This window comes from Carcharodon carcharias, chromosome 8 (assembly GCF_017639515.1).
Source record: "Carcharodon carcharias isolate sCarCar2 chromosome 8, sCarCar2.pri, whole genome shotgun sequence".
Taxonomy (NCBI): domain Eukaryota; kingdom Metazoa; phylum Chordata; class Chondrichthyes; order Lamniformes; family Lamnidae; genus Carcharodon; species Carcharodon carcharias.
In genome coordinates this window covers 110,766,082-110,910,260 of record NC_054474.1, presented here as the reverse complement: position 1 = coordinate 110,910,260, position 144,179 = coordinate 110,766,082, and the positions used below count along the sequence as shown (strand labels likewise).

At 46.1% G+C, this 144,179-nt stretch overlaps 1 protein-coding gene across 2 annotated transcripts; it reads left to right on the top strand.

The window, feature by feature from the left end:
• The first annotated feature begins 27,919 nt into the window (after nt 1-27,919).
• On the top strand, nt 27,920-133,111 carry ssbp1 (single-stranded DNA binding protein 1). Of its 2 annotated transcripts, none has more exons than XM_041194579.1 (7): nt 27,920-28,316; nt 97,867-97,911; nt 106,314-106,374; nt 114,675-114,815; nt 127,374-127,461; nt 128,649-128,737; nt 132,882-133,111. In XM_041194579.1, the coding sequence occupies exons 2-7, from the start codon at nt 97,885-97,887 to the stop codon at nt 132,923-132,925; spliced, it is 450 nt and encodes a 149-aa protein (XP_041050513.1). In that variant the 5' UTR covers nt 27,920-28,316; nt 97,867-97,884; the 3' UTR covers nt 132,926-133,111. The 2 variants fall into 2 exon arrangements, with proteins under 2 accessions (XP_041050513.1, XP_041050514.1); XM_041194580.1 differs by lacking the exon at nt 27,920-28,316 and adding an exon at nt 31,524-31,622.
• Nucleotides 133,112-144,179: the final 11,068 nt, after the last annotated feature.

The following is a 144,179-nucleotide window of genomic DNA, read 5'->3' as shown; positions in this document are numbered from 1 at the left end:
GGATCTCTGAGTGTGAGTGAGGTTCTGGTGTAGTGAGAGTCTGAGTGAGGTTCTCAGGCTGTGAGTGCAGGTCTGCATGAGTGAGGGTCTCTGTGCAAGTGTCTGAATGAGTGAGGGTCTGCATGAATTAGGGTCTCAGTGAGTGAGGGTCTGAGTGTGTGAGGGTCTCTGGGTCAATGAGGGCCTGAGTGAGGATCTGAATGAGTGAGGGTCTGAGTGATTGAGGGTCTCTGTGTAATTGAGGGCCTTAGTGAGTATCTAAGTGAGTGAGGGTCTGAGTGAGTGAGGGTCTGCATAAATGAGGGTCTCAGTGAGTGAGGGTCTGAGCGTGTGAGAGTCTCTGTGTAATTGAGGGCCTTAGTGAGTATCTAAGTGAGTGAGGGTCTGAGTGAGTGAGGAGTTCTGAGTGAGTGAGTATCTCAGTGAGTGGGAGTCTGAGTTAGTGAGGGTCAGAGTTAAGGTCTCTGAGTGACAGAGTGTGTGAGTGAGTGAGGGACTCTGAGTTAGTGAGGATCTGTGGGAGTAAGGGTGTAAGTGAGTGTCTGAGTGAGTGAGGGTGTGTTTGAGTGAGGGTTTGAGTGAGGGTATCAGAGTGATTGAGGGTCTGAGTGAGTGTCTCTGAGTGAGTTAGGATCTGAGTGAGTGAGGGTTTCTGTGTGAGTGAGGGTCTGTGTGAGGGTCTCAGTGAATGACATCTGAGGGAATGATGGTCTGAGTAGGTGAGGTCTCTGAGTGAGTGAGGGTCTGGCTGAGTGAAGCATCTCAGTGAGTGACAGTCCGAGTGAATGAGAATCTGACTGAGTGAGTGTCTCAGGCAGTGCCTGAGCGAGTGAGGATCACTGTGTGTGAGTCGAAATGAGTGAGGGTTTGAGTGACAGTATCAGAGTGAGTGAGTGTCTCAGAGTGAGTAAGGGTCTCAGAGTGAGTGAGGGTCTCAAAGTGAGTGAGGGTCTCAAAGTAAGTGAGGGTCTGAGTGAGTGAGGGTCTGAGTGAGTGAGGGTCTGAGTGAGTGAGGGTCTAAGAGAGTGAGGGTCTGAGTGAAGGTCTGAGTGAGTTAGGCTTAGGTGAGTGAGGTTTGAGTCAGCGAGGAGGTCTGAGTGTGTGAGTGGCTGAATGAGTGAGGGTCTGAGTAAGAGGGTCTGAGTTAGTGAGGTTCTGAGTGAGTGAATGTCTCAATGAGTGCGTTCTGAGTAAGTGAGGGTCTTAGTGAACGTCTCTGAGTAAGGGTGGGTGTGAGTGAGTGAGGGTCTCTGGTTGTGAGTGAGGTTCTGGGGAATTGAGAGTCTGAGTGAGGGTCTCAGGCCGAATGAGTGAGGGTCTCTTGGTGTGAGACTGAGTGAGTGAGGGTCTGAGTGAGTGAGGGTCTGAGTGAGTGAGGGTCTGAGTGAGTGAGTGCCTGAGTGAGTGACGAGGTCTGAGCAAATGAGGGGCTGAGTGAGTGAGGGTCTCAGTGATTGGGGGTCTGAGTGAGTGAGGGTTTCAGTGAGTGAGGTCTCTGAGTGAGTGAGTGAATCAGTCAGGGTCTGAATGTGTGAGGGCCTCTGAGTGAGTTAGGGTGTGAGTGTCTGAATGAGTGAGGGTCTGACTGAGGATCTGAGTGAGTGAGGTCTGAGTGAGTGAGGAGGTCTGAGTGAGGATCTGAGTGAGTAAAGTCTTAGTGAGTGAGGAGTTCTGAGTGAGTGAGGGTCTCAGTGAGTTAGTGAGGGTCAGAGTGAAGGTCTCTGAGTGACAGAGTGTGTGAGCGAGTGAGGGACTCTGAGTTAGTTAGGATCTGGGGGAGTAAGGGTCTAGGTGAATCTCTGACTGAGTGAGGGTGTGATTGAGTGAGGGCATCAGACTGATTGAGGGTCTCAGTGAGTGTCTCTGAGTGAGTTAGGATCTGAGGGAGTCTGAGTGAGAGAGGGTCTGTGTGAGGGTCTCAGTGAATGACGTCTGAGTGAGGGTCTGAGTGGGTGAGTTCTCTGAGTGAGTGAGGGTCTGAGTGAGGGTGAGTGAGTTAGGGTTGCATGAGTGAGGTTTGAGTCAGTGAGGAGGTCTGAGCATGTGAGTGGCTGAGTGAGTGAGGGTCTTAGTGAGTGGCGTCTGAGTAAGTGAGGGTCTTAGTGAAAGTCTCCGAGTGAGGGTCTGGCTGAGTGAGGCATCTCAGTGAGTGAGGGTCTGTGTGAGTGAGGATCTGACTGAGTGAGCCTCTCGAAGTGAGTGAGTGTCTCAGTCACTGTCTAAGCAAGTGAGGGTCACAGTGTGAGTCTGAATGAGTGAGGGTTTGAATGAGAGTATCGGCGTGAGTGAGGATCTGAGTGAGTGTGGGTCTCAGAGTGAGTGAGGGTCTCAGAGTGAGTGAGGGTCTCAGAGTGAGTGAGGGTCTGATTGAGTGAGGGTCTGATTGAGTGAGGGTCTGAGTGAGTGAGGGTCTGAGTGAGTGAGGGTCTGAGTGAGTGAGGGTCTGAGTGAGTGAGGGTCTGAGTTAGGATTGAGTGAGTGAGGTTTGAGTCAGCGAGGAGATCTGAGTGTGTGAATGGTTGAGTGAGTGAGGGTCTGAGTAAGAAGGTCTGAGTTAGTGAGGTTCTGAGTGAGTGAGGGTCTCAGTGAGTGGGGTCTGAGTAAGTGAGGGTCTTAGTGAAAGTCTCTGAGTGAGGGACGGTGTGAGTGAGTGAAGGTCTCTGAGTGTGAGTGAGGTTCTGGCGAATTGAGTGAGTGTCTGAGTGAGCGTCTCAGGCTGAGTAAGCGTCTGAGAAATGGTCTGAGTGAGGGAGGGTGTGTGAGTGAGGGTCTCTGGTTGTGAGTGAGGTTCTGGAGAATTGAGAGTCTGAGTGAGGGTCTCAGGCTGAGTGAGTGAGGGTCTCCTAGTGTGAGTCTGAGTGAATGAGGGTCTGACTGAGGGTCTCAGTGAGTGAGGGTCTGAGTGAGTGATGGTCTGAGTGAGTGAGGGACCAAGTTAGTGAGGGTCTGAGTGAGTGAGTGCCTGAGTGAGTGATGAGGTCTGAGCAAATGAGGGGCTGAGTGAGTGAGGGTCTCTGATTGGGGTCTGAGTGATTGAGGGTCTCTGAGTGAGTGAGGGTCTGAGTGAAGGTCTCTAAGTGAGTGATGGTCTGAGTGAGTGAGGTCTCTGAGTGAGTGAGTGAGTGAGGGTCTGAGTGAAGGTCTCTAAGTGAGTGACGGTCTGAGTGAGTGAGGTCCCTGAGTGAGTGAGTGTCTGAGTCAGTCAGGGTCTGAATGTGTGAGGGCCTCTGAGTGAGTTAGGGTGAGTGAGTGTCTGAATGAGTGAGGGTCTTACTGAGGATCTGAGTGAGTGAGGTCTCAGTGAGGGAGGAAGTCTGAGTGAGGTTCTGAGTGAGTAAAGTCTTAGTGAGTGAGGAGTTCTGAGTGAGTGAGGGTCTCAGTGAGTTACTGAGGATCAGAGTGAAGGTCTCTGAGTGACAGAGTGTGTGAGCAAGTGAGGGACTCTGAATCAGTGAGGATCTGGGGGAGTAAGGGACTGAGTGAATCTCTGAGTGAGTGATGGTGTGATTGAGTGAGGGTATGAGTGAGGGTATCAGACTGATTGAGGGTCTCAGTGAGTGAGTGAGTTAGGATCTGAGTGAGTGAGGGTCTCTGGGTGAGAGAGGGTCTGTGTGAGGCTCTCAGTGAATGACGTCTGAGTGAGGGTCTGAGTGGGTGAGGTCTCTGAGTGAGTGAGGGTCTGAGTGAATTAGGGTTGAGTGAGTGAGGTTTGAGTCAGTGAGGAGGTTTGAGCGTGTGATTGGCTGAGTGAGTGAGGGTCTGAGTAAGAGGGTCTGAGTGAGTGAGGTGCTGAGTGAGTGAGTGTCTCAGTGAGTGGGGTCTGAGTAAGTGAGGGTCTTAGTGAAAGTCTCTGAGTGAGGGTCTGGCTGAGTGAGGCAACTCAGTGAGTGAGGGCCTGAGTGAGTGAGGATCTGACTGAGTGAGCCTCTCGAAGTGAGTGAGTGTCTCAGTCACTGAGCAAGTGAGGGTCACTCTGTGTGAGTGTGAATGAGTCAGGGTTTGAGTGAGAGTATCGGAGTGAGTGAGGATCTGAGTGAGTGTGGGTCTCAGAGTGAGTGAGGGTCTCAGAGTGAGTGAAGGTCTGAGAGAGTGAGAGTCTGAGTGAAGGTCTGAGTGAGTTAGGGTTGAGTCAGTGAGGTTTGAGTCAGTGAGGAGGTCTGAATGTGTGAGTGGCTGAGTGAGTGAGTGAGGGCTGCGTAAGAGGGTCTGAATGATTGAGGTCCTGAGTGAGTGAGAGTCTCAGTGAGTGGGTCTGAGTAAGTGAGTGTCTTAGTGAAAGTCTCTGAGTGAGGGAGGGTGTGAGTGAGTGAGGATCTCCGAGTGTGAGTGAGATTCTGGGGAAGTGAGAGTCTGAGTGAGGGTCTCAGGCTGAGCGAGTGTCTGAGAAATGGTCTGATTGAGTGATGGTCTGAGTGAGTGAGGTTTTTGTCAGTGAGGAGGTCTGGTGAGTGAGGGGCTGACTGATTGAGGGTCTGAGTGGGGGTCTCTGGTTGTGAGTGAGGTTCTGGGGAAGTGAGAGTCTGAGTGAGGGTCTCAGGCTGAGTGCATGAGGGACTCTTGGTGTGAGTCTGAGTGAATGAGTAGCTGAGTGAGTGAGGGTCTCAGTGAGTGAGGGTCTGAGTGAGTGAGGGTCTGAGTGAGTGTCTGTGTGAGTGAGGGTCTGAGTGAGGATCTGAGTGAGTGAGGGTCTGGGCGAGTGAGGGTCTGGGCGAGTGAGGGTCTGGGCGAGTGAGGGTCTGGGCGAGTGAGGGTCTGTGTGAAGGTCTCTACATGAGGATCTGAGTGAGTGAGGTCTCTGAGTGAGTGAGTGAGGGTCTGAGTCAGTCAGGGTTTGAATGAGTGAGGGTCTCTGAGTGCGTGAGGGTGAGTGAGTGTATGAATGAGTGTGTGAGGGTCTCTGAGTGATGAGTAAGGGTATGGGGGTGTGAGGGTCTGAGTGAGGTTCTCTGAGTGAAGGTCTGAGTGAGGGACTGAGTGAGGGTCTGGCTGTGTTAGGACTCTCTGAGTGAGGGTCTGAGTGAGGGAGGATCTGACTGAGTGAGCCTCTCGGAGTGATTGTCTTAGTCAGTGTCTGAGTGAGTGAGTGTCACTCTGCGTGAGTCTGAATGAGTGAGGGTTTGAGTGAGAGTATGAGTGAGTGAGGGTTTGAGTGAGAGTATGAGTGAGTGAGGATCTGAATGAGTGAAGGTCTCAGAGTGAGTGAGGGTCAGAGTGAGTGAGGGTCTGTGAGTTAGGGTTGAGTGAATGATGTTTGAGTCAGTGAGGAGGTCTGAGTGTGTGAGTGGCTGCGTAAGGGTCTGAGTAAGAGGGTCTGAGTGAGTGAGGTTCTGAGTTAGTGAGGTTCTCAGTGAGTGAGGGTCTCAGTGAGTGGGTTCTGAGTAAGTGAGGGTCTTAGTGAACATCTCTGAGTGAGTGAAGGTCTCTGGTTGTGAGTGAGGTTCTGGGGAAGTGAGAGTCTGAGTGAGGGTCTCAGGCTGAGTGAGTGAGGGTCTCTGGGCAAGGGTCTGAGTGAGTGGGGGTCTGAGTGAGTAGGGTCTCTAGTCTGAGTGAGTGTATGAGTGAGGTCTGAGTGGGGGTCTGACTGAGTGAGCTTCTCGGAGTGAGTGTCTCAGTCAATGTCTGAGCGAGAGAGGATCACTCTGTGTGAGTCTGAATGAGTGTGGGTTTAAGTGAGTATCAGAGTGAGGATCAGAATGACTGAAGGTCTCAGAGTGAGGGTCTGAGTGAGTGAGGGTCTGAGTGAAGGTCTGAGGGAGTTAGGGTCTGAGTGAGTGAGGCTTGAGTCAGTGAGGGGGTCTGAGTGAGGGGGCCTGAGTGAGTGAGTGTCTCAGTGAGTGGGGGTCTCAATGAGTGGGGTCTGAGTAAGTGAGGGTCTTAGTGAAAGTCTCTGAGTGAGGGTTTGGCTGAGTGAGGCATCTCAGTGAGTGAGGGTCTGAGTGAGTGAGTATCTGAGTGAGCCTCTCGAAGTGAGTGTCTCAGTCACTGTCTGAGCAAGTGAGGGTCACTCTGTGTGAGTCTGAATGAGTGAGGGTTTGAGTGAGAGTATTGGATTGAGTGAGGGTCTGAGTGAGTGAGGGTTGAGTGAGTGAGGGTTGAGTGAGGGAGGGTTGAGTGAGTGAGGGTGTGAGTGAGTGAGGGTTGAGTGAGTGAGGGTTGAGTGAGTGAGGAGGTCTGAGTGTGTGAGTGGCTGAGTGAGTGAGGGTCTGAGTAAGAGAGTCTGAGTGAGTGTGGTTCTGAGTGAGTGAGAATATCAGTGAGTGGGGTCTGAGTAAGTGAGTGTCTTAGTGAAAGTCTCTGAGTGAGGCAGGGTGTGAGTGACTGAGGGTCTCTGAGTGTGAGTGATTTTCTGGGAAAGTGAGAGTCTGAGTGAGGGTCTCTGGCTGAGTGAGCATCTGAGAAATGGTCTGATTGAGTGAGGGTCTTAGTGAGTGAGGTTTTTGTCAGTGAGGAGGTCTGGTGAGTGAGGGGCTGACTGATTGAGGGTCTGAGTGAGTGAGGGTCCCTGGTTGTGAGTGAGGTTCTGGGGAAGTGAAAGTCTGAGTGAGGATCTCAGGCTGAGTGCGTAAGGGTCTCTTTTTGTGAGTCTAAGTGAATGAGTAGCTGAGTGAGTGATGGTCTGAGTGAGTGAGGGTCTGAGTGAGTGAGGGTCTGAGTAAGGATCTGAGTGAGTGACTGTGTGAGTGAGGGTCTGAGTGAGGATCTGAGTGAGTGAGGGTCTGAGTGAAGGTCTCTACATGAGGGTCTGAGTGAGTGAGGTCTCTGAATGAGTGAGTGTCTGAGTGAGGGTCTGAGTCAGTCAGGGTTTGAATGAGTGAGGGTCTCTGAGTGCGTGAGGGTGAGTGAGTGTATGAATGAATGAGGGTCTGACAGAGGATCAGAGTGAGTGAGGTCTGAGTGAGTGAGGAGGTCTGAGTGAGAGTCTGACTGAGTGAGGTCTTAGTGAGTGAGGAGTTCTGAGTGAGTGAGGGTCTCAGTGAGTGGGGTTCTTAGTTAGTGAGGTCAGAGTGAAGGTCTCTGAGTGACGGAGGGTGTGAGCGAGTGAGGGACAGAGTGAGTGAGGGTTTTGGGAAGTGAGGGCCTGAGTGAGTGTCTCTGAGTGAGTGAGGGCGTGATTAAGTGATGGTATGAGTGAGGGTATCAGGGTGATTGGGGGTCTGAGTGAGGGTCGCTGAGTGAGTTAGGATCTGAGTGAGTGAGGGTCTCAGGGTGAGAGAGGGTCTGTGTGAGGGTCTCATTGAGTGACGTCTAAAGGAGTGAGGTCTGAGTGATTGAGGAGGTCTGTGTGAGAGGGTCTGAGTGTGTGAGGGTCTCTGAGTGATGAGTAAGGGTATGGGGGTGTGAGGGTCTGAGTGAGGCTCTCTGAGTGAGTGAGGGTCTGAGTGAGGGACTGAGTGAGGGTCTGGCTGAGTGAGGACTCTCAGTGAGTGAGGATCTGACCGAGTGAGCCTCTCGGAGTGAGTGTCTAAGTCAGTGTCTGAGCGAGTGAGTGTCACTCTGTGTGAGTATGAGTGAGTGAGGGTCTGAGTGAATGAAGGTCTGAGTGAGTGAGGGTCTGAGTGAGTGAGGGTCTGAGTGAGTGAGGGTCTGAGTGAGTGAGGGTCTGAGTGAAGGTCTGAGTGCATTAGGGTGGAGTGAATGATGTTTGAGTCAGTGAGGAAGTCTGAGTGTGTGAGTGGCTGAGTGAGTAAGGGTCTGAGTAGGAGGGTCTGAGTGAGTGAGGTTCTCAGTGAGTGAGGGTCTCAGTGAGTGGGTTCTGAGTAAGTGAGGGTCTTAGTGAATATCTCTGAGTGAGGGTGGGTGTGAGTGAGTGAAGGTCTCTGGTTGTGAGTGAGGTTCTGGGGAAGTGAGAGTCTGAGTGAGGGTCTCAGGCTGAGTGAGTGAGGGTCTCTGGGCGAGGGTCTGAGTGAGTGGGGGTCTGAGTGAGTAGGGTCTCTAGTCTGAGTGAGTGTATGAGTGAGGTCTGAGTGGGGGTCTGACTGAGTGAGCCTCTCGGAGTGAGTGTCTCAGTCAATGTCTGAGCGAGTGAGGATCACTCTGTGTGAGTCTGAATGAGTGTGGGTTTAAGTGAGTATCAGAGTGAGGATCAGAATGACTGAAGGTCTCAGAGTGAGGGTCTGAGTGAGTGAGGGTCTGAGTGAAGGTCTGAGGGAGTTAGGGTCTGAGTGAGTGAGGCTTGAGTCAGTGAGGGGGTCTGAGTGAGGGGGCCTGAGTGAGTGAGTGTCTCAGTGAGTGGGGGTCTCAATGAGTGGGGTCTGAGTAAGTGAGGGTCTTAGTGAAAGTCTCTGAGTGAGGGTTTGGCTGAGTGAGGCATCTCAGTGAGTGAGGGTCTGAGTGTGAGTATCTGAGTGAGCCTCTCGAAGTGAGTGTCTCAGTCACTGTCTGAGCAAGTGAGGGTCACTCTGTGTGAGTCTGAATGAGTGAGGGTTTGAGTGAGAGTATTGGATTGAGTGAGGGTCTGAGTGAGTGAGGGTCTGAGTGAGGGTTGAGTGAGTGAGGGTTGAGTGAGTGAGGAGGTCTGAGTGTGTGAGTGGCTGAGTGAGTGAGGGTCTGAGTAAGAGAGTCTGAGTGAGTGTGGTTCTGAGTGAGTGAGAATATCAGTGAGTGGGGTCTGAGTAAGTGAGTGTCTTAGTGAAAGTCTCTGAGTGAGGCAGGGTGTGAGTGACTGAGGGTCTCTGAGTGTGAGTGATTTTCTGGGAAAGTGAGAGTCTGAGTGAGGGTCTCTGGCTGAGTGAGCATCTGAGAAATGGTCTGATTGAGTGAGGGTCTTAGTGAGTGAGGTTTTTGTCAGTGAGGAGGTCTGGTGAGTGAGGGGCTGACTGATTGAGGGTCTGAGTGAGTGAGGGTCCCTGGTTGTGAGTGAGGTTCTGGGGAAGTGAAAGTCTGAGTGAGGATCTCAGGCTGAGTGCGTAAGGGTCTCTTTTTGTGAGTCTAAGTGAATGAGTAGCTGAGTGAGTGAGGGTCTGAGTGAGTGAGGGTCTGAGTAAGGATCTGAGTGAGTGACTGTGTGAGTGAGGGTCTGAGTGAGGATCTGAGTGAGTGAGGGTCTGAGTGAAGGTCTCTACATGAGGGTCTGAGTGAGTGAGGTCTCTGAATGAGTGAGTGTCTGAGTGAGGGTCTGAGTCAGTCAGGGTTTGAATGACTGAGGGTCTCTGAGTGCGTGAGGGTGAGTGAGTGTATGAATGAATGAGCGTCTGACTGAGGACCAGAGTGAGTGAGGTCTGAGTGAGTGAGGAGGTCTGAGTGAGAGTCTGACTGAGTGAGGTCTTAGTGAGTGAGGAGTTCTGAGTGAGTGAGGGTCTCAGTGAGTGGGGTTCTTAGTTAGTGAGGTCAGAGTGAAGGTCGCTGAGTGACGGAGGGTGTGAGCGAGTGAGGGACTGAGTGAGTGAGGGTTTTGGGGAGTGAGGGCCTGAGTGAGTGTCTCTGAGTGAGTGAGGGTGTGATTAAGTGATGGTATGAGTGAAGGTATCAGGGTGATTGGGGGTCTGAGTGGGGGTCGCTGAGTGAGTTAGGATCTGAGTGAGTGAGGGTCTCAGGGTGAGAGAGGTTCTGTGTGAGGGTCTCATTGAGTGACGTCTAAAGGAGTGAGGTCTGAGTGATTGAGGAGGTCTGTGTGAGAGGGTCTGAGTGTGTGAGGGTCTCTGAGTGATGAGTAAGGGTATGAGGGTGTGAGGGTCTGAGTGAGGCTCTCTGAGTGAGTGAGGGTCTGAGTGAGGGACTGAGAGTCTGGCTGAGTGAGGACTCTCAGTGAGTGAGGATCTGACCGAGTGAGCCTCTCGGAGTGAGTGTCTAAGTCAGTGTCTGAGCGAGTGAGTGTCACTCTGTGTGAGTATGAGTGAGTGAGGGTCTGAGTGAATGAAGGTCTGAGTGAGTGAGGGTCTGAGTGAGTGAGGGTCTGAGTGAGTGAGGGTCTGAGTGAGTGAGGGTCTGAGTGAAGGTCTGAGTGAAGGTCTGAGTGCGTTAGGGTGGAGTGAATGATGTTTGAGTCAGTGAGGAAGTCTGAGTATGTGAGTGGCTGAGTGAGTAAGGGTCTGAGTAGGAGGGTCTGAGTGAGTGAGGTTCTCAGTGAGTGAGGGTCTCAGTGAGTGGGTTCTGAGTAAGTGAGGGTCTTAGTGAATATCTCTGAGTGAGGGTGGGTGTGAGTGAGTGAAGGTCTCTGGTTGTGAGTGAGGTTCTGGGGAAGTGAGAGTCTGAGTGAGGGTCTCAGGCTGAGTGAGTGAGGGTCTCTGGGCGAGGGTCTGAGTGAGTGGGGGTCTGAGTGAGTAGGGTCTCTAGTCTGAGTGAGTGTATGAGTGAGGTCTGAGTGGGGGTCTGACTGAGTGAGCCTCTCGGAGTGAGTGTCTCAGTCAATGTCTGAGCGAGTGAGGATCACTCTGTGTGAGTCTGAATGAGTGTGGGTTTAAGTGAGTATCAGAGTGAGGATCAGAATGACTGAAGGTCTCAGAGTGAGGGTCTGAGTGAGTGAGGGTCTGAGTGAGTGAGGCTTGAGTCAGTGAGGGGGTCTGAGTGAGGGGGTCTGAGTGAGTGAGTGTCTCAGTGAGTGGGGGTCTCAATGAGTGGGGCTGAGTAAGTGAGGGTCTTAGTGAAAGTCTCTGAGTGAGGGTTTGGCTGAGTGAGGCATCTCAGTGAGTGAGGGTCTGAGTGAGTGAGGATCTGAGTGAGCCTCTCGAAGTGAGTGTCTCAGTCACTGTCTGAGCAAGTGAGGGTCACTCTTTGTGAGTCTGAATGAGTGAGGGTTTGAGTGAGAGTATTGGATTGAGTGAGGGTCTGAGTGAGTGAGGGTCTGAGTGAGTGAGGGTCTGAGTGAGTGAGGGTCTGAGTGAGTGAGGGTCTGAGTGAGTGAGGGTTGAGTGAGTGAGGAGGTCTGAGTGTGTGAGTGGCTGAGTGAGTGAGGGTTTGAGTAAGAGGGTCTGAGTGAGTGAGGTTCTGAGTGAGTGAGAATCTCAGCGAGTGGGGTCTGAGTAAGTGAGTGTCTTAGTGAAAGTCTCTGAGTGAGGCAGGGTGTGAGTGACTGAGGGTCTCTGAGTGTGAGTGATTTTCTGGGAAAGTGAGAGTCTGAGTGAGGGCCTCTGGCTGAGTGAACATCTGAGAAATGGTCTGATTGAGTGAGGGTCTTAGTGAGTGAGGTTTTTGTCAGTGAGGAGGTCTGGTGAGTGAGGGGCTGACTGATTGAGGGTCTGAGTGAGTGAGGGTCCCTGGTTGTGAGTGAGGTTCTGGGGAAGTGAGAGTCTGAGTGAGGGACTGAGGCTGAGTGCGTGAGGGTCTCTTGGTGTGAGTCTAAGTGAATGAGTAGCTGAGTGAGTGAGGGTCTGAGTGAGTGAGGGTCTGAGTGAGTGAGGGTCTGAGTTAGGATCTGAGTGAGTGTCTGTGTGAGTGAGGGTCTGAGTGAGGATCTGAGTGAGTGAGGGTCTGAGTGAAGGTCTCTACATGAGGGTCTGAGTGAGTGAGGTCTCTGAATGAGTGAGTGTCTGAGTGAGGGTCTGAGTCAGTCAGGGTTTGAATGAGTGAGGGTCTCTGAGCGCGTGAGGGTGAGTGAGTGTATGAATGAATGAGGGTCTGACTGAGGATCAGAGTGAGTGAGGTCTGAGTGAGTGAGGAGGTCTGAGTGAGGGTCTGACTGAGTGAGGTCTTAGTGAGTGAGGAGTTCTGAGTGAGTGAGGGTCTCAGTGTGGGGTTCTTAGTTAGTGAGGGTCAGAGTGAAGGTCTCTGAGTGACGGATGGTGTGAGCGAGTGAGGGACTGAGTGAGTGAGGGTTTTGGGAGTGAGGGCCTGAGTGAGTGTCTCTGAGTGAGTGAGGGTGTGATTAAGTGATGGTATGAGTGAGGGTATCAGGGTGATTGGGGGTCTGAGTGAGTTAGGATCTGAGTGAGTGAGGGTCTCAGGGTGAGAGAGGGTCTGTGTGAGGGTCTCATTGAGTGACGTCTAAAGGAGTGAGGTCTGAGTGATTGAGGAGGTCTGTGTGAGAGGGTCTGAGTGTGTGAGGGTCTCTGAGTGATGAGTAAGGGTATGGGGGTGTGAGGGTCTGAGTGAGGCTCTCTGAGTGAGTGAGGGTCTGAGTGAGGGACTGAGTGAGGGTCTGGCTGAGTGAGGACTCTCAGTGAGTGAGGATCTGACTGAGTGAGCCTCCCGGAGTGAGTGTCTCAGTCAGTGTCTGAGCGAGTGAGTGTCACTCTGTGTGAGTATGAGTGAGTGAGGGTCTGAGTGAATGAGGGTCTGAGTGAGTGAGGGTCTGAGTGAGTGAGGGTCTGAGTGAGTGAGGGTCGGAGTGAGTGAGGGTCGGAGTGAGTGTGGGTCTGAGTGAAGGTCTGAGTGAGTTAGGTGGAGTGAATGATGTTTGAGTCAGTGAGGAGGTCTGAGTGTGTGAGTGGCTGAGTGAGTAAGGGTCTGAGTAGGAGGGTCTGAGTGAGTGAGGTTCTCAGTGAGTGAGGTTCTCAGTGAGTGAGGGTCTCAGTGAGTGGGTTCTGAGTAAGTGAGGGTCTTAGTGAATATCTCTGAGTGAGGGTGGGTGTGTGTGAGTGAAGGTCTCTGGTTGTGAGTGAGGTTCTGGGGAAGTGAGAGTCTGAGTGAGGGTCTCAGGCTGAGTGAGTGAGGGTCTCTGGGCGAGGGTCTGAGTGAGTGAGGGTCTGAGTGAGTAGGGTCTCTAGTCTGAGTGAGTGTATGAGTGAGGTCTGAGTGAGGGTCTGACTGAGTGAGCCTCTCGGAGTGAGTGTCTCAGTCAATGTCTGAGCGAGTGAGGATCACTCTGTGTGAGTCTGAATAACTGTGGGTTTAAGTAAGTATCAGAGTGAGGATCTGAGTGAGTGAGGGTCTGAGTGAAGGTCTGAGGGAGTTAGGGTCTGAGTGAGTGAGGCTTGAGTCAGTGAGGAGGTCTGAGTGAGGGCGTCTGAGTGAGGGCGTCTGAGTGAGTGTCTCTGAGTGAGTGTCTCTGAGTGAGTGAGGGTCTGAGTGAAGGTCTGAGTTAGGGTTGAGTCAGTGAGGTTTGAGTCAGTGAGGAGGTCTGAATGTGTGAGTGGCTGAGTGAGTGAGGGTCTGAGTCAGAGGGTCTGAGTGAGTGAGGTTCTGAGTGAGTGAGAGTCTCAATGATTGGGGTCTGAGTAAGTGAGTGCCTTAGTGAAAGTCTCTGAGTGAGGGAGGGTGTGAGTGAGGTTCTGGGGAAGTGAGAGTCTGAGTGAGGGTCTCAGGATGAGTGAGCGTCTGAGAAATGGTCTGATTGAGTGAGGGTCTGAGTGAGTGAGGTCTCTGAGTGAGTGAGTGAATCAGTCAGGGTCTGAATGTGTGAGGGCTTCTGAGTGAGTTAGGGTGAGTGAGTGTCTGAATGAGTGAGGGCCTGACTGAAGATCTGATTGAGTGAGGTCTGAGTGAGTGAGGAGGTCTGAGTGAGTGAAGTCTTAGTGAGTGAGGAGTTCTGAGTGAGTGAGTATCTCAGTGAGTGGGAGTCTGAGTTAGTGAGGGTCAGAGTGAAGGTCTCTGAGTGATGGGGTGTGTGAGCGAGTGAGGGACTCTGAGTTAGTGAGGATCTGTGGGAGTAAGGGTGTAAGTGAGTGTCTGAGTGAGTGAGGGTGTGTTTGAGTGAGGGTTTGAGTGAGGGTATCAAAGTGATTGAGGGTCTGAGTGAGTGTCTCTAAGTGAGTTAGGATCTGAGTGAGTGAGGGTCTCTGGGTGAGAGAGGGTCTGTGTGAGGGTCTCAGTGAATGACATCTGAGGGAATGATGGTCTGAGTAGGTGAGGTCTCTGAGTGAGTGAGGGTCTGGCTGAGTGAGGCATCTCAGTGAGTGAGGGTCTGAGTGAGTGAGGATCTGAGTGAGTGAGTGTTTCAGTCAGTGTCTGAGCGAGTGAGGGTCACTCTGTGTGAGTCTGAATGAGTGAGGGTTTGAGTGAGAGTATCAGATTGAGTGAGGATCTGAGTGAGTGCTGATCTCTGAGGGAGTGAGGGTCTCAGAGTGTGTGAGGGTCTCAGAGTGTGTGAGGGTCTCAAAGTCAGTGAGGGTCTGAGTGAGTCAGGGTCTGAGTGAAGGTCTGAGTGAGTTAGGCTTGAGTGAGTGAGGTTTGAGTCAGCGAGGAGGTCTGAGTGTGTGAGTGGCTGAATGAGTGAGGGTCTGAGTAAGAGGGTCTGAGTTAGTGAGGGTCTGTGTGAGTGAGGGTCTCAGTGAGTGGGATCTGAGTAAGTGAGGGTCTTAGTGAAAGTCTCTGAGTGTGGGAGGGTGTGAGTGAGTGAGGGTCTCTGAGTGTGAGTGAGGTTCTGGGGAAGTGAGTCTGAGTGAGCATCTCAGGCTGAGTAAGCGTCTGAGAAATGGTCTGAGTGAGTGAGGTTGTGAGTGATGGTCTCAGCGAGTGCGTTCTGAGTAAGTGAGGGTCATAGTGAGGGTGGGTGTGAGTGAGTGAGGGTCTCTTTGACTGTGGTTCTGGGGTATTGAGAGTCTGAGTGAGGGTCACAGGCCAAGTGAGTGAGGATCTCTTGGTGTGAGTCTGAGTGAATGAGGGTATCCCTGAGTGAGGGTCTGAGTGAGAGGGTATGAGTGAGTGAGGGTCTGAGTGAGTGAGTGCCTGAGTGAGTGATGAGGTTTGAGCAAATGAGGGGCTGAGTGAGTGAGGATCTCAGTGATTGGGGGTCTGAGTGAGTGAGGGTCTGAGTGAAGGTCTCTAAGTGAGTGAGGGTCTGAGTGAGCGTGGTCTCTGAGTGAGTGAGTGAATCAGTCAGGGTCTGAATGTGTGAGGGCCTCTGAGCGAGTTAGGGTGAGTGGATGTCTGAATGACTGAGGGTCTGACTGAGGATCTGAGTGAGTGAGGTCTGAGTGAGGGTCTGCGTGAGTAAAGTCTTAGTGAGTGAGGAGTTCTGAGTGAGTGAGGGTCTCAGTGAGTTACTGAGGATCAGAGTGAAGGTCTCTGAGTGACAGACTATGTGACGAGTGGCGGACTCTGAGTTAGTGAGGATCTGGGGGAGTAATGGTCTGAGTGAATCTCTGAGTGAGTGAGGGTGTGATTGAGTGAGGGCTTGCGTGAGGGTATCAGACTGATTGAGGGTCTCAGTGAGTGTTTCTGAGTGAGTTAGGATCTGAGTGAGTGAGGGTCTCTGGGTGAGAGAGGGTCTGTGTGAGGGTCTCAGTGAATGACGTCTGAGTGAGGGTCTGAGTGGGTGAGGTCTCTGAGTGAGTGAGGGTCTGAGTGAGGGTCTGAGTGAGGGTCTGAGTGAGGATCTGGCTGAGTGAGGCATCTCAATGAGTGAGGGTCTGAGTTAGTGAGGATCTGACCGAGTGAGCCTCGCGGATTGAGTGTCTCAGTCAGTGTCTGAACGAGTGAGGGTCACTCTGTGTGAGTCGGAATGAGTGAGGGTTTGAGTGAGTATCAGAGTGAGGATCAGAATGACTGAAGGTCTCAGAGTGAGGGTCTGAGTGAGTGAGGGTCTGAGTGAAGGTCTGAGTGCGTTAGGGTGGAGTGAATGATGTTTGAGTCAGTGAGGAGGTCTGAGTGTGCGAGTGGCTGAGTGAGTAAGGGTCTGAGTAGGAGGGTCTGAGTGAGTGAGGTTCTCAGTGAGTGAGGGTCTCAGTGAGTGGGTTCTGAGTAAGTGAGGGTCTTAGTGAATATCACTGAGTGAGGGTGGGTGTGAGTGAGTGAAGGTCTCTGGTTGTGAGTGAGGTTCTGGGGAAGTGAGAGTCTGAGTGAGGGTCTCAGGCTGAGTGAGTGAGGGTCTCTGGGCGAGGGTCTGAGTGAGTGGGGGTCTGAGTGAGTAGGGTCTCTAGTCTGAGTGAGTGTATGAGTGAGGTCTGAGTGGGGGTCTGACTGAGTGAGCCTCTCGGAGTGAGTGTCTCAGTCAATGTCTGAGCGAGTGAGGATCACTCTGTGTGAGTCTGAATGAGTGTGGGTTTAAGTGAGTATCAGAGTGAGGATCAGAATGACTGAAGGTCTCAGAGTGAGGGTCTGAGTGAGTGAGGGTCTGAGTGAAGGTCTGAGTGCGTTAGGGTGGAGTGAATGATGTTTGAGTCAGTGAGGAGGTCTGAGTGTGCGAGTGGCTGAGTGAGTAAGGGTCTGAGTAGGAGGGTCTGAGTGAGTGAGGTTCTCAGTGAGTGAGGGTCTCAGTGAGTGGGTTCTGAGTAAGTGAGGGTCTTAGTGAATATCTCTGAGTGAGGGTGGGTGTGAGTGAGTGAAGGTCTCTGGTTGTGAGTGAGGTTCCGGGGAAGTGAGAGTCTGAGTGAGGGTCTCAGGCTGAGTGAGTGAGGGTCTCTGGGCGAGGGTCTGAGTGAGTGGGGGTCTGAGTGAGTAGGGTCTCTAGTCTGAGTGAGTGTATGAGTGAGGTCTGAGTGGGGGTCTGACTGAGTGAGCCTCTCGGAGTGAGTGTCTCAGTCAATGTCTGAGCGAGTGAGGATCACTCTGTGTGAGTCTGAATGAGTGTGGGTTTAAGTGAGTATCAGAGTGAGGATCAGAATGACTGAAGGTCTCAGAGTGAGGGTCTGAGTGAGTGAGGGACTGAGTGAAGGTCTGAGTGCGTTAGGGTGGAGTGAATGATGTTTGAGTCAGTGAGGAGGTCTGAGTGTGCGAGTGGCTGAGTGAGTAAGGGTCTGAGTAGGAGGGTCTGAGTGAGTGAGGTTCTCAGTGAGTGAGGGTCTCAGTGAGTGGGTTCTGAGTAAGTGAGGGTCTTAGTGAATATCTCTGAGTGAGGGTGGGTGTGAGTGAGTGAAGGTCTCTGGTTGTGAGTGAGGTTCTGGGGAAGTGAGAGTCTGAGTGAGGGTCTCAGGCTGAGTGAGTGAGGGTCTCTGGGCGAGGGTCTGAGTGAGTGGGGGTCTGAGTGAGTAGGGTCTCTAGTCTGAGTGAGTGTATGAGTGAGGTCTGAGTGGGGGTCTGACTGAGTGAGCCTCTCGGAGTGAGTGTCTCAGTCAATGTCTGAGCGAGTGAGGATCACTCTGTGTGAGTCTGAATGAGTGTGGGTTTAAGTGAGTATCAGAGTGAGGATCAGAATGACTGAAGGTCTCAGAGTGAGGGTCTGAGTGAGTGAGGGTCTGAGTGAAGGTCTGAGGGAGTTAGGGTCTGAGTGAGTGAGGCTTGAGTCAGTGAGGGGGTCTGAGTGAGTGAGTGTCTCAGTGAGTGGGGGTCTCAATGAGTGGGGTCTGAGTAAGTGAGGGTCTTAGTGAAAGTCTCTGAGTGAGGGTTTGGCTGAGTGAGGCATCTCAGTGATTGAGGGTCTGAGTGAGTGAGGATCTGAGTGAGCCTCTCGAAGTGAGTGTCTCAGTCACTGTCTGAGCAAGTGAGGGTCACTCTGTGTGAGTCTGAATGAGTGAGGGTTTGAGTGAGAGTATTGGATTGAGTGAGGGTCTGAGTGAGAGGGTCTGAGTGAGTGAGGGTGTGAGTGAGTGAGGGTGTGAGTGAGTGAGGGTCTGAGTGAGTGAGGAGGTCTGAGTGTGTGAGGAGGTCTGAGTGTGTGAGTGGCTGAGTGAGTGAGTGTCTGAGTAAGAGGGTCTGAGTGAGTGAGGTTCTGAGTGAGTGAGAATCTCAATGAGTGGGGTCTGAGTAAGTGAGTGTCTCAGTGAAAGTCTCTAAGTGATGCAGGGTGTGAGTGACTGAGGGTCTCTGAGTGTGAGTGATTTTCTGGGGAAGTGAGAGTCTGAGTGAGGGTCTCTGGCTGAGTGAGCATCTGAGAAATGGTCTGATTGAGTGAGGGTCTTAGTGAGTGAGGTTTTTGTCAGTGAGGAGGTCTGGTGAGTGAGGGGCTGACTGATTGAGGGTCTGAGTGATTGAGGGTCCCTGGTTGTGAGTGAGGTTCTGGGGAAGTGAGCGTCTGAGTGAGGGTCTCAGGCTGAGTGAGTGAGGGTCTCTGGGCGAGGGTCTGAGTGAGTGGGGGTCTGAGTGAGTAGGGTCTCTAGTCTGAGTGAGTGTATGAGTGAGGTCTGTGTGAGTGTCTGACTGAGTGAGCCTCTCGGAGTGAGTGTCTCAGTCAATATCTGAGTGAGTGAGGATCACTCTGTGTGAGTCTGAATGAGTGTGGGTTTAAGTGAGTATCAGAGTGAGGATCAGAATGACTGAAGGTCTCAGAGTGAGGGTCTGAGTGAGTGAGGGTCTGAGTGAAGGTCTGAGGGAGTTAGGGTCTGAGTGAGTGAGGTTTTAGTCAGTGAGGGGGTCTGAGTGAGGGGGCTGAGTGAGTGAGTGTCTCAGTGAGTGGGGGTCTCAATGAGTGGGGTCTGAGTAAGTGAGGGTCTTAGTGAAAGTCTCTGAGTGAGGGTTTGGCTGAGTGAGGCATCTCAGTGAGTGAGGGTCTCAGTGAGTGACGATCTGACTGAGCCTCTCGAAGTGAGTGTCTCAGTCACTGTCTGAGCAAGTGAGGGTCACTCTGTGTGAGTCTGAATGAGTGAGGGTTTGAGTGAGAGTATTGGATTGAGTGAGGGTCTGAGTGAGTGAGGGTCTGAGTGAGTGAGGGTTGAGTGAGTGAGGGTCTGAGTGAGGGTTGAGTGAGTGAGGGTCTGAGTGAGTGAGGAGGTCTGAGTGTGAGTGGCTGAGTGAGTGAGGGTCTGAGTAAGAGGGTCTGAGTGAGTGAGGTTCTGAGTGAGTGAGAATCTCAGTGAGTGGGGTCTGAGTAAGTGAGTGTCTTAGTGAAAGTCTCTGAGTGAGGCAGGGTGTGAGTGACTGAGGGTCTCTGAGTGTGAGTGATTTTCTGGGAAAGTGAGAGTCTGAGTGAGGGTCTCTGGCTGAGTGAGCATCTGAGAAATGGTCTGATTGAGTGAGGGTCTTAGTGAGTGAGGTTTTTGTCAGTGAGGAGGTCTGGTGAGTGAGGGGCTGACTGATTGAGGGTCTGAGTGAGTGAGGGTCCCTGGTTGTGAGTGAGGTTCTGGGGAAGTGAAAGTCTGAGTGAGGATCTCAGGCTGAGTGCGTAAGGGTCTCTTGGTGTGAGTCTAAGTGAATGAGTAGCTGAGTGAGTGAGGGTCTGAGTGAGTGAGGGTCTGAGTGAGTGAGGGTCTGAGTGAGTGAGGGTCTGAGTGAGTGAGGGTCTGAGTGAGTGAGGGTCTGAGTGAATGAGGGTCTGAGTAAGGATCTGAGTGAGTGTCTGTGTGAGTGAGGGTCTGAGTGAGGATCTGAGTGAGTGAGCGTCTGAGTGAAGGTCTCTACATGAGGGTCTGAGTGAGTGAGGTCTCTGAATGAGTGAGTGTCTGAGTGAGGGTCTGAGTCAGTCAGGGTTTGAATGACTGAGGGTCTCTGAGTGCGTGAGGGTGAGTGAGTGTATGAATGAATGAGGGTCTGACTGAGGACCAGAGTGAGTGAGGTCTGAGTGAGTGAGGAGGTCTGAGTGAGAGTCTGACTGAGTGAGGTCTTAGTGAGTGAGGAGTTCTGAGTGAGTGAGGGTCTCAGTGAGTGGGGTTCTTAGTTAGTGAGGTCAGAGTGAAGGTCTCTGAGTGACGGAGGGTGTGAGCGAGTGAGGGACTGAGTGAGTGAGGGTTTTGGGGAGTGAGGGCCTGAGTGAGTGTCTCTGAGTGAGTGAGGGCCTGGTTAAGTGAAGGTATGAGTGAGGGTGTCAGAGTGATTGGGGGTCTGAGTGAGGGTCGCTGAGTGAGTTAGGATCCGAGTGAGTGAGGGTCTCAGGGTCAGAGAGGGTCTGTGTGAGGGTCTCATTTAGTGACGTCTAAAGGAGTGAGGTCTGAGTGATTGAGGAGGTCTGTGCGAGAGGGTCTGAGTGTGTGAGGGTCTCTGAGTGATGAGTAAGGGTATGGGGGTGTGAGGGTCTGAGTGAGGCTCCCTGAGTGAGTGAGGGTCTGAGTGAGGGACTGAGTGAGGGTCTGGCTGAGTGAGGACACTCAGTGAGTGAGGATCTGACTGAGTGAGCCTCTCGGAGTGAGTGTCTCAGTCAGTGTCTGAGCGAGTGAGTGTCACTCTGTGAGTATGAGTGAGTGAGGGTCTGAGTGAGTGAGGGTCTGAGTGAAGGTCTGAGTGCGTTAGGGTGGAGTGAATGATGTTTGAGTCAGTGAGGAGGTCTGAGTGTGAGTGGCTGAGTGAGTAAGGGTCTGAGTAGGAGGGTCTGAGTGAGTGAGGTTCTCAGTGAGTGAGGGTCTCAGTGAGTGGGTTCTGAGTAAGTGAGGGTCTTAGTGAATATCTCTGAGTGAGGGTGGGTGTGAGTGAGTGAAGGTCTCTGGTTGTGAGTGAGGTTCTGGGGAAGTGAGAGTCTGAGTGAGGGTCTCAGGCTGAGTGAGTGAGGGTCTCTGGGCGAGGGTCTGAGTGAGTGGGGGTCTGAGTGAGTAGGGTCTCTAGTCTGAGTGAGTGTATGAGTGAGGTCTGAGTGGGGGTCTGACTGAGTGAGCCTCTCGGAGTGAGTGTCTCAGTCAATGTCTGAGCGAGTGAGGATCACTCTGTGTGAGTCTGAATGAGTGTGGGTTTAATTGAGTATCAGAGTGAGGATCAGAATGACTGAAGGTCTCAGAGTGAGGGTCTGAGTGAGTGAGGGTCTGAGTGAAGGTCTGAGGGAGTTAGGGTCTGAGTGAGTGAGGCTTGAGTCAGTGAGGGGGTCTGAGTGAGTGAGTGTCTCAGTGAGTGGGGGTCTCAATGAGTGGGGTCTGAGTAAGTGAGGGTCTTAGTGAAAGTCTCTGAGTGAGGGTTTGGCTGAGTGAGGCATCTCAGTGAGTGAGGGTCTGAGTGAGTGAGGATCTGAGTGAGCCTCTCGAAGTGAGTGTCTCAGTCACTGTCTGAGCAAGTGAGGGTCACTCTGTGTGAGTCTGAATGAGTGAGGGTTTGAGTGAGAGTATTGGATTGAGTGAGGGTCTGAGTGAGTGAGGGTGTGAGTGAGTGAGGGTGTGAGTGAGTGAGGGTGTGAGTGAGTGAGGGTCTGAGTGAGTGAGTGTCTGAGTAAGAGGGTCTGAGTGAGTGAGGGTCTGAGTGAAGGTCTGAGTGCGTTAGGGTGGAGTGAATGATGTTTGAGTCAGTGAGGAGGTCTGAGTGTGTGAGTGGCTGAGTGAGTAAGGGTCTGAGTAGGAGGGTCTGAGTGAGTGAGGTTCTCAGTGAGTGAGGGTCTCAGTGAGTGGGTTCTGAGTAAGTGAGTGTCTTAGTGAATATCTCTGAGTGAGGGTGGGTGTGAGTGAGTGAGGGTCTCTGGTTGTGAGTGAGGTTCTGGGGAAGTGAGAGTCTGAGTGAGGGTCACTCTGTGTGAGTCTGAATGAGTGAGGGTTTGAGTGAGAGTATCAGAGTGAGGATCAGAATGAGTGAAGGTCTCAGAATGAGGGTCTGAGTGAGTGAGGGTCTGAGTGAAGGTCTGAGTGAGTTAGGGTCAGAGTGAGTGAGGTTTGAGTCAGTGAGGAGGTCTGAGTGAGTTGGGGTCAGAGTGAATGAGGGTCAGAGTAAATGAGGGTCAGAGTGAAACTCTCTGAGTGAGGGAGGGTGTGTGAGTGAGGGTCTGGGCATGTGAGGGTCTGAGTGAAGGTGTCCACGTGAGGGTCTGAGTGAGTGAGGTCTCTGAGTGAGTGAGTGTCTGAGTGAGGGTCTGAGTCAGTCAGGGTTTGAAGGAGTGAGGGCCTCTGAGTGAGTGAGGTCTGAGTGAGTGAGGAAGTCTGAGTGTGAGGTCTTAGTGAGTGAGGAGTTCTGAGTGAGGGTCTCAGTGAGTGGGGGTCCGAGTTAGTGAGGGTCAGAGTGAAGGTCTCTGAATGACAGAGGGTGTTAACGAGTGAGGGACTCTGAGTGAGTAAGGGTTTTGGGGAGTGAGGGCCTGAGTGAGTGTCTGAGTGAGTGAGGGTGTGCTTGAGTGAGGGTATGAGTGAGGGTATCAGAGTGATTGAGGGTCTGAGTGAGTGTCTGAGTGAGTTAGGATCTGAGTGAGTGAGGGTCTCTGGGTGAGAGAGGGTCTGTGTGAGGGTCTCAGTTAGACGTCTGAAGCAGTGAGGTCTGAGTGATTGAGGAGATCTGAGTGAGAGGGTTTGAGCGTGTGAGGGTCTCTGAGTGATGAGTAAGGGTATGGGGGTGTGAGGGTCTGAGTGAGGTTCTCTGAGTGAGTCAGGGTCTGAGTGAGGGTCTGGCTGAGTGAGGCATCTCAGTGAGTGAGGGTCTGAGTGAGTGAGGATCTGACTGAGTGATCCTCTCGGAGTGAGTGTGTCTCAGTCAGTGTCTGAGCGAGTGAGGGTCACTCTGTGAGTCTGAATGAGTGAGGGTTTGAGTGAGAGTATCAGAGTGAGTGAGGGTCAGAATGAGTGAAGGTCTCAGAGTGAGGGTCTGAGTGAGTGAGAGTCTGATTGAGTGAGGGTCTGAGTGAAGGTCTGAGTGAGTTAGGGTTGAGTGAGTGAGGTTAGAGTCAGTGAGGAGGTCTGAGTGTGTGAGTGGCTGAGTGAGTGAGGGTCTCAGTGAGTGGGGTCTGAGTAAGTGAGGGACTTAGTGAAAGTCTCTGAGTGAGGGAGGGTGTGAGTGAGTGAGGGTCTCTGAGTGTGTGAGGTTCTGAGGAAGTGAGAGTCTGAGTGAGGGTCTCAGGCTGAATGAGCGACTGAGAAATGGTCTGAGTGAGTGAGTGAGGGTCTGATTGAGTGAGGTTTTTGTCAGTGAGGGGGTCTGGTGAGTGAGGGGCTGACTGATTGAGGGTCTGGGTGTTGGGGTCTGAGTGAGTGAGGCTCTGAGTGAGTGCGGGTCTCAGTGAGTGGGTTCTGAGTAAGTGAGGGTGTTAGTGAACGTCTCTGAGTGAGGGTGGGTGTGAGTGAGTGAGGGTCTCTGGTTGTGTGTGAGGGTCTGGGGAATTGAGAGTCTGAATGAGGGTCTCAGGCTGAGTGAGTGAGGGTCTCTGGGTGAGGGTCTGAGTGAGTGAGGGTCTGAGTGAGTGGGGGTCTGAGTGAGTGAGGGTCTCTGCGTGAGTGAGTGTATGCGTGAAGTCTGAGTGAGGGTCTGACTGAGTCTCTTGGAGTGAGTGTCTCAGTCATGTCTGAGTGAGTGAGGGTCTGAGTGAGGGTCACTATGTGTGAGTCTGAATGAGTGAGGGTTTGAGTGAGAGTATCAGAGTGAGTGAGGATCAGAATGAGTGAAGGTCTCAGAGGATCTGAGTGAGTTAGGGTCTGAGTGAGTGAGGTTTGAGTCAGTGAGGAGGTCTGAGTGAGTGAGGGTCTGAGTGAGGGGGTCTGAGTAAATGAGGATGAGTGAATATCTGAGTGAGGGAGTGTTTGAGTGAGAGTCTCTGAGTGTGAGTGAGGTTCTGGGGAAGTGAGAGTCTGAGTGAGTGAGGGTCACTGTGTGTGAGGGTCTGAGTGAGGAGCTGAGTGAGTGAGGGTCTGAGTGAGTGAGGGTCTGAGTGAAGGTCTGGGTGAGTGAAGGTCCGAGTGAGTGAGGGTCTAAGTGAGTGAGGGTTTGAGTGAGTGAGGAGGTCTGAGTGAGTGAGGGGCTGTTAGTGAGGGGCTAAGTTAGTGAGGGGCTGAGCGTGTGAGGGTCTCAGTGAGCGGGGGTCTGAGTGAGTGAGGGTCAGAGTGAAAGCCTCTGAGTGAGGGAGGGTGTGAGTGAGGGAGGGTGTGAGCGAGTGAGGATCTCTGAGTGAGTGAGGGTCTGGGCAAGTGAGGCTCTGAGTGAAGGTCTCTACGTGAGGGTCTGAGTGAGGGTCTTACATGAGGATCTGAGTGAGGGTCTCTACATGAGTGAGGGTCTGAGTGAGGAGCTGAGTGAGTGAGGGTCTGAGTGAGTGAGGTTCTCTGGGTGAGTGAGGGTCTGAGTGAAGATCTGGGTGAGTGAGGATCTGAGTGAGTGAGGTCTGAGTGAGTTAGGGTTGAGTGAGTGAGGTTTGAGTCAGTGAGGAGGTCTGAGTGTGAGTGGCTGAGTGAGTGGGGGTCAGAGTGAAAGTCTCTGAGTGAGGGAGGGTGTGAGTGAGGGAGGGTGTGTGAGTGAGGGTCTCTGAGTGAGTGAGGGTCTGGGCATGTGAGGGTCTGAGTGAAGGTCTCCACGTGAGTGTCTGAGTGAGGTCTCTGAGTGAGTGAGTGTCTGAGTGAGGGTCTGAGTCAGTCAGCTTTTGAAGGAGTGAGGGCCTCTGAGTGAGTGAGGGTGAGTGAGTGTCTGAATGAGTGAGGGCCTGACTGAGGATCTGAGTGAGTGAGGTCTTAGTGAGTGAGGAGGTCTGAGTGAGTGAGGTCTTAGTGAGTGAGGAGATCTGAGTGAGTGAGGGTCTCAGTGAGTGGGGATCTGAGTTAGTGAGGGTCAGAGTGAAGGTCTCTGAGTGATGGAGGGTGTGAGCGAGTGAGGGACTCTGAGTGAGGGTTTTGGGAGTGAGGGTATGAGCGAGTGTCTCTGAGTGAGTGTGTGATTGAGTGAGGGTATGAGTGAGGGTATCAGGGTGACTGGGGGTCTGAGTGAGTGGGGGTGTCTGTGTGAGAGAGGGTCTGTGTGAGGGTCTCAGTGAGTGACGTCTGAAGCAGTGAGGTCTGAGTGATAGAGGAGGTCTGTGTGAGGGGGTCTGAGCATGTGAGGGTCTCTGAGTGATGAGTAAGGGTATGGGGGTGTGAGGGCCTGAGTGAGGTTCTCTGAGTGAGTGAGGGTCTGAGTAGGTGAGGTCTGAGTGAGTGAGGGTGAGTGAGGGTGTGAAAGACTGAGGGTCTGGCTGAGTGAGGCATCTCAGTGAGTGAGGGTCTGAGTGAGTGAGGGTCTGACTGAGTGAGCCTCTCGGAGTGAGTGAGTGTCTCAGTCAGTGTCTGAGCGAGTGAGGGTCACTGTGTGAGTCTGAATGAGTGAGGGTTTGAGTGAGAGGATCTGAGTGAGTGAGAGGATCTGAGTGAGTGAGAGCACCTGAGTGAGTGCGGGTCTCAGAGTGAGTGCGGGCCTCAGAGTGAGTGAGGGTCTGAGTGAGTGAGGGTCTGAGTGAGTGAGGGTCTGAGTGAGTGAGGGTCTGAGTGAGTTAGGGTTGAGTGAGTGAGGGTTGAGTGAGTGAGGGTTGAGTCAGTGAGGGTTGAGTCAGTGAGGAGGTCTGAGTGTGAGTGGCTGAGTGAGTGAGGGTCTGAGTAAGAGGGTCTGAGTGAGTGAGGTTCTGAGTAAGTGAGGGTCTTAGTGAAAGTCTCTGAGTGAGGGTGGATGAGAGTGACTGAGGGTCTCTGAGTGTGAATGAGGTTCTGGGGAAGTGAGAGTCTGAGTGAGGGTCTCAGGCTGAGTGAGCGTCTGAGAAATGGTCTGAGTGAGTGAGGTTGTGAGTGAGTGAGGTTTTTGTCAGTGAGGAGGTCTGGTGAGTGAGGGGCTGACTGATTGAGGGTCTGAGTGAGTGAGGATCTCTGGTTGTGAGTGATGTTCTGGGGAAGTGAGAGTCTGAATGAGGGTCTCAGGCTGATTGAGTGAGGGTCTCTTGGTGTGAGTCTGAGTGAATGAGTAGCTGAGTGAGTGAGGGTCTGTGAGTGAGGGTCTGAGTGAGTGAGGGTCTGAGTAAGGATCTGAGTGAGTCAGGGTCTGGGCGAGTGAGGGTCTGAGTGAGTGAGGTTTCTGAGTGAGGCTCTGAGTCAGTCAGGGTTTGAATGAGGGCCTCTGAGTGAGTGAGTGTCTGAATGAGTGAGGGTCTGACTGAGGATCTGAGTGAGGTCTGAGTGAGTGAGGAGGTCTGAGTGAGGGTCTGAGTGTGAGGTCTTAGTGAGTGAGGAGTTCTGAGTGAGGGTCTCAGTGAGTGGGGGTCTGAGTTAGTGAGGGTCAGAGTGAAGGTCTCTGAGTGATGGAGGGCATGAGCGAGTGAGGGACTCTGAGTGAGTAAGGGTTTTGGGGAGTGAGGGCAAGAGTGAGTGTCTCTGAGTGAGGGTGTGCTTGAGTGAGGGTATGAGTGAGTGTCTGTGTCTGAGCGAGTGAGGGTCACTCTGTGTGCATCTGAATGAGTGAGGGTTTGACTGAGAGTATGATTGAGTGAGGATCTGAATGAGTGCGGGTCTCAGAGTGAGTGAGGGTCTGTGTCAGTGAGGGTCTGAGTGAAGGTATGAGTGAGTTAGGGTTGAGTGAGGTTTGAGTTAGTGAGGAGGTCTGAGTGTGTGAGTGGCTGAGTGAGTAAGGGTCTGAGTAAGAGGGTCTGAGTGGGGGTCTCAGTGAGTGGGTTCTGAGTAAGTGTGGGTCTTAGTGAAAGTCTCTGAGTGAGGGAGGGTGTGAGTGAATGAGGGTCTGAGTGTGTGAGGTTCTGGGGAAGTGAGAGTCTGAGTGAGGGTCTCAGGCTGAGCGAGCGTCTGAGAAATGGTCTGAGTGAGTGAGGGTCTGCGTGAGGTTTTTTGTCAGTGAGGCGGCCTGGTGAGTGAAGGGCTGACTGATTGAGGGTCTGAGTGAGGGGGTCTGAATGAGTGAGGCTTTGAGTGAGTGAGGGTCTCAGTGAGTGGGTTCTGAGTAAGTGAGGGTGTTAGTGAATGTCTCTGAGTGAGGGTGGGTGTGAGTTAGGGCGTCTGGTAGCGAGTAAGGTTCTGGGGAAGTGAGATTCGGAGTGAGGGTCTCCGGCTGAGTGAGTGAGGGTCTCTTGGTGTGAGTCTGAGTGAATGAGGTTCTGAGTGAGAGGTTCTGAGTGAGTGAGGGTCTGAGTGAGTGACGAGTTCTGAGTGAGTGAGGGGCTGAGTGTGTGAGGGTCTGTGAGTGGGAGTCTGAGTGAGTGAGGGTCTCTGAGTGAGGGTCTGAGTGAAGGTCTCTAAGTGAGTGAGGGTCTCAGTGAGTGAGGTCTCTGAGTGAGTGAGTGTCTGAGTCAGTCAGGGTCTGAATGTGTGAGAGCCTGTGAGTGAGTTAGGGTGAGTGAGTGTCTGAATGAGTGAGGGTCTGACTGAGGATCTGAGTGAGGTCTGAGTGAGTGAGGAGGTCTGAGTGAGGGTCTGAGTGTGTGAGGGTCTGTGAGTGGGCGTCTGAGTGAGTGAGGGTCTCTGAGTGAGTGAGGGTCTGAGTGAAGGTCTCTAAGTGAGTGAGGGTCTCAGTGAGTGAGGTCTCTGAGTGAGTGTCTGAGTCAGTCAGGGTCTGAATGTGTGAGAGCCTGTGAGTGAGTTAGGGTGAGTGAGTGTCTGAATGAGTGAGGGTCTGACTGAGGATCTGAGTGAGGTCTGAGTGAGTGAGGTCTGAGTGAGTGAAGTCTTAGTGAGTGAGGAGTTCTGAGTGAGTGAGGGACTCTGAGTTAGTGAGGATCTGGGGGAGTAAGGGTCTGAGTGAGTGAGGGTGTGAGTGAGTGAGGGTGTGAGTGAGTGAGGGTCTGAGTGAGTGTCTCTGGGTGAGGGTCTGAGTCAGTCAGGGTCTGAGTGAGTGAGGGTCTGACTGAGGATCTGAGTGAGGAGGTCTGAGTGAGTGAATTCTTAGTGAGTGAGGAGTTCTGAGTGAGTGAGGGTCTCAGTGAGTGAGGGACTCTGAGTTAGTGAGGATCTGGGGGAGTAAGGGTCTGAGTGAGTGAGGGTGTGAGTGAGTGACGGTCTGAGTGAGTGTCTCAGGGTGAGTGAGGGTCTGAGTCAGTCAGGGTCTGAGTGAGTGAGGGTCTGAGTGAGGATCTGAATGAGGGTCTGAGTGAGTGAGGGCCTCTGAGTGAGGGTCTGAGTGAACGAGGATGTCTGAGTGAGGTCTTAGTGAGTGAGGAGTTCTGAGTGAGTGAGGGTCTCAGAGAGTGGGGGGTCTGAGTTAGTGAGGGTCAGAGTGAAGGTCTCTTAATGACGGAAGGTGTGAGCGAGTGAGCGACTCTGAGTGAGAGTCTGGGGGAGTGAGGGTCTAAGTTAGTGAGGGTATAAATGAGTGACACCTTTTTTCTGATCCGCTGGGGGTGATGAAGCTACAACAAACTGATAGACGGTCAGGACCCTCTCTCCACCCACACCCTCTTCCGGCCCACTCCCTGCCCCTCCCTTTCTGCCCATTCCCGGCCCCGCCATCCTCAGGCCCAGTCCAGGCCCCGGACTCCTCCGGCCCATTCTGGGGCCACGCCCTCCTCTGGCACACTCCGGGCCCACTTCCGGCCCTGCACTAATCCGGCCAACTGCCAACCACGCCCTCCTGCGGCCCACTCCCTTCCCGCCATCACCCGGCACAGCCCTGCTCTGGCGCCGTCCACACCAGCACACTCCAGGCCCATCCCTCCCCCGCCACACTACAGGCCCTGCCCCAAACCCGTTCACCCCCGGCCCTCCCCAGGCCCCGCACGCAAACGGCCACGCCTTCTCCCGGCCCAGCCCTTTTCCGGCCCTCCCCGGAACCGGCCCTCCCGCGGCACAGCCATCTTCCGGCTGCGCCCTCACCCGGCCCCACGCTCCGTCGGCCTTCTCTCAGTATCAAGACACAAGAGTACACGTAGAGACTTGGAGAGGTTTCATTAGATTCATGGTTATAAATTCACCGATAACCGGAAATAAATCCTAACCTCTGAACTGAAAAGAAGGAAGGCACGTTTTTCGCATCCGGTTCCGGTTCAGGGAAGAAAGGCGCTTAAAAAGCAACGGGTGAGAGACTGAGAATTAATAATAATTATAGATATAAGTATAAATAAACTGCAACTAAATCGTTATGAGATTCTGATGTACTGTAACTGAAATACACTGACAATGTGTGTGAGAGGCTGATGTACTCTAACACTGACAGTGAGTGTGAGAGACTGATGTAAACTAACATTAACACACCGACAGTGAGTGTGAGAGACTGATGTACTGTAACTAACACTGACAATGAGTGTAAGAGACTGATGTACTCTAACATTAACACACTGACAGTGAGTGTGAGAGACTGATGTACTGTAACTAACACTGACAGTGAGTGTGAGAGACTGATGTACCATAACTGTAACACACTGACAGTGAGTGTGAGAGACTGATGTACTGTAACTGCAACACAATGACAGTAAGTGTGAGAGACTGATGTACCGTAAGTGTAACACACTGACAGTGAGTGTGAGAGACTGATGTACTGTAACTGTAACACACTGACAGTGAGTGTGAGAGACTGATGTACCGTAAGTGCAACACACTGACACTGAATGTGAGAGACTGATGTACTGTAACTGTAACACACTGACAGTGAGTGTGAGAAACTGATGTACTGTACCACACTGACAGTGAGTGTGAGAGACTGATGTACTGTAACTATACCACTGACAGTGAGTGTGAGAGACTGATGTACTCTAACATTAACACACTGACAGTGAGTGTGAGAGACTGATGTACTGTAACTGTAAGACACTGACAGTGAGTGTGAGAGACTGATGTACCGTAAGTGCAACACACTGACAGTGAATGTGAGAGACTGATGTACTGTAACTGTAACACTGACAGTGAGTGTAAGAGACTGATGTACTCTAACATTAACACACTGACAGTGAGTGAGACTGATGTACTGTAACTAACACACTGACAGTGAGTGTGAGAGACTGATGTACTGTAACTGTAACACACTGACAGTGAGTGTGAGAGACTGATGTACCGTAAGTGCAACACACTGACAGTGAGTGTGAGAGACTGATGTACTGTAACTGTAAGACACTGACAGTGAGTGTGAGAGACTGATGTACCGTAAGTGCAACACACTGACAGTGAATGTGAGAGACTGATGTACTGTAACTGTAACACTGACAGTGAGTGTAAGAGACTGATGTATTCTAACATTAACACACTGACAGTGAGTGTGAGAGACTGATGTATCGTAACTGTAACACACTGACAGTGAGTGTGAGAGACTGATGTATCGTAACTGTAACACACTGACAGTGAGTGTGAGAGACTGATGTACCGTAAGTGTAACACACTGACAGTGAGTGTGAGAGACTGATGTACCGTAACTGTAACACGCAGACAGTGAATGTGAGAGACTGATGTACTGTAACTAACACACTGACAGTGAGTGTGAGAGACTGATGTACTGTAACTGTAACACACTGACAGTTTGAGAGACTGATGTACTGTAACTGTAACACAGTGATAGTAAGTGTGAGAGACTGATGTACTGTGCCACACTGACAGTGAGTGTGAGAGCCTGATGTACTGTACCACACGGATAGTGAGTGTGAGAGACTGATGTACTGTAGCTGCAACACGATGACAGTAAGTGTGAGAGACTGATGTACCGTTACTGTAACACACTGACAGTGAATGTGAGAGACTGATGTACTGTAACTAACACACTGACAGTGTGAGAGACTGATGTACCGTTACTGTAACACACTGACAGTGAATGTGAGAGACTGATGTACTCTAACATTAACACACTGACAGTGAGTGTGAGAGACTTATGTACTGTACCACACTGATAGTGAGTGTGAGAGACTGATGTACTGTAACACTGACAGTGAGTGTGAGAGACTGATGTACTGTAACACTGACAGTGAGTGTGAGAGACTGATGTACTGTAACATTAGTGAGTGTGAGAGACTGATGTACTGTAACATTAACAAACTGACAGTGAGTGTGAGAGACTGATGTACTGAAACTGTAACACTGACATTGAGTGTGAGAGACTGATGTACTCTAACATTAACACACTGACAGTGTGTGTGAGAGACTGATGTATCGTAACTGTAACACACTGACAGTGAGTGTGAGAGACTGATGTACCGTAACTGTAACACACTGACAGTGAGTGTGAGAGACTATTGTACCGTAAGTGTAACACGCTGACAGTGAGTGTGAGAGACTGATGTACCGTAACTGTAACACACTGACAGCGAATGTGAGAGACTGATGTACTGTAACTAACACACTGACAGTGAGTGTGAGAGACTGATGTACTGTAACTGTAACACACTGACAGTGTGAGAGACTGATGTACTGTAACTGTAACACAGTGATAGTGAGTGTGAGAGACTGATGTACTGTAACTATAACACTGACAGTGAGTGTGAGAGACTGATATACTTTAACTTTAACACACTGACAGTGAGTGTGAGAGACTGATGTACTGTAACTGTAACACTGACAGTGAGTGTGAGAGACTGATGTACTATAACTGTAACACTGACAGTAAGTGTGAGAGACTGATGTACTGTAACTGTAACACTGAAAGTGTGTGTGAGAGGCTGATGTACTGTAACTGCCATACTGACAGTGATGTGAGAAACTGATGTACTGTAACTGTAACACAGACAGTGAGTGTGAGAGACTGATGTACTATAACTGTAACACTGACAGTAAGTGTGAGAGACTGATGTACTGTAACTGTAACACTGAAAGTGTGTGTGAGAGGCTGATGTACTGTAACTGCCATACTGACAGTGATATGAGAAACTGATGTACTGTAACTGTAACACAGACAGTGACTGCCAGAGACTGATGTACTGTAACTAACACAGACGGTGACTGTGAGGGACTGATGTACTGTAACTGTAACACACTGACAGTGACTGTGAGAGACTGATGTATTGTACCACACTGACAGTGAGTGTGAGAGACTGATGTACTGTACCACACTGATAGTGGGTGTGAGAGACTGATGTACTGTACCACACTGACAGTGAGTGTGAGAGACTGATGTACTGTACCACACTGACAGTGAGTGTGAGAAACTGATGTATTGTAACTGTAACACACTGACTGACTTTGCGAGCCTCACCCGGCCTCTGGCTCCCTCGGCCTTCTCCCGGCCCTCTCTCAGTATCAAGACACAAGTATACACGTAGAGACTTGGAGAAGTTTCATTAGATTTATGGTTATAAATTCACAGATAACCGGAAATATATCCTAATCTCTAAACTGAAAAGAAGGAAGGCCTGTTCTTTCGCGTCCGGTTCTGGTTCAGGGAAGAAAGGCGCTAAAAAGCAGCTGGTGAGGGACCGAGAATTAATAATAATTATAGATATAAATATAAATAAATTGCAACTGAATCAGTATGAGAGTCTGATGTATTGTAACTGTAATACACTGACAATGTGTGTGAGAGGCTGATGTACTGTAACACTGCCAGTGAGTGTGAGAGAATGATGTACTGTAACATTGATAGTGTGAGACTGATGTACTGTAACTGTATCACTCACAGTGAGTGTGAGAGACTGATGTACTGTAACATTGATAATGAGTGTGAGAGGCTGATGTAACTGTAATACTGACAGTGAGTGTGACAGACTGATGTACCGTAACTGTAACACACTGACAGTGTGTGTGAGAGACTGATGTATCGTAACTGTAACACACTGACAGTGAGTGTGAGAGACTGATGTACCGTAACTGTAACACACTGACAGTGAGTGTGAGAGACTGATGTACCGTAAGTGTAACACACTGACAGTGAGTGTGAGAGACTGATGTACCGTAACTGTAACACACTGACAGCGAATGTGAGAGACTGATGTACTGTAACTAACACACTGACAGTGAGTGTGAGACTGATGTACTGTAACTGTAACACACTGACAGTGTGAGAGAATGATGTACTGTACCACACTGACAGTGAGTGTGAGAGCCTGATGTACTGTACCACACTGATAGTGAGTGTGAGAGACTGATGTACTCTAACATTAACACACTGACAGTGAGTGTGAGAGACTGATGTACTCTAACACTAACACACTGACAGTGAGTGTGAGAAACTGATGTACTGTAGCTGCAACACGATGACAGTAAGTGTGAAAGACTGATGTACCGTTACTGTAACACACTGACAGTGAATGTGAGAGACTGATGTACTGTAACTAGCACACTGACAGTGTGAGAGACTGATGTACTGTAACTGTAACACTGACAGTGAGTGTAAGAGACTGATGTACCGTAACTGTAACACACTAAGTGAGTGTGAGAGACTGATGTACTGTAACACTGACAGTGAGTGTGAAAGACTGATGTACTGTAACACTGACAGTGAGTGTGAGAGACTGATGTACTGAAACTGAAACACTGACAGTGAGTGTGAGAGTGATGTACTGTAACTGTACCACTGACAGTGAGTGTGAGAGACTGGTGTACTCTAACATTAACACACTGACAGTGAGTGTGAGAGACTGATGTACCGTAACTGTAACACACTGAAAGTCAGTGTGAGAGACTGATGTACCGTAACTGTAACACACTGACAGTGAATGTGAGAGACTGATGTACCGTTACTGTAACACACTGACAGTGAGTGTGAGAGACTGATGTACTGTAACTAACACACTGACAGTGTGAGAGACTGATGTACTGTAACTGTAACACACTGACAGTGAGTGTGAGAGACTGATGTACTCTACCACACTGACAGTGAGTGTGAGAGACTTATGTACTGAAACTGTAACACTGACAGTGAGTGTGAGAGACTGATGTACTGTAACTGTAACACTGACAGTGTGTGTGAGAGACTGATGTACTGTAACTGTAACACACTGACAGTGAGTGTGAGAGACTGATGTACTGTAACTCTAACACACTGACAGTGAATGTGAGAGACTGATGTACTGTAACTGTACACTGACAGTGTGAGAGACTGATGTACTGTAACTGTAACACTGACAGTGTGAGAGACTGATGTACTGTAACACACTGACAGTGAGTGTGAGAAACTGATGTACTGTACTACACTGACTGTGAGTGTGAGAGACTGATGTACTCTAACATTAACACACTGACAGTGAGTGTGAGAGACTGATGTATTGTACCACACTAATAGTGAGTGTGAGAGACTGATGTACTCTAACATTAACACACTGACAGTGACTGTGAGAGACTGATGTACTGTAACTGTACCACTGACAGTGAGTGTGAGAGACTGATGTACTGTACCACACTGACTGTGAGTGTGAGAGACTGATGTACTCTAACATTAACACACTGACAGTGAGGGTGAGAGACTGATGTACTGTAACTGCAATCCTGACAGTGAGTGTGTGAGACTGATGTACTGTAACTGTAACACACGGACAGTGACAGCCAGAGACTTATGTACTGTAACTAACACACTGATGGTGACTGTGAGAGACTGATGTACTGTAACTGTATCACTGCCAGTGAGTGTGAGAGACTGATGTACTGTAACATTGATAGTGTGAGAGACTGATGTACTGTAACTGTATCACTGACAGTGAGTGTGAGAGACTGATGTACTGTAACATTAATACACTGACAGTGAGTGTGAGAGACTGATGTACCGTAACTAACACACTGACAATGAGTGTGAGAGACTGATGTACTATAACTATAACACTGACAGTGAGTGTGAGAGACTGATGTACTATAACTATAACAGTGACAGTGAGTGTGAGAGACTGATGTACTGTAACTATAACACTGACAGTGAGTGTGAGAGACTGATATACCGTTACTGTAACACACTGACAGTGCGTGTGAGAGACTGATGTGCTGAAACTGTAACACTGACAGTGAGTGTGAGAGACTGATGTACTGTAACTGTACCACTGACTGTGAGTGTGAGAGACTGATGTACTCTAACATTAATACACTGACAGTGAGTGTGAGAGACTGATGTACCGTAACTAACACACTGACAATGAGTGTGAGAGACTGATGTACTATAACTATAACACTGACAGTGAGTGTGAGAGACTGATGTACTGTAACTATAACAGTGACAGTGAGTGTGAGAGACTGATATACTGTAACTGTAACACTGACAGTGCTTTTGAGAGACTGATGTACTGTAAAGGTAACACTGACAGTGAGTGCGAGAGACTGATGTACTGTAACTGTTACACACTGACAGTGTGACAGACTGATGTACTATAACTATAGCACTGACAGTGGGTGTGAGAGACTGATGCACTGTAACTGTAACTGACTGAGTTTGCGAGCCTGATGTACTGTAACTAACACACTGACAGTACGTGTGAAAGACTGATGTACTGTAACATTAACACACTGACAGTGTGTGTGTGAGATTGATGTACTGAAACTGTACCACTGACAGTGAGTGTGAGAGACTGATGTAATGTAACTGTACCACTGACAGTGAGTGTGAGAGACTGATGTACCGTAAGTGCAACACACTGACAGTGACTGTGAGAGACTGATGTACTGTAACTGTAACACTGACAGTGAGTGTGAGAGACTGATGTACTGTAACTGTAACACTGACAGTGTGTGTGAGAGACTGATGTATCGTAACTAACACACTGACAGTGAGTGTGAGAGACTGATGTACCGTAACTGTAACACACTGACAGTGAGTGTGAGAGACTGATGTACCATAAGTGTAACACACTAACAGTGAGTGTGAGAGACTGATGTACCGTAAGTGTAACACACTAACAGTGAGTGTGAAAGACTGATGTACTGTAACTTTAACACACTGACCGTGTGAGAGACTGATGTACTGTAACACACTGACAGTGAGTGTAAGAGACTGATGTACTCTACCACACTGACAGTGAGTGTGAGAGACTTATGTACTGTAACAAACTGACAGTGAGTGTGAGAGACTGATGTACTGTAACATTAACACACTGACAGTGAGTGTGAGAGACTGATCTACTGAAACTGTAACACTGACAGTGATTGTGAAAGACTGATGTACTGTAACTGTACACTGACAGTGTGAGAGACTGATTTACTGTATCTGTAACACACTGACAGTGTGAGAGACTGATGTACCGTAACTGTAACACACTGATAGTGAGTGTGAGAAACTGATGTACTGTACCACACTGACTGTGAGTGTGAGAGACTGATGTACTCTAACATTAACACACTGACAGTGAGTGTGAGAGACTGATGTATTGTAACACTGACAGTGAGTGTGAGAGACTGATGTACTGTAACATTGATAATGTGTGAGAGACTGATGTACTGTAACATTAACACACTGACAGGTGTGTGTGTGAGACTGATGTACTGTAACTGTACCACTGACAGTGAGTGAGAGACTGATGTACCGTAAGTGCAACACACTGACAGTGAGTGTGAGAGACTGATGTACTGTAACTGTAACACTGACAGTGAGTGTGAGCAACTGATGTACTGTAACTGTCACACTGAGTGAGTGTGAGAGACTGATGTACTGTAACTGTAACACTGACAGTGAGTGTGAGAGACTGATGTACTCTAACATTAACACACTGACAGTGAGGGTGAGAGACTGATGTACTGTAACTGCAATCCTGACAGTGAGTGTGAGAGACTGATGTACTGTAACTGTAACACACGGACAGTGACAGCCAGAGACTTATGTACTGTAACTAACACACTGATGGTGACTGTGAGAGACTGATGTACTGTAACTGTATCACTGCCAGTGAGTGTGAGAGACTGATGTACTGTAACATTGATAGTGTGAGAGACTGATGTACTCTAACATTAATACACTGACAGTGAGTGTGAGAGACTGATGTACCGTAACTAACACACTGCCAGTGAGTGTGAGAGACTGATGAACTGTAACTGTATCACTGACAGTGAGTGTGAGAGACTGATGTACTGTAACATTAATACACTGACAGTGAGTGTGAGAGACTGATGTACCGTAACTAACACACTGACAATGAGTGTGAGAGACTGATGTACTATAACTATAACAGTGATAGTGAGTGTGAGAGACTGATGTACTGTAACTATAACACTGACAGTGAGTGTGAGAGACTGATATACTTTAACTTTAACACACTGACAGTGAGTGTGAGAGACTGATGTACCGTTACTGTAACACACTGACAGTGCGTGTGAGAGACTGATGTGCTGAAACTGTAACACTGACCGTGAGTGTGAGAGACTGATGTACTGTAACTCTAACACACTGACAGTGAATGTGAGAGACTGATGTACTGTAACTGTAACACACTGACAGTGTGAGAGACTGATGTATTGTAACTGTAACACTAGTGAGTGTGAGAGACTGATGTACTGTAACACACTGACTGAGTGTGAGAAACTGATGTACTGTACCACACTGACTGTGAGTGTGAGAGACTGATGTACTCTAACATTAACACACTGACAGTGAGTGTGAGAGACTGATGTATTGTACCACACTGACTGTGAGTGTGAGAGACTGATGTATTGTACCACACTGATAGTGAGTGTGAGAGACTGATGTACTCTAACATTAACACACTGACAGTGACTGTGAGAGACTGATGTACTGTAACTGTACCGCTGACAGTGAGTGTGAGAGACTGATGTACTGTACCACACTGACTGTGAGTGTGAGAGACTGATGTACTCTAACATTAACACACTGACAGTGAGTGTGAGAGACTGATGTATTGTACCACACTGATAGTGAGTGTGAGAGACTGATGTATTGTAGCACTGACAGTGAGTGTGAGAGACTGATGTACTGTAACATTGATAGTGAGTGTGAGAGACTGATGTACTGTAACATTGATAGTGAGTGTGAGAGACTGATGTACTGTAACATTAACACACTGACAGTGTGTGTGTGAGACTGATGTACTGAAACTGTAACACTGACAGTGAGTGTGAGAGACTGATGTAATGTAACTGTACCACTGACAGTGAGTGTGAGAGACTGATGTACCATAAGTGCAACACACTGACAGTGACTGTGAGAGACTGATGTACTGTAACTGTAACACTGACAGTGAGTGTGAGCGACTGATGCACTGTAACTGTCACACTGAGTGAGTGTGAGAGACTGATGTACTGTAACTGTAACACTGACAGTGTGTGTGAGAGACTGATGTATCGTAACTAACAGACTGACAGTGAGTGTTAGACTGATGTACCGTAACTGTAACACACTGACAGTGAGTGTGAGAGACTGATGTACCATAAGTGTAACACACTAACAGTGAGTGTGAGAGACTGATGTACCGTAAGTGTAACACACTAACAGTGAGTGTGAGAGACTGATGTACTGTAACTTTAACACACTGACCGTGTGAGAGACTGATGTACTGTAACACACTGACAGTGAGTGTAAGAGACTGATGTACTCTACCACACAGACAGTGAATGTGAGAGACTTATGTACTGTACCACACTGACAGTGAGTGTGAGAGACTGATGTACTGTAACATTAACACACTGACAGTGAGTGTGAGAGACTGATCTACTGAAACTGTAAAACTGACAGTGAGTGTGAGAGACGGATGTACTGTAACTGTACCACTGACAGTGAGTGAGAGACTGATGTACTGTAACTGTAACACACTGACAGTGATTGTGAGAGACTGATGTACTGTAACTGTACACTGACAGTGTGAGAGACTGATTTACTGTAACTGTAACACACTGACAGTGTGAGAGACTGATGTACCGTAACTGTAACACACTGATAGTGAGTGTGAGAAACTGATGTACTGTACCACACTGACTGTGAGTGTGAGAGACTGATGTACTCTAACATTAACACACTGACAGTGAGTGTGAGGGACTGATGTATTGTAACACTGACAGTGAGTGTGAGAGACTGATGTACTGTAACATTGATAATGAGTGTGAGAGACTGATGTACTGTAACATTAACACACTGACAGGTGTGTGTGTGAGACTGATGTACTGTAACTGTACCACTGACAGTGAGAGAGAGAGACTGATGTACTGTAAGTGCAACACACTGACAGTGAGTGTGAGAGACTGATGTACTGTAACTGTAACATTGACAGTGAGTGTGAGCGACTGATGTACTGTAACTGTCACACTGACAGTGAGTGTGAGAGACTGATGTACTCTAACATTAACACACTGACAGTGAGGGTGAGAGACTGATGTACTGTAACTGCAATCCTGACAGTGAGTGTGTGAGACTGATGTACTGTAACTGTAACACACGGACAGTGACAGCCAGAGACTTATGTACTGTAACTAACACACTGATGGTGACTGTGAGAGACTGATGTACTGTAACTGTATCACTGCCAGTGAGTGTGAGAGACTGATGTACTGTAACATTGATAGTGTGAGAGACTGATGTACTGTAACTGTATCACTGACAATGTGTGTGAGAGACTGATGTACTCTAACATTAATACACTGCCAGTGAGTGTGAGAGACTGATGTACTGTAACTGTATCACTGACAGTGAGTGTGAGAGACTGATGTACTGTAACATTAATACACTGACAGTGAGTGTGAGAGACTGATGTACTGTAACTATAACACTGACAGTGAGTGTGAGAGACTGATATACTGTAACTGTAACACTGACAGTGCTTGTGAGAGACTGATGTACTGTAAAGGTAACACTGACAGTGAGTGCGAGAGACTGATGTACTGTAACTGTTACACACTGACAGTGTGACAGACTGATGTACTATAACTATAGCACTGACAGTGGGTGTGAGAGACTGATGCACTGTAACTGTAACTGACTGAGTTTGCGAGCCTGATGTACTGTAACTAACACACTGACAGTACGTGTGAAAGACTGATGTACTGTAACATTAACACACTGACAGTGTGTGTGTGAGATTGATGTACTGAAACTGTAACACTGACAGCGAGTGTGAGAGACTGATGTAATGTAACTGTACCACTGACAGTGAGTGTGAGAGACTGATGTACCGTAAGTGCAACACACTGACAGTGACTGTGAGAGACTGATGTACTGTAACTGTAACACTGACAGTGAGTGTGAGAGACTGATGTACTGTAACTGTAACACTGACAGTGTGTGTGAGAGACTGATGTATCGTAACTAACACACTGACAGTGAGTGTGAGAGACTGATGTACCGTAACTGTAACACACTGACAGTGAGTGTGAGAGACTGATGTACCATAAGTGTAACACACTAACAGTGAGTGTGAGAGACTGATGTACCGTAAGTGTAACACACTAACAGTGAGTGTGAAAGACTGATGTACTGTAACTTTAACACACTGACCGTGTGAGAGACTGATGTACTGTAACACACTGACAGTGAGTGTAAGAGACTGATGTACTCTACCACACTGACAGTGAATGTGAGAGACTTATGTACTGTAACAAACTGACAGTGAGTGTGAGAGACTGATGTACTGTAACATTAACACACTGACAGTGAGTGTGAGAGACTGATCTACTGAAACTGTAACACTGACAGTGAGTGTGAGAGACGGATGTACTGTAACTGTAACACACTGACAGTGATTGTGAGAGACTGATGTACTGTAACTGTACACTGACAGTGTGAGAGACTGATTTACTGTATCTGTAACACACTGACAGTGTGAGAGACTGATGTACCGTAACTGTAACACACTGATAGTGAGTGTGAGAAACTGATGTACTGTACCACACTGACTGTGAGTGTGAGAGACTGATGTACTCTAACATTAACACACTGACAGTGAGTGTGAGAGACTGATGTATTGTAACACTGACAGTGAGTGTGAGAGACTGATGTACTGTAACATTGATAATGTGTGAGAGACTGATGTACTGTAACATTAACACACTGACAGGTGTGTGTGTGAGACTGATGTACTGTAACTGTACCACTGACAGTGAGTGAGAGACTGATGTACCGTAAGTGCAACACACTGACAGTGAGTGTGAGAGACTGATGTACTGTAACTGTAACACTGACAGTGAGTGTGAGCAACTGATGTACTGTAACTGTCACACTGAGTGAGTGTGAGAGACTGATGTACTGTAACTGTAACACTGACAGTGAGTGTGAGAGACTGATGTACTCTAACATTAACACACTGACAGTGAGGGTGAGAGACTGATGTACCGTAACTGCAATCCTGACAGTGAGTGTGAGAGACTGATGTACTGTAACTGTAACACACGGACAGTGACAGCCAGAGACTTATGTACTGTAACTAACACACTGATGGTGACTGTGAGAGACTGATGTACTGTAACTGTATCACTGCCAGTGAGTGTGAGAGACTGATGTACTGTAACATTGATAGTGTGAGAGACTGATGTACTCTAACATTAATACACTGACAGTGAGTGTGAGAGACTGATGTACCGTAACTAACACACTGCCAGTGAGTGTGAGAGACTGATGAACTGTAACTGTATCACTGACAGTGAGTGTGAGAGACTGATGTACTGTAACATTAATACACTGACAGTGAGTGTGAGAGACTGATGTACCGTAACTAACACACTGACAATGAGTGTGAGAGACTGATGTACTATAACTATAACAGTGATAGTGAGTGTGAGAGACTGATGTACTGTAACTATAACACTGACAGTGAGTGTGAGAGACTGATATACTTTAACTTTAACACACTGACAGTGAGTGTGAGAGACTGATGTACCGTTACTGTAACACACTGACAGTGCGTGTGAGAGACTGATGTGCTGAAACTGTAACACTGACAGTGAGTGTGAGAGACTGATGTACTGTAACTCTAACACACTGACAGTGAATGTGAGAGACTGATGTACTGTAACTGTAACACACTGACAGTGTGAGAGACTGATGTATTGTAACTGTAACACTAGTGAGTGTGAGAGACTGATGTACTGTAACACACTGACTGAGTGTGAGAAACTGATGTACTGTACCACACTGACTGTGAGTGTGAGAGACTGATGTACTCTAACATTAACACACTGACAGTGAGTGTGAGAGACTGATGTATTGTACCACACTGACTGTGAGTGTGAGAGACTGATGTATTGTACCACACTGATAGTGAGTGTGAGAGACTGATGTACTCTAACATTAACACACTGACAGTGACTGTGAGAGACTGATGTACTGTAACTGTACCACTGACAGTGAGTGTGATAGACTGATGTACTGTACCACACTGACTGTGAGTGTGAGAGACTGATGTACTCTAACATTAACACACTGACAGTGAGTGTGAGAGACTGATGTATTGTACCACACTGATAGTGAGTGTGAGAGACTGATGTATTGTAGCACTGACAGTGAGTGTGAGAGACTGATGTACTGTAACATTGATAGTGAGTGTGAGAGACTGATGTACTGTAACATTGATAGTGAGTGTGAGAGACTGATGTACTGTAACATTAACACACTGACAGTGTGTGTGTGAGACTGATGTACTGAAACTGTAACACTGACAGTGAGTGTGAGAGACTGATGTAATGTAACTGTACCACTGACAGTGAGTGTGAGAGACTGATGTACCGTAAGTGCAACACACTGACAGTGACAGTGAGAGACTGATGTACTGTAACTGTAACACTGACAGTGAGTGTGAGCGACTGATGCACTGTAACTGTCACACTGAGTGAGTGTGAGAGACTGATGTACTGTAACTGTAACACTGACAGTGTGTGTGAGAGACTGATGTATCGTAACTAACAGACTGACAGTGAGTGTTAGACTGATGTACCGTAACTGTAACACACTGACAGTGAGTGTGAGAGACTGATGTACCATAAGTGTAACACACTAACAGTGAGTGTGAGAGACTGATGTACCGTAAGTGTAACACACTAACAGTGAGTGTGAGAGACTGATGTACTGTAACTTTAACACACTGACCGTGTGAGAGACTGATGTACTGTAACACACTGACAGTGAGTGTAAGAGACTGATGTACTCTACCACACAGACAGTGAATGTGAGAGACTTATGTACTGTACCACACTGACAGTGAGTGTGAGAGACTGATGTACTCTAACATTAACACACTGACAGTGAGTGTGAGAGACTGATGTATTGTACCACACTGACTGTGAGTGTGAGAGACTGATGTATTGTACCACACTGATAGTGAGTGTGAGAGACTGATGTACTCTAACATTAACACACTGACAGTGACTGTGAGAGACTGATGTACTGTAACTGTACCACTGACAGTGAGTGTGATAGACTGATGTACTGTACCACACTGACTGTGAGTGTGAGAGACTGATGTACTCTAACATTAACACACTGACAGTGAGTGTGAGAGACTGATGTATTGTACCACACTGATAGTGAGTGTGAGAGACTGATGTATTGTAGCACTGACAGTGAGTGTGAGAGACTGATGTACTGTAACATTGATAGTGAGTGTGAGAGACTGATGTACTGTAACATTGATAGTGAGTGTGAGAGACTGATGTACTGTAACATTAACACACTGACAGTGTGTGTGTGAGACTGATGTACTGAAACTGTAACACTGACAGTGAGTGTGAGAGACTGATGTAATGTAACTGTACCACTGACAGTGAGTGTGAGAGACTGATGTACCGTAAGTGCAACACACTGACAGTGACTGTGAGAGACTGATGTACTGTAACTGTAACACTGACAGTGAGTGTGAGCGACTGATGCACTGTAACTGTCACACTGAGTGAGTGTGAGAGACTGATGTACTGTAACTGTAACACTGACAGTGTGTGTGAGAGACTGATGTATCGTAACTAACAGACTGACAGTGAGTGTTAGACTGATGTACCGTAACTGTAACACACTGACAGTGAGTGTGAGAGACTGATGTACCATAAGTGTAACACACTAACAGTGAGTGTGAGAGACTGATGTACCGTAAGTGTAACACACTAACAGTGAGTGTGAGAGACTGATGTACTGTAACTTTAACACACTGACCGTGTGAGAGACTGATGTACTGTAACACACTGACAGTGAGTGTAAGAGACTGATGTACTCTACCACACAGACAGTGAATGTGAGAGACTTATGTACTGTACCACACTGACAGTGAGTGTGAGAGACTGATGTACTGTAACATTAACACACTGACAGTGAGTGTGAGAGACTGATCTACTGAAACTGTAAAACTGACAGTGAGTGTGAGAGACGGATGTACTGTAACTGTACCACTGACAGTGAGTGAGAGACTGATGTACTGTAACTGTAACACACTGACAGTGATTGTGAGAGACTGATGTACTGTAACTGTACACTGACAGTGTGAGAGACTGATTTACTGTAACTGTAACACACTGACAGTGTGAGAGACTGATGTACCGTAACTGTAACACACTGATAGTGAGTGTGAGAAACTGATGTACTGTACCACACTGACTGTGAGTGTGAGAGACTGATGTACTCTAACATTAACACACTGACAGTGAGTGTGAGGGACTGATGTATTGTAACACTGACAGTGAGTGTGAGAGACTGATGTACTGTAACATTGATAATGAGTGTGAGAGACTGATGTACTGTAACATTAACACACTGACAGGTGTGTGTGTGAGACTGATGTACTATAACTGTACCACTGACAGTGAGAGAGAGAGACTGATGTACCGTAAGTGCAACACACTGACAGTGACTGTGAGAGACTGATGTACTGTAACTGTAACACTGACAGTGAGTGTGAGCGACTGATGTACTGTAACTGTCACACTGACAGTGAGTGTGAGAGACTGATGTACTCTAACATTAACACACTGACAGTGAGGGTGAGAGACTGATGTACTGTAACTGCAATCCTGACAGTGAGTGTGTGAGACTGATGTACTGTAACTGTAACACACGGACAGTGACAGCCAGAGACTTATGTACTGTAACTAACACACTGATGGTGACTGTGAGAGACTGATGTACTGTAACTGTATCACTGCCAGTGAGTGTGAGAGACTGATGTACTGTAACATTGATAGTGTGAGAGACTGATGTACTGTAACTGTATCACTGACAATGTGTGTGAGAGACTGATGTACTCTAACATTAATACACTGCCAGTGAGTGTGAGAGACTGATGTACCGTAACTAACACACTGCCAGTGAGTGTGAGACACTGATGTACTGTAACTGTATCACTGACAGTGAGTGTGAGAGACTGATGTACTGTAACATTAATACACTGACAGTGAGTGTGAGAGACTGATGTACTATAACTATAACACTGACAGTGAGTGTGAGAGACTGATGTACTATAACTATAACAGTGACAGTGAGTGTGAGAGACTGATGTACTGTAACTATAACACTGACAGTGAGTGTGAGAGACTGATATACTTTAACTTTAACACACTGACAGTGAGTGTGAGAGACTGATGTACCGTTACTGTAACACACTGACAGAGCGTGTGAGAGACTGATGTGCTGAAACTGTAACACTGACAGTGAGTGTGAGAGACTGATGTACCATAAGTGTAACACACTAACAGTGAGTGTGAGAGACTGATGTACCGTAAGTGTAACACACTAACAGTGAGTGTGAGAGACTGATGTACTGTAACTTTAACACACTGACCGTGTGAGAGACTGATGTACTGTAACACACTGACAGTGAGTGTAAGAGACTGATGTACTCTACCACACAGACAGTGAATGTGAGAGACTTATGTACTGTACCACACTGACAGTGAGTGTGAGAGACTGATGTACTGTAACATTAACACACTGACAGTGAGTGTGAGAGACTGATCTACTGAAACTGTAAAACTGACAGTGAGTGTGAGAGACGGATGTACTGTAACTGTACCACTGACAGTGAGTGAGAGACTGATGTACTGTAACTGTAACACACTGACAGTGATTGTGAGAGACTGATGTACTGTAACTGTACACTGACAGTGTGAGAGACTGATTCACTGTAACTGTAACACACTGACAGTGTGAGAGACTGATGTACCGTAACTGTAACACACTGATAGTGAGTGTGAGAAACTGATGTACTGTACCACACTGACTGTGAGTGTGAGAGACTGATGTACTCTAACATTAACACACTGACAGTGAGTGTGAGAGACTGATGTACTGTAACATTGATAATGAGTGTGAGAGACTGATGTACTGTAACATTAACACACTGACAGGTGTGTGTGTGAGACTGATGTACTGTAACTGTACCACTGACAGTGAGAGAGAGAGACTGATGTACCGTAAGTGCAACACACTGACAGTGACTGTGAGAGACTGATGTACTGTAACTGTAACACTGACAGGGAGTGTGAGCGACTGATGTACTGTAACTGTCACACTGACAGTGAGTGTGAGAGACTGATGTACTCTAACATTAACACACTGACAGTGAGGGTGAGAGACTGATGTACTGTAACTGCAATCCTGACAGTGAGTGTGTGAGACTGATGTACTGTAACTGTAACACACGGACAGTGACAGCCAGAGACTTATGTACTGTAACTAACACACTGATGGTGACTGTGAGAGACTGATGTACTGTAACTGTATCACTGCCAGTGAGTGTGAGAGACTGATGTACTGTAACATTGATAGTGTGAGAGACTGATGTACTGTAACTGTATCACTGACAATGTGTGTGAGAGACTGATGTACTCTAACATTAATACACTGCCAGTGAGTGTGAGAGACTGATGTACCGTAACTAACACACTGCCAGTGAGTGTGAGACACTGATGTACTGTAACTGTATCACTGACAGTGAGTGTGAGAGACTGATGTACTGTAACATTAATGCACTGACAGTGAGTGTGAGAGACTGATGTACTATAACTATAACACTGACAGTGAGTGTGAGAGACTGATGTACTATAACTATAACAGTGACAGTGAGTGTGAGAGACTGATATACTTTAACTTTAACACACTGACAGTGAGTGTGAGAGACTGATGTACCGTTACTGTAACACACTGACAGAGCGTGTGAGAGACTGATGTGCTGAAACTGTAACACTGACAGTGAGTGTGAGAGACTGATGTACCATAAGTGTAACACACTAACAGTGAGTGTGAGAGACTGATGTACCGTAAGTGTAACACACTAACAGTGAGTGTGAGAGACTGATGTACTGTAACTTTAACACACTGACCGTGTGAGAGACTGATGTACTGTAACACACTGACAGTGAGTGTAAGAGACTGATGTACTCTACCACACAGACAGTGAATGTGAGAGACTTATGTACTGTACCACACTGACAGTGAGTGTGAGAGACTGATGTACTGTAACATTAACACACTGACAGTGAGTGTGAGAGACTGATCTACTGAAACTGTAAAACTGACAGTGAGTGTGAGAGACGGATGTACTGTAACTGTACCACTGACAGTGAGTGAGAGACTGATGTACTGTAACTGTAACACACTGACAGTGATTGTGAGAGACTGATGTACTGTAACTGTACACTGACAGTGTGAGAGACTGATTTACTGTAACTGTAACACACTGACAGTGTGAGAGACTGATGTACCGTAACTGTAACACACTGATAGTGAGTGTGAGAAACTGATGTACTGTACCACACTGACTGTGAGTGTGAGAGACTGATGTACTCTAACATTAACACACTGACAGTGAGGGTGAGAGACTGATGTACTGTAACTGCAATCCTGACAGTGAGTGTGTGAGACTGATGTACTGTAACTGTAACACACGGACAGTGACAGCCAGAGACTTATGTACTGTAACTAACACACTGATGGTGACTGTGAGAGACTGATGTACTGTAACTGTATCACTGCCAGTGAGTGTGAGAGACTGATGTACTGTAACATTGATAGTGTGAGAGACTGATGTACTGTAACTGTATCACTGACAATGTGTGTGAGAGACTGATGTACTCTAACATTAATACACTGCCAGTGAGTGTGAGAGACTGATGTACCGTAACTAACACACTGCCAGTGAGTGTGAGACACTGATGTACTGTAACTGTATCACTGACAGTGAGTGTGAGAGACTGATGTACTGTAACATTAATACACTGACAGTGAGTGTGAGAGACTGATGTACTATAACTATAACACTGACAGTGAGTGTGAGAGACTGATGTACTATAACTATAACAGTGACAGTGAGTGTGAGAGACTGATGTACTGTAACTATAACACTGACAGTGAGTGTGAGAGACTGATATACTTTAACTTTAACACACTGACAGTGAGTGTGAGAGACTGATGTACCGTTACTGTAACACACTGACAGAGCGTGTGAGAGACTGATGTGCTGAAACTGTAACACTGACAGTGAGTGTGAGAGACTGATGTACCATAAGTGTAACACACTAACAGTGAGTGTGAGAGACTGATGTACCGTAAGTGTAACACACTAACAGTGAGTGTGAGAGACTGATGTACTGTAACTTTAACACACTGACCGTGTGAGAGACTGATGTACTGTAACACACTGACAGTGAGTGTAAGAGACTGATGTACTCTACCACACAGACAGTGAATGTGAGAGACTTATGTACTGTACCACACTGACAGTGAGTGTGAGAGACTGATGTACTGTAACATTAACACACTGACAGTGAGTGTGAGAGACTGATCTACTGAAACTGTAAAACTGACAGTGAGTGTGAGAGACGGATGTACTGTAACTGTACCACTGACAGTGAGTGAGAGACTGATGTACTGTAACTGTAACACACTGACAGTGATTGTGAGAGACTGATGTACTGTAACTGTACACTGACAGTGTGAGAGACTGATTTACTGTAACTGTAACACACTGACAGTGTGAGAGACTGATGTACCGTAACTGTAACACAGTGATAGTGAGTGTGAGAAACTGATGTACTGTACCACACTGACTGTGAGTGTGAGAGACTGATGTACTCTAACATTAACACACTGACAGTGAGGGTGAGAGACTGATGTACTGTAACTGCAATCCTGACAGTGAGTGTGTGAGACTGATGTACTGTAACTGTAACACACGGACAGTGACAGCCAGAGACTTATGTACTGTAACTAACACACTGATGGTGACTGTGAGAGACTGATGTACTGTAACTGTATCACTGCCAGTGAGTGTGAGAGACTGATGTACTGTAACATTGATAGTGTGAGAGACTGATGTACTGTAACTGTATCACTGACAATGTGTGTGAGAGACTGATGTACTCTAACATTAATACACTGCCAGTGAGTGTGAGAGACTGATGTACCGTAACTAACACACTGCCAGTGAGTGTGAGACACTGATGTACTGTAACTGTATCACTGACAGTGAGTGTGAGAGACTGATGTACTCTAACATTAATACACTGACAGTGAGTGTGAGAGACTGATGTACTATAACTATAACACTGACAGTGAGTGTGAGAGACTGATGTACTATAACTATAACAGTGACAGTGAGTGTGAGAGACTGATGTACTGTAACTATAACACTGACAGTGAGTGTGAGAGACTGATATACTTTAACTTTAACACACTGACAGTGAGTGTGAGAGACTGATGTACCGTTACTGTAACACACTGACAGAGCGTGTGAGAGACTGATGTGCTGAAACTGTAACACTGACAGTGAGTGTGTGAGACTGATGTACTGTAACTGTACCACTGACCGTGAGTGTGAGAGACTGATGTACTATAACTATAACACTGACAGTGAGTGTGAGAGACTGATGTACTATAACTATAACAGTGACAGTGAGTGTGAGAGACTGATGTACTGTAACTATAACACTGACAGTGAGTGTGAGAGACTGATATACTGTAACTGTAACACTGACAGTGCTTGTGAGAGACTGATGTACTGTAAAGGTAACACTGACAGTGAGTGCGAGAGACTGATGTACTGTAACTGTTACACACTGACAGTGTGACAGACTGATGTACTATAACTATAGCACTGACAGTGGGTGTGAGAGACTGATGCACTGTAACTGTAACTGACTGAGTTTGCGAGCCTGATGTACTGTAACTAACACACTGACAGTACGTGTGAAAGACTGATGTACTGTAACATTAACACACTGACAGTGTGTGTGTGAGACTGATGTACTGAAACTGTAACACTGACAGTGAGTGTGAGAGACTGATGTACCGTAAGTGCAACACACTGACAGTGACTGTGAGAGACTGATGTACTGTAACTGTAACACTGACAGTGAGTTGGAGCGACTGATGCACTGTAACTGTCACACTGAGTGAGTGTGAGAGACTGATGTACTGTAACTGTAACACTGACAGTGTGTGTGAGAGACTGATTTATCGTAACTAACACACTGACAGTGAGTGTGAGAGACTGATGTACCGTAACTGTAACACACTGACAGTGAGTGTGAGAGACTGATGTACCGTAAGTGTAACACACTAACAGTGAGTGTGAGAGACTGATGTACTGTAACTTTAACACACTGACCGTGTGAGAGACTGATGTACTGTAACACACTGACAGTGAGTGTAAGAGACTGATGTACTCTACCACACTGACAGTGAATGTGAGAGACTTATGTACTGTACCACACTGACAGTGAGTGTGAGAGACTGATGTACTGTAACATTAACACACTGAGAGTGAGTGTGAGAGACTGATGTATTGTACCACACTGATAGTGAGTGTGAGAGACTGATGTATTGTACCACACTGATAGTGAGTGTGAGAGACTGATGTATTGTAACACTGACAGTGAGTGTGAGAGACTGATGTACTGTAACATTGATAGTGAGTGTGAGAGACTGATGTAATGTAACATTAACACACTGACAGTGTGTGTGTGAGACTGATGTACTGAAACTGTAACACTGACAGTGAGTGTGAGAGACTGATGTAATGTAAGTGCAACACACTGACAGTGACTGTGAGAGACTGATGTACTGTAACTGTAACACTGACAGTGAGTGTGAGAGACTGATGTACCGTAAGTGCAACACACTGACAGTGACTGTGAGAGACTGATGTACTGTAACTGTAACACTGACAGTGAGTGTGAGCGACTGATGTACTGTAACTGTCACACTGAGTGAGTGTGAGAGACTGATGTACTGTAACTGTAACACTGACAGTGAGTGTGAGAGACTGATGTAATGTAACTGTACCACTGACAGTGAGTGTGAGCGACTGATGCACTGTAACTTTAACACACTGACCGTGTGAGAGACTGATGTACTGTAACACACTGACAGTGAGTGTAAGAGACTGATGTACTCTACCACACAGACAGTGAATGTGAGAGACTGATGTACTGAAACTGTAACACTGACAGTGAGTGTGAGAGACTGATGTAATGTAACTGTACCACTGACAGTGAGTGTGAGAGACTGATGTACCGTAAGTGTAACACACTGACAGTGAGTGTGAGAGACTGATGTACCGTAAGTGTAACACACTAACAGTGAGTGTGAGACTGATGTACTGTAACTTTAACACACTGACAGTGTGAGAGACTGATGTACTGTAACACACTGAGAGTGAGTGTAAGAGACTGATGTACTCTACCACACTGACAGTGAGTGTGAGAGACTGATGTACTGAAACTGTAACACTGACAGTGAGTGTGAGAGACGGATGTACTGTAACTGTACTACTGACAGTGAGTGAGAGTCTGATGTACTGTAACTCTAACACACTGACAGTGAATGTGAGAGACTGATGTACTGTAACTGTACACTGACAGTGTGAGAGACTGATTTACTGTAACTGTAGCACACTGACAGTGTGAGAGACTGATGTACCGTAACTGTAACACACTGACAGTGAGTGTGAGAGACTGATGTACTGAAACTGTAACACTGACAGTGAGTGTGAGTGACTGATGTACTGTAACATTGATAATGATTGTGAGAGACTGATGTACTGTAACATTAACACTGACAGTGTGTGTGTGAGACTGATGTACTGTAACTGTACCACTGACAGTGAGTGAGAGACTGATGTGCCGTAAGTGCAACACACTGACAGTGACTGTGAGAGACTGATGTACTGTAACTGTAACACTGACAGTGAGTGTGAGCGACTGATGTACTGTAACTGTCACACTGAATGAGTGTGAGAGACTGATGTACTGTAACTGTAACACTGACATTGAGTGTGAGAGACGATGTACTCTAACATTAACACACTGACAGTGAGGGTGAGAGACTGATGTACTCTAACTGCAATCCTGACAGTGAGTGTGAGAGACTGATGTACCGTAACTAACACACTGCCAGTGAGTGTGAGACACTGATGTACTGTAACTGTATCACTGACAGTGAGTGTGAGAGACTGATGTACTGTAACATTAATACACTGACAGTGAGTGTGAGAGACTGATGTACCGTAACTAACACACTGACAATGAGTGTGAGAGACTGATGTACTATAACTATAACACTGACAGTGAGTGTGAGAGACTGATGTACTGTAACACTGCCAGTGAGTGTGAGACACTAATGTACTGTAACTGTATCACTGACAGTGAGTGTGAGAGACTGATGTACTGTAACATTTAGAGTGAGTGTGAGAGACTGATGTGCTGAAACTGTAACACTGACAGTGAGTGTGAGCGACTGATGCACTGTAACTGTCACACTGAGTGAGTGTGAGAGACTGATGTACTGTAACTGTAACACTGACAGTGTGTGTGAGAGACTGATGTATCGTAACTAACACACTGACAGTGAGTGTGAGAGACTGATGTACCGTAACTGTAACACACTGACAGTGAGTGTGAGAGACTGATGTACCATAAGTGTAACACACTAACAGTGAGTGTGAGAGACTGATGTACCGTAAGTGTAACACACTAACAGTGAGTGTGAAAGACTGATGTACTGTAACTTTAACACACTGACCGTGTGAGAGACTGATGTACTGTAACACACTGACAGTGAGTGTAAGAGACTGATGTACTCTACCACACTGACAGTGAATGTGAGAGACTTATGTACTGTAACAAACTGACAGTGAGTGTGAGAGACTGATGTACTGTAACATTAACACACTGACAGTGAGTGTGAGAGACTGATGTACCGTAACTAACACACTGACAGTGAGTGTGAGAGACTGATGTACTGTAACTGTAACACTGACAGTGAGTGTGAGAGACTGATATACTGTAACTGTAACACACTGACAGTAACTGAGAGACTACTGTAACTGTAACACTGACAGTGAGTGTGAGAGACTGATGTACTGTAACATTAACACACTGACAGTGTGTGTGTGAGACTGATGTACTGAAACTGTAACACTGACAGTGAGTGTGAGAGACTGATGTAATGTAACTGTACCACTGACAGTGAGTGTGAGAGACTGATGTACCGTAAGTGCAACACACTGACAGTGACTGTGAGAAACTGATGTACCGTAACTGTAACACACTGACAGTGAGTGTGAGAGACTGATGTACCATAAGTGTAACACACTAACAGTGAGTGTGAGAGACTGATGTACCGTAAGTGTAACACACTAACAGTGAGTGTGAGCGACTGATGTACTGTAACTGTCACACTGAGTGAGTGTGAGAGACTGATGTACTGTAACTGTAACACTGACAGTGAGTGTGAGAGACTGATGTACTGTAACAGTACCACTGACAGTGAGTGTGAGAGACTGATGTACTCTAACATTAATACACTGACAGTGAGTGTGAGAGACTGATGTACCGTAACTAACACACTGACAATGAGTGTGAGAGACTGATGTACTGTAACTATAACATTGACAGTGAGTGTGAGAGACTGATGTACCGTAACTAACACACTGACAGTGAGTGTGAGAGACTGATGTACTGTAACTGTAACACTGACAGTGAGTGTGAGAGACTGATATACTGTAACTGTAACACACTGACAGTAACTGAGAGGCTACTGTAACTGTAACACACTGACAGTGCGTGTGAGAGACTGATGTACTGTAACCGTAACACACTGACAGTGAGTGTGAGAGACTGATGTACTGTAACTATCACTGACAGTGAGTGTGAGAGACTGATGTACTCTAACATTAACGCACTGATGGGGAGTGTGAGAGACTGACGTACTGTAACTGTAACACTGACAGTGAGTGTGAGAGTCTGATGTACTGTAACTGTAACACTGACAGTGAGTGTGAGAGACTGATGTACTCTAACATTAACACACTGACAGTGAGTGTGAGAGACTGATGTACCGTAAGTGCAACACACTGACAGTGAATGTGAGAGACTGATGTACTGTAACTAACACATTGACAGTGTGAGAGACTGATGTACTGTAACTGTACCACTGACAGTGAGTGTGAGAGACTGATGTACTGTAACTGTAACACACACAGTGAGTGTGAGAGACTGATGTACTGTAACTAACACACTGACAGTACGTGTGAAAGACTGATGTACTCTAACATTAACACACTGACAGTGAGTGTGAGAGACTGATGTACTGTAACATTGATAGTGAGTGTGAGAGACTGATGTACTGTAACATTAACACACTGACAGTGTGTGTGTGAGACTGATGTACTGAAACTGTAACACTGACAGTGAGTGTGAGAGACTGATGTAATGTAACTGTACCACTGACAGTGAGTGTGAGAGACTGATGTACCGTAAGTGCAACACACTGACAGTGACTGTGAGAGACTGATGTACCGTAACTGTAACACACTGACAGTGAGTGTGAGAGACTGATGTACCATAAGTGTAACACACTAACAGTGAGTGTGAGAGACTGATGTACCGTAAGTGTAACACACTAACAGTGAGTGTGAGAGACTGATGTTCTGTAACTTTAACACACTGACAGTGTGAGAGACTGATGTACTGTAACAAACTGACAGTGAGTTTAAGAGACTGATGTACTCTACCACACTGACAGTGAGTGTGAGAGACTTATGTACTGTACCACACTGACAGTGAGTGTGAGAGACTGATGTACTGTAACATTAACACACTGACAGTGAGTGTGAGAAACTGATGTACTGAAACTAACACTGAGAGTGAGTGTGAGAGACGGATGTACTGTAACTGTACCACTGACAGTGAGTGAGAGACTGATGTACTGTAACTGTAACACACTGACAGTGAGTGTGAGAGACTGATGTATTGTAACTCTAACACACTGACAGTGAATGTGAGAGACTGATGTACTGTAACTGTACACTGACAGTGTGAGAGACTGATTTACTGTATCTGTAACACACTGACAGTGTGAGAGACTGATGTACCGTAACTGTAACACACTGATAGTGAGTGTGAGAAACTGATGTACTGTACCACACTGACTGTGAGTGTGAGAGACTGATGTACTCTAACATTAACACACTGACACTGAGTGTGAGAGACTGATGTATTGTAACACTGACAGTGAGTGTGAGAGACTGATGTATTGTAACACTGACAGTGAGTGTGAGAGACTGATGTATTGTAACACTGACAGTGAGTGTGAGAGACTGATGTACTGTAACATTGATAATGAGTGTGAGAGACTGATGTACTGTAACATTAACACACTGACTGTGTGTGTGAGACTGATGTACTGTAACTGTACCACTGACAGTGAGTGAGAGACTGATGTACCGTAAGTGCAACACACTGACAGTGAGTGTGAGAGACTGATGTACTGTAACTAACACACTGACAGTACGTGTGAAAGACTGATGTACTCTAACATTAACACACTGACAGTGAGTGTGAGAGACTGATGTATTGTACCACACTGATAGTGAGTGTGAGAGACTGATGTATTGTAACACTGACAGTGAGTGTGAGAGACTGATGTACTGTAACATTGATAGTGAGTGAGAGACTGATGTACTTAACATTGATAGTGAGTGTGGGAGACTGATGTACTGTAACATTAACACACTGACAGTGTGTGTGTGAGACTGATGTACTGAAACTGTAACACTGACAGTGAGTGTGAGAGACTGATGTAATGTAACTGTACCACTGACAGTGAGTGTGAGAGACTGATGTACCGTAAGTGCAACACACTGACAGTGACTGTGAGAGACTGATGTACTGTAACTGTAACACTGACAGTGAGTGTGAGCGACTGATGTACTGTAACTGTCACACTGAGTGAGTGTGAGAGACTGATGTACTGTAACACTGACAGTGTGCGTGAGAGACTGATGTATCGTAACTAACACATTGACAGTGAGTGTGAGAGACTGATGTACCGTAACTGTAACACACTGACAGTGAGTGTGAGAGACTGATGTACCATAAGTGTAACACACTAACAGTGAGTGTGAGAGACTGATGCACTGTAACTTTAACACACTGACAGTGTGAGAGACTGATGTACTGTAACAAACTGACAGTGAGTTTAAGAGACTGATGTACTCTACCACACTGACAGTGAGTGTGAGAGACTTATGTACTGTACCACACTGACAGTGAGTGTGAGAGACTGATGTACTGTAACATTAAAACACTGACAGTGAGTGTGAGAGACTGATGTACTGAAACTGTAACACTGAGAGTGAGTGTGAGAGACGGATGTACTGTAACTGTAACACACTGACAGTGAGTGTGAGAGACGGATGTACTGTAACTCTAACACACTGACAGTGAATGTGAGAGACTGATGTACTGTAATTGTACACTGACAGTGTGAGAGACTGATTTACTGTATCTGTAACACACTGACAGTGTGAGAGACTGATATACCGTAACTGAAACACACTGATAGTGAGTGTGAGAAACTGATGTACTGTACACACTGACTGTGAGTGTGAGAGACTGATGTACTCTAACATTAACACACTGACAGTGAGTGTGAGAGACTGATGTATTGTAACACTGACAGTGAGTGTGAGAGACTGATGTACTGTAACATTGATAATGAGTGTGAGAGACTGATGTACTGTAACATTAACACACTGACTGTGTGTGTGTGAGACTGATGTACTGTAAATGTACCACTGACAGTGAGTGTGAGAGACTGATGTACTCTAACATTAATACACTGACAGTGAGTGTGAGAGACTGATGTACCGTAACTAACACACTGACAATGAGTGTGAGAGACTGATGTACCGTAAGTACAACACACTGACAGTGAGTGTGAGAGACTGATGTACTGTAACTGTAACACTGACAGTGAGTGTGAGAGACTGATGTACTGTAACTGTACCACTGACAGTGAGTGTGAGAGACTGATGTACTCTAACATTAATACACTGACAGTGAGTGTGAGAGACTGATGTACCGTAACTAACACACTGACAATGAGTGTGAGAGACTGATGTACTGTAACTATAACATTGACAGTGAGTGTGAGAGACTGATGTACCGTAACTAACACACTGACAGTGAGTGTGAGAGACTGATATACTGTAACTGTAACACTGACAGTGAGTGTGAGAGACTGATATACTGTAACTGTAACACACTGACAGTAACTGAGAGACTACTGTAACTGTAACACACTGACAGTGCGTGTGAGAGACTGATGTACTGTAACCGTAACACACTGACAGTGAGTGTGAGAGACTGATGTACTGTAACTATCACTGACAGTGAGTGTGAGAGACTGATGTACTCTAACATTAACGCACTGATGGGGAGTGTGAGAGACTGACGTACTGTAACTGTAACACTGACAGTGAGTGTGAGAGTCTGATGTACTGTAACTGTAACACTGACAGTGAGTGTGAGAGACTGATGTACTCTAACATTAACACACTGACAGTGAGTGTGAGAGACTGATGTACCGTAAGTGCAACACACTGACAGTGAATGTGAGAGACTGATGTACCGTTACTGTAACACACTGACAGTGAGTGTGAGAGACTGATGTACTGTAACTAACACACTGACAGTGTGTGTGTGAGACTGATGTACTGAAACTGTAACACTGACAGTGAGTGTGAGAGACTGATGTAATGTAACTGTACCACTGACAGTGAGTGTGAGAGACTGATGTACCGTAAGTGCAACACACTGACAGTGACTGTGAGAGACTGATGTACCGTAACTGTAACACACTGACAGTGAGTGTGAGAGACTGATGTACCATAAGTGTAACACACTAACAGTGAGTGTGAGAGACTGATGTACCGTAAGTGTAACACACTAACAGTGAGTGTGAGAGACTGATGTTCTGTAACTTTAACACACTGACAGTGTGAGAGACTGATGTACTGTAACAAACTGACAGTGAGTTTAAGAGACTGATGTACTCTACCACACTGACAGTGAGTGTGAGAGACTTATGTACTGTACCACACTGACAGTGAGTGTGAGAGACTGATGTACTGTAACATTAACACACTGACAGTGAGTGTGAGAAACTGATGTACTGAAACTGTAACACTGAGAGTGAGTGTGAGAGACGGATGTACTGTAACTGTACCACTGACAGTGAGTGAGAGACTGATGTACTGTAACTGTAACACACTGACAGTGAGTGTGAGAGACTGATGTATTGTAACTCTAACACACTGACAGTGAATGTGAGAGACTGATGTACTGTAACTGTACACTGACAGTGTGAGAGACTAATTTACTGTATCTGTAACACACTGACAGTGTGAGAGACTGATGTACCGTAACTGTAACACACTGATAGTGAGTGTGAGAAACTGATGTACTGTACCACACTGACTGTGAGTGTGAGAGACTGATGTACTGTAACATTGATAATGAGTGTGAGAGACTGATGTACTGTAACATTAACACACTGACTGTGTGTGTGAGACTGATGTACTGTAACTGTACCACTGACAGTGAGTGAGAGACTGATGTACCGTAAGTACAACACACTGACAGTGAGTGTGAGAGACTGATGTACTGTAACTGTAACACTGACAGTGAGTGTGAGCGACTGATGTACTGTAACTGTCACACTGAGTGAGTGTGAGAGACTGATGTACTGTAACTGTAACACTGACAGTGAGTGTGAGAGACTGATGTACTGTAACTGTACCACTGACAGTGAGTGTGAGAGACTGATGTACTCTAACATTAATACACTGACAGTGAGTGTGAGAGACTGATGTACCGTAACTAACACACTGACAATGAGTGTGAGAGACTGATGTACTGTAACTATAACATTGACAGTGAGTGTGAGAGACTGATGTACCGTAACTAACACACTGACAGTGAGTGTGAGAGACTGATGTACTGTAACTGTAACACTGACAGTGAGTGTGAGAGACTGATATATTGTAACTGTAACACACTGACAGTAACTGAGAGACTACTGTAACTGTAACACACTGACAGTGCGTGTGAGAGACTGATGTACTGTAACCGTAACACACTGACAGTGAATGTGAGAGACTGATGTACTGTAACTATCACTGACAGTGAGTGTGAGAGACTGATGTACTCTAACATTAACGCACTGATGGGGAGTGTGAGAGACTGACGTACTGTAACTGTAACACTGACAGTGAGTGTGAGAGTCTGATGTACTGTAACTGTAACACACTGACAGTGAGTGTGAGAGACTGATGTACCGTAAGTGCAACACACTGACAGTGAATGTGAGAGACTGATGTACCGTTACTGTAACACACTGACAGTGAATGTGAGAGACTGATGTACTGTAACTAACACACTGACAGTGTGAGAGACTGATGTACTGTAACTGTACCACTGACAGTGAGTGTGAGAGACTGATGTACTGTAACTGTAACACACTGACAGTGAGTGTGAGAGACTGATGTACTGTAACTAACACACTGACAGTACGTGTGAAAGACTGATGTACTCTAACATTAACACACTGACAGTGAGTGTGAGAGACTGATGTACTGTAACATTGATAGTGAGTGTGAGAGACTGATGTACTGTAACTGTAACACTGACAGTGAGTGTGAGAGACTGATGTACTGTAACATTGATAGTGAGTGTGAGAGACTGATGTACTGTAACATTAACACACTGACAGTGTGTGTGTGAGACTGATGTACTGAAACTGTAACACTGACAGTGAGTGTGAGAGACTGATGTAATGTAACTGTACCACTGACAGTGAGTGTGAGAGTCTGATGTACCGTAAGTGCAACACACTGACAGTGACTGTGAGAGACTGATGTACCGTAACTGTAACACACTGACAGTGAGTGTGAGAGATTGATGTACCATAAGTGTAACACACTAACAGTGAGTGTGAGAGACTGATGTACCGTAAGTGTAACACACTAACAGTGAGTGTGAGAGACTGATGTTCTGTAACTTTAACACACTGACAGTGTGAGAGACTGATGTACTGTAACAAACTGACAGTGAGTTTAAGAGACTGATGTACTCTACCACACTGACAGTGAGTGTGAGAGACTTATGTACTGTACCACACTGACAGTGAGTGTGAGAGACTGATGTACTGTAACATTAACACACTGACAGTGAGTGTGAGAAACTGATGTACTGAAACTGTAACACTGAGAGTGAGTGTGAGAGACGGATGTACTGTAACTGTACCACTGACAGTGAGTGAGAGACTGATGTACTGTAACTGTAACACACTGACAGTGAGTGTGAGAGACTGATGTATTGTAACTCTAACACACTGACAGTGAATGTGAGAGACTGATGTACTGTAACTGTACACTGACAGTGTGAGAGACTGATTTACTGTATCTGTAACACACTGACAGTGTGAGAGACTGATGTACCGTAACTGTAACACACTGATAGTGAGTGTGAGAAACTGATGTACTGTACCACACTGACTGTGAGTGTGAGAGACTGATGTACTCTAACATTAACACACTGACAGTGAGTGTGAGAGACTGATGTATTGTAACACTGACAGTGAGTGTGAGAGACTGATGTATTGTAACACTGACAGTGAGTGTGAGAGACTGATGTACTGTAACATTGATAATGAGTGTGAGAGACTGATGTACTGTAACATTAACACACTGACTGTGTGTGTGAGACTGATGTACTGTAACTGTACCACTGACAGTGAGTGAGAGACTGGTGTACCGTAAGTGCAACACACTGACAGTGAGTGTGAGAGACTGATGTACTGTAACTAACACACTGACAGTACGTGTGAAAGACTGATGTACTCTAACATTAACACACTGACAGTGAGTGTGAGAGACTGATGTATTGTACCACACTGATAGTGAGTGTGAGAGACTGATGTATTGTAACACTGACAGTGAGTGTGAGAGACTGATGTACTGTAACATTGATAGTGAGTGAGAGACTGATGTACTTAACATTGATAGTGAGTGTGGGAGACTGATGTACTGTAACATTAACACACTGACAGTGTGTGTGTGAGACTGATGTACTGAAACTGTAACACTGACAGTGAGTGTGAGAGACTGATGTAATGTAACTGTACCACTGACAGTGAGTGTGAGAGACTGATGTACCGTAAGTGCAACACACTGACAGTGACTGTGAGAGACTGATGTACTGTAACTGTAACACTGACAGTGAGTGTGAGAGACTGATGTACTGTAACTGTAACACTGACAGTGTGTGTGAGAGACTGATGTATCGTAACTAACACACTGACAGTGAGTGTGAGAGACTGATGTACCGTAACTGTAACACACTGACAGTGAGTGTGAGAGACTGATGTACCGTAAGTGTAACACACTAACAGTGAGTGTGAGAGACTGATGCACTGTAACTTTAACACACTGACAGTGTGAGAGACTGATGTACTGTAACAAACTGACAGTGAGTGCAAGAGACTGATGTACTCTACCACTCTGACAGTGAGTGTGAGAGACTTATGTACTGTACCACACTGACAGTGAGTGTGAGAGACTGATGTACTGTAACATTAAAACACTGACAGTGAGTGTGAGAGACTGATGTACTGAAACTGTAACACTGAGAGTGAGTGTGAGAGACGGATGTACTGTAACTGTACCACTGACAGTGAGTGAGAGACTGATGTACTGTAACTGTAACACACTGAAAGTGAGTGTGAGAGACTGATGTACTGTAACTCTAACACACTGACAGTGAATGTGAGAGACTGATGTACTGTAATTGTACACTAACAGTGTGAGAGACTGATTTACTGTATCTGTAACACACTGACAGTGTGAGAGACTGATATACCGTAACTGAAACACACTGATAGTGAGTGTGAGAAACTGATGTACTGTACACACTGACTGTGAGTGTGAGAGACTGATGTACTCTAACATTAACACACTGACAGTGAGTGTGAGAGACTGATGTATTGTAACACTGACAGTGAGTGTGAGAGACTGATGTACTGTAACATTGATAATGAGTGTGAGAGACTGATGTACTGTAACATTAACACACTGACTGTGTGTGTGAGACTGATGTACTGTAACTGTACCACTGACAGTGAGTGAGAGACTGGTGTACCGTAAGTGCAACACACTGACAGTGAGTGTGAGAGACTGATGTACTGTAACTAACACACTGACAGTACGTGTGAAAGACTGATGTACTCTAACATTAACACACTGACAGTGAGTGTGAGAGACTGATGTATTGTACCACACTGATAGTGAGTGTGAGAGACTGATGTATTGTAACACTGACAGTGAGTGTGAGAGACTGATGTACTGTAACATTGATAGTGAGTGAGAGACTGATGTACTTAACATTGATAGTGAGTGTGGGAGACTGATGTACTGTAACATTAACACACTGACAGTGTGTGTGTGAGACTGATGTACTGAAACTGTAACACTGACAGTGAGTGTGAGAGACTGATGTAATGTAACTGTACCACTGACAGTGAGTGTGAGAGACTGATGTACCGTAAGTGCAACACACTGACAGTGACTGTGAGAGACTGATGTACTGTAACTGTAACACTGACAGTGAGTGTGAGAGACTGATGTACTGTAACTGTAACACTGACAGTGTGTGTGAGAGACTGATGTATCGTAACTAACACACTGACAGTGAGTGTGAGAGACTGATGTACCGTAACTGTAACACACTGACAGTGAGTGTGAGAGACTGATGTACCGTAAGTGTAACACACTAACAGTGAGTGTGAGAGACTGATGCACTGTAACTTTAACACACTGACAGTGTGAGAGACTGATGTACTGTAACAAACTGACAGTGAGTGCAAGAGACTGATGTACTCTACCACTCTGACAGTGAGTGTGAGAGACTTATGTACTGTACCACACTGACAGTGAGTGTGAGAGACTGATGTACTGTAACATTAAAACACTGACAGTGAGTGTGAGAGACTGATGTACTGAAACTGTAACACTGAGAGTGAGTGTGAGAGACGGATGTACTGTAACTGTACCACTGACAGTGAGTGAGAGACTGATGTACTGTAACTGTAACACACTGAAAGTGAGTGTGAGAGACTGATGTACTGTAACTCTAACACACTGACAGTGAATGTGAGAGACTGATGTACTGTAATTGTACACTAACAGTGTGAGAGACTGATTTACTGTATCTGTAACACACTGACAGTGTGAGAGACTGATATACCGTAACTGAAACACACTGATAGTGAGTGTGAGAAACTGATGTACTGTACACACTGACTGTGAGTGTGAGAGACTGATGTACTCTAACATTAACACACTGACAGTGAGTGTGAGAGACTGATGTATTGTAACACTGACAGTGAGTGTGAGAGACTGATGTACTGTAACATTGATAATGAGTGTGAGAGACTGATGTACTGTAACATTAACACACTGACTGTGTGTGTGAGACTGATGTACTGTAACTGTACCACTGACAGTGAGTGAGAGACTGATGTACCGTAAGTACAACACACTGACAGTGAGTGTGAGAGACTGATGTACTGTAACTGTAACACTGACAGTGAGTGTGAGCGACTGATGTACTGTAACTGTCACACTGAGTGAGTGTGAGAGACTGATGTACTGTAACTGTAACACTGACAGTGAGTGTGAGAGACTGATGTACTGTAACTGTACCACTGACAGTGAGTGTGAGAGACTGATGTACTCCAACATTAATACACTGACAGTGAGTGTGAGAGACTGATGTACCGTAACTAACACACTGACAATGAGTGTGAGAGACTGATGTACTGTAACTATAACATTGACAGTGAATGTGAGAGACTGATGTACCGTAACTAACACACTGACAGTGAGTGTGAGAGACTGATATACTGTAACTGTAACACACTGACAGTAACTGCAAGACTACTGTAACTGTAACACACTGACAGTGCGTGTGAGAGACTGATGTACTGTAACCGTAACACACTGACAGTGAGTGTGAGAGACTGATGTACTGTAACTATCACTGACAGTGAGTGTGAGAGACTGATGTACTGTAACTGTAACACACGGACAGTGACAGCCAGAGACTTATATACTATAACTAACACACTGATGGTGACTGTGAGTGACTGATGTACTGTAACTGTATCACTGACAGTGAGTGTGAGAGACTGATGTACTCTAACATTAACGCACTGCCAGTGAGTGTGAGAGACTGATGTACTGTAACATTGATTGTGTGAGAGACTGATGTACTGTAACTGTATCACTGACAATGTGTGTGAGAGACTGATGTACTCTAACATTAATACACTGACAGTGAGTGTGAGAGACTGATGTACTCTAACATTAACACACTGACAGTGCGTGTGAGAGACTGATGTGCTGAAACTGTAACACTGACAGTGAGTGTGAGAGACTGATGTACTGTAACTGTACCACTGACAGTGAGTGTGAGAGACTGATGTACTCTTACATTAATACACTGACAGTGAGTGTGAGAGACTGATGTACCGTAACTAACACACTGACAATGAGTGTGAGAGACTGATGTACTATAACATTAACGCACTGATGGGGAGTGTGAGAGACTGACGTACTGTAACTGTAACACTGACAGTGAGTGTGAGAGACTGATGTACTCTAACATTAACGCACTGATGGGGAGTGTGAGAGACTGACGTACTGTAACTGTAACACTGACAGTGAGTGTGAGAGTCTGATGTACTGTAACTGTAACACTGACAGTGAGTGTGAGAGACTGATGTACTCTAACATTAACACACTGACAGTGAGTGTGAGAGACTGATGTACCGTAAGTGCAACACACTGACAGTGAATGTGAGAGACTGATGTCCTGTAACTAACACATTGACAGTGTGAGAGACTGATGTACTGTAACTGTACCACTGACAGTGAGTGTGAGAGACTGATGTACTGTAACTGTAACACACACAGTGAGTGTGAGAGACTGATGTACTGTAACTAACACACTGACAGTACGTGTGAAAGACTGATGTACTCTAACATTAACACACTGACAGTGAGTGTGAGAGACTGATGTACTGTAACATTGATAGTGAGTGTGAGAGACTGATGTACTGTAACATTAACACACTGACAGTGTGTGTGTGAGACTGATGTACTGAAACTGTAACACTGACAGTGAGTGTGAGAGACTGATGTAATGTAACTGTACCACTGACAGTGAGTGTGAGAGACTGATGTACCGTAAGTGCAACACACTGACAGTGACTGTGAGAGACTGATGTACCGTAACTGTAACACACTGACAGTGAGTGTGAGAGACTGATGTACCATAAGTGTAACACACTAACAGTGAGTGTGAGAGACTGATGTACCGTAAGTGTAACACACTAACAGTGAGTGTGAGAGACTGATGTACTGTAACTAACACACTGACAGTGTGAGAGACTGATGTACTGTAACTGTACCACTGACAGTGAGTGTGAGAGACTGATGTACTGTAACTGTAACACACTGACAGTGAGTGTGAGAGACTGATGTACTGTAACTAACACACTGACAGTACGTGTGAAAGACTGATGTACTCTAACATTAACACACTGACAGTGAGTGTGAGAGACTGATGTACTGTAACATTGATAGTGAGTGTGAGAGACTGATGTACTGTAACTGTAACACTGACAGTGAGTGTGAGAGACTGATGTACTGTAACATTGATAGTGAGTGTGAGAGACTGATGTACTGTAACATTAACACACTGACAGTGTGTGTGTGAGACTGATGTACTGAAACTGTAACACTGACAGTGAGTGTGAGAGACTGATGTAATGTAACTGTACCACTGACAGTGAGTGTGAGAGACTGATGTACCGTAACTGTAACACACTGACAGTGAGTGTGAGAGATTGATGTACCATAAGTGTAACACACTAACAGTGAGTGTGAGAGACTGATGTACCGTAAGTGTAACACACTAACAGTGAGTGTGAGAGACTGATGTTCTGTAACTTTAACACACTGACAGTGTGAGAGACTGATGTACTGTAACAAACTGACAGTGAGTTTAAGAGACTGATGTACTCTACCACACTGACAGTGAGTGTGAGAGACTTATGTACTGTACCACACTGACAGTGAGTGTGAGAGACTGATGTACTGTAACATTAACACACTGACAGTGAGTGTGAGAAACTGATGTACTGAAACTGTAACACTGAGAGTGAGTGTGAGAGACGGATGTACTGTAACTGTACCACTGACAGTGAGTGAGAGACTGATGTACTGTAACTGTAACACACTGACAGTGAGTGTGAGAGACTGATGTATTGTAACTCTAACACACTGACAGTGAATGTGAGAGACTGATGTACTGTAACTGTACACTGACAGTGTGAGAGACTGATTTACTGTATCTGTAACACACTGACAGTGTGAGAGACTGATGTACCGTAACTGTAACACACTGATAGTGAGTGTGAGAAACTGATGTACTGTACCACACTGACTGTGAGTGTGAGAGACTGATGTACTCTAACATTAACACACTGACAGTGAGTGTGAGAGACTGATGTATTGTAACACTGACAGTGAGTGTGAGAGACTGATGTATTGTAACACTGACAGTGAGTGTGAGAGACTGATGTACTGTAACATTGATAATGAGTGTGAGAGACTGATGTACTGTAACATTAACACACTGACTGTGTGTGTGAGACTGATGTACTGTAACTGTACCACTGACAGTGAGTGAGAGACTGATGTACCGTAAGTGCAACACACTGACAGTGAGTGTGAGAGACTGATGTACTGTAACTAACACACTGACAGTACGTGTGAAAGACTGATGTACTCTAACATTAACACACTGACAGTGAGTGTGAGAGACTGATGTATTGTACCACACTGATAGTGAGTGTGAGAGACTGATGTATTGTAACACTGACAGTGAGTGTGAGAGACTGATGTACTGTAACATTGATAGCGAGTGAGAGACTGATGTACTTAACATTGATAGTGAGTGTGGGAGACTGATGTACTGTAACATTAACACACTGACAGTGTGTGTGTGAGACTGATGTACTGAAACTGTAACACTGACAGTGAGTGTGAGAGACTGATGTAATGTAACTGTACCACTGACAGTGAGTGTGAGAGACTGATGTACCGTAAGTGCAACACACTGACAGTGACTGTGAGAGACTGATGTACTGTAACTGTAACACTGACAGTGAGTGTGAGAGACTGATGTACTGTAACTGTAACACTGACAGTGTGTGTGAGAGACTGATGTATCGTAACTAACACACTGACAGTGAGTGTGAGAGACTGATGTACCGTAACTGTAACACACTGACAGTGAGTGTGAGAGACTGATGTACCGTAAGTGTAACACACTAACAGTGAGTGTGAGAGACTGATGCACTGTAACTTTAACACACTGACAGTGTGAGAGACTGATGTACTGTAACAAACTGACAGTGAGTGTAAGAGACTGATGTACTCTACCACTCTGACAGTGAGTGTGAGAGACTTATGTACTGTACCACACTGACAGTGAGTGTGAGAGACTGATGTACTGTAACATTAAAACACTGACAGTGAGTGTGAGAGACTGATGTACTGAAACTGTAACACTGAGAGTGAGTGTGAGAGACGGATGTACTGTAACTGTACCACTGACAGTGAGTGAGAGACTGATGTACTGTAACTGTAACACACTGACAGTGAGTGTGAGAGACTGATGTACTGTAACTCTAACACACTGACAGTGAATGTGAGAGACTGATGTACTGTAATTGTACACTAACAGTGTGAGAGACTGATTTACTGTATCTGTAACACACTGACAGTGTGAGAGACTGATATACCGTAACTGAAACACACTGATAGTGAGTGTGAGAAACTGATGTACTGTACACACTGACTGTGAGTGTGAGAGACTGATGTACTCTAACATTAACACACTGACAGTGAGTGTGAGAGACTGATGTATTGTAACACTGACAGTGAGTGTGAGAGACTGATGTACTGTAACATTGATAATGAGTGTGAGAGACTGATGTACTGTAACATTAACACACTGACTGTGTGTGTGAGACTGATGTACTGTAACTGTACCACTGACAGTGAGTGAGAGACTGATGTACCGTAAGTACAACACACTGACAGTGAGTGTGAGAGACTGATGTACTGTAACTGTAACACTGACAGTGAGTGTGAGCGACTGATGTACTGTAACTGTCACACTGAGTGAGTGTGAGAGACTGATGTACTGTAACTGTAACACTGACAGTGAGTGTGAGAGACTGATGTACTGTAACTGTACCACTGACAGTGAGTGTGAGAGACTGATGTACTCCAACATTAATACACTGACAGTGAGTGTGAGAGACTGATGTACCGTAACTAACACACTGACAATGAGTGTGAGAGACTGATGTACTGTAACTATAACATTGACAGTGAATGTGAGAGACTGATGTACCGTAACTAACACACTGACAGTGAGTGTGAGAGACTGATATACTGTAACTGTAACACACTGACAGTAACTGCAAGACTACTGTAACTGTAACACACTGACAGTGCGTGTGAGAGACTGATGTACTGTAACCGTAACACACTGACAGTGAGTGTGTGAGACTGATGTACTGTAACTATCACTGACAGTGAGTGTGAGAGACTGATGTACTGTAACTGTAACACACGGACAGTGACAGCCAGAGACTTATATACTATAACTAACACACTGATGGTGACTGTGAGTGACTGATGTACTGTAACTGTATCACTGACAGTGAGTGTGAGAGACTGATGTACTCTAACATTAACGCACTGCCAGTGAGTGTGAGAGACTGATGTACTGTAACATTGATTGTGTGAGAGACTGATGTACTGTAACTGTATCACTGACAATGTGTGTGAGAGACTGATGTACTCTAACATTAATACACTGACAGTGAGTGTGAGAGACTGATGTACTCTAACATTAACACACTGACAGTGCGTGTGAGAGACTGATGTGCTGAAACTGTAACACTGACAGTGAGTGTGAGAGACTGATGTACTGTAACTGTACCACTGACAGTGAGTGTGAGAGACTGATGTACTCTTACATTAATACACTGACAGTGAGTGTGAGAGACTGATGTACCGTAACTAACACACTGACAATGAGTGTGAGAGACTGATGTACTATAACTATAACACTGACAGTGAGTGTGAGAGACTGATATACTTTAACTTTAACACACTGACAGTGAGTGTGAGAGACTGATGTACCGTTACTGTAACACACTGACAGTGCGTGTGAGAGACTGATGTGCTGAAAATGTAACACTGACAGTGAGTGTGAGAGACTGATGTACTGTAACTGTACCACTGACAGTGAGTGTGAGAGACTGATGTACTCTTACATTAATACACTGACAGTGAGTGTGAGAGACTGATGTACCGTAACTAACACACTGACAATGAGTGTGAGAGACTGATGTACTATAACTATAACAGTGACAGTGAGTGTGAGAGACTGATGTACTATAACTATAACAGTGACAGTGAGTGTGAGAGACTGATGTACTGTAACTATAACACTGACAGTGAGTGTGGGAGACTGATGTACTTTAAATTTAACACACTGACAGTGAGTGTGAGAGACTGATGTACTGTAACTATAACACTGACAGTGAGTGTGAGTGACTGATATACTGTAACTGTAACACTGACAGTGCTTGTGAGAGACTGCCGTACTGTAAAGGTAACACTGAGAGAGTGCGAGAGTCTGATGTACTGTAACTGTTACACACTGACAGTGTGACAGACTGATGTACTATAACTATAACACTGACAGTGGGTGTGAGAGACGGATGCACTGTAACTGTAACTGACTGAGTTTGCGAGCCTGATGTACTGTAACTAACACACTGACAGTACGTGTGAAAGACTGATGTACTCTAACATTAACACACTGACAGTGAGTGTGAGAGACTGATGTATTGTACCACACTGATAGTGAGTGTAAGAGACTGATGTATTGTAACACTGACAGTGAGTGTGAGAGACTGATGTACTGTAACATTGATAGTGAGTGTGAGAGACTGATGTACTGTAACTGTCACACTGAGTGAGTGTGAGAGACTGATGTACTGTAACTGTAACACTGACAATGTGTGTGAGAGACTGATGTATCGTAACTAACACACTGACAGTGAGTGTGAGAGACTGATGTACCATAAGTGTAACACACTAACAGTGTGTGTGAGAGACTGATGTACCGTAAGTGTAACACACTAACAGTGAGTGTGAGAGACTGATGTACTGTAACACACTGACAGTGAGTGTGAGAGACTTATGTACTGTACCACACTGACAGTGAGTGTGAGAGACTGATGTACTGTAACATTAACACACTGACAGTGAGTGTGAGAGACTGATGTACTGAAACTGTAACACTGACAGTGAGTGTGAGAGACAGATGTACTGTAACTGTACCACTGACAGTGAGTGTGAGCGACTGATGTACTGTAACTGTCACACTGAGTGAGTGTGAGAGACTGATGTACTGTAACTGTAACACTAACAGTGAGTGTGAGAGACTATGTACTCTAACATTAACACACTGACAGTGAGGGTGAGAGACTGATGTACTGTAACTGCAATCCTGACAGTGAGTGTGAGAGACTGATGTACTGTAACTGTAACACACGGACAGTGACAGCCAGAGACTTATGTACTGTAACTAACACACTGATGGTGACTGTGAGAGACTGATGTACTGTAACTGTATCACTGACAGTGAGTGTGAGAGACTGATGTACTCTAACATTAACGCACTGCCAGTGAGTGTGAGAGACTGATGTACTGTAACATTGATAGTGTGAGAGACTGATGTACTGTAACTGTATCACTGACAATGTGTGTGAGAGGCTGATGTACTGTAACACTGCCAGTGAGTGTGAGACACTGATGTACTGTAACTGTATCACTGACAGTGAGTGTGAGAGACTGATGTACTGTAACATTTAGAGTGAGTGTGAGAGACTGATGTGCTGAAACTGTAACACTGACAGTGAGTGTGAGAGACTGATGTACTGTAACTGTACCACTGACAGTGAGTGTGAGAGACTGATGTACCGTAACTAACACACTGACAATGAGTGTGAGAGACTGATGTACTGTAACTAACACACTGACAATGAGTGTGAGAGACTGATGTACTATAACTATAACAGTGACAGTGAGTGTGAGAGACTGATGTACTATAACTATAACAGTGACAGTGAGTGTGAGAGACTGATGTACTGTAACTATAACATTGACAGTGAGTGTGAGAGACTGATGTACCGTAACTAACACACTGACAATGAGTGTGAGAGACTGATGTACTATAACTATAACAGTGACCATGAGTGTGAGAGACTGATGTACTATAACTATAACAGTGACAGTGAGTGTGAGAGACTGATGTGCTGTAACTATAACACTGACAGCGCGTGTGAGAGACTGATGTACTGTAAAGGTAACACTGACAGTGAGTGCGAGAGACTGATGTACTGTAACTGTTACACACTGACAGTGTGACAGACTGATGTACTATAACTATAGCACTGACAGTGGGTGTGAGAGACTGATGCACTGTAACTGTAACTGACTGAGTTTGCGAGCCTGATGTACTGTAACTAACACACTGACAGTACGTGTGAAAGACTGATGTATTGTAACTGTAACACAGTGACAGTGACTGTGAGAGACTGATGTACTGTAACTGTAACACACTGACAGTAACTGAGACTACTGTAACTGTAACACACTGATAGTGTGTGTGAGAGACTGATGTACTGTAACTGTATCACTGACAATGTGTGTGAGAGGCTGATGTACTGTAACATGCCAGTGAGTGTGAGACACTGATGTACTGTAACTGTATCACTGACAGTGAGTGTGAGAGACTGATGTACTGTAACATTTAGAGTGAGTGTGAGAGACTGATGTGCTGAAACTGTAACACTGACAGTGAGTGTGAGAGACTGATGTACCGTAACTAACACACTGACAATGAGTGTGAGAGACTGATGTACTATAACTATAACAGTGTCAGTGAGTGTGAGAGACTGATGTACTATAACTATAACAGTGACAGTGAGTGTGAGAGACTGATGTACTGTAACTATAACACTGACAGTGAGTGTGAGAGACTGATGTACCGTAACTAACACACTGACTGAGTGTGAGAGACTGATGTACTGTAACTGTAACACTGACAGTGCTTGTGAGAGACTGATGTACTGTAAAGGTAACACTGACAGTGAGTGCGAGAGACTGATGTACTGTAACTGTTACACACTGACAGTGTGACAGACTGATGTACTATAACTATAGCACTGACAGTGGGTGTGAGAGACTGACGCACTGTAACTGTAACTGACTGAGTTTGCGAGCCTGATGTACTGTAACTAACACACTGACAGTACGTGTGAAAGACTGATGTACTCTAACATTAACACACTGACAGTGAGTGTGAGAGACTGATGTATTGTACCACACTGATAGTGAGTGTGAGAGACTGATGTATTGTAACACTGACAGTGAGTGTGAGAGACTGATGTACTGTAACGTTGATAGTGAGTGTGAGAGACTGATGTACTGTAACATTGATAGTGAGTGTGAGAGACTGATGTACTGTAACATTAACACACTGAGAGTGTGTGTGTGAGACTGATGTACTGAAACTGTAACACTGACAGTGAGTGTGAGAGACTGATGTAATGTAACTGTACCACTGACAGTGAGTGTGAGAGACTGATGTACCGTAAGTGCAACACACTGACAGTGACTGTGAGAGACTGATGTACTGTAACTGTAACACTGACAGTGAGTGTGAGCGACTGATGTACTGTAACTGTCACACTGAGTGAGTGTGAGAGACTGATGTACTGTAACTGTAACAGTGACAGTGTGTGTGAGAGACTGATGTATCGTAACTAACACACTGACAGTGAGTGTGAGAGACTGATGTAGTGTAACTGTAACACACTGACAGTGAGTGTGAGAGACTGATGTACCATAAGTGTAACACACTAACAGTGAGTGTGAGAGACTGATGTACTGTAACACACTGACAGTGAGTGTCAGAGACTGATGTACTCTACCACACTGACAGTGAGTGTGAGAGACTTATGTACTGTACCACACTGACAGTGAGTGTGAGAGACTGATGTACTGTAACATTAACACACTGACAGTGAGTGTGAGAGACTGATGTACTGAAACTGTAACACTGACAGTGAGTGTGAGAGACTGATGTAATGTAACTGTACCACTGACAGTGAGTGTTTGAGACTGATGTACCGTAAGTGCAACACACTGACAGTGAGTGTGAGAGACTGATGTACTGTAACTGTAACACTGACAGTGAGTGTGAGCGACTGATGTACTGTAACTGTCACACTGAGTGAGTGTGAGAGACTGATGTACTGTAACTGTAACACTGACAGTGTGTGTGAGAGACTGATGTATCGTAACTAACACACTGACAGTGAGTGTGAGAGACTGATGTATTGTAACTGTAACACACTGACAGTGAGTGTGAGAGACTGATGGACCATAAGTGTAACACACTAACAGTGAGTGTGAGAGACTGATGCACTGTAACTTTAACACACTGACAGTGTGAGAGACTGATGTACTGTAACAAACTGACAGTGAGTGTAAGAGACTGATGTACTCTACCACACTGACAGTGAGTGTGAGAGACTTATGTACTGTACCACACTGACAGTGAGTGTGAGAGACTGATGTACTGAAACTGTAACACTGAGAGTGAGTGTGAGAGACGGATGTACTGTAACTGTACCACTGACAGTGAGTGAGAGACTGATGTACTGTTACTGTAACACACTGACAGTGAGTGTGAGAGACTGATGTACTGTAACTCTAACACACTGACAGTGAATGTGAGAGACTGATGTACTGTAACTGTACACTGACAGTGTGAGAGACTGATTTACTGTATCTGTAACACACTGACAGTGTGAGAGACTGATGTACCGTAACTGTAACACACTGTTAGTGAGTGTGAGAAACTGATGTACTGTACCACACTGACTGTGAGTGTGAGAGACTGATGTACTCTAACATTAACACACTGACAGTGAGTGTGAGAGACTGATGTATTGTAACACTGACAGTGAGTGTGAGAGACTGATGTACTGTAACATTGATAATGTGTGAGAGACTGATGTACTGTAACATTAACACACTGACAGGTGTGTGTGTGAGACTGATGTACTGTAACTGTACCACTGACAGTGAGTGAGAGACTGATGTACCGTAAGTGCAACACACTGACAGTGACTGTGAGAGACTGATGTACTGTAACTGTAACAGTGACAGTGAGTGTGAGAGACTGATGTACTGTAACTGTACCACTGACAGTGAGTGTGAGACGCTGATGTACTGTAACACTGCCAGTGAGTGTGAGACACTGATGTACTGTAACTGTATCACTGACAATGTGTGTGAGAGGCTGGTGTACTGTAACACTGCCAGTGAGTGTGAGACACTGATGTACTGTAACTGTATCACTGACAGTGAGTGTGAGAGACTGATGTACTGTAACATTTAGAGTGAGTGTGAGAGACTGATGTACTCTAACATTAATACACTGACAGTGAGTGTGAGAGACTGATGTACCGTAACTAACACACTGACAATGAGTGTGAGAGACTGATGTACCGTAACTAACACACTGACAATGAGTGTGAGAGACTGATGTACTATAACTATAACAGTGACAGTGAGTGTGAGAGACTGATGTACTATAACTATAACAGTGACAGTGAGTGTGAGAGACTGATGTACTGTAACTATAACATTGACAGTGAGTGTGAGAGACTGATGTACCGTAACTAACACACTGACAATGAGTGTGAGAGACTGATGTACTATAACTATAACAGTGACAGTGAGTGTGAGAGACTGATGTACTATAACTATAACAGTGACAGTGAGTGTGAGAGGCTGATGTACTGTAACTATAACACTGACAGTGGGTGTGAGAGACTGATGTACCGTAACTAACACACTGACAGTGAGTGTTAGAGACTGATGTACTGTAACTGTAACACTGACAGTGCGTGTGAGAGACTGATGTACTGTAAAGGTAACACTGACAGCGAGTGCGAGAGACTGATGTACTGTAACTGTTACACACTGACAGTGTGACAGACTGATGTATTATAACTATAGCACTGACAGTGACTGTGAGAGACTGATGTACTGTAACTAACACACTGACAGTACGTGTGAAAGACTGATGTACTGTAACTGTAACACACTGACAGTAACTGAGAGACTACTGTAACTGTAACACACTGATAGTGCGTGTGAGAGACTGATGTACTGTAACTGTATCACTGACAATGTGTGTGAGAGGCTGATGTACTGCAACATGCCAGTGAGTGTGAGACACTGATGTACTGTAACTGTATCACTGACAGTGAGTGTGAGAGACTGATGTACTGTAACATTTAGAGTGAGTGTGAGTGACTGATGTGCTGAAACTGTAACACTGACAGTGAGTGTGAGAGACTGATGTACCGTAACTAACGCACTGACAATGAGTGTGAGAGACTGATGTACTATAACTATAACAGTGACAGTGAGTGTGAGAGACTGATGTCCTGTAACTATAACACTGACAGTGAGTGTGAGAGACTGATGTACCGTAACTAACACACTGACTGAGTGTGAGAGACTGATGTACTGTAACTGTAACACTGACAGTGCTTGTGAGAGACTGATGTACTGTAAAGGTAACACTGACAGTGAGTGCGAGAGACTGATGTACTGTAACTGTTACACACTGACAGTTTGACAGACTGATGTACTATAACTATAGCACTGACAGTGGGTGTGAGAGACTGATGCACTGTAACTGTAACTGACTGAGTTTGCGAGCCTGATGTACTGTAACTAACACACTGACAGTACGTGTGAAAGACTGATGTACTCTAACATTAACACACTGACAGTGAGTGTGAGAGACTGATGTATTGTACCACACTGATAGTGAGTGTGAGAGACTGATGTATTGTACCACACTGATAGTGAGTGTGAGAGACTGATGTATTGTAACACTGACAGTGAGTGTGAGAGACTGATGTACTGTAACATTGATAGTGAGTGTGAGAGACTGATGTACTGTAACATTGATAGTGAGTGTGAGAGACTGATGTACTGTAACATTAACACACTGACAGTGTGTGTGTGAGACTGATGTAATGTAACTGTACCACTGACAGTGAGTGTGAGAGACTGATGTACCGTAAGTGCAACACACTGACAGTGACTGTGAGAGACTGATGTACTGTAACTGTAACACTGACAGTGAGTGTGAGCGACTGATGTACTGTAACTGTCACACTGAGTGAGTGTGAGAGACTGATGTACTGTAACTGTAACACTGACAGTGTGTGTGAGAGACTGATGTATCGTAACTAACACACTGACAGTGAGTGTGAGAGACTGATGTATTGTAACTGTAACACACTGACAGTGAGTGTGAGAGACTGATGGACCATAAGTGTAACACACTAACAGTGAGTGTGAGAGACTGATGCACTGTAACTTTAACACACTGACAGTGTGAGAGACTGATGTACTGTAACAAACTGACAGTGAGTGTAAGAGACTGATGTACTCTACCACACTGACAGTGAGTGTGAGAGACTTATGTACTGTACCACACTGACAGTGAGTGTGAGAGACTGATGTACTGAAACTGTAACACTGAGAGTGAGTGTGAGAGACGGATGTACTGTAACTGTACCACTGACAGTGAGTGAGAGACTGATGTACTGTTACTGTAACACACTGACAGTGAGTGTGAGAGACTGATGTACTGTAACTCTAACACACTGACAGTGAATGTGAGAGACTGATGTACTGTAACTGTACACTGACAGTGTGAGAGACTGATTTACTGTATCTGTAACACACTGACAGTGTGAGAGACTGATGTACCGTAACTGTAACACACTGTTAGTGAGTGTGAGAAACTGATGTACTGTACCACACTGACTGTGAGTGTGAGAGACTGATGTACTCTAACATTAACACACTGACAGTGAGTGTGAGAGACTGATGTATTGTAACACTGACAGTGAGTGTGAGAGACTGATGTACTGTAACATTGATAATGTGTGAGAGACTGATGTACTGTAACATTAACACACTGACAGGTGTGTGTGTGAGACTGATGTACTGTAACTGTACCACTGACAGTGAGTGAGAGACTGATGTACCGTAAGTGCAACACACTGACAGTGACTGTGAGAGACTGATGTACTGTAACTGTAACAGTGACAGTGAGTGTGAGAGACTGATGTACTGTAACTGTACCACTGACAGTGAGTGTGAGACGCTGATGTACTGTAACACTGCCAGTGAGTGTGAGACACTGATGTACTGTAACTGTATCACTGACAATGTGTGTGAGAGGCTGGTGTACTGTAACACTGCCAGTGAGTGTGAGACACTGATGTACTGTAACTGTATCACTGACAGTGAGTGTGAGAGACTGATGTACTGTAACATTTAGAGTGAGTGTGAGAGACTGATGTACTCTAACATTAATACACTGACAGTGAGTGTGAGAGACTGATGTACCGTAACTAACACACTGACAATGAGTGTGAGAGACTGATGTACCGTAACTAACACACTGACAATGAGTGTGAGAGACTGATGTACTATAACTATAACAGTGACAGTGAGTGTGAGAGACTGATGTACTATAACTATAACAGTGACAGTGAGTGTGAGAGACTGATGTACTGTAACTATAACATTGACAGTGAGTGTGAGAGACTGATGTACCGTAACTAACACACTGACAATGAGTGTGAGAGACTGATGTACTATAACTATAACAGTGACAGTGAGTGTGAGAGACTGATGTACTATAACTATAACAGTGACAGTGAGTGTGAGAGGCTGATGTACTGTAACTATAACACTGACAGTGGGTGTGAGAGACTGATGTACCGTAACTAACACACTGACAGTGAGTGTTAGAGACTGATGTACTGTAACTGTAACACTGACAGTGCGTGTGAGAGACTGATGTACTGTAAAGGTAACACTGACAGCGAGTGCGAGAGACTGATGTACTGTAACTGTTACACACTGACAGTGTGACAGACTGATGTATTATAACTATAGCACTGACAGTGACTGTGAGAGACTGATGTACTGTAACTAACACACTGACAGTACGTGTGAAAGACTGATGTACTGTAACTGTAACACACTGACAGTAACTGAGAGACTACTGTAACTGTAACACACTGATAGTGCGTGTGAGAGACTGATGTACTGTAACTGTATCACTGACAATGTGTGTGAGAGGCTGATGTACTGCAACATGCCAGTGAGTGTGAGACACTGATGTACTGTAACTGTATCACTGACAGTGAGTGTGAGAGACTGATGTACTGTAACATTTAGAGTGAGTGTGAGTGACTGATGTGCTGAAACTGTAACACTGACAGTGAGTGTGAGAGACTGATGTACCGTAACTAACGCACTGACAATGAGTGTGAGAGACTGATGTACTATAACTATAACAGTGACAGTGAGTGTGAGAGACTGATGTCCTGTAACTATAACACTGACAGTGAGTGTGAGAGACTGATGTACCGTAACTAACACACTGACTGAGTGTGAGAGACTGATGTACTGTAACTGTAACACTGACAGTGCTTGTGAGAGACTGATGTACTGTAAAGGTAACACTGACAGTGAGTGCGAGAGACTGATGTACTGTAACTGTTACACACTGACAGTTTGACAGACTGATGTACTATAACTATAGCACTGACAGTGGGTGTGAGAGACTGATGCACTGTAACTGTAACTGACTGAGTTTGCGAGCCTGATGTACTGTAACTAACACACTGACAGTACGTGTGAAAGACTGATGTACTCTAACATTAACACACTGACAGTGAGTGTGAGAGACTGATGTATTGTACCACACTGATAGTGAGTGTGAGAGACTGATGTATTGTACCACACTGATAGTGAGTGTGAGAGACTGATGTATTGTAACACTGACAGTGAGTGTGAGAGACTGATGTACTGTAACATTGATAGTGAGTGTGAGAGACTGATGTACTGTAACATTGATAGTGAGTGTGAGAGACTGATGTACTGTAACATTAACACACTGACAGTGTGTGTGTGAGACTGATGTAATGTAACTGTACCACTGACAGTGAGTGTGAGAGACTGATGTACCGTAAGTGCAACACACTGACAGTGACTGTGAGAGACTGATGTACTGTAACTGTAACACTGACAGTGAGTGTGAGCGACTGATGTACTGTAACTGTCACACTGAGTGAGTGTGAGAGACTGATGTACTGTAACTGTAACACTGACAGTGTGTGTGAGAGACTGATGTATCGTAACTAACACACTGACAGTGAGTGTGAGAGACTGATGTAGCGTAACTGTAACCCACTGACAGTGAGTGTGAGACTGATGTAGCGTAACTGTAACACACTGACAGTGAGTGTGAGAGACTGATGTACCGTAACTGTAACACACTAACAGTGAGTGTGAGAGACTGATGTAATGTAACTGTACCACTGACAGTGAGTGTTTGAGACTGATGTACCGTAAGTGCAACACACTGACAGTGAGTGTGAGAGACTGATGTACTGTAACTGTAACACTGACAGTGAGTGTGAGCGACTGATGTACTGTAACTGTCACACTGAGTGAGTGTGAGAGACTGATGTACTGTAACTGTAACACTGACAGTGAGTGTGAGAGACTGATGTATCGTAACTAACACACTGACAGTGAGTGTGAGAGACTGATGTAGCGTAACTGTAACACACTGACAGTGAGTGTGAGAGACTGATGTACCATAAGTGTAACACACTAACAGTGAGTGTGAGAGACTGATGCACTGTAACTTTAACACACTGACAGTGTGAGAGACTGATGTACTGTAACAAACTGACAGTGAGTGTAAGAGACTGATGTACTCTACCACACTGACAGTGAGTGTGAGAGACTTATGTACTGTACCACACTGACAGTGAGTGTGAGAGACTGATGTACTGAAACTGTAACACAGAGTGAGTGTGAGAGACGGATGTACTGTAACTGTACCACTGACAGTGAGTGAGAGACTGATGTACTGTTACTGTAACACACTGACAGTGAGTGAGAGACTGATGTACTGTAACTCTAACACACTGACAGTGAATGTGAGAGACTGATGTACTGTAACTGTACACTGACAGTGTGAGAGACTGATTTACTGTATCTGTAACACACTGACAGTGTGAGAGACTGATGTACCGTAACTGTAACACACTGATAGTGAGTGTGAGAAACTGATGTACTGTACCACACTGACTGTGAGTGTGAGAGACTGATGTACTCTAACATTAACACACTGACAGTGAGTGTGAGAGACTGATGTATTGTAACACTGACAGTGAGTGTGAGAGACTGATGTACTGTAACATTGATAATGAGTGTGAGAGACTGATGTACTGTAACATTAACACACTGACTGTGTGTGTGAGACTGATGTACTGTAACTGTACCACTGACAGTGAGTGTGAGAGACTGATGTACTGTAACTGTAACACTGACAGTGAGTGTGAGCGACTGATGTACTGTAACTGTCACACTGAGTGAGTGTGAGAGACTGACGTACTGTAACTGTAACACTGACAGTGAGTGTGAGAGACTGATGTATCGTAACTAACACACTGACAGTGAGTGTGAGAGACTGATGTAGCGTAACTGTAACACACTGACAGTGAGTGTGAGAGACTGATGTACCATAAGTGTAACACACTAACAGTGAGTGTGAGAGACTGATGCACTGTAACTTTAACACACTGACAGTGTGAGAGACTGATGTACTGTAACAAACTGACAGTGAGTGTAAGAGACTGATGTACTCTACCACACTGACAGTGAGTGTGAGAGACTTATGTACTGTACCACACTGACAGTGAGTGTGAGAGACTGATGTACTGAAACTGTAACACAGAGTGAGTGTGAGAGACGGATGTACTGTAACTGTACCACTGACAGTGAGTGAGAGACTGATGTACTGTTACTGTAACACACTGACAGTGAGTGTGAGAGACTGATGTACTGTAACTCTAACACACTGACAGTGAATGTGAGAGACTGATGTACTGTAACTGTACACTGACAGTGTGAGAGAATGATTTACTGTATCTGTAACACACTGACAGTGTGAGAGACTGATGTACCGTAACTGTAACACACTGATAGTGAGTGTGAGAAACTGATGTACTGTACCACACTGACTGTGAGTGTGAGAGACTGATGTACTCTAACATTAACACACTGACAGTGAGTGTGAGAGACTGATGTATTGTAACACTGACAGTGAGTGTGAGAGACTGATGTACTGTAACATTGATAATGAGTGTGAGAGACTGATGTACTGTAACATTAACACTGACTGTGTGTGTGAGACTGATGTACTGTAACTGTACCACTGACAGTGAGTGAGAGACTGATGTACCGTAAGTGCAACACACTGACAGTGAGTGTGAGAGACTGATGTACTGTAACTGTATCACTGACAGTGAGTGTGAGCGACTGATGTACTGTAACTGTCACACTGAGTGAGTGTGAGAGACTGATGTACTGTAACTGTAACACTGACAGTGAGTGTGAGAGACTGATGTACTCTAACATTAACACACTGACAGTGAGGGTGAGAGACTGATGTACTGTAACTGCAATCCTGACAGTGAGTGTGAGAGACTGATGTACTGTAACTGTAACACACGGACAGTGACAGCCAGAGACTTATGTACTGTAACTAACACACTGATGGTGACTGTGAGAGACTGATGTACTGTAACTGTATCACTGACAGTGAGTGAGAGACTGATGTACTCTAACATTAACGCACTGCCAGTGAGTGTGAGAGACTGATGTACTGTAACATTGATAGTGTGAGAGACTGATGTACTGTAACTGTATCACTGACAATGTGTGTGAGAGACTGATGTACTCTAACATTAATACACTGACAGTGAGTGTGAGTGACTGATGTACCATAACTAACACACTGCCAGTGAGTGTGAGACACTGATGTACTGTAACTGTATCACTGACAGTGAGTGTGAGAGACTGATGTACTGTAACATTAATACACTGACAGTGAGTGTGAGAGACTGATGTACCGTAACTAACACACTGACAATGAGTGTGAGAGACTGATGTACTATAACTATAACACTGACAGTGAGTGTGAGAGACTGATGTACTGTAACTATAACACTGACAGTGAGTGTGAGAGACTGATATACTTTAACTTTAACACACTGACAGTGAGTGTGAGAGACTGATGTACCGTTACTGTAACACACTGACAGTGCGTGTGAGAGACTGATGTGCTGAAACTGTAACACTGACCGTGAGTGTGAGAGACTGATGTACTGTAACTGTACCACTGACAGTGAGTGTGAGAGACTGATGTACTCTAACATTAATACACTGACAGTGAGTGTGAGAGACTGAAGTACCGTAACTAACACACTGACAATGTGTGTGAGAGACTGATGTACTATAACTATAACACTGACAGTGAGTGTGAGAGACTGATGTACTATAACTATAACACTGACAGTGAGTGTGGGAGACTGATGTACTGTAACTATAACACTGACAGTGAGTGTGAGAGACTGATATACTGTAACTGTAACACTGACAGTGCTTGTGAGAGACTGACGTACTGTAAAGGTAACACTGAGAGAGTGCGAGAGACTGATGTACTGTAACTGTTACACACTGACAGTGTTACAGACTGATGTACTATAACTATAGCACTGACAGTGGGTGTGAGAGACTGATGCACTGTAACTGTAACTGACTGAGTTTGCGAGCCTGATGTACTGTAACTAACACACTGACAGTACGTGTGAAAGACTGATGTACTCTAACATTAACACACTGACAGTGAGTGTGAGAGACTGATGTATTGTACCACACTGATAGTGAGTGTGAGAGACTGATGTTTTGTAACACTGACAGTGAGTGTGAGAGACTGATGTACTGTAACATTGATAGTGAGTGTGAGAGACTGATGTACTGTAACATTGATAGTGAGTGTGAGAGACTGATGTACTGTAACATTGATAGTGAGTGTGAGAGACTGATGTACTGTAACATTAACACACTGAGAGTGTGTGTTTGAGACTGATGTACTGAAACTGTAACACTGACAGTGAGGTGAGAGACTGATGTAATGTAACTGTACCACTGACAGTGAGTGTGAGAGACTGATGTACCGTAAGTGCAACACACTGACAGTGACTGTGAGAGACTGATGTACTGTAACTGTAACACTGACAGTGAGTGTGAGCGACTGATGTACTGTAACTGTCACACTGAGTGAGTGTGAGAGACTGATGTACCGTAACTGTAACACACTGACAGTGAGTGTGAGAGACTGATGTACCTTAAGTGTAACACACTAACAGTGAGTGTGAGAGACTGATGTACCGTAAGTGTAACACACTAACAGTGAGTGTAAGAGACTGATGTACTCTACCACACTGACAGTGAGTGTGAGAGACTTATGTACTGTACCACACTGACAGTGAGTGTGAGAGACTGATGTACTGTAACATTAACACACTGACAGTGAGTGTGAGAGACTGATGTACTGTAACTGTAACACTGACAGTGCTTGTGAGAGACTGATGTACTGTAATGGTAACACTGACAGTGAGTGCGAGAGACTGATGTACTGTAACTGTAACACACTGACAGTGTGACAGACTGATGTTCTATAACTATAGCACTGACAGTGGGTGTGAGAGACTGATGCACTGTAACTAACTGACTGAGTTTGCGAGCCTGATGTACTGTAACTAACACACTGACAGTACGTGTGAAAGACTGATGTACTCTAACATTAACACACTGACAGTGAGTGTGAGAGACTGATGTATTGTACCACACTGATAGTGAGTGTGAGAGACTGATTTATTGTAACATTGATAGTGAGTGTGAGAGACTGATGTACTGTAACATTGATAGTGAGTGTGAGAGACTGATGTACTGTAACATTAACACACTGACAGTGTGTGTGTGAGACTGATGTACTGAAACTGTAACACTGACAGTGAGTGTGAGAGACTGATGTAATGTAACTGTACCACTGACAGTGAGTGTGAGAGACTGATGTACCGTAAGTGCAACACACTGACAGTGACTGTGAGAGACTGATGTACTGTAACTGTAACACTGACAGTGAGTGTGAGCGACTGATGTACTGTAACTGTCACACTGAGTGAGTGTGAGAGACTGATGTACTGTAACTGTAACACTGACAGTGTGCGTGAGAGACTGATGTATCGTAACTAACACACTGACAGTGAGTGTGAGAGACTGATGTAGCGTAACTGTAACACACTGACAGTGAGTGTGAGAGACTGATGTACCATAAGTGTAACACACTAACAGTGAGTGTGAGAGACTGATGTACCATAAGTGTAACACACTAACAGTGAGTGTGAGAGACTGATGCACTGTAACTTTAACACACTGACAGTGTGAGAGACTGATGTACTGTAACAAACTGACAGTGAGTGTAAGAGACTGATGTACTCTATCACACTGACAGTGAGTGTGAGAGACTTATGTACTGTACCACACTGACAGTGAGTGTGAGAGACTGATGTACTGAAACTGTAACACAGAGTGAGTGTGAGAGACGGATGTACTGTAACTGTACCACTGACAGTGAGTGAGAGACTGATGTACTGTTACTGTAACACACTGACAGTGAGTGTGAGAGACTGATGTACTGTAACTCTAACACACTGACAGTGAATGTGAGAGACTGATGTACTGTAACTGTACACTGACAGTGTGAGAGAATGATTTACTGTATCTGTAACACACTGACAGTGTGAGAGACTGATGTACCGTAACTGTAACACACTGATAGTGAGTGTGAGAAACTGATGTACTGTACCACACTGACTGTGAGTGTGAGAGACTGATGTACTCTAACATTAACACACTGACAGTGAGTGTGAGAGACTGATGTATTGTAACACTGACAGTGAGTGTGAGAGACTGATGTACTGTAACATTGATAATGAGTGTGAGAGACTGATGTACTGTAACATTAACACTGACTGTGTGTGTGAGACTGATGTACTGTAACTGTACCACTGACAGTGAGTGAGAGACTGATGTACCGTAAGTGCAACACACTGACAGTGAGTGTGAGAGACTGATGTACTGTAACTGTATCACTGACAGTGAGTGTGAGCGACTGATGTACTGTAACTGTCACACTGAGTGAGTGTGAGAGACTGATGTACTGTAACTGTAACACTGACAGTGAGTGTGAGAGACTGATGTACTCTAACATTAACACACTGACAGTGAGGGTGAGAGACTGATGTACTGTAACTGCAATCCTGACAGTGAGTGTGAGAGACTGATGTACTGTAACTGTAACACACGGACAGTGACAGCCAGAGACTTATGTACTGTAACTAACACACTGATGGTGACTGTGAGAGACTGATGTACTGTAACTGTATCACTGACAGTGAGTGAGAGACTGATGTACTCTAACATTAACGCACTGCCAGTGAGTGTGAGAGACTGATGTACTGTAACATTGATAGTGTGAGAGACTGATGTACTGTAACTGTATCACTGACAATGTGTGTGAGAGACTGATGTACTCTAACATTAATACACTGACAGTGAGTGTGAGTGACTGATGTACCGTAACTAACACACTGCCAGTGAGTGTGAGACACTGATGTACTGTAACTGTATCACTGACAGTGAGTGTGAGAGACTGATGTACTGTAACATTAATACACTGACAGTGAGTGTGAGAGACTGATGTACCGTAACTAACACACTGACAATGAGTGTGAGAGACTGATGTACTATAACTATAACACTGACAGTGAGTGTGAGAGACTGATGTACTGTAACTATAACACTGACAGTGAGTGTGAGAGACTGATATACTTTAACTTTAACACACTGACAGTGAGTGTGAGAGACTGATGTACCGTTACTGTAACACACTGACAGTGCGTGTGAGAGACTGATGTGCTGAAACTGTAACACTGACCGTGAGTGTGAGAGACTGATGTACTGTAACTGTACCACTGACAGTGAGTGTGAGAGACTGATGTACTCTAACATTAATACACTGACAGTGAGTGTGAGAGACTGAAGTACCGTAACTAACACACTGACAATGTGTGTGAGAGACTGATGTACTATAACTATAACACTGACAGTGAGTGTGAGAGACTGATGTACTATAACTATAACACTGACAGTGAGTGTGGGAGACTGATGTACTGTAACTATAACACTGACAGTGAGTGTGAGAGACTGATATACTGTAACTGTAACACTGACAGTGCTTGTGAGAGACTGACGTACTGTAAAGGTAACACTGAGAGAGTGCGAGAGACTGATGTACTGTAACTGTTACACACTGACAGTGTTACAGACTGATGTACTATAACTATAGCACTGACAGTGGGTGTGAGAGACTGATGCACTGTAACTGTAACTGACTGAGTTTGCGAGCCTGATGTACTGTAACTAACACACTGACAGTACGTGTGAAAGACTGATGTACTCTAACATTAACACACTGACAGTGAGTGTGAGAGACTGATGTATTGTACCACACTGATAGTGAGTGTGAGAGACTGATGTTTTGTAACACTGACAGTGAGTGTGAGAGACTGATGTACTGTAACATTGATAGTGAGTGTGAGAGACTGATGTACTGTAACATTGATAGTGAGTGTGAGAGACTGATGTACTGTAACATTGATAGTGAGTGTGAGAGACTGATGTACTGTAACATTAACACACTGAGAGTGTGTGTTTGAGACTGATGTACTGAAACTGTAACACTGACAGTGAGGTGAGAGACTGATGTAATGTAACTGTACCACTGACAGTGAGTGTGAGAGACTGATGTACCGTAAGTGCAACACACTGACAGTGACTGTGAGAGACTGATGTACTGTAACTGTAACACTGACAGTGAGTGTGAGCGACTGATGTACTGTAACTGTCACACTGAGTGAGTGTGAGAGACTGATGTACCGTAACTGTAACACACTGACAGTGAGTGTGAGAGACTGATGTACCTTAAGTGTAACACACTAACAGTGAGTGTGAGAGACTGATGTACCGTAAGTGTAACACACTAACAGTGAGTGTAAGAGACTGATGTACTCTACCACACTGACAGTGAGTGTGAGAGACTTATGTACTGTACCACACTGACAGTGAGTGTGAGAGACTGATGTACTGTAACATTAACACACTGACAGTGAGTGTGAGAGACTGATGTACTGTAACTGTAACACTGACAGTGCTTGTGAGAGACTGATGTACTGTAATGGTAACACTGACAGTGAGTGCGAGAGACTGATGTACTGTAACTGTAACACACTGACAGTGTGACAGACTGATGTTCTATAACTATAGCACTGACAGTGGGTGTGAGAGACTGATGCACTGTAACTAACTGACTGAGTTTGCGAGCCTGATGTACTGTAACTAACACACTGACAGTACGTGTGAAAGACTGATGTACTCTAACATTAACACACTGACAGTGAGTGTGAGAGACTGATGTATTGTACCACACTGATAGTGAGTGTGAGAGACTGATTTATTGTAACATTGATAGTGAGTGTGAGAGACTGATGTACTGTAACATTGATAGTGAGTGTGAGAGACTGATGTACTGTAACATTAACACACTGACAGTGTGTGTGTGAGACTGATGTACTGAAACTGTAACACTGACAGTGAGTGTGAGAGACTGATGTAATGTAACTGTACCACTGACAGTGAGTGTGAGAGACTGATGTACCGTAAGTGCAACACACTGACAGTGACTGTGAGAGACTGATGTACTGTAACTGTAACACTGACAGTGAGTGTGAGCGACTGATGTACTGTAACTGTCACACTGAGTGAGTGTGAGAGACTGATGTACTGTAACTGTAACACTGACAGTGTGCGTGAGAGACTGATGTATCGTAACTAACACACTGACAGTGAGTGTGAGAGACTGATGTAGCGTAACTGTAACACACTGACAGTGAGTGTGAGAGACTGATGTACCATAAGTGTAACACACTAACAGTGAGTGTGAGAGACTGATGTACCGTAAGTGTAACACACTAACAGTGAGTGTGAGAGACTGATGTACTGTAACACACTGACAGTGAGTGTAAGAGACTGATGTACTCTACCACACTGACAGTGAGTGTGAGAGACTTATGTACTGTACCACACTGACAGTGAGTGTGAGAGACTGATGTACTGTAACATTAACACACTGACAGTGAGTGTGAGAGACTGATGTACTGAAACTGTAACACTGACAGTGAGTGTGAGAGACTGATGTAATGTAACTGTACCACTGACAGTGAGTATTTGAGACTGATGTACCGTAAGTGCAACACACTGACAGTGACTGTGAGAGACTGATGTACTGTAACTGTAACACTGACAGTGAGTGTGAGCGACTGATGTACTGTCACTGTCACACTGAGTGAGTGTGAGAGACTGATGTACTGTAACTGTAACACTGACAGTGTGTGTGAGAGACTGATGTATCGTAACTAACACACTGACAGTGAGTGTGAGAGACTGATGTACCGTAACTGTAACACACTGACAGTGAGTGTGAGAGACTGATGTACAATAAGTGTAACACACTAACAGTGAGTGTGAGAGACTGATGTACTGTAACTTTAACACACTGACAGTGTGAGAGACTTATGTACTGTAACAAACTGACAGTGAGTGTAAGAGACTGATGTACTCTACCACACTGACAGTGAGTGTGAGAGACTGATGTACTGAAACTGTAACCCTGAGAGTGAGTGTGAGAGACGGATGTACTGTAACTGTACCACTGACAGTGAGTGAGAGACTGATGTGCTGTAACTGTAACACACTGACAGTGAGTGTGAGAGACTGATGTACTGTAACTGTAACACACTGACAGTGAGTGTGAGAGACTGATGTACTGTAACTCTAACACACTGACAGTGAATGTGAGAGACTGATGTACTGTAACTGTACACTGACAGTGTGAGAGACTTATTTACTGTATCTGTAACACACTGACAGTGTGAGAGACTGATGTACCGTAACTGTAACACACTGTTAGTGAGTGTGAGAGACTGATGTACTCTAACATTAACACACTGACAGTGAGTGTGAGAGACTGATGTATTGTAACACTGACAGTGAGTGTGAGAGACTGATGTACTGTAACATTGATAATGAGTGTGAGAGACTGATGTACTGTAACATTAACACACTGACTGTGTGTGTGAGACTGATGTACTGTAACTGTACCACTGACAGTGAGTGAGAGACTGATGTACCGTAAGTGCAACACACTGACAGTGAGTGTGAGAGACTGATGTACTGTAACTGTAACACTGACAGTGAGTGTGAGCGACTGATGTACTGTAACTGTCACACTGAGTGAGTGTGAGAGACTGATGTACTGTAACTGTAACACTGACAGTGAGTGTGAGAGACTGATGTACTCTAACATTAACACACTGACAGTGAGGGTGAGAGACTGATGTACTGTAACTGCAATCCTGACAGTGAGTGTGAGAGACTGATGTACTGTAACTGTAACACACGGACAGTGACAGCCAGAGACTTATGTACTGTAACTAACACACTGATGGTGACTGTGAGAGACTTATGTACTGTAACTGTATCACTGACAGTGAGTGAGAGACTGATGTACTCTAACATTAACGCACTGCCAGTGAGTGTGAGAGACTGATGTACTGTAACATTGATAGTGTGAGAGACTGATGTACTGTAACTGTATCACTGACAATGTGTGTGAGAGACTGATGTACTCTAACATTAATACACTGACAGTGAGTGTGAGAGACTGATGTACCGTAACTAACACACTGCCAGTGAGTGTGAGACACTGATGTACTGTAACTGTATCACTGACAGTGAGTGTGAGAGACTGATGTACCGTAACTAACACACTGACAATGAGTGTGAGAGACTGATGTACTATAACTATAACACTGACAGTGAGTGTGAGAGACTGATGTACTGTAACTATAACACTGACAGTGAGTGTGAGAGACTGATATACTTTAACTTTAACACACTGACAGTGAGTGTGAGAGACTGATGTACCGTTACTGTAACACACTGACAGTGCGTGTGAGAGACTGATGTGCTGAAACTGTAACACTGACAGTGAGTGTGAGAGACTGATGTACTGTAACTGTACCACTGACAGTGAGTGTGAGAGACTGATGTACTCTAACATTAATACACTGACAGTGAGTGTGAGAGACTGAAGTACCGTAACTAACACACTGACAATGAGTGTGAGAGACTGATGTACTATAACTATAACACTGACAGTGAGTGTGAGAGACTGATGTACTATAACTATAACACTGACAGTGAGTGTGGGAGACTGATATACTTTAAATTTAACACACTGACAGTGAGTGTGGGAGACTGATGTACCGTTACTGTAACACACTGACAGAGCGTGTGAGAGACTGATGTGCTGAAACTGTAGCACTGACAGTGAGTGTGAGAGACTGATGTATTGTACCACACTGATAGTGAGTGTGAGAGACTGATGTATTGTAACACTGACAGTGAGTGTGAGAGACTGATGTACTGTAACATTGATAGTGAGTGTGAGAGACTGATGTACTGTAACATTGATAGTGAGTGTGAGAGACTGATGTACTGTAACATTGATAGTGAGTGTGAGAGACTGATGTACTGTAACATTAACACACTGAGAGTGTGTGTTTGAGACTGATGTACTGAAACTGTAACACTGACAGTGAGGTGAGAGACTGATGTAATGTAACTGTACCACTGACAGTGAGTGTGAGAGACTGATGTACCGTAAGTGCAACACACTGACAGTGACTGTGAGAGACTGATGTACTGTAACTGTAACACTGACAGTGAGTGTGAGCGACTGATGTACTGTAACTGTCACACTGAGTGAGTGTGAGAGACTGATGTACCGTAACTGTACCACACTGACAGTGAGTGTGAGAGACTGATGTACCTTAAGTGTAACACACTAACAGTGAGTGTGAGAGACTGATGTACCGTAAGTGTAACACACTAACAGTGAGTGTGAGAGACTGATGTACTGTAACACACTGACAGTGAGTGTAAGAGACTGATGTACTCTACCACACTGACAGTGAGTGTGAGAGACTTATGTACTGTACCACACTGACAGTGAGTGTGAGAGACTGATGTACTGTAACATTAACACACTGACAGTGAGTGTGAGAGACTGATGTACTGAAACTGTAACACTGACAGTGAGTGTGAGAGACGGATGTACTGTAACTGTACCACTGACAGTGAATGTGAGCGACTGATGTACTGTAACTGTCACTCTGAGTGAGTGTGAGAGACTGATGTACTGTAACTGTAACACTAACAGTGAGTGTGAGAGACTATGTACTCTAACATTAACACACTGACAGTGAGGGTGAGAGACTGATGTACTGTAACTGCAATCCTGACAGTGAGTGTGAGAGACTGATGTACTGAAACTGTAACACACGGACAGTGACAGCCAGAGACTTATGTACTGTAACTAACACTGATGGTGACTGTGAGAGACTGATGTACTGTAACTGTATCACTGACAGTGAGTGTGAGAGACTGATGTACTCTAACATTAACGCACTGCCAGTGAGTGTGAGAGACTGATGTACTGTAACATTGATAGTGTGAGAGACTGATGTACTGTAACTGTATCACTGACAATGTGTGTGAGAGGCTGATGTACTGTAACACTGCCAGTGAGTGTGAGACACTGATGTACTGTAACTGTATCACTGACAGTGAGTGTGAGAGACTGATGTACTGTAACATTTAGAGTGAGTGTGAGAGACTGATGTGCTGAAACTGTAACACTGACAGTGAGTGTGAGAGACTGATGTACTTTAACTGTACCACTGTCAGTGAGTGTGAGAGACTGATGTACTCTAACATTAATACACTGACAGTGAGTTTGAGAGACTGATGTACCGTAACTAACACACTGACAATGAGTGTGAGAGACTGATGTACTATAACTATAACAGTGACAGTGAGTGTGAGAGACTGATGTACTGTAACTATAACATTGACAGTGAGTGTGAGAGACTGATGTACCGTAACTAACACACTGACAATGAGTGTGAGAGACTGATGTACTATAACTATAACAGTGACAGTGAGTGTGAGAGACTGATGTACTATAACTATAACAGTGACAGTGAGTGTGAGAGACTGATGTACTGTAACTATAACACTGACAGTGAGTGTGAGAGACTGATGTACTGTAACTGTAACACTGACAGTGCTTGTGAGAGACTGATGTACTGTAAAGGTAACACTGACAGTGAGTGCGAGAGACTGATGTACTGTAACTGTTACACACTGACAGTGTGACAGACTGATGTACTATAACTATAGCACTGACAGTGGGTGTGAGAGACTGATGCACTGTAACTGTAACTGACTGAGTTTGCGAGCCTGATGTACTGTAACTAACACACTGACAGTACGTGTGAAAGACTGATGTATTGTAACTGTAACACAGTGACAGTAACTGAGAGACTACTGTAACTGTAACACACTGACAGTGCGTGTGAGAGACTGATGTACTGTAACTGTAACACACTGACAGTGAGTGTGAGAGACTGATGTACTGTAACTATCACTGACAGTGAGTGTGAGAGACTGATGTACTCTAACATTAACGCACTGATGGGGAGTGTGAGACTGATGTACTGTAACTGTAACACTGACAGTGAGTGTGAGAGACTGATGTACTCTAACATTAACACACTGACAGTGAGGGTGAGAAACTGATGTACTGTAACTGCAATCCTGACAGTGAGTGTGAGAGACTGATGTACTGTAACTGTAACACACGGACAGTGACAGCCAGAGACTTATGTACTGTAACTAACACACTGCCAGTGAGTGTGAGAGACTGATGTACTGTAACTGTAACACACTGACAGTGAATGTGAGAAACTGATGTACCGTAAGTGCAACACACTGACAGTGAATGTGAGAGACTGATGTACTTTAACTAACACACTGACAGTGTGAGAGACTGATGTACTGTAACTGTAACACACTGACAGTGAGTGTGAGCGACTGATGTACTCTACCACACAGACAGTGAGTGTGAGAGACTTATGTGCTGTACCACACTGATAGTGAATGTGAGAGACTGATGTACTGTAACATTGATAGTGAGTGTGAGAGACTGATGTACTGTAACATTAACACATGACAGTGAGTGTGAGAGACTGATGTACTGAAACTGTAACACTGACAGTGAGTGTGAGAGACTGATGTACTGTAACTGTACCACTGACAGTGAGTGTGAGAGACTGATGTACTGTAACTGTAACACACTGACAGTGTGAGAGACTGATGTACTGTAACTCTAACACACTGACAGTGAATGTGAGAGACTGATGTACTGTAACTGTACACTGACAGTGTGAGAGACTGATGTACTGTAACTGCACACTGACAGTGTGATAGACTGATGTACTGTAACTGTAACACACTGACAGTGTGAGAGACTGATGTACCGTTACTGTAACACACTGATAGTGAGTGTGAGACTGATGTACTGTAACTGTAACACACTGACAGTGAGTGTGAGAAACTGATGTACTGTAACTAACACACTGACGGTGACTGTGAGAGACTGATGTACTGTAACACTGACAGTGAGTGTGAGAGACTGATGTACTGTAACATTGATAGTGAGTGTGAGAGACTGATGTACTGTAACATTAACACACTGACAGTGAGTGTGAGAGACTGATGTACTGAAACTGTAACACTGACAGTGAATGTGAGAGACTGATGTACTGTAACTGTACCACTGACAGTGAGTGTGAGAGACTGATGTACTGTAACTGTAACACACTGACAGTGAGTGTGAGAGACTGATGTACTGTAACTCTAACACACTGACAGTGAATGTGAGAGACTGATGTACTGTAACTGTACACTGACAGTGTGAGAGACTGATGTACTGTAACTGTACACTGACAGTGTGAGAGACTGATGTACTGTAACTGTAACACACTGACAGTGTGAGAGACTGATGTACCGTAACTGTAACACACTGATAGTGAGTGTGAGACTGATGTACTGTAACTGTAACACACTGACAGTGAGTGTGAGAAACTGATGTACTGTACCACACTGAGTGTGAGAGACTGATGTACTCTAACATTAACACACTGACAGTGAGTGTGAGAGACTGTTGTATTGTACCACACTGATAGTGAGTGTGAGAGACTGATGTATTGTAACACTGACAGTGAGTGTGAGAGACTGATGTACTGTAACATTGATAATGAGTGTGAGAGACTGATGTAGTGTAACATTAACACACTGACAGTGTGTGTGTGAGACTGATGTACTGAAACTGTAACACTGACAGTGAGTGTGAGAGACTGATGTACTGTAACTGTACCACTGACTGTGAGTGTGAGAGACTGATGTACTCTAACATTAACACACTGACAGTGTGTGTGTGAGATTGATGTACTGAAACTGTAACACTGACAGTGAGTATGAGAGACTGATGTACTGTAACTGTACCACTGACAGTGAGTGAGAGACTGATGTACCGTAGGTGCAACACACTGACAGTGACTGTGAGAGACTGATGTACTGTAACTGTAACACTGACAGTGAGTGTGAGCGACTGATGTACTGTAACTGTCACACAGAGTGAGTGTGAGAGACTGATGTACTGCAACTGTAACACTGACAGTGAGTGTGAGAGACTGATGTTCTCCAACATTAACACACTGACAGTGAGGGTGAGAGACTGATGTACTGTAACTGCAATCCTGACAGTGAGTGTGAGAGACTGATGTACTGTAACTGTAACACACGGACAGTGACAGCCAGAGACTTATGTACTGTAACTAACACACTGATGGTGACTGTGAGAGACTGATGTACTGTAACATTGATAGTGTGAGAGACTGACGTACTGTAACTGTATCACTGACAATGTGTGTGAGAGGCTGATGTACTGTAACACTGCCAGTGAGTGTGAGACACTGATGTACTGTAACTGTATCACTGACAGTGAGTGTGAGAGACTGGTGTACTGTAACATTTAGAGTGAGTGTGAGAGACTGATGTGCTGAAACTGTACCACTGACAGTGAGTGTGAGAGACTAATGTACTCTAACATTAATACACTGACAGTGAGTGTGAGCGACTGATGTACCGTAACTAACACACTGACAATGAGTGTGAGAGACTGATGTACTATAACTATAACACTGACAGTGAGTTTGAGAGACTGATGTACTATAACTATAACAGTGACAGTGATTGTGAGAGACTGATGTACTGTAACTATAACACTGACAGTGAGTGTGAGAGACTGATGTACCGTAACTAACACACTGACAATGAGTGTGAGAGACTGATGTACTCTAACTATAACACTGACAGTGAGTGTCAGAGACTGATGTACTGTATCTGTAACACTGACAGTGAGTGCGAGAGACTGATGTACTCTAACATTAACACACTGACAGTGAGGGTGAGAGACTAATGTACTGTAACTGCAATCCTGACAGTGAGTGTGAGAGACTCATGTACTATAACTGTAACACACGGACAGTGACAGCCAGAGACTTATGTACTGTAACTAACACACTGATGGTGACTGTGAGAGACTGATGTACTGTAACTGTATCACTGACAGTGAGTGTGAGAGACTGATGTACTGTAACACTGCCAGTGAGTGTGAGACACTGATGTACTGTAACTGTATCACTGACAGTGAGTGTGAGAGACTGATGTACTGTAACATTTAGAGTGAGTGTGAGAGACTGATGTGCTGAAACTGTAACACTGACAGTGAGTGTGAGAGACTGATGTACTGTAACTGTACCACTGACAGTGAGTGTGAGAAACTGATGTACTCTAACATTAATACACTGACATTGAGTGTGAGAGACTGATGTACCGTAACTAACACACTGACAATGACTGTGAGAGACTGATGTACTATAACTATAACACTAACAGTGAGTGTGAGAGACTGATGTACTATAACTATAACACTGACAGTGTGTGTGAAGACTGATGTGCTGTAACTATAACACTGACAGTAAGTGTGAGAGACTGATGTACTGTAACCGTAACACACTGACAGTGACTATGAGAGACTGATATACTGTAACTGTAACACACTGACAGTGACTGTGAGAGACTGATGTACTGTAACTAACACACTGATGGTGACTGTGAGATTCTGATGTACTGTAACTAACACACTGACGGTGACTGTGAGAGACTGATGTACTGTAACTATAACACTGACAGTGACTGTGAGAGACTGATATACTGTAACTGTAACACACTGACAGTGAGTGTGAGAGACTCATGTAATGTAACTGTAACACACTGACATTGAGTGTGAGAGACTGATGTATTATAACTATCACTGACAGTGAGCGTGAGAGACTGATGTACTCTAACATTTACACACTTACAGTTAGTGTGAGAGACTCATGTAATGTAACTGTAACACACTGACAGTGAGTGTGAGAGACTGATGTACCGTAACTGTAACAAACTGACAGTGTGTGAGACTGATGTACTGTATTTGTAACAGTGAGTGTGAGAAACTGATGTACTGTAACTGTAACAGACTGACTGAGTTTGCGAGCCTGATGTACTGTAACACGCGGACAGTGACTGCGCGAGACTGATGTACTGTAACTAGCACACTGACGGTGACTGTGAGAGACTGATGCACTGTAACTAACACACTGACAGTGAGTCTGAGAAACTGATGTACTGTAACTGTAACAGACTGACTGAGTTTCCGAGCCTGATGTACTGTAACTAACACACTGACAGTAAGTGTGAGAGACTGATGTACTGTAACTGTAAGACAGTGACAGTGACTGTGAGAGACTGATGTACTGTAACTAACACACTGACGGTGACTGAGAGAGACTGATGTACTGTAACTAACACACTGACGATGACTGTGAGAGACTGATGTACTGTAACTGTAACACACTGATAGTGAGTATGACTGATGTTCAATAACTAACACTGACAGTGAGTGTGTGAGACTGATGTACTGTAGCACACTGACAGTAAGTGTGAGAGATTGAAGTACTGTAACTGAAGGACACTTGACAGTGTGTGAGAGACTGATGTCCTGTAACTGTAACACTCTGACAGTGAGTTTCAGAGTCTGATGTACTGTAACACACTGACAGTGTGTGTTAGAGCCTCATGTACTGTAACTGTTACACATTGAAAGAGTGTGAGAGACTGTTGGACTGTAACTGCAACACTGACAGTGAGTGTGAGAGACTGATGTCCTGTAACTGTAACACACTGATACTGAGTGTGAGAGACAGATGTACTGTAACTGTAACACTGACAGTGAGTGTGAGAGACTGATGTACTGTAATTGTTACACACTGAAAGCGTGTGAGAGACTGATGTACTGTAACACACTGTAAGTGAGTTTGAGAGACTGATGTAATGTAACTGGCACACACTGACAGTGAGCGTGTCAGACTGATGTACGTTAACTGTAACACTGACAGTGAGCGTGTCAGACTGATGTATTCTAACTGTAACACACTGCCAGTGAGGATGGGAGACTGATATACTGTAATTGTAATACACTGACAGTGATTGTGACTGACTGATATCCTGTAACAGAAGTACACTGACAGTGAGTGCGAGAGACTGATGTACTGTAACTGTAACACAGTGAGTGTGAGACTGATGCATTATAGCTGTAACAAACCGACACTGTGTGACTGCCTGTGCTGTAACACACTGACAGTGTGTGTCAGACCGATGTACTGTAACCTCATCACACTGACATTAAATGTTTCAGACTGATGTGATGTGACTTTTGCTCACTGACAATGTGTGTCAGAATGATGTATTCTAGCTGGAACACACAATGTGTGTGAGGGACTGATATTCTGTAACACACTGAAATTGTGTCAGACTGTACCATAACTGTAACACGGTTGCTTAGAATATATTGTACTAATGTGATGTAACAGTGACTGTGTGTCACTTTGATTCCCCATAACTGTAACACACTCACAATGTGTCTCAAACTATTATTCTGTAACTGTAAAAGACTGACATTGAGTCCATCTGTGTCTGTGTGCCCGTGTGTGTGTTTGAGTGTCTGGTGCGTGTGCGTTTGTGTGAGATTTCTCCTCTGTAACTGTCTGTGACACACTGCAGCATGTTAACAGTGTGCTTTTCCTTAAATCCCTTTTCAGGAACGAATTGTGTGCCAAATGATGTTGCGAGGGCCGATCTTCCAAGTGAGTTTGCTGTTTACATAATTTGTTCCTGCTGACACTATTTTGTTCTGGACCTTTGACTCTTCTTGCTTGTTTGTGTCTCAATCTATTAGGCAGACTGTTTAGGTCTCAACCACTTTATCAGATGATGTGACAGAGACGGTTGATGAGGGGAATGCATTTGATGTGCTGAATATTGATTTTCAAAATGTGCTTGTTGAAGTGCAGCATAATTGACTTGCCAAAAAAAGTTGAAGCTCTTGAACAAGTAGGACAGTGGCTGCATGGATCCAAAGCTGGCTGAGTGACAGGAAAAAGATGCAGTGAACAGTCCTTATCTGGCTGAAGGAAGTATATTGCGGGGTTCCCCAGGGGTCAGTGTTAGGATCCACTGATTTTCTTGATTCAATAAGAATGACCTAGATTTGTATGTACAGGACACAATTTCAAAAGCTAGAAGTCTTGTGATTTGAGAAAAACATGCCAGCTGTGACATATGGGAAACCATTTTTCTGCAGAGAGAGGTTCAGATCTGAAATGTATTGAAATTGTGGTGGAAGCAGATACATTTGTGGCTTTCAAAAAGGAATTGGAACAGCACTTAAAGAGAAAGGAATTTGCAGGGACAACAGGGAAAGGTCAGGCGAGTGCAACTAGCTGAGTTGCTCTTGCAGAGAGCCAGCATGAACATGATTGGAAGAATGGCCTCCTTTTCTGCAGTCATCATTCTCTCATATCTGTATGTTTGGGTCATGTCCTGCCAGTGAAACCTTTTGGACCTGGACGTAGGGACAGGAGTGAGCCATGAAGTCCATTGAGCCTATTCCACTATTCAATGAGATCAGAGCAGAGCTGAGAGCTAATTCCATCCACCCACCTTTGCCCATATCCCTTAGTACCTTTGGTTAACAAAATCAATCTCCATTTGAAAATCAGCAATTGATTGAGCATCAATTACCATTGATGAAGAGAAACTGTGTGTGGAGATGTGATTCCTAATTTCAGTGCCAAAAGATATTTTGCAAATTTTGATCAAAGCTTAACCTTCTAAATTCCAGGAAATGCTACCTTAGTTTGTTTCATTTCTGCTTTTAATCTAACCCTCGGAGACCAGATCTGTTCGTGTCTGTACCTATCTGACATGCCTGCATCTGTTAATTTGACTAATTGGGTCTGAATCTGTTTGGTCCGGACCCAAACAAATGGGTGGATATCATTCAGACTGGGTCTCAACTGGCCAGTTGGACTGACTGTTTGACTGTGGCCTGGTTAGTTGTGTTCTTGCTATGTTGATTGTGTTGTTAAGGTTAAGGATAAACAGGTGAAGGGTATTGGCCCCATGTCCCAAAACCTTTCGCTTGGAGCACCACCCATCTCTTTTACTTGGGAGGCCTATCTTAGTCCTGGCCAGTGATCTGGCAAAAGTTGAAGGCCAAAGTCAGCACTCATCTTGGGAGCTGGAGAGAATTGCTCCCAAGTGCAGCCCTGGAGGGGGCGAGCGGTGGTCATAAGCCAACTGCAGTGTTGTGGTGCCGGCTGGTCACTTTGACCCCTCCCCTGGACGTTGTAATAAAAATACAGAAGAGGCTCAGTGACTTCTTCTGGGACAAAAGGACGCATTGGATCGCTGCTGAGGTTCTGTATCTCCCGCTTAGGGAGAGCAGGGAGTCACTGGGTGCCTTCGCACCCAAGTGGCAACTTTCCACCTCCAGACCCTGCAGCGATACCTTTATGTTGAGCCCCCTCCCTCCCCGATGGTGTGCCCTGGTGATGTATTTCTTCACCTATGACCTGCAACTCCAAAGGCTGAGGGGTCTCAGTGCCTCCCTTCAGGTGTTGCCTGTCTTTTACCAGGACCTGAAAAAAGTCTGGAACCTGGTTGCCACATGCCAGAGCTCTTCCCCATTAGGAGTAGCAGCTATCATCCAGGAGCTGCTGCTCAAGAATCTGCACCTCCACCAATATGGATTCCAATGGCTGGTGGAAGAGATGAGAACTCTGGGGTGACCAGAGTTGGGGATGTGCTGGATGATGCCCCAAGAACATGTGGGTCACACGTCAGTTGATGTCCAGCTCACAGCCAATGCCACCCACAGTCTTAAAACCGTGGTGCTGGGTCCCCACTACACTCGAGGTGTCATGGCTGCTCAAGCGTATGGTGAACTCCTGTCTGAGCTGACTCCATTTGTACAGAATTTCACATTGTCCCCATGCCCTGAAACCTCCCTCTGGAACCTCAGCCCCACAATTTGAGCTGCCTTGCGGAAAATCCCTCTGTGCCTCTTCATTCTGCACAGACATGTTTCCTGTGCAGGCTGCTGCTGTACACCATTCACTTCCTCGCCCTCATTAACCATCCGGGCACACCATGGCGTTCCGTCCTGCCATCCAGAAGTGGCAGGGGCCCTTAGTGGAGGGCTGTATTTGTGGGAGCCCTCCTTTCCCTTTTAGGGATTTGGCACGGCAGGTGTTATATGCAGCAGTCCCATTCTGTAAATGATGAGGTTCATGGACTCCCAGCTGCCTATTTTGTGCAACCTTGAGGAGTACATGTGTATATAGACTGTTTGAGGTTGCAGCCCCTTTTTCATTATTTGAGGGGGAAGCTCCTCACATTTTGGCTGCATTTCTGTCCCACACTTCTAATCTTTGGCCACCCAGTGCAGTGAGAGGTGGACAGGCTGAAAGGCCATCTTGTTCGCCTGCTCCTGAGACTGGCCATGGTGGTCCAGGCAGTGGGTCTTGGAGGGGGTCACAAAAGCACAAAAAATAGGGGCAGGTGTTGACCATACAGCCCTTCGAGTCTGTTCCACCATTCAGTACAACCATGGCTGATCTCAGGCTTCAATTTCATTTCTCCCTCTCATTCCCCATGTCCTTCAATTCCATGAGAGATCAAAAATCTGTCTATTCCAGCCTCATATGTTCAGCGAAAGAGCATCCACAGCCTTCTAGGGTAGAGAATTCCAACAATTCACAACCCTTTGAGAGGGGTCATTCGGCCCCTCTTCCACGGCTGTGTGTCCCTGGAGGAGTATGAGGTGTCTGCTTGAGTGCTTCCACAGCCAGTGGGTAGCTCAGGGGCTGGAGAGCATCATCAGCCCCCGAAACATTAAATTAAACTTATTGAAGCAAATTAAAATAAAGTTTTGTCTTTTTGTTACAGTACCCCTTTAAGGGGCTATTAACTTGTTTATTTGGTTTGCTCAGAAGAGTATGAAAAGAATTGTTGGCACACTGAGTCGGTTGGTAGTTAGGAGGCAGAACCTGTGATGCTGCATTCTGTGGATAACCCTGCTTCCAAGAATAGCATTTGTGTCTAGATTCATACTTCACCATCTGGCTTGGGATGCGTTTTTTAAAAATCTGACTGTTTGGGCCCGGAGTAGTCAAGTCTGACTGTTTGGGCCCGGTGCGGTCAGTCTGACATTTTGGGCCCGGAGCGATCAGTCTGACAGTTTGGGCCCGGAGCGGTCAGTCTGACTGTTTGGGCCCGGAGCGGTCAGTCTGACTGTTTGGGCCCGGAGCGGTCAGTCTGACTGTTTGGGCCCGGAGTGGTCAGTCTGACTGTTTGGGCCCGGAGCGGTCAGTCTGACTGTTTGGGCCCGGAGCGGTCAGTCTGACTGTTTGGGCCCGGAGCGGTCAGTCTGACTGTTTGGGCCCGGAGCGGTCAGTCTGACTGTTTGGGCCCGGAGCGGTCAGTCTGACTGGTTGGGCTCGGAGCGGTCAGCCTGACTCTTTGTGTCCTGACTGGTCAGTCTGACTGCATCTGAACCGAAACAAAAACAGAAAATACTGGAAAAACTCAGCAGGTCTAGCAGCATCCATAGAGAGAGAAACAGAGTTAATGTTTGGAGTCCGTATGACTCTGTCAGAGCTAAAGAGAAGTAGAAATGTGGTGAATTTTATACTGCTTAAGGTGGTGGGGGGGGGTGCGGTGAAGCAAGATAGAAAGGGGGCTAAGGAGAGCTTGACAGATGTCAGGACGCAAGACAAAGGGAGTGTTCATGTTAGTTTTAAAGATTAAAGAAGGTGCTAGTAGTGGCATAAAGATAAGAGCAGAAGGTGCTAATAGCAGAACAAGGGTCAGTGCTCTGTGAAAGCACAACATAGAAACAAGAGCCAGATGGTCCTGTGGTGGTGGGGCAGGGGGTGGGCGGTGATAAAGGATTTAAAAGAAGTAAATGAAAAGCAAAAATTGAAAAAGGGTTTAAAAAAAGGGGTAAAGACAGAGGAGAGAGTTCATGATCTGAAGTTGTTGAACTCAATATTCAGTCCGGAAGGTTGTAAAATACCTAAACAAAAACAGAATTACCTGGAAAAACTCAGCAGGTCTGGCAGCATCGGCAGAGAAGAAAAGAGTTGACGTTTCGAGTCCTCATGACCCTTCAACAGAACTGAGTGAATATTAGGAGAGGGGTGAAATATAAGTTGGTTTAAATGGTGGGGGGTGGGGTGGGGTGATGGGGGGAGAGAAGTTGGGGGGGGTGGTGTGGTTGCAGGGACAAGCAATCAGTGATAGGAGCAGATAATCAAAAGATGTCACAGACAAAGGAACAAAGAGGTGTTGAAGGTGGTGATATTATCTAAATGAATGTGCTAATTAAGAATGGATGGCAGGGCATTCAGGTACAGCTCTAGTGGGGGTGGGGTGGAAAGACTAGCAGGGCATACAAAATTTAAAAATAATGGAAATAGGTGGGAAGAGAAAAATCTATATAAATTATTGGAAAACACAAAAGGAAGGGGGAAGAAACAGAAAGGGGGTGGGGATGGAGAAGGGAGTTCAAGATCTAAAGTTGTTGAATTCAATATTCAGTCGGGAAGGCCGTAAAGTGCCTAGTCGGAAGATGAGGTGCTGTTCCTCCAGTTTGTGTTGGGCTTCACTGGAACAATGCAGCAAGCCAAGGACAGACATGTGGGCAAGAGAGCAGGGTGGAGTGTTAAAACGACAAGCAACAGGGGGGTTTGGGTATTTCTTGCGGACAGATCGCAGGTGTTCTGCAAAGCGGTCGCCCAGTTTACGTTTGGTCTCTCCAATGTAGAGGAGACCGCATTGGGAGCAATGAATGCAGTAGACTAAGTTGGGGGAAATGCAGGTGAAATGCTGCTTCACTTGATAGGAGTGTTTGGGCCCTTGGACCAGGTCAGCCTGGCTGCTTGTTTGTGATTGGACTAGGTCAGCCTGGTTGCTTGTTAGCGATTGGACTGGGTCAGCCAGGTTGCTTGTTTATGATTGGACTGGGTCAGTTTGGCTGCTTGTTTGCGATTGCACTGGGTCAACCTGGTTGCTTGTTTGTGATGGGACAGCGTCAGTCTGGCTTCTAGTTTGTGATTGCACTGGGTCAGCCTAGTTGCTTATTTGCGATTGCACTGGGTCAACCTAGTTGCTTGTTTACGACTAGACTGGGTCAGTCGGGTTGCTTGTTTATGATTGGACTGGATCAGCCTGGCTGCTTATTTACAATTGGACTGCGTCAGGTGGCTGCTTGTTTGCGATTGGACTGGGTGAGCCTGGCTCCTTGTTTGCGATTGTACTGGGTCAACCTGGTTGCTTGTTTACCATTGGACTGGGTCATTTGTGTTGCTTGTTTATGATTTGACTGGATCAGTCTGGTTGCTTGTTTGTGATTGGACAGGGTCAACCTGGTTGCTTGTTAGCGATTGGACTGGGTCTGCCTGGTTGCTTGATTATGATTGGCTTTGGTCAGTCTGGCTGCTTGTTTATGATTGGACTAGTTCAGCCTGGTTGCTTGTTTGTGATTGGACTGGGTTAGCCTGGCTGCTTGTTTGCGATTGTACTGGGTCAGTCTGGTTACTTGTTTGCGATTGGATTGGGTGAGTCTGGCTGGCTGCTTTTTTGCGATTGTACTGGGTCAGTCTGGCTGCTTGTTTGCGATTGGACTGGATCAGCCTGCTTGCTTGGTAGCGATTGGACTTGGTCAGCCTAGTTGCTTATTTGCGATTGTACTGGGTCAGCCTGGCTGCTTGGTTACTATTGGACAGGGTCAGCCTGGTTGGTTGTTTGTGATTTGGCTGGGTCAGCCTGGCTGCTTATTTACGATTGGACTGCGTCAGTTGTCTGCTTGTTTGCGATTGGACTGGTTCAGACTGACTGCTTGTTTGCGATTGTACTGGGTCAACCTGGTTGCTTGTTTACGAATGGACTGGGTCAGTCAGGTTGCTTGTTTACGATTGGACTGGGTCAGTCGGGCTGCTTGTTTGTGATTGGACTAGGTCAGTCTGGTTGCTTGTTTACGATTGGACTGGGTCAATCTGGCTGCCTGTTTGCGATTGGACTGGGTCAGTCTGGTTGCTTGTTTACGATTTGACTAGTTCGTTCTGGCTTCTTGCTTGCGATTGGACAGGGTCAGCCTGGTTGCTTGTTAGCGATTGGACTGGGTCAGACTGGTTGCTTGTTTATAATTGGCCTTAGTCAGTCTGGCTGCTTGTTTGTGATTTGACTGGGTCAGTCTGGCTGCTTGGTTACTGTTGGACTGGGCCAGTTTGGCTGCTTGTTTGTGATGGGACTGTGTCAGTCTGGCTTCTAGTTTGTGATTGGACTGGGTCAGCCTAGTTGCTTATTTGCGATTGCACTGGGTCAACCTGGTTGCTCGTTTACGATTGTACTGTGCCAGCCTAGTTGCTTGTTTGTGATTGGACTGGGTCAGCCTGGCTGCTTATTTACGATTGGGCTGTGTCTGTTGTCTGCTTGTTTGCTATTGGACTGGTTAAGTCTGGCTCCTTGTGTGCGATTGTACTGGGTCAACCTGGTTGCTTATTTACGATTTGACTGGGTCAGTCTGGCTGCTTGTTTGTGATTGGACTAGGTCAGTTCGGTTGCTTGTTTACGATTGGACTGGGTCACTCGGGTTGCTTGTATACGATTGGACTGGATCAGCCTGGCTGCTTATTTAAGATTGGACTGCGTCAGGTGGCTGCTTGTTTGCGATTGGACTGGGTGAGCCTGGCTCCTTGTTTGCAATTGTACTGGGTCAACCTGGTTGCTTGTTTACCATTAGACTGGGTCAGTCGTGTTGCTTGTTTACGATTGGACTGGGTCAATCTGGCTGCCTGTTTGCGATTGGACTGGGTCAGTCTGGTTGCTTGTTTACGATTTGACTATTTCGTTCTGGCTTCTTGCTTGCGATTGGACAGGGTCAGCCTCGTTTCTTGTTTATGATTGGCTTTGGTCAGTCTGGCTGCTTGTTTATGATTGGACTGGTTCAGCCTGGTTGCTTATTTGTGATTGGACTGGGTTAGCCTGGCTGGTTGTTTGCGATTGGACTGGGTCAGCCTGGTTACTTGTTTGCGATTGGATTGTGTGAGTCTGGCTGGCTGCTTTTTTGTGATTGCATTGGGTCAGTCATGGCTGCTTGTTTGCAATTGGACTGGCTCAGCCTGGTTGCTTGTTTGCGATTGTACTGGGTCAACCTGGTTGCTTGTTTACCATTGGACTGGGTCAGTCGTGTTGCTTGTTTACAATTGGACTGGGTCAATCTGGCTGCCTATTTGCGATTGGACTGGGTCAGTCTGGTTGCTTGTTTACGATTGGACTAGTTTGTTCTGGCTTCTTGCTTGCGATTGGACAGGATCATCCTGGTTGCTTGTTAGCGATTGGACTGGGTCAGACTGGTTGCTTGTTTATAATTGGCCTTAGTCAGTCTGGCTGCTTGCTTATGATTTGACTGGGTCAGTCTGGCTGCTTGGTTACTGTTGGACTGGGCCAGTTTGGCTGCTTGTTTGTGATGGGACTGTGTCAGTCTGGCTTCTAGTTTGTGATTGGACTGGGTCAGCCTAGTTGCTTATTTGCGATTGCACTGGGTCAACCTGGTTGCTTGTTTACGATTGTACCGTGCCAGCCTAGTTGCTTGTTTGCGATTGGACTGGGTCAGCTTGGCTGCTTATTTGATTGTACTGCGTCAGTTGTCTGCTTGTTTGCGATTGGACTGGTTCAGTCTGGCTGCTTGTTTACGATTGTACTGGGTCAACCTGGTTGCTTGTTTACGATTGGACTGGGTCAGTCGGGTTGCTTGAATACGATTGGACTGGATCAGCCTGGCTGCTTATTTACGATTGGGCTGCATCAGGTGGCTGCTTGTTTGCGATTGGACTGGGTCAGCCTAGTTGCTTGTTTACGATTGGATTGGGTCAGCCTGGCTGCTTGTTTACAATTGGACAGGTTGAGCCTGTTTGCTTGTTAGCGATTGTACTGGGTCAGCCTGGTTGCTTGTTTACGCTTGGACTGGATCAGTGAGGCTTCTTTTTTGTGATTGAACTGGGTCAGCCTGGCTACTTGTTTATGATTGGACTGGATCAGCCTGGCTGCTTGTTTGTGATTGGACTGGGGCAGTTGGCTGCTTGTTTGCAATTGGACCTTTGCTATTTCACTTTAAATAATAGTACTGTTGATATTCCTTCAGGTAATCCATCAGCTAGTGCGTCATCGAGTCACTGATGCCTCCTCACTCATACTGGAGAGATGTGAGTACACTCATTCATTGCCTTTCATAGATTTTTATTGTTAGTCCACAATGGCTGGTGAACTTCCACCTTTTTGTGTTAGACGTCTCTGGATGAGGATCGGTCTCCTCCGCCTTCCTCCCTCCGCTCTCCTCCGCCTTCTTCCCTCCGCTTTCCTCCGCCTTCTTTCCTCCGACCGCCTCCGTCTCCCTCCATCCGCTCTCCATCTCCCTTCCTCCGTCTCCCTCTCTCCGCTCTCCTCCGTCTCCCTCTCTCCGCTCTCCTCCGTCTCCCTCCCTCCGCTCTCCTCCGTCTCCCTCCCTCCGCTCTCCTCCGTCGGCCACCCTCCGCTCTCCTCCGTCGGCCACCCTCCGGCCTCCTCCGTCCGTCGGCCACCCTCCGGCCTCCTCCGTCCGTCGGCCCCCCTCCGGCCTCCTCCGTCCGTCGGCCCCCCTCCGGCCTCCTCCGTCCGTCGGCCCCCCTCCGGCCTCCTCCGTCCGTCGGCCCCCCTCCGGCCTCCTCCGTCCGTCGGCCCCCCTCCGGCCTCCTCCGTCCGTCGGCCCCCCTCCGGCCTCCTCCGTCCGTCGGCCCCCCTCCGGCCTCCTCCGTCCGTCGGCCCCCCTCCGGCCTCCTCCGTCCGTCGGCCCCCCTCCGGCCTCCTCCGTCCGTCGGCCCCCCTCCGGCCTCCTCCGTCCGTCGGCCCCCCTCCGGCCTCCTCCGTCCGTCGGCCCCCCTCCGGCCTCCTCCGTCCGTCGGCCCCCCTCCGGCCTCCTCCGTCCGTCGGCCCCCCTCCGGCCTCCTCCGTCCGTCGGCCCCCCTCCGGCCTCCTCCGTCCGTCGGCCCCCCTCCGGCCTCCTCCGTCCGTCTGCCCCCCTCCGGCCTCCTCCGTCCGTCTGCCCCCCTCCGGCCTCCTCCGTCCGTCTGCCCCCCTCCGGCCTCCTCCGTCCGTCTGCCCCCCTCCGGCCTCCTCCGTCCGTCTGCCCCCCTCCGGCCTCCTCCGTCCGTCTGCCCCCCTCCGGCCTCCTCCGTCCGCCTGCCCCCCTCCGGCCTCCTCCGTCCGCCTGCCCCCCTCCGGCCTCCTCCGTCCGCCTGCCCCCCTCCGGCCTCCTCCGTCCGCCTGCCCCCCTCCGGCCTCCTCCGTCCGCCTGCCCCCCTCCGGCCTCCTCCGTCCGCCTGCCCCCCTCCGGCCTCCTCCGTCCGCCTGCCCCCCTCCGGCCTCCTCCGTCCGCCTGCCCCCCTCCGGCCTCCTCCGTCCGCCTGCCCCCCTCCGGCCTCCTCCGTCCGCCTGCCCCCCTCCGGCCTCCTCCGTCCGCCTGCCCCCCTCCGGCCTCCTCCGTCCGCCTGCCCCCCTCCGGCCTCCTCCGTCCGCCTGCCCCCCTCCGGCCTCCTCCGTCCGCCTGCCCCCCTCCGGCCTCCTCCGTCCGCCTGCCCCCCTCCGGCCTCCTCCGTCCGCCTGCCCCCCTCCGGCCTCCTCCGTCCGCCTGCCCCCCTCCGGCCTCCTCCGTCCGCCTGCCCCCCTCCGGCCTCCTCCGTCCGCCTGCCCCCCTCCGGCCTCCTCCGTCCGCCTGCCCCCCTCCGGCCTCCTCCGTCCGCCTGCCCCCCTCCGGCCTCCTCCGTCCGCCTGCCCCCCTCCGGCCTCCTCCGTCCGCCTGCCCCCCTCCGGCCTCCTCCGTCCGCCTGCCCCCCTCCGGCCTCCTCCGTCCGCCTGCCCCCCTCCGGCCTCCTCCGTCCGCCTGCCCCCCTCCGGCCTCCTCCGTCCGCCTGCCCCCCTCCGGCCTCCTCCGTCCGCCTGCCCCCCTCCGGCCTCCTCCGTCCGCCTGCCCCCCTCCGGCCTCCTCCGTCCGCCTGCCCCCCTCCGGCCTCCTCCGTCCGCCTGCCCCCCTCCGGCCTCCTCCGTCCGCCTGCCCCCCTCCGGCCTCCTCCGTCCGCCTGCCCCCCTCCGGCCTCCTCCGTCCGCCTGCCCCCCTCCGGCCTCCTCCGTCCGCCTGCCCCCCTCCGGCCTCCTCCGTCCGCCTGCCCCCCTCCGGCCTCCTCCGTCCGCCTGCCCCCCTCCGGCCTCCTCCGTCCGCCTGCCCCCCTCCGGCCTCCTCCGTCCGCCTGCCCCCCTCCGGCCTCCTCCGTCCGCCTGCCCCCCTCCGGCCTCCTCCGTCCGCCTGCCCCCCTCCGGCCTCCTCCGTCCGCCTGCCCCCCTCCGGCCTCCTCCGTCCGCCTGCCCCCCTCCGGCCTCCTCCGTCCGCCTGCCCCCCTCCGGCCTCCTCCGTCCGCCTGCCCCCCTCCGGCCTCCTCCGTCCGCCTGCCCCCCTCCGGCCTCCTCCGTCCGCCTGCCCCCCTCCGGCCTCCTCCGTCCGCCTGCCCCCCTCCGGCCTCCTCCGTCCGCCTGCCCCCCTCCGGCCTCCTCCGTCCGCCTGCCCCCCTCCGGCCTCCTCCGTCCACCTCTCTCTCCCTGCCCTCATCCCTCTCCCACTCTCCACTCTCTTTCGGCTCCCTCTGTCCACTCTCCTCCGCTTCCCTCTCTCCTCTTTCCTGCGCCTCCCTCTCTTCGCTTTCCTCCATCTCCCTCTCTCCGCTCTCCTCCATCTTCTCTCCGCTCGCTCTGCCGCCCTCTCTCCGCCGTCTTACGTCCCACTCACTCAGCTCTTCTCCGTCCCCCTCTTTCCGCTCTGCTCCTTCTCCCTCTCTCCCGTCTCCTCCATCTCATTCTTTCCACTCTCCTCCACCCTTTCTCCCCTGTCCCTCTCTTTTCTACCCTCCTTCCCTCTCTCCCTACTCTCCTCTGTTTACCTCTTTCTGCTCTCCTCCATCTCCATCTCCATTCTCCTCCTCCTTCCTCTCTCATCTCTCGACTGTCCCCCTCTCTCTCTGCTCTCCTCCATCCCTCCCACTCCCCTCTTCTCCAACCAGCTGTCTCTGCTCTTCCCCAACCTGCTCCCTCCACTCTTCATCTTTTCCCCCTCTCTTGGCTGTCCTCCACTCTCCTCTCTGCCTTCCTCTCTCCCCCTCTCTCTGCTCACCCTGTCCCCCTCTCTCCCTTCTCCTCTGTCTCCTTCTCGCCCCCTCTCTGCTCTCCTCCGCCCCTATAAAGACACAGCTGATGGTAAGGGCTGTGTTGTTCAAATCCCAGAGGGAAACTTGAAACAACTGTCATAATCCATTTTTGCTGTTTGTACGTTTCGAGATGCAGGCTTTGAATTCAGTGGTAATAAGACCAACAAGCCTCAAGAGGGTTTATATATAATACTAATTTAAACATTTATTAATGCAAGAAAAATTGTAAGCACTATAATAACTGCAAAGATCCTCTAATTAATCTGACTTTCAGTTACATTACCATTAAGGCAACAATAAAACTCATAGATTTAAAAAGACCCCTCGCAAAGCATATTTGACTGTAGGAATTCAAAATGAGGTTCCTTGGAAGTTGGTTTCTTGCAGACACAGTTGAAGGCTTACAGGCTGGTTAGATCTTAAATGCCTCTGCCTTATACACACGAACTCCTTTCTGTTTATACCTAACTTTTCCTTTGAACGTAAATTTTTCACAGTATCACAAGGCTTTTCTTCACACCTTTGAACAATAACATTTTCATCCCACTAATTTTATTAGTAATATAAACACATTGCTTGGTGTCCCCCAGCTAGGAGCAAGATTTTACCCATTCTTTTGAATGGTTTACTCAACAAATACAAATGTACCCCCTTAACACCTGTGTTTCTGAACTTCCCCATGTTTATCTAATTACCTACTTCTTTCTATACATCAAAGCACCCAGACTAGCTGGCTCACAGACAGACACACACACACATAGGCACAGACACCACTAAAGTCTATTTTAAAAAAATAATTTCCAGTAACATTATAGATGTTAATCACTTCATGACATCCTCCTCCTTCTCGAAAAATGAACCACCATAATTCTAAAAGACGACTTCATTTCTTTCATTAACCCATCTTACACTATCTCCTATGCTTAACTATATACTTACACTGTTACGTAACCAGATGCATGCATTAGCATAATATATATACAAATCCTTGGTATCAACAGAAATCATTCCAGTCCAGTGTCCTGGTTCTAAAATGTCCAATTTTCCCTATAAGCTTCAAACTCTTGATAACGCATCTGCAAACAGATTCTCTCGTCCAGCGATGTGTATTATCCATAGATTAAATGGTTGTAATAATAAACTCCACTCCTTACACTTTTGGCTCGAAATTTGTCCAGAAACTTGAAACGATTGTGGTCTGTATAAAAACATTGTTTCTGATTAATTGTTTGCCACATAGATTTCAAAATGCTGCAACGCTAACACTAAAACCAATTCTCCTTTTCAATTGTTCAATATCTTCTCTGTTGTACTTTCAGCTCCCGTGAAAAGTACCCTATTAGTTTTTCAATTTCAGTGTCACCTTCTTGTAACAGTACAGCCCCAATGCCTATATCTCTTGCGTCAACAGCCAACTTAAATTGCTTGGTGTAATTGAGTACGGCCAAAACTGGTGTCGTAGTTAATACAGTTTTCAAATTGTCAAATGCCTTCTGACGCTCCAGTGCCCATTGAAACTTCTTGTTCTTTTTTAATTGTTCAGCCAATGGAGCAACCACTTGGCTAAAATTTTGTACAAATTTCCAATGAAACCCACTCATACCCAGAAACCTCAAAACTTCTCATTTTGTTGTAGGCACTGGGAAATCCACAATAGCCTTGACTTTCACATCTCTTGGAGCCACCTTGCCATGTCCAATGGTATGGCCTAAATTGCGCTTTTGCAAATTCACTTTTAGCCAAGTTCATCACCAAATTAGCTCCTTGTAATCGACTAAATAATTCTTCCAGATGTTGGAAATGCTCATCCCACGTCTGACTGAAAACTATCAATTCATCATTATAAACAGCGCAATTGATAAGACTTGCAATAAATTTGTCAGTCTTTGAAATGACATTGGTGCATTCTTAATACCAAATGGCATGGCTTTAAACTGAGATGGTGCATTTGTCGTCACAGAAGCTGATATCTTCTTTGCTCTCTCCGATAATGGTACTTGCCAATATCCTTTTAGCAAATCAACCTTTGTGATAAATTTTGATTGTCCCACTGTCTCAATACAATCCTCCAACTGTGGTATAGGATATGAATCTGCTTTTGTCACCGCATTCACCTTTCAATCTTGCTCCTCCGGTTTTGGTACCAGTACAATAGGCGAACTCTGGTTATGACAACTGGACTCAATGATATCATTTTGAAGCATGAAATCAATTTCTTTCTGTACTTGTGATAACTTTGCCAGATGTAGTCTATAAGGATGTTGCCTTATTGAAGATGAAACTTGTACATAGACACCTCCACTCTCTGTTTCTCTCTCTCTACTCTCCACCATTTCCCTCTCTCCATTCTCCTCCATCTCCTTCTCTCCATTCTCCTCCATCTCCCTCTCATCTGACTGCTCATGGTGTTACCATTGAGAATGCACCAGGGTATTACTCCCCCCTCACTTTTGTTTAATTTAAAAAGTGGTGCAATGTCTGGACATATTCATTTTGCATGAACATGTGCAGCTCTGAGCAAGCGTAAGTGAGCCACATTCCGAGTGCTGACTGATCATCTCAAATTGGTTGTTAGTGTAATCCTTAGCACACTCCAGATTGTTCATCAAGTGCTGTCTAATCACAGAATCACATCTAATGTTAGAGATTATATTCTGGGTTTTGCAAGCATGCATTGGTTGAGTATGGTCAGTGCTTTATTGTGAACCTCCAAAGTGACACGCTGTTTGATACGATAGGCCACAGGCCGCATGCCCCAATGGCTGGCATATGTACCTGCATTGCACTGAAATTCATATACCACATTACTCATTTGTGTGGTAGGCAGAACATCCCTTTGACTTGACAGCAGTATCCTGTTAGTGGAAAATACAATCGTGTTGCTGCTGCATTGCAGCACCCACCACCTCGAGCGATCAGAGTCGAATTGCCAACCACTCAGTGCCCTATTCCCATGCAGTAAAAATTGTTGCTCCCTTTGAAATTTGACATGTTTGCATCTGAGAGTGTGAGATGAAAAGCTTTGGCAGCATGGTAAATTTTTGAGATGCCTTAGCCTTCCAGGGTGATGCAAGGCAAACTTGCCACTTTTCAGGCCTGAAAGTAACGACCTGGGGCCTGTTCATGATATACAGTGCAAAATGATCTGACCAAGGTTGTCATTATCCTGCAGGATGTCTTTGATATTTCAGCCTTATTTCAGCATCAAGCTTGCAAAGTGAGCAAATGGCTCGGGCCCTATTTACGAGGTTGCTGATAAGACCAATCATGTAGTGTGTGGAACTGTAAGAGTTTCAACGCGTATATTGACCAGTAAAGGTAGGCTTGCAGTACACCGTGGTAGAGAACCCATTAGTGGATTTCTGAACCAGCACGTTGAGTAAAGGGAGCTGTTAGACTACACCATCTCAAAGATAAATTTGAGCATGAGATAGAGCACATTAAGGTGTGGAAGGAAATTCTTATATGCAGCTGCAGATTCAAAAATAACAAGCGTATCATTTATGTATTGGAAACATGCAAGGAGTGGGAGATTGGGATCATTCCATCAATAATGTGTTTCCCAACTAAAATGTTAGCAAGAGCTGGGCCTAGAGGGGATCTCGTGGCAACACCATCTATTAGGGCATAGAAAGTGATATTAAAGCTGAACTCAACTGTGTGAGTTCAATGAATACAGATTCATAACTTGGCAGCGCATCTAGATCACCATGATATAGTGATGTGCTGCAAAAGTCTATGGTTTCTTTTTTTTATTCATTTACGGGATGTGAGTGTTGCTGGCCGGGCCAGCATTTATTGCCCATCCCTAATTGCCCTTGAGTGAGCTGCTTTCTTGAACCGCTGCAGTCCATATCGTGTAGATGCACCCACTTGTAGATAGTACACACTGCTGCTACTGTGAGTTGGTGATGGAGGGAGTGAATATTTGTGGATGTGGTGCCAATCAAGCGGGGCTGCTTTGTCCTGGATGTTGTCAAGCTTCTTGAGTGTTGTGGGAACTACACTCATCCAGGCAAATGGGGAGTATTCCATCACACTCCTGACTTGTGCTTTGTGGATGGTGGACAGGCATTGGGGAGTCAGGAGGTGGGTTACTCATTGCAAGATTCCTAGCCTCTGACCTGCTCTTGTAGCCACAGTATTTATATGGCTAGTCCAGTTCAGTTTACGGTCAATGTTAACCCCCAGGATGTTGAGAGTGGGGAATTCAATGATTGTAATGCCATTGAATGTCAAGGGACGATGGTTAGATTCTCTCTTGTTGGAGATGGTCATTGCCTGGCACTTGTGTGGTGCGAATGTTACTTGCCACTTGTCACTTATCACAGCCCAAGCCTGGATATTGTCCAGGTCTTGCTGCATTTGGACATGGACCATTTCAGTATCTGAGGAGTTGGGGACATTTAGCAGTGTGAGCAGGGTCCGGGCATGAAAACATTGACCAGTGACCAGGGCCTGGGAATGGGGACATTGACCAGTGACCAGGGCCCGGGCATGGGGACATTGACTAGTGTGAGCAGGGTCTGGGCATGGGGATATTGATCATTGACTAGTGTGAGCTGGGTCTGGACATGGGGACATTGACCAGTGTGGGCAGGGTCTGGCATGGGGACATTGACCAGTATGAGCAAGGTCTGGGCATGGGGACGTTGACCATTGACCAGTGTGAGCAAGGTCTGGGCAGGGGGACATTGACTAGTGTGAGCAGGGCCTGGGCATGGGAACATTGACCAGTGTGGGCAGGGTCTGGGCATGGGGACATTGACCAGTGTGAGTAGGGTCTGGGCATGGGGACATTGACCATTGACTAGTGTGAGCAAGGTCTGGGCATGGGGACATTGACCATTGACCAGTGTGAGCAGGGTCTGGGCATGGGGACATTGATGAGTGTGGGCAGAGTCTGGGCATGGGGACATTGACTAATGTGAGCAGGGCCTAGGCATGGGGACATTGACCAGTGTGGACAGAGCCTGGGCATGGGGACATTGACCAGTGTGGGCAGGGTCCGGGCACAGGGACATTGACCTGTGTGGGCAGGGTCTGGGCACGGGGACATTGACCTGTGTGGGCAGGGTCCAGGCATGGGCACCTTAACCTGTGGGGGCAGGATCCGTCCATGTGGCCGTTCACACTGCAGTGTGAGTGAACTTGTTCCTGCGTGTTGAAACGCATTTTCACTTCACTCCATAGTGCTCCTTTGCCAAATGTTTTCTGCTAGGATTTGGCATTTCCTGTAAGCTGCTGACATTTTCCTTGTGTTTCTTCCTTTGCAGCCTTGAACCGGGTGCAGCTGCTCGGCCGTGTTGGGCAGGACCCTGTGATGCGACAGGTCGATGGGAAGAATCCTGTTACAATATTCTCTTTGGCAACAAATGAGATGTGGCGATCAGGAGACAGTGATACCTTCGCATCAGGTAGTGATGCTCAATGTTAAAACCTTTACAGTCCCCTCGGAATAATGTCTGCTAACAGCCTGAGTGATGTGTATTTTTTCATTTATTCCTTGGATATGAGTGTCTGTAGGGCTGAAGCTGGCAGCCAACCCAGCATTTAAAAAAAACATTAATGAGGATTTTAAGAAGGCAAATGACCTTAATATTACACTGCCTACGCCATCATGCAGTTAACATGCATACGTGGGTAAGTATGCTCTGAACCGAAGAAGCCGGGAGGATGGGGGTACCTCCTTCAGTGCCTAGGATATGGGGGGTGCACACCGGAGACGCACACACCCCCCTGACCCTCCCTAGGATGATACCCAGCTTTCTGTCTTCCCACCTGACATCATTGCTCTCTTCTTCCTGGGGCTAGCTGCTGTCCTAGCCGTGCCCATTGCTGATGGGACTGCTAGAGCTGCTGGCCAGTCATATCTTGAGAACGGGACATCCTCCCACTGAGGGGCAGAAATCTAACAGAATTACCTGGAAAAACTCAGCAGGTCTTGCAGCATCGGTGGAGAAGAAAAGAGTTGACGTTTCGAGTCCTCATGACCCTTCAACAGAACTGAGTGAATATTAGGCGAAGGGTGAAATATAATCTGGTTTAAGGTGGGCGGTGGGTAGTGTGGTTGTAGGGACAAGCAAGCAGTGATAGGAGCAGATAATCAAAAGATGTCACAGACAAAGGAACAAAGAGATGTTGAAGGTGGTGATATTACCTAAACGAATGTGCTAATTAAGAATGGATGGCAGGGCACTCAAGGTACAGCTCTAATGGAGGTGGGGTGGAAAGACTAGCAGGGCATACAAGATTTAAAATTAATGGAAATAGGTGGGAAAAGAAAAATCTATATAAATTATTGGATAAAACAAAAAGAAGGGGGAAGAAACGGAAAGGGGGTGGGGATGGAGGAGGGAGTTCAAGATCTAAAGTTGTTGAATTCAATATTCAGTCCGGAAGGCTGTAAAGTGCCTAGTCGGAAGGTGAGGTGCTGTTCCTCCAGTTTGCGTTGGGCTTCACTGGAACAATGCAGCAAGCCAAGGACAGACATGTGGGCAAGAGAGCAGGGTGGAGTGTTAAAATGGCAAGCGACAGGGAGGTTTGGGTCTTTCTTGCGGACAGACCGCAGGTGTTCTGCAAAGCGGTCGCCCAGTTTACGTTTGGTCTCTCCAATGTAGAGGAGACCGCATTGGGAGCAACGAATACAGTAGACTAAGTTGGGGGAAATGCAAGTGAAGTGCTGCTTCACTTGATAGGAGTGTTTGGGCCCTTGGATGGCGAGGAGAGAGGAAGTGAAGGGGCAAGTGTTGCATCTTTTGCGTGGGCATGGGGAGGTGCCATAGGTGGGGGTTGAGGAGTAGGGGGTGATGGAGGAGTGGACCAGGGTGTCCCGGAGGGAACGATCCCTACGGAATGCCGCCGGGGGTTGAAGGGAAGATGTGTTTGGTGGTGGCATCATGCTGGAGTTGGCGGAAATGGCGGAGGATGATCCTTTGAATGCGGAGGCTGGTGGGAGGACAAGGGGGACCCTATCATGTTTCTGGGAAGGAAGAGAAGGCGTGAGGGCGGATGCGCGGGAGATGTACCGGACACAGTTGAGGGCCCTGTCAACGACCGTGGGTGGAAAACCTCGGTTAAGGAAGAAGGAGGACATGTCAGAGGAACTGTTTTTAAAGGTAGCAGATGCGACGGAGCCGAAGGAACTGAGAGAATGGCATGGAGTCCTTACAGGAAGCGGGGTGTGAGGAGCTGTAGTCGAGGTAGCTGTGGGAGTCAGTAGGCTTGTAATGGATATTGGTGGACAGTCTATCACCAGAAATTGAGACAGAGAGGTCAAGGAAGGGAAGGGAAGTGTCAGAGATGGACCATGTGTAAATGATGGAGGGGTGGAGATTGGAAGCAAAATTAATAAATTTTTCCAAGTCCCGACGAGAGCATGAACCAGCACCAAAGTAATCGTCGATATACCGGAGAAAGAGTTGTGGGAGGGGGCCGGAGTAGGACTAGAACAAGGAATATTTCACATACCCCATAAATAGACAGGCATTGCTGGAGCCCATGCGGGTACCCATAGCCACACCTTTTATTTGGAGGAAGTGAGAGGAGTTAAAGGAGAAATTATTCAGTGTGAGGACAAGTTCAGCCAGACGGAGGAGAGTAGTGGTGGATGGGCATTGTTCGAGCCTCTGTTCGAGGAAGAAGCTAAGGGCCCTCAGACCATCCTGGTGGGGGGTGGAGGTGTAGAGGGATTGGACGTCCATTGTGAAGAGGAAGCGGTTGGGGCCAGGGAACTGGAAATTGTTGATGTGACGTAAGGTGTCAGGGGAATCACGGATGTTGGTGGGAAGGGACTGGACAAGGGGAAAGAGAAGGGAGTCAAAATAACGAGATAATAAGATTATTCCTCATCACCTTGGAAACTTGGAAATATTACATTTGGTTCCCTCATCCAAATCATTGACATATATTGTGAACAGCTGGGACCCAAGCACTGTTCCCTGCGGTACCCCACTAGTCACCGCCTGCCACTCTGAAAAAGACCTTTTTATTCCCACACTCTGTTTCCTGTCTTCTAACCAATTCTCAATCCATATTACCCCCGATCCCATGTGCTTTAATGTTAACCTCTTATGTGGGACTTTTATCCAAAGCTTTCTGAAAATCCAAATACACAACATCCACTGGTTCTCCCTTATCTATTTTGCTAGTTACATCCCCAAAAAACTCCAGTAGGTTTGTCAAACATGATTTCCCTTTCATAAACCCAAGTTGACTTTGTCTAACCCGTTAATATTTTCTAAGTGTTCTGTTATCACATCCTTTATAACAGACTCTATCATTTTCCCTGCTACTGCTGTTAGGCTAACCAGCCTGTAATTCGCTGCTTTCCCCCTCCCTCCTTTTTTAAATAGTGGGGTTATGTTAGCTACCCTCCAATCTGCTCGGATTGTTCCAGGATCCACAGAATTTTGGAAGCTGACAACCAATACATCCCCTATTTCCATGGCCACCTCCTTTAGTACCCAGGGATGTAGATTATCAGTCCCTGGGGATTTATTGGCTTTCAGTCCCATGAATTATTGATTTAGTAATACTAATTTCCTTCAATTCCTCCTTCTCACTAGACCTTTGGTTCCCTAGTATTTCTGGCTTAACCTATGTTACGACTGAGATGGGAGGAGTGCACTGACTGCCTCTAGTCCCACAACTCACAGCATTTATTTAAATGATTTTTCCAGCTACTTATACAGCCAAATATGTGCTTTGCTAATGAATCTCAGAATAAGCAATCAATGCCCAGGTTTTTTCAATAAACAATAAAATTATTAGTTTACTATAAAACCAGACTTGTCAATAGAAGACAAAGCCTAATGACATACAGTATGAAATATGGAAGTATAATAATTAAGCTTTCTAAATACCCTAACTTACTCTCACTCTCCCTCACAAACACACACACACGAATAAAAAAATAAAAATAGAGGAATTCTGGCAAAGGTTAAAGTCAATGGTTCAAGGGAAAATGACAGATGATGGAATCTTTGAAATAGTGTCCGGGTTATACAGCGCTGGCCTGTGAAACACTTGACTCTTGCACTGGTTTTCAGGCAGGTTCGGGGAACACTCGAGGGTACTCAATTCCAGAACGTAGAGCATCTCAGGAGCAGCTTCTATTCGCTTCCAGCTGTGGACTAGCTCCTGGACTGCAAAAAAGTCTCTTATTCACATAAGCAGTTGGCCCTTTTTTCCCAAAGCAAAACCAGAACCAATTTTTAAACACAGTTTTCTAGGCATGGTTTTTTTTTTTCAAAACCATTAACCACCATGGTGACCCCTTTTGTAAACAGTCCACTGGGGTCGAGAAGTTTCCAGCTTCTTTAAAGCTGCTTAATTACTTTTTCCTGTAAAATGCTGTCTTTTCCAGGAACCGATGTCCTGCATTAACACTTTAAGGGACAGTGTCTTTTAAAAACACAAATTCTTCCGGAATGTTCTTAGTCCTTGACAATGAACCATTTTTTTGAGATTAAAGTGTTCATGACAGGTAACTTCCTTTTGTACTCTGTGCCTCTATCAATAAAGGCTAGGACACAGTATGTTTTTTTAACTGCACTCGCCACCTATGCTGCCAACTTCAATGACCTATGCACATGTGCACCCAGGTCCCTTTACTCCTGAACACCAGTTAGAATTGTGCCCTTTATTTTATATTGTCTCTTCACGTTCTTCCTACAAAAATGAACCACTGCACACTTCTGCATTAAATTTCATCCCTCACTTGCCTGCCCATTCCACCAATTTGTCTGTGTCTTTTTGAAGTTCCACACGATCCTCCTCAAAGTTCTCAAAATTTCCAAGTTTTGTATCTGCAAATCTTGAAATTGTGCCTCATTCACCAAAGTCTAGGTCATTACCTGTGAGAAGAACAGTCGGAGAGATGGACCGATCAGCTACTCAGAACCAGCCCACGCTGAGTTCGAACGGAGAGTGCGAAGGACAAATTGTGACATCACAGGAAAGAAGCAATTTGGTTGGTTGGAGAATAAGCTAGCTGTTTGGTGAGTATCTGGTGAGTATCTATAAGTGTTTAAGGTTTATTCTATTCCTAAGGTTTAAAATAAAGTAGGAACTGTACTTTTTGGTAAGGTTTGTTAAGTAGGGCCAACTAAAATAATTTCCTACTTGGATAAAACAGCGAGAGATCCAAGGTTAAAACAGCGAGAGATCCAAAGATAAAACAGCGAGAGCTCCGGGGATAAAACAGCGAGAGTTCCAGGGATAAAACAGGGAGAGTTCCGGGGATAAAACAGGGAGAGTTCCGAGGATAAAACAGGGAGAGTTCCGGGGATAAAACAGGGAGAGTTCCGGGGATAAAACAGGGAGAGTTCCGGGGATAAAACAGGGAGAGTTCCGGGGATAAAGCAGGGAGAGTTCCGGGGATAAAGCAGGGAGAGCTCCGGGGATAAAGCAGGGAGAGCTCCGGGGATAAAGCAGGGAGAGCTCCGGGGATAAAGCAGGGAGAGCTCCGGGGATAAAGCAGGGAGAGCTCCGGGGATAAAGCAGGGAGAGCTCCGGGGATAAAGCAGGGAGAGCTCCGGGGATAAAGCAGGGAGAGCTCCGGGGATAAAGCAGGGAGAGCTCCGGGGATAAAGCAGGGAGAGCTCCGGGGATAAAGCAGGGAGAGCTCCGGGGATAAAGCAGGGAGAGCTCCGGGGATAAAGCAGGGAGAGCTCCGGGGATAAAGCAGGGAGAGCTCCGGGGATAAAGCAGGGAGAGCTCCGGGGATAAAGCAGGGAGAGCTCCGGGGATAAAGCAGGGAGAGCTCCGGGGATAAAGCAGGGAGAGCTCCGGGGATAAAGCAGGGAGAGCTCCGGGGATAAAGCAGGGAGAGCTCCGGGGATAAAGCAGGGAGAGCTCCGGGGATAAAGCAGGGAGAGCTCCGGGGATAAAGCAGGGAGAGCGCCGGGGCCAAGACGGCGAGAGATCAAGAGAGCAGCCAAGTGGAGAGACAGTTGGGAATTGAAAACAGCATGAATACAGAAATAAAATTTCTAAACAAGCACACAGAAAGTAAGAACTTATAGTTACAGGAGATGGAGCTCATTTGTGAGTAAGGGGAAAGAATTTCTACTTTCTACTAATCTTCAGTTTGTTGTTAGTAAAAGAATATGATTAAAGTAAGTTAAAGTAACTAAAGTTTTAAGCAAAAGAGTGACTTAAAAGTTTAAGGTTAAAGGATGACAGGATGTCCTGTGGCATGAGGGGAGTCGTGGACGCTTCTCGTGACCCACACAAGCCCATGTGCAGGAAGCGTCACCGGTTGCACAAGCTTGAGCTCCACGTTTCAGAGCTTGAGCCACTGCTGGAGTCACTGAGGTGCATCTGTAAGGCAGAGAATTATGTGGATAGCATATTCAGCGAGGTGGTCACACCGCAAGTTAGGGGCAAGCAGGCAGATAGGGAATGGATGACCGTCAGGCAGTCTAAGAAAAACAGGCAGGTAGTGCAGGAGCCCCCAGATGACCCGCTCACTAACTGGTTTTCCACACTGGATATCAGTGAGGGCGATAGATCCTTGGAGGAATGTAACAAGAGCCAAGCCCGTGGCACCACGGATGGCCCAGCTGTACAGGAGGGGAGGAAGTAGAGTGGAAGGGCAGGACTGATAGGGGATTCTTTAGTTTGGAAACAGACAGGAGTTTCTGCAGCCATCAACGTGACTCCAGGATGGTTTGTTGTCTCCCTGGTGTCAAGATCAAGGATGTTACAGCACAGCTGCAGGACATTCTTGTGGGGGAGGGTGAACAGCCAGAGGTCATGGCCCACACTGGTACTAATGACAGAGGTAGGAAGGAGGATGTGGTCCTGCAATCGTAACTTAGGGAGCTAGGTAGAAAATTAGCAAGCAGGACGTCTAAAGTAGTAATCTCCAGATTACTCCCAGTGCCACGTGCAATTGAGTAGAGGAATAGGAGGATAAGACAGATGAATGCATGGCTGGAAAGATGGTGCAGGAGGGAGGGCTTTAGACTCCTGGGACACTGGAACTTACTCTGGGGAGATGGCACCTGTACAAGCCAGATGGGTTGCATCTGAACAGAGCCGGGACTGAGTTTCTTGAGGTGGTTGTGCTAGTGGGAGGATTTAAACTAACTCAACAGGGGTGTGGGAACCAGGAGAGGATATTAAAAAGTAATACCAGGGTGCATGGAATACTGAGAGTGGCAGATAGCACTAAAATGGAGAATAGTAAGTTAATAGATGGAGTTTGGAGTAAGGGAACAAGTAATGAAGTCTAATCAGGGTTACACTGCATGTTTGTGAATGCACAGAGTATAGTTAATAAATTAGGGTGTTACAGGCACAGATTGCCTTGTGGGATTATGATGTTGTAGCGATAATGGAGACCTGGCTTAAGGAAGGGCAGATATGGGTGTTAAATCTTCCTGGTTACAAGGTGTTCAGAAAAGAAAGGAAAGGGAAAACAGGAGGAGGAGTGGCGTTTTTGGTTAAGGAGAGTATTGCAGTTCAGAGGATTCAAGGACGGAATCGATTTGGCTGGAGCTAAGGAATAAGAAGGGTGCAATTACATTTCTCAGTGTAATATATAGACCACCAGCTAGGGGGAAGGATATAGAGGAACAAATCTACAAGGAAATTACAGAGAGGTGTAAACATCATAGAGTAGTTATAAAGGGGGACTTTAATACCCGTATATAGACTGTTATAGTGATAGTGTAAGGGGCAGTGAGGGTTAAGCGTTCCAAGATTGTGTTCAGGAGAATTTCCTACAGCAGCATGTGTCCAGTTCAACAAGAAAGAAGGCACTGTTCGACCTAGTTCTTGGGAATGAGGTGGGCCAAGTAGATAAGTGACAGTGGGGAAACAGTTAAGGGACAGTGATCATTGTATCATAAGGTTTGGGATGATGGTGGAAAAGGATATTGGTCAATCCAGCATAAGAGTAATCAACTGGCAGAGAGCGGACTTCAATGGCGCATGAATGGAGCTGGGCCGGATAGCTGGAACCAAAGGTTGGCATGAAAAACTGTAACTGAGCAATAGGCTGCCTTCAAAGAGGAGATGGTTTGGGCACAGTCAAGGTATGTTCCCTCAAAAGGGAAGGGTAGGACAAACTAAACAGTCAAGTCAGAGAGCGTACAACTGCATTAAGCTTCAAGGGAGTAAGGCAAGGCTGGATGCCCTCTACTTTAATGCCAGGAGTATTACAGGTAAAACGGATGAGTTAAGGGTGAGGATTGACACGTGGAATTGTGATATAGTAGCCATCACTGAGACGTGGTTGAGGGAAGGGCAGGATTGGCAGCTCAACATTCCAGGATATAGAATCTTCAGGCGAGACAGGGAAGGGAGTAAAAGAGGAGGAGGCATTGCATTATTAGTTAAGGAGTCAGTTACTGCAGTAAGGAGAGATGATATCTTGGAGGGGGCATCGAATGAAGCTTTGTGGGTGGAGCTTAGGAATAAAAAAGGGGCAGCCACATTGTTAGGTGTTTATTATAGACCACCAGATAGTCAGTGGGAAATTGAGGAGCAAATTTTTGTGCACAATTTGTGGAGGTGTGTAAAAACAATAACAATAGGATAATTATATTAGGTGATTTCAACTTTCCCCACATTAATTTGGATAGACATAGTGTTAAGGGCTTGGATGGAGTGGATTTCTTGAAATGTGTACAGAAGAACTTTTTAGGTCAATATGTTGAGGGTCCAACAAGTGCTGGTCCTAATTCTGGGGAATGAAGCTGGACAGGTGGCTGAGGTGGTGGTGGACAAGCATTTTAGCGATAGCAACCACAACATAGTACAGTTTAAGTTTGTTATGGACAAAGAAATCGACAAGTTGCAAAAAACTGTTTTGGATTGGGGGAGAGTAGATTTTAGTAAAATAAGGCAGGATCTGGCCAAGGTAGACTGCGAACAGTTACTTGTGGGGAAATCTACAGAGGAACAGTGGGGAGTGTTCAAAAAGGAAATAGGGAGAGTACAGGCTCAACATGTTCCCTCTAGGGTGATAGGAGGGAGTAGCAAGCCCAGAGAACCATGGATGACCAGAGGTATTCAGGTTAAGATGAGAAGGAAAAGAGAGGCTTTTAGCAGGTACAAAGGATGCAAATCAGCGGAGGCATTAGTGAACTACAGAAAGTGCAGGATGGAGCTTAAGAAAGCAATTAGGAGAGCAAAGAGGGGATATGAGAAAGCTCCGCCTGGTAAAAGTAGGGAAAATCCCAAGATATTCTATAAGTATATCAATAGGAAGAGGATAAGCAGGGAAAGAGTAGGGCCCAAAAGGGATCAAGGGAGCAATCTATGGGTGGAGCCAGAGGACATCGCTAGAGTGTTGAATGAATACTTCACATCCGTCTTCACCCAAGAGAATGAGGATGAAGGTATCGAACTCGGGGAGAGAGACTGCTTAATTTAAGCAAATTTATACAGGGGGTGACAAGGTATTAAAGGTGTTGGTAGGCTTAAAGGGGGACAAATCTCCAGGTCCAGATGATTTGTGTCCCAGACTGCTGAGGGAGGCAAGAGAGGAGATCACAGGGGCTCTGACCCAAATTTTTAATTTCTCTCTGGCCACGGGGGAGGTGCCAGAGGACTGGAGAACGGCTAATGTAGTACCGCTATTTAAGAAGGGTTGTAGAGATAAGCCAGGGAACTACAGGCCAGTGAGTCTCACGCCAGTGGTGGGGAAACTATTGGAGAAAGTTCTGAAGGAGTGTATCTATCTCCACTTGGAGAGGCAAAGTTTGTTCAGGGATAGTCAGCAAGGCTTTGTCAGAGGGAGGTCATACCTAACAAATTTGATTAATTTTTTTGAGTAGGTGACCAGGTGTGTAGATGAGGGTAGTGCAGTTGATGTAGTCAATATAGATTTCAGCAAAGCCTTTGACAAGGTCCCACATGGGAAACTTGTAAAGAATGCAAATGCACATTGTATACAAGGTAATTTGATCAGATGTAGGAGACAGAGGGTGATGACGGAAGGATGCTTTAATGACTGGAAGCCAGCGTCCAGTGGCGTACCACAGGGATCTGTTCTCGGTCCCCTATTATTCGTCATTTATATAAATGACATAGATGTCTATGTGGGGGGTAGGATTAGTAAGTTTGCGAATGACACAAATATTGGCCAAGTGGCTAACAGTGAGGTTGAGTGTCTTGGGCTACAGGAAGATATAGACGGGATGGTCAAATGGGCAGATAAGTGGCAGATGGAACTTAACCCTGAAAAGTGTGAGCTGATACACTTTGGATGGAGTAATTTGACAAGTAAGTACTCAATGAATGGCATGACACTAAGAAGTTCTGAGGAACAAAGGGACCTTGGCATGTGTGTCCATAGACCTCTGAAGGCGAAGGGGCATGGTAGTGGGGTGGTGAAAAAGGCATATGAGCCTTTATCAATCGAGGCAAAGATTACAAAAGTAGGGAGATCATGTTGGAATTGTATAGAACCTTGGGGAGGCCACAGCTGGAGTACTGTGTGCAGTTCTGGTTGCCACATTGTAGGAAGGATGTGATTGCACTAGAAGGGGTGCAGAGGAGATTCACCAGGATGTTGCCTGGGATGAAACACTTAAGTAATGAAGAGAGGTTGGATAGACTTGGGTTGTTTTCGTTGGAGCAGAGAAGACTGAGGGGCGACCTGATCGAGGATAGGGAGCAGCTGTTCCACTTAGTTGAAGGGTCAGTCACGAGGGGACACAGGTTCAAAGTGAGGGGCAGGAGGTTTAGGGGGGATGTGAGGAAAAACTATTTTACCCAGAGGGTGGTGACGGCCTGGAATGCGCTGCCTGGGAGAGTGGTGGAAGCGGGTTGCCTCACATCCTTTAAAAAGTACCTGGATGAGCACTTGGCACGTCATAACATTCAAGGCTATGGGCCAAGTGCTGGTAAATGGGATTAGGTAGGTAGGTCAGGTGTTTCTCACGTGTCGGTGCAGACTCGATGGGCTGAAGGGCCTTTTCTGCCCTCTGTGATTCTATGTGATAGTGTCACCTGAGGGGACGTGTTTTAAAGTTTTAAAACCTTTATTTAAAAGTTTAACACTGAAACATATCTCCTTGAGGCACCTCTGTGCCTCAGGGAGATCACTGCACTCTTTTGCATGAAAGAGTGCAGGGAACCACTCAGGGAAATCCCCCCGCCGCCCGCACAGCGCTTCCAGGTGAGCATCACACTAGGCAGGCCTTAATTGGACCGCCCACGTAAAATAGCAGCACGCACCCCTTCAGGGGTGCTGATCGGATTCACGCTCGCCCCCACACACCCTGATGAGGGGAAATTTCAGCCCACTATTTCTTTTTAGTCCTGCTATGGCTACCATTCCAGGTCTGACTTTAACAGGGTTTTTGTGAATCTGTAAAGATAAAGGTATTTTTACTCAATGTCTATGCTTAACCATTTATATGCTGATTGCAAAGAATCCAGTCTGCCAGGCATTCTTGAATTTTAAACATAAAGTCTTTATTGAGCTAAAAACCCACTCATATAAAGATATTTATAAAAGGTAAATCCCATGTCTGACCTTCGCAATACATGCATGCATGGAGCTGGAGTCACTGTGGAGTGCCAGGGAAGATGGAAATTCATACACACATGGTTCCCAGCTGCCCACCAATGATGTAAAAGAAACCCTTGAGATTGAGAGGTGACCTTATTGAAACATATTCGATCCTGAGGGAACTTGACAGGATAGATGCTTTAAGGATGTTTTCCCTTGTGGGAGAAACTAGAACTAGGGGACACAGTTTAAAAATAAAGGGTATCCCATTTAAGACAGATGAGAAAAAAATATTCTCCCAGAGGGTCATGAGTCTTTGGAACTCTTCCCCAGAGAGTGGAGGAGGCAGGATCATCGAATATTTTTAAGGCAGAGGTAGATAGATTCTTGACTAACAAGAGAGTCAAATGTTATCGGGGATGGGGGGATGTGGAGTTGAGATCACATTCAGATCAGCCATGATATTATTGAATGGCGGAGCAGGCTCAAGGGGTCAAATGGCCACCTCCTGCTCCTAATCGTATGTTCATATGTTCACGCTATTCCCTCTTTTAACAATCTAGCTAGTGCCCGCTTTTTTGCCCACATGCTCTTTTATCCACCCGGCTCCGCTCTCTCTCTCTCTTGTTCTTCCTCGCCTTCTATTATCATCAGGCTCCACTCTCACTCTTGCTCTTCCTCGCTCTCTTCTACCCTCCTGGCTCCACTGTCAGTCTCGCACTTTCTCACCTTCTTTTGTCTCCAGCTTCCAATCTCAGTCTCGCTCTTTCACCCTCCCAGCTCCGCTCTCACTCTTGCTCTTCCTTGCACTCTATCCTCCATACTGCACTCTCACTTTTTCTCGTGCTCTTCTATCCTCCAAGCTCTGCTCTCAGCCTCAATCTTTCTCGTACTCTTTTATGTTCTGTAATCCACTCTCAGTCTCGCCTTTTCTTGCACTCTTTTAACTTCATGGCTCGATCTCCTCCTCCCCCGACCCCCGGCTCTACTCTCTGCTCTTGGCTCCGTTCTCCCAAAAGGGCAAATTTCAAACGCTTATTCAGGTCAAATGTATTTGAAGTGAATGAGAAAGAGGAAGGTTTTATAGATGAGGTGCAAACTTGAGAGTCACCAACAACTGCAGCCTGCATTTCTGATTTGTGGGGAAACTTTTCCCTCATAAGCTCCCTTCATTTCGGATTCATTGCTTCCCCATAATCCCTGCCCGTAACTGCCCTACTATTCCGTTCACTCCCTCCCATCACTACCATTCTCTCTTTTCCTTTGAACTACTCATTCTCCATTCTGCACTAAGACTGCTTTTTCCTCCCACGGATGGACGATGAGAGGCCCAGGTCAGTTTCGTGGGACTAAACAAACAGAACCTGTGCATGATGAGACAGATGCCATTATTCGAAGACTCATATCATTCGCACTATGAGCATCATTTGGGCACTCTGTGATGTGTATCAGGCTGAACAATGAAGAATGATTTGGTAAAGTTGTTGTTAAATTATTGCAGGTGACATCAGCCAGAAGACAACATGGCATCGAATTTCCATATTCAGACCAGGCTTGAGGGATTTGGCGTATCAGTATGTGAAGAAGGGGTAAGTGAACTCACATTATATTCACTCTCCTGAGCCGAGGTTGGATCTCAGATGTTGGGAGATGTTCACTCTATTTCCATTTCACCATCAAAAATGAGTGGACAGAATTACAGAATGATTACATCACAGAAGGGGGCCATTCAACCCATCATGTCTGCGCTGGCTCCCTGAATGAGCATGTCATCTAGTGCCATTCCACCTCCTTCACCCCTAGCTCTGTACATTCTTCCTTTTGACATAATAACCCAATTCCCTCTGGAATGCCTCCACTGAAGCAGCTTCTACTGTACTCAGGCAGGGTGTACCAGATCCTAACCACTCGCTGCGTGAAAAAGTTCTTCATGTCACTATTGCTTCTTTTGCCAATCACCTTAAATCTGTGCCTCTAATTCTCAATCCTTCACCCAATGAAAACAGTTTCTTCCTATCTACTCTGTCCAAACCCCTCATTATTTCAAATGCCTCTATCAAATCTCTTCTCATCCTTCTCTTCTCATCCTTCTCTTATAGGAAAACAGTCCTAACTTCTCCAATCTATCTTCATAACTGAAGTTCTTTGCCCCTGGAATCATTCTCGTGAATCTTTTTTGCACTCTCTCCAATGCCTTCACATCCTTTTTAAAGTGTGATGCCGGAAATGGACGCAACACTCCAGTTGAGGCCGAAACAGTGTTTTATCCAGGTTTAACATTCCGCCCCAATGGTACAGCTCCCACTCTCTCCAGTACTGGTTCCAGTGCCCCGTGAATCGAAACCCATTTTTCTTACACCGATCTTTGAGCCATTCATTTAACTTTCCAATCTTATTTACCCTAAGCCAATTTGCTCATGGCTTCGATAATAATTCAGAGATTATTATCTTTGTGGTTCTGTTTTTAAATTTAGCCCCTAGCTACTCATATTCCCTTAATAGAAGCTCTTTCCTATGTTGTTGATACTCACGTGGACCACAACTTTATCCTTTCCCAGCCATTCCCAGTTCCTCTCCAGCCCTGAGGACATGTTCTTACACCTGGCACTGGGCAGAGAACACAGCCTTGGGGACTGAAGCTGAGGCACAGAACCTTGTGATGAATTTCCTTTCCTCTCAGAATGGAGCCCTGGGAATGCCTCTCTCTCTGATTGTCTGCCATGGATTTTCTGGTGCTGCTTCTGCTGGTATTATTTCTCACTCTTTTCCTGAGCAGGGCGAGAATTTATGTGGAGGGGAAACTAGACTATGGTGAATACGTGGATAAGAGCAACGTTCGGAGACAGGCAACTACTGTGGTGGCAGGTGAGCCCTTCCCAGTTACCTCCGACTTAAATCAGTCAAATAAAGAGAACTGAGGGTAGAAAGAGAATATATGAGGAAATATTAATGGGTAACATCAAGAGGAACACTAAATTCTCTTTCCCCTGTCTTTTCTCCACAGTCCTGCAAATTTTTATCCTGCATTCCCAGTTCCCTCTTAAAGTTGTTATTGAATCTGCTTCTGCCACCATTCATCATGTCAATCAGATCCCGACAAGGACTCAATGGGCCAAACAGTCTCCTTCTATGCTGTACCGACTCTGTGTCACTCTATGACACATACCATTTGAGGCAGCGAATCCCAAGTCATGGCAACGAGCTGCAAAGAACAGAATCACAGAATGGTAACCGCATAGAAGGAGGCCAATCGGTCCTTCATGTCTGCACCGGCTCTCTGAATGAGCAATTCACCTAGTGCCATTCCCTGCCTTCTCCCTGTAGCTCTGTACATTCTTTCTTTTCACATAATTCCCTCTTGACTGCCTCCATTGAATCTGCCGCCCCCACACTGTCAGGCAGGATATTCCAGATCCTAACCACTCGCTGTGTGAAAAAGTTTCTTCTCATGTCACTATTGCTTCTTTTGCGAATCACCTTAGATTTGTGCTTCTGATTCTTGATCTTACCCCAGTAGGAACAGTTTCTCCCTATCTACTCTGTCCAAACCGCTCATGATTTTGAACACCTCTGTCAAATCTCCTCTCATCCTTCTCTTCTCATATGAAAAGTCCAAACTTTTCCAATCTATCTTCATAACTGAAGTTCCTCATCCCTGGAATCATTCTCATGAATCTTTTCTGCACTCTTAATGCCTTCATATCTTTCCTAAAGTGTGACACCCAGAACTGGATGCAATACTCCTGTTGAGGCTGAACCAGTGCTCTATACAATCTTAACATAACTTCCTTGCTTAAATACTCTGTACCCCTATTAATAAAGCCCAGGATACTGTTTGCTTTATTAACCACCCTCTCAATCTGTCCTGCCACATTCAATGATCTAAGCAAATATAGGTCTCTCTGCCCTACAGTTTATTTTACATTGCCTCTTCATGTTCTTCTTACCAAGGTGAATCACTTCCCACTTCTCTTCATTAAATTTCATCTGTCACTTGTCCTCTCATTCCACCAACTTGTCTATGTTCTTTCTGAAGTTCTACACTATACTCCTCACAGTTTACAAAATTTCCAAATTTTGAAGTTGTGCCCTGTACGCCACAGTCTAGGTCATTAATATATATCAGGAAGAGCAAGGGCCCCAACACAGACCCCTGGGGAACTCCAAACTTTCCTCCAGCTGAAAAACATCTATTAACCATTACTCTCTGTTCCCTGTTACTCAGCCAATTTTGTATCCATGTTGCTTCCCTTTTATTCCATGAGCTATAACTTTGATCACAAGTCTGTTGTGTGGCACTATTTCAAATGTCTTTTGGAAATCCATGTACATCACATCAGCAGCATTACCCTCATCAAGTTAGTTAAAATTGTTTCCAGAAGGTTCCCCACCACCAAGGTTAAATTGACTGTCCTGCTGTTACTGAACTTATCTTTACACCTTTTTTAAGTCCTCTTGAGTTGAAGGATGACTGGAAAATTATGGCCAGTACCTCTGCAATTTCCATTCTCACTTCCCTCAGTATCCTCGGATGCATCTCATCCAGTCCTGGTGCCTGATCCACTTTAAATGCAGGCAGTCATAGAAGCATAGAAAATAGGAGCAAGAATAAGTCATTCAGCCCTTTTGAGCCTGCTCCGCCAATCAATATGATCATGGCTGACCCTCTATCTCAACGCCGTACTCCCACTCTCTCCCCATACCCCTCGATGCCTTTAGAGTCCAAAAATCTATCTATTACTTCTTAAATATATTCAGTCACTTGGCCTCCACAGCCTTCTGTGGTAGAGAATTCCACAGTTCACAACCTCCGAATGATGAGGTTTCTCCTCATCTCAGTCCTAAATGATCTACCCCGTATCCTGAGACTGTCACCCCTTGTTCTAGACCCCCCTGCTAGAGGAAGTATCATCCCTACATCTAGTCTGTCCATCCCTGTCAGAATTTTATATGTTTTAATGAGATAAGAACATAAAAAGTAGGAGCAGGAGCAGGCTCCTCAAGCTCGCCCTGCCATTCAATAAGATCATGGCTGATCTGCCCAGGCCCCAACTCCTCTTTCATTCCAGCTCCTCTTATCCTCAACTCCCCGATATTTCAAAAATCTATCCGCCACCTCTTTAAATACTTTCAGTGGTTCACAACTGTCAGAGAATTCCAGACATTCACTACCCTCTGAGAGAAGAAATTCCTTTGTATCTCAATTACAGAATAAGGGGACATTCCTTTGAAACTATGTCCCCTAGTTCGAGGCTCCCCCACTAGTGGAAACAACTTCTCAACATCTAGTCTGTCAAGCCCCCTCAGAATCTTGTACATTTCAATAAGATCACCCCTCATTCTTCTAAACTCTAATGAATAAAGGCCTAAACTGTTTAGCCGTTCTTGATAAGTCAACCCCTTCATCCCAGGAATCAGCCTAGTGAATCTCTTTTGAATACCAGTATATCCTTTCTTAAATACAGGGACCAAAACTGTACACAGTCCTCCAGGTGCAGCCTCACTAACACCCTATACAGTTGTAACAAGACTTCCTTATTTTTAAACTTCAGCCCCCTAGCTATACAGGTCAAAATTCAATTTGCCTTCTTAATTACTTGCATGCTAACTTTTTATGTTTCATGCACAAGTACATCCAGATCCCACTGTGCATGAACTTTTTTGAAGTCTCTCTCCATTTAAATAATAGTCTGCCTTTTGATTCTTCCTACCAAAGTGCATGACCTCACACTTTCCTACATTAAACTCCATCTGCCAAGTTTTTGCCCACTCACTCAACCTATCTATATCCCCTAGCAGATTCCTTATGCCCTCATCACTACATGCTCTCCCACCTATTTCCATATCGTCAGCAAATTTGGATACATTACATTCTGCTCCCTCCTCCAAACCATTAATATACATAGTAAATAATTGAGGCCCTAGGATTGATCCTTGTGGCACTCCACTAGTTACGTCTTTCCAACCTGAAAAAAACCCATTAATCCTGACTCTCTGTCTCCTCTGAATCCTCAGTCCATGCTAATACATTACCCCCAATACCGTGAGTTCCTATCATGTTCAATAACCTTTTATGTGGCACCTTATAGAATGCCTTCTGGAAATCCAAATGCACTTCATCTACCAGTTCCCCTTTATCAACTCTGCTTGTTATACCCTCAAAGAACTCCAGCAAATTTGTCAAACGTGATTTCCCTTTCACAAAACCATGTTGACTCTGTTTGATTGTGTTAAGCTTTTCTAAATGTCCTGCTATTTCTTCCTTAATAATGGACTCTAGCGTTTTCCCAATGACAGACGTTAGGCTAATTGGCCTATAGTTTTGTTCTTTTTGTCTCTCTTCCTTCTGGAACAGGGGTGTCACATTAGCAGTTTTCCAAACTGCTGTGACCTTCCAGGAATCCAGTGAGTTCTGGAATATTTCCACCAATGCCTCCAATATCTCTGCAGCCACTTCCTTTAAAACCCTTGGGTACAGGCCATCAGGTCCTGGCGACTTGTCTGCCTTTAGTTCCATTAGTTTCTCAAATACTTTGTCCCTCGTGATAGAGACTGTTACAGATCTTTCCTCCCATTAGCTCCTTCCTTATCTGATAGCTTTGGGATGTTTATAGTGTCCTTGGTCAATATTACACTTAGTGTAATTGGTCACTTAAGGATCTCAATAAACCTAAACATGGGCAGGCTCGTGGGCATGTTACCCAGCCCCAATATTATGGGAACAGGGTTGGGGGTTGGTGAAAAGGCAATGGCTAGCTACCTGACAAATTTTACATGACCCCCTTGCTGAAAACACGTAAACACTGTAAAATCCAGCTCATCATTCCGGAGATCCCTATGGAAGACTCGGTCATCTTGAAGATTGGGCTGTTAGGACTTGCACTTGAGACTGTCTAAGATATGAAATAATCAGTTTAGAAAAGGCCTAAAATTCAAGCAGTAAAATGGCATTTTACTATTCACCAAATTTTCCTGTTTCACTGATTTGTTGTTGTTTTTTCCTTTACAGATAATATAATATTTTTAAGTGACTCTATCAAAGAGAAGGTCTAGCCAGAAGGTCTCCCCCACCCCTCAGACCTGACCTTTAATTATTTTCTATCTCTCTGTTTATCACTGTCAATTGGACTCCAGCATTGGGGTGTATTGTTGTTACTTTCTCAATGGATCATGTGAATTTTGATATTTTGATTATCGTTCAGTGTGCTGAGATTGCAATAAAGCGATAGTTGATCACTTTAACTGTGTCCTGTCCTGTCCTGTCCTTCATTCACGTGCTGAGGTAATATCTGTGGATCAAGTTGTGGTTTACAGTTATGATTATCAAAGAGACTAATGTGCTCTGTAGCTCAGCTTGGTGGTAACACTCTCTGTGTCACCTGAGACCTATTGCTAACTCTTGCCTCTGTGTAAGAGACCTGAGCCCATATTTCTGGCTGGCAGTCCAATGCAGTGCTGAGTGCACTGTCAGAAGCGATGTTAAATTGAGGCCCTTTCTGCACTCTGTGGTGGACGTAAACAATCCTATGGTATCATTGGAAAATCATCAAGGGATTTCTCCAGAATGTGATGCCAGGTGGATAATTCAGCTGAGAACCAGGCTGAATGTAAAAGGTTCACAGGTGAAGTGAAAAAGCAAGTAAGATAAGCAAAGGGAGAGGATGAAAAGAGATTGGCAGCTAACATAAAAAGGAATCCCAAAATCTTTTATAGGCACAGAAATAATAAAAGGATGGCAAAAAGTCCTGTGGGGCCGATTAGAGACAAAAAAGGGGATTTATGCATGGGGGATGGGGACATAGCTGAGGTATTAAATGAATACTTTGCATTTGTCTTTACCAAGGAAGAATTTGCTACCCAGGTCATGGTGAAAGAGGAGGTAATCTGGACACTTGAAGGGTTTAAAATTGATAAAGAGCAGGTATTGGACAAGTTGTCTGTATTTAACAAAAACAAAAAATGCTGTAAAATCTCAGCGGGTCTGACAGCATCTGTGGGGAGAAAGACAGTTAACGTTTCGAATTTGTATGACTATTCTTCAGAACTAAAGAGAAGTAAAAATGTGGTGAAATATATATTGTTTAAGGTGGGGTTGAACAGGTAAAGCTGGATAGAAGGGTGGAGGCAAAGGAGAGATTGCAACAGATGTCATAAACCAAAGGTGAAAGGGTTGTTAATAGAGGTGCTAATGGTGACATTAAGAGGTAGAAAGCAGGATGAGCAAGTGACAGATGGCCCTAGTGGGAGCAGGGTTGGGGGGAGAGGATAGTGTGGGGCAGAAAAGATCAAGATATGCTAAAAGGTGGGGATAAAACAATGAATGGGAATAATTTTTTAAAAATAATAATAATAGAAATAGGTGAGAAAAATATATATACATAAAAATTAAAAAATAAATATTTGAAAAACGGGGATCAAAAAAGGGGGTGAGAATGGAGGAGAGAGTTCATGATCTGAAGTTGCAGAACTCAATATTAAGTCCGGAAGGCTGTAAAGTGTCTAATCGAAAGATGAGGTGCTGTTCCTCCAGTTTGTGTTGAACTTCACTGAAACATTGCAGCAGGCCAAGTAGGGACATGTGGGCATGAGAGAAGGGTGGTGTGTTGAAATGGCAAGCGACAGGGAGGTCTGGGTCATGCTTGCGGACAGACTGAAGGTGTTCTGCAAAGCGGTCACCCAATCTGCGTTTGGTCTCTCCAACGTAGAGGAGAGCGCATTGGGAGCAGCAAATACAGTAGACTAAATTGAGGGAAGTCCAAGTGAAGTGCTGCTTCGCTTGAAAAGTGTGTTTGGACCCTTGGACAGTGAGGAGGGGGGAAGTAAAGGGACAGGTGTTGCACTTTCTGCAATTGCATGGGAATGTGCTGTGGGAGGGGGTTGAGGTGCTGGGGGTGATGGAGGAGTGGACCAGGGTGTCCTGGAGGCAATGGTGCCTACAGAATGCTGACGGGGGGTGTGAAGGGAAGATGTGTTTGGTGCCATCATGCTGGAGTTGGCGGAAATGGCGGAGGATGATCCTTTGAACATGGAGGCTGGTGGGGTGAAAAGTGAGGACTAGGGGACCCTATCATGGTTGTGGGAGGGAGACGAAGGTGTGAGGGCAGAGGCATGAGAGATGGGTCAGATACAGTTGAGGGCCCTGTCAACCACAGTGTGGAGGAAACCTCGGTTAAGGAAGAGGAAGACATGTCAGTAGCACTGTTTTGGAAAGTGGTATCATCAGAACAGGTGCGACGGAGGCGAAGGAACTGAGAGAATGCGATAGAGTCCTTACAGGAAGCAGGGTGTGAGGAGCTGTAGTCGAGGTAGCTGTGGGAGTCGGTCGGCTTGTAATGAATATTGGTGGACAGTCTATCACCAGAAATTGAGACAAAGAGATCAAGGAAGGGAAGGGAAGTGTTGGAGATGGACCAAGTGAATGTGATGGAAGAGTGGAAATTGGAAGCAGAATTGATTAATTTTTCCAGGCCCAGACGAGAGCATGAAGCGGCACCAAAACAGTCATCAATGTACCGGAGAAAGAGTTGTGGGAGGGGGCCTGAGTAGGACTAGAACAAGAAATGTTCCACATACCCCATAAAGAGACAGGCAAAACTGGGGCCCATCTGGAGGAATTGAGACAAGATTAAGGAGAAATTGTTCAGTGAGAGAACAAGTTCAGCCAGACGGAGGAGAGTGGTGGTGGATGGGGATTGTTCAGGCTTCTGTTCAAGGAAGAAGCGGAGAGCCCTCAGACCATCCTAGTGGGGGATGGAGGTGTAGAGGGATTGGACGTCCATGGTGAAGAGGAGGCAGTTGGGGCCAGGGAACTGGAAATTGTTGATATGACAGGGCATCAGAGGACTCATGGATATACGTGGGAAGAGACTGGGCAAGGTGAGAGAGAACGGAGTCAAGATAGGAAGAAATGAGTTCTGTGGGGCAGGAACAGGCTGAGACAATCCGTCTACCGGGATAGTCCTGTTTGTGGATTTTGGAGAGGAGGTAGAACCAGGCCGTCCGAGGTTGGGAGATTATGAGGTTGGAAGCTGTGGAGGGAAGATCTCCAGAGGAGATGAGGTCAGTGACAGTCCTGGAAACAATGGCTTGATGTTCAGTGGTGGGATCATGGTCCAGGGAGAGGTAGGAGGAAGTGTCTGAGAGTTGGCACTCAGCTTCTGCGAGGTGGAGGGTAAAATAAAGGGTACAATTCTAAAGGGGGTGCAGGATCAGAGGGACCTGGATGTTTATGACCATAATCATTAAAGGTGGCAGGACAAGTGGAGAGAGCAGTTAATAAAGCATACAGTATCCTAGGCTTTATTAATAGGGGCATAGAGTGTAAAAGGTTATGTTGAACTTGTATAAATCACTAGTTCAGCCTCAGCTGGAGTATTGCATCGGGTGCTGCATTTTAGGAAGGATGTGAAGGCATTAGATGGTGTCCAGAAAAGATTCATAAGAATGGTTTCATGGATGAGGAACTTCAGGTATGAAGATAGATTAGAGAAGTTAGGACTGTTTTCCTTGGAGAAGAGAATGTTGAGAGGAGATTTGATGGAAGTATTCAAAATCATGACGGGCCTGGACAGAGTAGCTAGGGAGAAACTGTTCCCAATAGTGAAGGATCGAGAACCAGAGTGATAGATTTAAGGTGTTTGGCAAAAGAAGCAAAAGCAATATGAGAAAAAATTTTCAAGCTGTGTCTGGTTAGGGTCTGGACTGCACTGCCTGATAGCGTGGTGGCGACGGGTTGAATCGAAGCATTTGAAAGGGAATTAGACAATTATCTGAAAAGGAAGAATGTGCAGGGTTACGGGAAGAAGGCAGCAGAATGGAACTAAATGAATTGCTCAGTGAAGCCCAACACAAACTGGAGGAACAACACCTCATCTTCCAACTAGGCACTTTACAATCTTCCGGACTGAATATTGAATTCAACAACTTTAGGTCTTGAGCTCCCTCCTCCATCCCCAACCCCTTGCTGTTTCCCCCTTCCTTTTTTTTCCAATAAATTATATAGATTTTTCTTTTCCCACCTATTTCCATTATTTTTAAATATTTTAAAATCTTTTATGCTCCCTCCACCCCCACTAGAGCTATGCCTTGAGTGCCCTACCATCCATTCTTAATTAGCACATTCGTTTAAATAATATCACCAACTTTAACACCTATGTGTTCTTTTGTTCTATTGTTGTTGACATCTTTTGATGATCTGCTTCTATCACTGCTTGTTTGTCCCTACAACCACACCCCCCCTCCACTTCTCTCTCTCTCTCTCTCTCCGCCCCCCCCCGCACACACCTTAAACCAGCTTATATTTCAACTCTTTCTTGGACTCGAACTCAAGTTCTGTCGAAGGGTCATGAGGACTCGAAACGTCAACTCTTTTCTTCTCCGCCGATGCTGCCAGACCTGCTGAGTTTTTCCAGGTAATTCTGTTTTTGTTTTAAATGAATTGCTCGTTTGGAGAGCCAGTGTAGATACGATGGGAAGAATGGCCTCCTTCTGCAATGTAACAATTCTGTGATTCTGCTTTAGAATTCGGAGCAGAAGTAGGCCACTCGGCCCCTTGAGCAATAAGATCATGGCTGATCTGACTGTAACCAGCCTAATAATCTTTCACCCCCTTGTTCATCAAGAACCTATCTAGCTCTGCCTTAAAAATATTCAAAGACTCTGCTTCCACCGCCTTTTGAGGAAGAGATCCAGAGACTCACCACCCTCTGAGAGGAAAAAATTCTCCTCATCTCTGTCTTAAATGAGCGACCCCTTATTTTTAAACAGTGACCCCCTAGTTCTAGATTCTCCCACAAGAGGAAACATCCTTCCATGTCTACCCTGTCAAGACCCCTCAGGATCTTTTATGTTTTCAATCAAATCGCCTTTTACTCTTCTAAATTCCAGTGGGTACAAACCTAACCTATCCAACCTTTCCTCATAAGGCAACCCACCCATTCCTGGCATGAGACTGGTAAACCTTCTCTGAACTGCTCCTAATGCATTTACATCTTTCTTTAAATAAGGAGACCAATACTGTACACAGTACTCCAGATGGAGGGCAGAATTTTCCCAGGATTGCACTAAGTGCAGTAGCGGGCGGGTAAAATGGTGTCCTACCCGTTGATGAAAATGACAGGTTTTCACATCATATCTTCCGGAGCCTGCCTCATTATATATTCACTCCCGTGAAACACGCCGTTTCCATGGCGGGTGGGCTCTCATTCGCCCACCCGCCATCACCCCGCTGTTGCATCACACCAGCCGCCATCTTTAAAAGGCAGCCGCTGGCAAAGCACTCATCAGCACCATGGCCAGCAAAGGGAAAAAGACTGTAGCCTCCCGCTTCAGCAACGGGTCCCCCAGCAACTGCTGGATGCTGTGGAGATCCACCGTGATGTCCTGTACCCCTGCTCTGGCCGCAGGATGGGCAGCAATGTCACTAACCTGGCTTGGGAGGCGGTGGCAGTGGTGGTCAGTGCGAATGCCCTGCAGAGGAGGACAGTCACCCAGGCCACAAGAAGATGAATGATCTCCTCCATTCCACCAGGGTAAGTCACTCTTTTCATCACTCCCAACTCTCTCACTCACAAACCCATCACACACCCACAGAGCCCCTCACTCACTGCCAGTTCAAGGGACATCACCATTCACTCTTTCACACACACCATCATTGTCCTCATTCCATCATGGGACAACTCACCACCCACACAGGCAGGTATACTTACCATCTGATATAAAAAAAAAACTGCGGATGCTGGAAATCCAAAACAAAAACAGAATTACCTGGAAAAACTCAGCAGGTCTGGCAGCATCGGCGGAGAAGAAAAGAGTTGACGTTTCGAGTCCTCATGACCCTTCAACAGAACTGATTTTTCTTTACAAGGAGAGGGGTGAAATATAAGCTGGTTTAAGGTGGGGGGGGGGTGGTGGTGGGGAGAGAAGTGGAGGGGGGGGTGTTGTAGGGACAAGCAAGCAGTGATAGGAGCAGATCATCAAAAGATGTCACAGACAAAAGAACACAGAGGTGTTGAAGTTGGTGATATTATCTAAACAGATGTGCTAATTAAGAATGGATGGTAGGGGCACTCAAGGTATAGTTCTAGTGGGGGTGGGGGGCATAAAAGATTTAAAAATAATGCAAATAGGTGGGAACAGAAAAATCTATATAAATTATTGGAAAAAAAATTGGAAGGGGGAAGAAACAAAGGGGGTGGGGATGGAGGAGGGAGCTCAAGACCTAAAGTTGTTGTATTCAATATTCAGTCCACAAAGCTATAAAGTGCCTAGTCGGAAGATGAGGTGCTGTTCTTCCAGTTTGCATTGGGCTTCACTGGAACAATGCAGCAGGCCAAGGACAGACGTGTGGGCAAGAGAGCAGGGTGGAGTGTAAAAATGGCAAGCGACAGGGAGGTTTGGGTCATTCTTGCGGACAGACCGCAGGTGTTCTGCAAAGCGGTCGCCCAGTTTACGTTTGGTCTCTCCAATGTAGAGGAGACCGCATTGGGAGCAACGAATACAGTAGACTAAGTTGGGGGAAATGCAAGTGAAATGCTGCTTCACTTGAAAGGAGTGTTTGGGCCCTTGGACAGTGAGGAGAGAGGAAGTGAAGGGGCAGGTGTTCTATCTTTTGCGTGGGCATGGGGAGGTGCCATAGGTGGGGGTTGAGGAGTAGGGGGTGATGGAGGAGTGGACCAGGGTGTCCTGGTGGGAACGATCCCTACGGAATGCCGACAGGGTGGGTGAAGGGAAGATGTGTTTGGTGGTGGCATCATGCAGGGCCCTCAACCGTGTCCGGCCCATCTCCCGCGCATCTGCCCTCACGCCTTTTCCCTCCCAGAAACATGATAGGGTCCCCCTTGTCCCCACTTATCACCCCACCAGCCTCCGCATTCAAAGGATCATCCTCTGCCATTTCCGCCAACTCCAGCATGACCCCAAGCTTCCTGTCCCTTCTCCCTTATCATTTTAATTTCCACTTTGCTCCCACTCTGACCTTTCTGCCCTTGCTCTGCTGCAGTGTTCCAATGAATCTCAATGAATCTTGAGGAAGAGCATCGCATAGAATTTTGATATGATTACAGTGCAAAATGAGGCCATTTGGCCCATCTTGCTGTGCTCTCTGAAGAAGCAATTCACCGAGTGCTATACTCCCACCTTCACTCCACTGTCCTGCCCATCTTCCTTTACAAATAATAACCCAATTTCCACTTGAATGTTTCCATGGAACCTGCCTCCACCACATTCTCAGGCAGTGCTTTCCAGATCCTAACCACTCGCAGCCTGAAAAAGTCTTTCCTTTTGTCTCCATTGTTTCTTTTGCCAATTATCTTAAACCTGACTCTCTAGTTCTCGATCCTTCCACCAATGGGATCAGTTTCTCCCTATCTATTTTGTCCAGACCCTTTATAATTTTGCATACCTCTATCAAATTTCCCCTCAACCTCCCCTTCTCCTCGGAAAACAGTCTGAGCTTCTATAATCTAGCTACATAACTGAAGTTACTCTTCCTTGGAATGATTCTCATGGATCTTTTCTGCACCTTCATCTTTTCACTGAATCATAGAAACACAGTGCAGAAGAGGCCCTTCGGCCCTTCTGCACCGATATGTGAAACACCTGACCTACCTACCTAATCCCATTTACCAGCACTTGGCACTTCATAACATTCAAGGCTATGGGCCAAGTGCTCATCCTGGTACTTTTTAAAGGAGGTGAGGCAACCTGCCTCCACCACCCTCCCAGGCAGTGCATTCCTGACCTCTGGGTAAAAAAGTTTTTCCTCATATCCCCCCTAAACCTCCTGCCCCTCACCTTGAACTTATGTCCCCTTGTGACTGACCCTCCAACTAAGGGGAACAGCTGCCCCCTATCCACACTGCCCATGCCCCTCATAATCTTGTACACCTTGATCAGGTCATCCCTCAGTCTTCCCTGCTCAAACAAAAACAACCCAAGTCTATCCAACCTCTCTTCACAACTTAACTGTTTCATCCCAAGCAACAAACTGGTGAATCTCCTCTGCGCCCCCTCTAGTGCAATCACATCCTTCCTATAATGAGGTGACCAGAACTGCACACTGTACTCCAGCTGTGGCCTCACCAAGGTTTATACAACTCCAACATGACCTCCCTACTTTTGTAATCTATGCCTCGACTGATAAAGGCAAGTGTCCCATATACCTTTTTCACCACCCCACTAACATGTCCCTCTGCCTTCAGAGATCTATGGACACACACGCCAAGGTCCCTTTGTTCCTCAGAACTTCCCAGTATCATGCCATTCATTGAATATTTCCTTGTCAAATTACTCCTTCCCAAGTGTATCAGCTCACATTTTTCAGGGTTAAATTCCATCTGCTACCTATCTGCCCATTTGACCATCCCATCTATATCTTCCTGCAGCCCAAGGCACTCAACCTCACTGTTAACCACCCAGCTCTGCACTTTCCAGCCTTCTGGGCTCAACATCGAGTTCAATAATTTTACATCATAACCTCTGCCTCCATGTTTTTTTACTGGGTTGGTCTTGTCTCATTTCTTCCATCATGTTAAGTTCCGGTGGTTGTCCTGCCTCATCCACACACATCTTTTGTTTCTTTACCATACCCATTACCACTCCCTTTGGCTTTTGCACCATTAAATCTTTTGTTATTTAATCTCTCCTGTCCTCCACTCATTCACAGAGCTTTCCTTCTGTTCCTTCTGTCCTTTCCCTCCCTCCACTGTGTTACGACTGGGATGGGCAGAGTGTGCAGTTTATCTAGCCCCACTCCTCTGCAGGTGACATTATTAGTTTAAAAATTAATTCAGTCACCAAAATGGCCAATTATTTATCTTCATTACTGGTAGGCTGAGAATAAAAGAGACTTTAACTAGGCTTCTTTCAATAAACTCAATGATTGATTTATTATAAAACAAAACTTAATATTTTTAAATCAAGTTGTACTTTGGAAATATAACTATCTATTTTATAAAAATACTGCAACACACTTTCACAAACAAATAAAAGACAATCAGACAGGGTCTCTGCAAGGATGGGTTTTGGAGGATAGGCTTTATAAAATAAAGAGTTAAGTCTGCAGAGTTTTGACGCTGTCAATCTGGAGCATGTGTACTGGTGCCAGTAGATGTCTGGACATTCTCACCAACAGACCTTCGGCATGGAGGAGAATATAGAGCTGGATCAGTTCTTCTTATCGCAGCTTTGCAGGTTTCCAAATGCAGACAAGTGATACCCAAATGAGGATTCCCCGGCTGCAGGTTGATAACTACACATGGAACTTCAGCGAGTTAGGTCAGCCCCTTCTCAGCTTATTCCCCAAAACTGAGTTCAAAACATGAGGTTTTTTTTAAATTCGTTCATGAGTTGGGGGCATCATCAGCTTTTATTTCCCATCCCTAATTGCCCTGGGCTTGCTAGGCCATTTCAGAGGACACATATGAGTCAACCACATTGCTGTGTGGGTCTGGAATCACATGTAGGCCAGACCAGGTAAGGATGGCAGATTTCCTTCCCTAAAGGACATTAGTGAACCAGATGGGTTTTTTTGACAATCGATTCATTAAGCTTTTACTTCCAGGTTTTTATTGAATTCAAATTTCACCATCTGCCTTGGGATCTCGAACCCGGGTCCCCAGAGCATCCCCCTGGGCCTCTGGATTACTAGTCCAGAGACAATACTACAGCCTCCTCCTGGCAGGTGATTTCCAGTGAGCTGCCAGCCTTTGCCTTTAAACCACTTTTTTCCACATCAATTCAAGTCATTGCAGTACAAACAAACAAACAGCTCTTGACATTCCAGTACCATGCTGCTCAGGTGATTCCTTCCAAAAGACACACTTGCTCCCAGTCCAAAGGTGAACTTATGACACTTTTTAAAAGATCCAGGTCAGCTCCCAGTGACCAGATGATGCAGTTTCCTTCCATATTTTAACAGAAAATATGGGTCTTAACATGACGCCAACTTTAAGAAATGAAACACCATTTCCAAATGTACTTCATTACAAAGCGTACAGAGAAAGCTATACACAACATATCAAACACACACTCACACAGCCATTTATTCCTTCTTAGAGTTCATACAGTTTTCTCTGACTCTTGCTTTCCAGATAATTCTACAAAAACTACATTCTAAATAATGCATTAGCATTTATATTACCCATTCCAGCAATATGAACAATCTTTAAGTTATAATGTTAGATTAGCAAGCTCCGATAGAACTGTGTTTAAAATTTTTCCACAGAGGCCAAGGGATTATGTTCAGTGCATACTAATGTTTCTTTACATCCATGACCGATATGTACCTCAAACTGTTTAAGAGCCAGGAACAATCCCAGGGTTTTCTTTTCTGCTATAGAATATCTCTCTTGATGCTGATTTAATGTTTTAGAAAAGTACCCCACTCTATGGCCGACTTATCTTCTAGCAATAAGATTGCACCCACCCCCAAGTCACTAGCATCGATTGCCAGCTTAAAGGGTTTTGCAAAATTAGGGATGCCTAATGCCAATTCAATAGTTAGAATTGCCTTCAGCTTCTCAAAAATTGTCTGGTGTTGGGACATGGCAGGTGACATGTGCCTGGTGGACCAAATCCACAAGGAAAACTTGGCCACGCCAGCAGAATGGTTTTGCAATTTGTATTTATTACAAGAAGATTTGAGCACTGAATTCAGAAATAATGAGTCCATTATCAACTTCAGAGATTTTAAAAATTAAATTAAAACATTTATTAACAAAAGAAAAGAATTCAAACACATACATAAGATTATAATTGCTTAATATTATAACAAATCTTAAAATTCCTAATTAACCTGACTCCCAATGACACACTCTCTTTAAGGCTGCAGTCCAAAATAGATTTTAAATTTAAATAAGCAATCCAGCAGGGTTACCACAGCACCCACTCGACAGTGGAACCCCAAAGGCTTTTAATGCAATGGTAGTTACTGGGAGCAGCACTTCTTCAGAGTGGCTCAAGGCTTTCTGCTTCACACTGTATACCTTTCTGGTTTTTCCACAGCCACATCTCTACATAGCCTTTCATCCTTCTTTATATATGTTTCTCTTGCTTTAGTGTGTAAAATCCCATTGTTCTCCATGTCTTTGGAATTTTACTTTTCCCATAATAGAAAAAATTCCATGTTATCAATATGGCCATTTCCTTTTGAGAAAAGTAAACGTATTGCTTTGCCTCACTCATCTTGTTAGTTGTAAACAAAACAATCCCTTCACTTATCTAAAATTGCAACTTTCTTTCACCCCCTATCTGTGGAACCCTCATCCTCGCTTACCCACCTCTATTTTAAAAGTCTGCTTTACACTTA

What these genes read in the sequence shown, in the direction of transcription:
- ssbp1 (XM_041194579.1), top strand. Translation starts at nt 97,885, where the DNA reads ATGATGTTGCGAGGGCCGATCTTCCAA. An exon ending in CTCACTCATACTGGAGAGAT is followed by an intron (nt 106,375 to 114,674) that starts GTGAGTACACTC and finishes CTTCCTTTGCAG; the next exon opens with CCTTGAACCGGGTGCAGCTG. An exon ending in TATCAGTATGTGAAGAAGGG is followed by an intron (nt 127,462 to 128,648) that starts GTAAGTGAACTC and finishes TTTCCTGAGCAG; the next exon opens with GGCGAGAATTTATGTGGAGG.